Consider the following 144,179-nt stretch of genomic DNA (forward strand, 5'->3'; position numbering starts at 1 on the left):
GAAAATCAGAAAATGATTTCTAAACTGCCGCCACTCCCTCATTTTCAAGCCCACCTACACAAATCTTATATCAAAACGTTCAGCTATCCCTGCTGCCACTAAACATGTCCACGGCTAAGCCATAGTCCTGATAGTTTTCACAATATGACCATTTGTTTGCAACTCACGCCGTCCATTGACATTCATTGAAACTACACTCTAGCCCCTTCAAATTTGAAGGGCAATTTCTAAACTGCGACCGTGCCTTCATTTTTAATATTTCAGAGACATACTATGTATCAAAATCTAGGTCTGGGTCTTGTGATTCTCACAATATAAAGATCTTCACTGTAGGATGTATAGTTTTTAAAATACGGCCATTTGTTTAGAGGTCATTTCAGGAAATTTTAGCCATTAATCAGCGTGTACTGTGTTTGTTTTGTTGCCATGGTTACCAAAGCTTCTGTTATACACAGGGGGGAGGTGGCTGGAGCATCTCAGCTCTGATTACAGAGCCCCGGGGGAGGGGACAGACACACCATGTACTGATTTATAATAGAGGAATATGATGGGGCAGTTTTGATGGGGTAATTCTGATGGGGCAGTTTTGATGAAGTAGTATTTGGGAAGCATAAACAGGGCATGAGCGTTGCTAGGAAACAGTGGTTGTAAACACAAGATGCTGAGACACCCCAAATGCATGTGACTTCATCTGCTAGACTTGATAATGCTTGTAGACTCCTCCCACAGTTTTTACACTACAGAGACAAGTAATATACCGAAACGAGCGGATTGGGATTGTTCCCGATTGGTGTGTTATTACTTTGTGGAACGTTTCGCCGAATGGTCCACGAAATGACGTTTTTGCGGCGAAATTGGTCCCATAGGAATGAATGGCGAAATGTTCAAAACTAGAGTGGGAGGTGACAAAAGCTGACAACCCCATGATCAGCCAAAACATTATGACCACCCCATGATCAGCCAAAACATTATGACCGCCCCATGTAAAAAAAAAAAATATTTTTGAAAAAAAAAAATAATTTTTGAAAAAAATAAAAAAATCATTTTTGAAAAAAAAAAAAATCATTTTTGAAAAAAAAAAATATTTTTGAAAAAAAAATATATTTTTGAAAAAAAAAAATTATTTTTGAAAAAAAAATTACTTTTAAAAAAAAAATTATTTTTGAAAAAAAAAATATATTTGAAAAAAAAAAATATTTTTGAAAAAAAAAATTATTTTTGAAAAAAAAATTACTTTAAAAAAAAAATAATTTCGAAAAAAAAATTATTTTTGAAATAAAAAAATTCATTTTTGAAAAAAAAAATTACCTTTGAAAAAAAAAATTACTTTTGAAAAAAAAAAATTCATTTTTGAAGAAAAAAAATTCATTTTTGAAGAAAAAAAAATCATTTTTGAATAAAAAAAATTCATTTTTGAAAAAAAAAATTACTTTTGAAAAAAATGTTCAGCTCTTTCAGCGAATGATGGAACTTTTTTACTACTATTTATACTTTTTAAAATATTAAGCTTTTTAACACTTTTCACAGTTACTCAAGCCACTCCACCCCACCCAGTTACTCTGCCCACTCCAGTTGTAGAGGCAAGAACACTTTCACAATTTCCCCAGAAATTGTACCTTTTCTAGTTTGTAGTTGAATTTGTATAAAAGTTTTTTTTTTTAACCTGAAGATCCTGTCAGTAACAGCACTTCCTTTTTCAAACTGGCAGTGCTAAAGCAAATTGCCTCACAATTAGCTGCAGCCTGCCATGTACACTACTTCAGTTGCAGGTGGCATGCACAGAATGATAGGCAGCCCATGTGAGGACCATGTTTTGCCCACATGGGATACACAGGTGTTCCATGCATGGCAGTCCCATTCATGTCAATTGAGACACAGCAGCTGCACAGAAACACCTGCTGCTTCCAATCTGTGTGAATGCGGGTGCAGGTCCCTAATGCATACTGCATTAATTGAGGCGACAAGCACCTGCACCCACATACAGTGCCCTGAAAAAGTATTCACACCCCTTTGAAATTTTCCACATTTTGTCATGTTACAACCAAAAACATACATGTATTTTACTGGGATTTTATGTGATGGACCAACACAAAGTGGCACATAATTGTGAAGTAGATGGAAAATGGTAAACGGTTTTCAAAATTTTTTACAAAAAAATATGTGAAAAGTGTGGCATGCATTTGTATTCAGCCCTCCTCAGTAAATACTTTTAGAACCACCTTTCACTGCAATTACAGCTGCAAGTCTTTTTAGGTATGTCTCTACTAGGGATGAGCTTTGTGTTCGAGTCGAACGCATGTGTGTTCGGCCGTTCACTGAATTACGAAAGTTATGGGCCGTTCGTGCCAAATTCGAGTGGCGTGTCATGGCCCATAATTCACTGCGGCATCGCAGTGCATTGCTGGCTGATGATTGGCCAAGCATGCACTATGACCCGCATGCTTGGCCAATCACAGTGCCGTGTGTACAGAGAGCCGTAATTGGCCAAAGCCAGGGAGGCATTGGCCAATTATGGCTCAGGGGGTTTAGTACATGACCCACACTATATAAGGCTACCTGCGTGGCGGCTTTGTGTAGTGTGTTGCGGCGGAGAGAGATAGATAGACAGAGAGACAGTGTCATTTGATTTAAGTTAGATAGGGTAGGCAGGTCGAGTCAGTTTGCTGCACTTACAGTGTATTGTGTATATATATATATATATATATATACATCCCAGGTATATATATATATATATATATATATATATATATATATATATATATATATATATATATATATATATATATATATACACACTGTATTCAGTTTAGCTAGATCCGTTCCTGTTATTCTCTTCCTAATATACTGATAGGCAGGCAGGTGTTTTTACAGTATTTCCAGTTAGTGCACTGTGTACCCTGCACAGTTGCACCTACAGTATAGCTACCTGAAGCCAAGTGCGTGTGTGCTTCTTCTGATCCTATTAATAGCACAGGCAGGCTCTTGAAGTATTTACAGTTAGTGTACTGTGTACCCTGCACAGTTGCACGTACAGTATAGCTACCTGAAGTCAGGTGCTTGTGTGCTTCTTCTGATCCTATTAATAGCACAGGCAGGCTCTTGAAGTATTTACAGTTAGTGTACTGTGTACCCTGCACAGTTGCACCTACAGTATAGCTACCTGAAGCCAGGTGCTTGTGTGCTTCTTCTGATCCTATTAATAGCACAGGCAGGCTCTTGAAGTATTTACAGTTAGTGTACAGTGTAACCCTGCACAGTTGCACCTACAGTATAGCTACCTGAAGCCAAGTGCTTGTGTGCTTCTTCTGATCCTATTAATAGCACAGGCAGGCTCTTGAAGTATTTACAGTTAGTGTACTGTGTACCCTGCACAGTTGCACCTACAGTATAGCTACCTAAAGACAGGTGGTTGTGTGCTTCTTCTGATCCTATTAATAGCGCAGGCAGGCTCTTGAAGTATTTCCAGTTAGTGTACTGTGCAACCCTGCACAGTTGCACCTACAGTATAGCTACCTGAAGCCAAGTGCTTGTGTGCTTCTTCTGATCCTATTAATAGTACAAGCAGGCTCTTGAAGTATTTACAGTTAGTGTACTGTGTAACCCTGCACAGTTGCAACTACAGTATAGCTACCTGAAGACAGGTGCTTGTGTGCTTCTTCTGATCCTATTAATAGCACAGGCAGGCTCTTGAAGTATTTCCAGTTAGTGTACTGTGTACCCTGCACAGTTGCACCTACAGTATAGCTACCTAAAGCCAGGTGGTTGTGTGCTTCTTCTGATCCTATTAATAGCACAGGCAGGCTCTTGACGTATTTCCAGTTAGTGTACTGTGCACCCTGCACAGTTGCACTCACAGTATAGAGGGCAAGCAGGCTCTGTGTCTAGAGGCAACAGTGCTGGTCGTGGACATGGTGCATCCTCACCAGCACGTGGCCGTGGGACACGCTTGGCCTTTTTTTCGGCAGCTGGCAGTGTTGAGCTGCAACACTTGGTCGGGTGGAGGACCAAGTCGTCCTCATCCTCCTCATCCTCTCTCACCCAGGCTCAGGGTACTTTGTCTGGCAAAGCAGCTGCCAACGCGGTCTCTTCCCTTGGCTCAATGGCATCAGTCACTCCCTAGCCCCACCATGTCCTCCTGAGGAATCCCCCGAACTGTTTGACCACAGTGTTGGGTACATGCTTCAGGAGGATGCCCAGCGTTTTGAAGGCTCCAATCATGGTACTCAGCTAGAGGAAGGCAGTAACATGAGCCCAGACAGAGGGGGTGCCCAAGAAGGACAGCAATCTGGCAGTCACGTTCCCCCTGCTGCAGCATACTGCCAGGTTTGCTCCAGTGAAGAGGAGGGAGGGGATGATGAGGTTACTGACTCCACATAGGTGCCTGATAGGAGAGAGGAGAAGGAGGCACATCACCAATGAGGCAGGATGCCCTCCAGGGGCCAGCTTAAGGGCAGCACACTGACTGCATCACACCACAGAGCTCCGCATGTGCAGGGCGCTGCTGTCTCTGCGCGTTATTCCAAAAGTTCTTTGGTGTGGGCCTTTTTTGAGATGAGTGCATCAGATCGCACCGCTGCTATCTGCAACATAGACATGTAACACCAGACATATATTGACCTGCCATGCAGTTTGTTGGCAAGCGTACCTAAAAGACCCACACCAAAGAACAAAGAGGACCTCTCCTTGCTACTCATCGGCTGGGATCTCCAAACCCACTATATTTTAATTTCTATTCGGTTGATCTATCCTTGGGGTCGATTAATCTATATATGTAATGCTGTATGTTTGTTTATTATTTATTAGATAGGATAGTTTGTGGTATTTAATCGTTGCGGCGATCTGGACGTGTGTGGTGCGTGGTGGTGCTCTCTTTGCTAGACCGCTCCGTCCTGTATAGAATTATATTAATATAGAATACATGGTTATATATCACTATCATTGTAGATTATTCATTTCTATGCAATTATTTAAATTTATGCATAACATCTTATTGGATCATTTATTGTAAGATCCTGCTATTTATAGTACACATCCTGCTATTTAGCAGATTTGTAGTCTCAGGGAAAATGGCCGCTGGAGTTGCCTCTACTATCCATTAGGGTTTATATCTGTGATCCCAGGCAAAATGGCTGCCATGATTGACACGGCTGATGTCAGCCTGGTCCATGGCCTAAGGGAAAATGGCCGCTATAGACGCAGATGTGTCCGCGGTCTTAGGCAAAATGGCCGCCGGAGCTATATAAATTCACTCTGGAGCTCTCGTCCAATCAGATTCCCCCTGAAGAAGGCACGTGGTCCCGGTGCCGAACACGCGTAGGGGAGGGGCCTGGACGGAGCTGTCAGCAGAGAGAGAGAAGGAGATTTTCGTCACACACACCACACCGCACGCCACACCGAGAGATTGACCGTTCTATGCTCGTTAAGGATGGTGCACTCACGCACCCATAATATGTGAGTACCCCAGCAAGGGGAGTTAATTATTTGATTAAAATCCTTTATACCTACAATATTGCGCCATGGAGTCTTTTTCTTTTGCATAAACCATCTTCATTTGAGAACATTGGAAGTTTGCACAGCTGGTTCCTAATGAGCACAGGAGTGGCTCCAAGGCTTTGTTTGGCATAGTTTAATCGCTGTGTCACACACAGGAAGGTGAGCATATACACCTGTGGGGGCGGCTGGAAGACACCACAGCATGTTTCTTGGTGACACACTTTGGAAGATTTGATATGTGAAATTCACTAAATCTTTGGACTAATTTATTTGGGCACTTTTATATTATTGGATATACACGGTTTTGGACTTTATTTTATTCACCAGTTGTTCATATCCTTTTACATTTTATTTGATTTATTTTCCAAATGATATGTTGTTTCATTTGATCACTCACATTCTGTATTTTATATAGCACTGTGCACTTTATACTCCAGCACCTAGGGGTATTTTCACTCATGCACATTTTATATCAACACTCATGTTGTTTATGTTTATTAATACTGCACTTTGATTGAAGTGACTTTTTCTAGCGCAGACACATTGTTTTATCTTTAATACTTTGCACGAATATGGAACGTGACTGAGTGTTTGCAGCTGGTCTCCACTTTTTACTCATCATTTTGTAGGCATTTATCCGTAAGTGGCTCGCAGGGTTTTGCTTACTATTTTTGTTCCACTATACCTTCAGTCCTCTCTGAGACCTGCACTGAGAGGAATGAAGGTGTAGTATTAGGAGTGTCACAGCCAAGTACTTACGGGCAATCTGCTATCGGTACACCAATGTCAGATTGTACCAGGCAAATTTCCCTGCCCCAGCTGCTGCATCGCAGAAAGAAGTTGGCTCCCAGCCATCCACATGCCCAGCGGTTGAATGCTAGCTTGGCAAAATTGCTAGCACTTCAACTGCTACCTTTTCAGGTTGTAGACTCTGCCCCCTTCGGTGAGTTTGTGGAATGTGCGGTTCCTCAGTGGCAGGTTCCCAAACTTACCCCACTTTTTCTCACGGAAGGCGATTCTGGCTCTCTACCGTCATGTGGAAGGCAATGTCTTGGCCTCGCTGGACAGGGCGGTCAGCGGTAAGGTGCATATTACCGCTGACTCATGGTCCAGAAGGCATGGACAGGGATGTTACATGGCGCATTGGGTGACTCTGCTGGCAGCTGGGAAGGATGCAGGACAAGGTGCAGAAGTGTTGGAGGTTGTTCCGCCACCACGCCTCCAAAATACTACTACTGATGATTCTGACACACCTCTCTCCTCCACCCCCTCCTCTTCTTCTTCCTCCATTGCCTCTTCCTGTGCTTTGTCCTCGGAACCAGCGGTGCTCCGTAGGCATTCAAGAGGCTACGCAAGTATGCAGGCCGAAAGATGCCATGCGGTGCTTGAGCTGGTGTGCTTGGGGGATAGGAGCCACAGTGGGGCAGAGATTCTGTCAGCTCTGCAGGAGCAGGTTCAGAGGTGCTTGACGCCACGCCAGCTTAAGCCAGGAATGGTGGTTTGCGACAATGGCACCAACCTCCTCTCCGCCCTCCGACAGGGACAACTGACCCATGTGCCCTGTTTGGCTCACGTCCTTAACTTGGTGGTGCAGCGGTTCTTGGGCAAATACCCGGGTTTACAGGATGTCCTGAGGCAGGCCAGGAAAGTTTGTGTGCATTTCTGCTGGTCGTATAATGCCAGTGCTCGGCTGGCTGACCTCCAAAAGGAATTTAACCTGCCCAAGAACTGCCTAATCTGTGACATGTCCACCAGGTGGAACTCAACGTTGGCCATGCTGCAGCAGCTGCACACACAGCAGAGGGCCATTAATGAGTACCTGTGCGACTACGGCACCAGGACAGGGTCAGTGGAGCTTGTTTTTTTTTCCCCACACCAGTGGGCCATGATCAGGGATGCATGCACTGTCCTGTCACCATTTGAGGAGGCCAAAAGGATGGTGAGCAGTGACAGTGCATACATCAGTGACACTGTCCCCCTTTTCCACCTGTTGGAGCACATGCTGCGTGGAATAATGGACAGGGCAATTGAGGCAGAACAGAGGCAGGAAGAGGAGGACTTCCTTAGCTCTCAAGGCCCCCTTTATCCAGACAGTGTTTCTGCATGCCCACCGATCACACAGGAAGAAGAGGAGGAGGAGGAGGAGGATTGTGTCAGCATGGAGGTGGAGCCTGGCACTCAGCATCAGCAGCAGTCTTTAAGGGATCATTTACAGTCCCAAGAAACCCATGGACTTGTACCTGGCTGGGAGGAGGTGGCTGCGGATCATGTCGTCCTTAGTGACCAAGAGGACTCCGGACCGAATGCCTCAGCAAACCTACGCTGCATGGCCTCCCTGATCCTGCAAAGCCTGCGGAAGGATCCTCGTATTCGTGGTATCAAGGAGAGGGAACGTTACTGGCTGGCAACCCTCCTTGATCCACGTTACAAGGGTAAGGTTGCGGACCTTATCTTGCCATTGCAGAGGGAGCAGAGGATGAAACATCTTCAGGAGGCCTTGCAGAAAGGTCTGTGCAACGCGTTCCCAGAGACTGGGAGGTTACAAATTCCTGATCCTGGACAACGTGTTGCTGAGGCTTCTGTCAGTCAAAGAAGGAGCAGTGGAGAAGGTGGCCGTCTGACCGATGCGTTCAGACAATTTTTTAGTCTGCAGCCCCAAGGTATGATTGGTTCCAGCAACCATCGCCAGCATCTGTTTTACATGGTGCAGGAATACCTAGGGGCAAGATCTGACTTGGACACCTTTCCCACCGAAAATCCTCTGGGTTACTGGATCTTGAGGATGGATCACTGGCCAGAGCTTGCACAGTATGCAATTGAGCTACTGGCCTGTCCTGCATCCAGCGTTCTTTCGGAACGCACATTCAGTGCTGCTGGAGGCTTTGTAACCGATCACAGGGTGCGCCTGTCCACCGACTTGGTTGATCGACTGACCTTCATAAAAATGAATCAGTCTTGGATCACCACCAGATACCAAGCACCTGATGCTGATGTAACCGAATAATTTTTTTGAAATGTCAGATTCCTTCAAGACTCCCTATGCTGATGCTGAGTGACTATCCTGTTATGCTGAGTGACTATCCTCTTCCTCCTTAATGATCATGCTGATAGCTTGTAAGAATATTTTTGTTTCTGGGTGCCGCCACCAGTGGCTAAGGCCCAATTTTTCTTGATCTAATATTTCACAGCAGGGCCCGCTCCAGCGCCCACCAAGAGTAACTGTGAGGACTTACAGTGTTGTGGCACCAGCACGACCACCACCATCACCAAAGCCCCAATTTTTCTGACCCTGTTCACCAGGGGCATGTAATTACAATTCTTGATCTAATATTTCACAGCAGGGCCCTGTGGGGGCTTACAGTGTTGTGGCAACACCAACACCTAAGGCCCCAATTTCTGCAGAGTATATAGGGCAGGCCCCTACTTTCAAACATCCAACTTACAAACCCCTCCTATGTGCAAACAGAAGGAGACAACAGGAAGTGAGATGAAATCTACCCCTAGGAAGGGAAATTCTCTCCTGTAAAAGTTAATATGGGAAAAACTTTTCTCCTTTCCACTGATGCTTTATCACCAATCCTTAGTTCATTAAAAACCCCAAATTTTCAAAAAACATTTGTCATTGGGACAGAAAGTGACGTGAAATCTTCTGAAGAGGAGCACAGACAGCAAAACAAATGTCACAGAGGTGATAACCCTTCACTGTGTTTTCCAAAAAGCTTAAAATAGATTTTTTGGCTGGAGCTAAACACTTTAAAAATTTACCAGTTCAAAATTACAAACAGATTCTACTTAACATCAAACCTACAGTCCCTGTCTTGTTACCGCCTGTATACTGCTGTTCAGAGGGCCTGGGGCCCCACGCCTTTGCTATTTTAAATTTAGGTGCAGAGTTCCCCTTAATATCCATACAAGACCCAAAGGGCCTGGTAATGGACTGGGGGGGTTACCCATGCAGTTTGTCTCACTGATTTTCATCCATATTACCGGGAACCGACATTACATTAAAGCCGTAAGCAGTTTTAAATGACTTTTATTCCTTTAAAAATGTAATTTTGTGCAGAGACTGTTCTAAGCACAGGAAACACGCGTCACTTTACAGGCATACTATAGACACCCCCCCCCAGGTACAATTTTTAAAGGAATATTTCACCTTTTTTTTCACTTTAAGCATCATTGAAGTCACTGCTCCCGAAAAAACAGCAGTTTTTAAAACTTTTTTTTGGAAAAAAAGGGAGCCTAGCTGCGCTAAATAATTGGCAAATAAATGTTATAAGTGTAAAGCAGCCAGCACCAAAAGTTCAATACCAAAAACTTTCAAATAGAATACACAACACAGTAAGTGCAGTGCTAAAAAATGTGAAATATGATAACAATTAAGATAAATAAAATTATGAAATGCTCAAACAATGGTGTAAACAATAATAAGTGAAATTAAAAAATATAGAAATTTAAACTACATAAAAAAGAAAAAAAAACAAAAAAAGAAAAGAAAACTAAAGCAATGTCCCATAGTGATCAACGAGAAAATCCATGAAATGAATATGCCTCCACAGGAGAAGAAATTAATTGCAGGAAACAAAAGCTGTGACACCAATCTTCCAAATGCAAAACCAGCGTGTACTCAGTATTTTTTCTTTTTTATGTGGTTTAAATTTCTATATTTTTTAATTTCACTTATTATTGTATACACCATTGTTTGAGCATTTCATAATTTTATTTATCTTAATTGATATCATATTTCAAATTTTTTAGCGCTGCACTTACTGTGTTGTTTATTCTATTTCAAACTTTTTTTGCATTGATACATGTCCCCTGGGGCAGGAATCGGGTCCCCAAACCCTTTTTAGGACAATACCATGCAAATTAGCCTTTAAAATGAGCATTTTTGATTTCGAACATTCGAGTCCCATAGACTTCAATGGGGTTCTAACTTTCATGCAAAGTTTCAGTCCGTTAGCAGGTTCTGGTGTAAACCGAACCGGGGGGCGGGGGGGATTTGTTCGGCTCATCCCTAGTCTCTACCAGCTTTGCACATCTAGAGAGTGAAATTTTTGCCAATTCTTTTTGGCAAAATAGCTCGAGCTCTGTCAGTATGGATGGAGAGCATCTGTAAACAGTAATTTTCAAGTCTTGCCACAGATTCTCAATTGGATTTAGGTCTGGACTTTGACTGGGCCATTCTAACATATGATTATGCTTTGATCTAAACCATTCTATTGTAGCTCTGGCTGTATGTTTAGGATCGTTTCAAGTCTCGAATAGGTTTTTTTCTAAGATTGCCCTGTATTTGACTCCATCCATCTTCCCATCCACTCTGACCAGCTTCCCTGTCACTGCTGAAGAAAAGCATCCCCACAACATGATGCTGCCACCACCATGTTCCATGGCGGAGATGGTGTGTTCAGGGTGCTGTGCAGTGTTCATTTTCTATAACACATAGCATTTTGCCAAAAAGTTCAATCTAACTAGAGCACCTTCTTCCACATGTTTGCTGTGTCCAGCAAATGGCTTCCCACAAACTGCAAACGGGACTTCTTATCGTTTTCTTTCAACAATGGCTTTCTTCTTGTCACTCTTCCATAAAGGCCAGATTTGTGGAGTGCACGACTAATAGTTGTCTTGTGGACAGATTCTCCCACCTGAGCTGTGGATCTCTGCAGCTCCTCTAGAGTTACCATGGGCCTCTTGGGTGCTTCTCTTATTAATGCTCTCTTTGCGTGGCCTGTCAGTTTAGGTGGATGGCAATGTCTGAATTAGAATTGTGCTTGGAAAAACTTAGCATTAATAAGTCACTGGGACCAGATGGCTTGCACCCAAGGGTCCCTAAGGAACTCTGTCAAGTATTTGCCAGACCATTATTCCTAATTTTTACGAACAGTCTACTTACTGGAATGATACCAGCTGATTGGAAAAAAGCCAATGTAGCACCAATATTTAAAAAAAGGCCAAGATATATGCCTGGGAATCACAGACCAGTTAGCCTAACATCAATTGTATGCAAGCTCTTGGAGGGGATAAGGGATACAAGATTTTAGTAATGACAACGATATCATTAGCAGTAATCAGCATGTGTTCATGAAGAATCGTTCTTGCCAAACCAATCTATTAACCTTCTATGAGGGTGTGAGCTGCCATCTAGATAAAGGAAGGCCTGTAGACGTGGTGTATCTGGATTTTGCAAAAGCATTTGATACAGTTCTCCATAAACGTTTAGTGTACAAAGTAAGGTCCGTTGGCATGGACCATAGGGTAAGTACATGGATTTAAAACTGGCTACAGGGGCAAGTTCAGAGGGTAGTGATAAAAGGGGAGTACTTGGAATGGTCCGGGGTGGAAAGTGGGGTCCCCCAGGGTTCTGTCCTGGGACCAATCCTATTTAATTTATTCATAAACAACCTGGGGGATGGGATAAACAGCTCAATCTCTGTATTTGTGGACCATACTAAGCTAAGCAGGGCAATAACTTTTCCGCAGAATGTGGAAACTAGGGATGAGCCGAACAACCCCCTGTTTGGTTCGCACCAGAACATGCGAACAGGCAAAAAATTTGTTCGAACACGCGAACATCGTTAAAGTCTATGGGACACGAACATGAATAATCAAAAGTGCTAATTTTAAAGGCTTATATGCAAGTTATTGTCATAAAAAGTGTTCGGGGACCTGGGTCCTGCCCCAGGAGACATGGATCAATGCAAAAAAAAGTTTTAAAAACGGTCGTTTTTTTCGGGAGCAGTGATTATGCTTAAAGTGAAACAATAAAAGTGTAATATTCCTTTAAATTTCGTACCTGGGGGTGTCTATAGTATGCCTGTAAAGGGGCGCATGTTTCCCGTGTTTAGAACAGTCTGACAGCAAAATGACATTTCAAAGGAAAAAAAGTAATTTAAAACCACTCGCGGCTATTAATGAATTGCTGGTCCGACAATACACATAAAAGTTCATTGATAAAAACGGCATGGGAATTCCCCACAGGGGAACCCCGAACCAAAATTTAAAAAAAAAATGACGTGGGGGGGGTCCCCCTAAATTCCATACCAGGCCATTCAGGTCTGGTATGGATATTAAGGGGAACACCGGCCAAAATTTTAAAAAAAAATGGCGTGGGGTCCCCCTCAAAATCTATACCAGACCCTTCAGGTCTGGTATGGATTTTAAGGGGAACCCCGCGCCTAAATTTAAAAAAAAAAATGGCGTGGGGTCTCCCCAAAAATCCATACCAGACCCTTATCCGAGCACGCAACCTGGCAGGCCGCAGGAAAAGAGGGGGGGATGAGAGAGCTCCCCCCCTGAACCGTACCAGGCCACATGCCCTCAACATTGGGAGGGTGCTTTAGGGTAGCCCCCCAAAACACCTTGTCCCCATGTTGATGGGGACAAGGGCCTCATCCCCACAACCCTTGCCTGGTGGTTGTGGGAGTCTGTGGGCAGGGGGCTTATCAGAATCTGGAAGCCCCCTTTAACAAGGGGACCCCCAGATCCCGGCCCTCCCCCTGTGTGTAATGGTAAGGGGGTACAAAAGTACCCCTACCTTTTTACAAAAAACTGTCAAAAATGTTAAAAATGACAAGAGACAGTTTTTGACAATTCCTTTATTTAAATGCTTCTTCTTTCTTCTTTCTTCTATCTTCTATCTTCTTTATTCTATCTTCTATCTTCCTTCGGTTTCTTCCTCCATCTTCTTCTTCTTCTGGTTCTTCTGGTTCTTCCTCCGGTGTTCTCGTCTGGCATCTTCCTCCGCGGCGCCGGCATCTTCTTCCCTTCGTCTTCTTGGGCTAATCCACATCCAGCATGGTGGGAGGCTCCCACTGTGTGATGTGTCTCCTCTTCTGACGGTTCTTAAATAATGGAGGGCGGGGCCACCCAGTGACCCCACCCCCTCTGACGCACGATGACTTCCCTGTCCGCCCCCTCTGACATCTCGGGGAATGCCACAGGAAAGTCCCCGTCAAGTCCCCGTGCGTCCATTATTTGAGAACCATCAGAAGAGGAGAAGTGTCACACAGCGGGATCCTCCCACCATGCTGGATGCAGAGCGGGGCGAGAAGACGAAGGGAAGAAGACACCGGCGCCGCGGAGGAAGATGCCGGACGAGAACACCGGAGGAAGAACCAGAAGAACCAGAAGAAGAAGAAAATGGAGGAAGAAACCGAGGAAGATAGAAGAAAGAACATAGAAGATAGAAGAAAGAAGATGCATTTAAATAAAGGAATTGTCAAAAACTGTCTCTTGTCATTTTTAACATTTTTGACACTTTTTTTGTGAAATGGTAGAGGTACTTTTGTACCCCCTTACCATTTCACACAGGGGGGTGGGATCTGGGGGTCCCCTTGTTAAAGGGGCCTTCCAGATTCTGATAAGCCCCCGCCCGCAGACCCCCACAACCGCCGGGCAAGGGTTGTGGGGATGAGGCCCTTGTCCCCATCAACATGGAGACAAGGTGTTTTGGGGGGCTACCCCAAAGCACCCTCCCAATGTTGAGGGTATGTGGCCTGGTACGGTTCAGGAGGGGGGGGTGCTCTCTCATCCCCACTCTTTTCCTACGGCCTGCCAGGTTGCGTGCTCGGATAAGGGTCTGGTATGGATTTTTGGGGAGACCCCACGCCATTTTTAAAAAAAATTTGGCCGGGGTTCCCCTTAATATCCATACTAGACCTGAAGGGCCTGGTATGGAATTTAGGGGGACCCCCCACGTCTTTTTTTTTTTAAATTTTGGGTTAGGGTTCCCCTGTGGGGAATTCCCATGCCGTTTTTATCAATTAACTTTTATGTGTATTGTCGGACCGGCAATTCATTAATAGCCTCGAGTAGTTTTAAATGACTTTTTTTCTGGCATACTATAGACACACCCCAGGTATAAAATTTAAAGGGATATTACACTTTTATTGTTTCACTTTAAGCATTATTAAAATCACTGCTCCTGAAAAAACATTTGTTTTTAAAACTTTTTTTTGCATTGATCCATGTCCCCTGGGGCAGGACCCAGGTCCCCAAACACTTTTTATGACAAAAACTTGCATATAAGCCTTTAAAATTAGCACTTTTGATTTCTTCCATAGACTTTGAAAGGGTGTTCCGCGACTCAAACTCGAAGCTCATCCCTAGTGGAAACCTTGCAAGAAGATCTGAACAAATTAATGGGGTGGGCAACTGCATGGCAAATGAGGTTTAATGTAGAAAAATGTAAAATAATACATTTGGGTGGCAAAAATATGAATGCAATCTACTCACTAGGGGGTGAACCTCTGGGGGAATCTAGGATGGAAAAGGACCTAGGGTTACCAGTAGATGACAGGCTCAACAATGGCATGCAATGCCAAGATGCTGCAAGTAAAGCAAACAGAATATTGGCATGCATTAAAAAGGGGATTAACTCCAGAGATAAAACAATAATTCTCCCACTCTACAAGACTCTGGTCGGGCCACACCTGTAGTATGCTGTCCAGTTCTGGGTACGAGTCCTCAGGAAGGATGTGTTGGAAACGGAGAGAGTCCAGAGAAGGGCAACAAAACTAATAAAGGGACTGGAGGACCTTAGTTATGAAGAAAGGTTATGAGCACCGAACTTGTTCTCTCTGTAGAGGAGACGCTTGAGAGGGGATATGATTTCAATGTACAAATACCGTACTGTGGACCCCATAATAGGGATAAAACTTTTCAGCAAAAGGGAATTTAATAAGGCACGAGGCCATTCACTAAAAGTAGAAGAAAAGTGGTTTAAACTGGGTAGAGGGTTCTTTACTGTAATGCCCTGTACACACGATAGGATTTTCCGAAGGAAAATGTGTGATAGGACCTTGTTGTTGGAAATTTGGACCGTGTGTAGGCTCCATCACACGTTTTCCATAGGAATTTCCGAAACACAAAGTTTGAAAGCTTGCTATAAAATTTTCCGACAACAAAATCCGTTGTCGGAAATTCCAATCGTGTGTACACAAATCCGACACACAAAGTGCCACTCATGCTCAGAATAAATTAAGAGATGAAAGCTATTGGCTACTGCCCCATTTATAGTCCTGATGTACGTGTTTTACGTCACCGCGTTGAGAAGGATCGGATTTTCCAACAACTTTGTGTGACCGTGTGTATGCAAGACAAGTTTGAGCCAACATCCGTCAGAAAAAATCCATGGATTTTGTTGTTGGAATGTCCGATCGATGTCCGACCGTGTGTACGGGGCATTAGAGTGGTTAGGATGTGCATTTCTTTTCCACAGGCAGTGGTTTCAGCGGGGAGCATCGATAATTTCAAAAAACTATTAGATAAGTAACTGAACGACCACAACATACAGGGATATACAATGTAATACTGACATAAAATCACACACATAGGTTGGACTTAATGGACTTGTGTCTTTTTTCATCCTCGCCTACTATGTAACTATGTAACTATGTCTTGGTAGGTTCGCAGTCGTGCCATACTCTTTCCATTTTCGGATGGTGGATGGAACAGTTCTCCATGAGATGTTTAAAGCTTGGGATATTTTTTTATAACCTAACCCTGCTTTAAACTTCTCCACAACTTTATCCCTGACCTGTCTGGTGTGTTCCTTGGCCTTCATGATGCTGTTTGTTCACTAAGGTAATCTAACAAACCGCTGAGGGATTCACAGAACAGCTGTATTTATACTGAAATTAAATTACACACAAGTGGACTCGATTTACTAATTAGGTGACTTCTGAAGGCAATTTGTTCCACTAGATTTTAGTTAGGAGTATCAGAGTAAAGAGGGCTTAATAAAAATGCACGCCACACTTTTCAGATATTTATTTGTAAAACATTTTGAAAATCATTTATCATTTTCCTTCCACTTCACAATTGGCACTTTGTGTTGATCTATCACATAAAATCCCAATAAAAAACATTACAAATGATGTATTTGTATTACCTTACAAATACAAATGATAAATATACAGCAAAGTTGCAGAGCCATGCAGGGTCCCTTCGTCAGGCAAGTTCCATACTATCTTGCCACTGCTCTCCATGTAGTTGACTGTTTTTTCCCTTGTAAATTCTGGAATGATATGTATAGCGCGTGGCCCTTTTACACAGTTTGACCCTATATCTAGCACACTTGCTGGGGAGATATTACTTTATTTCAAACCTGCCAGTAAAATGTACAAGGGACTCATCTACGCAGATGTTTCCTTGGGGCATATACACATCTGCAAAATTTTGGAAAAGGTCATTTACGAGGGGCTGAATTTTGTGGAGCCAATCATAGTCAGGGTCACATCGAGGATGACAGAAGGTATTGTCATTAAAATGCATTAAACACATATATTCTCATATCTATGCCCGGCCATTGCAGCAGATAACATGGGCATATTGGTCTGTCGCAATTCATTCTTTTTTGTAATGCCCATGTTAAAGGTTTGGCCAAAAAAGTTTTCAATTCAGAAACCGTGATAGGTCTTTACTCAAATTGTCTGGCAAGGTATGAATTTGGGTTGGCGGCAGTGTATTGTTGGGTAGTCTTTGGTGAAAAACATTTAAAGAAATTTAAAGGGGAGTTGTTTTGCTTGCGTCTATCTAGCAAAGTTACTCTGTGGTATAAGCAAGGAAGCTGAGATTTCTGCAGTGTGTAAATGTGCTTTTTACTATACAAAGATGCTGTACATACAAAAACTATTACAATATTAGGAATACAATACAAGACTGACAGATATCTATAACAAGCAAAAATGCCTAGCAAACTGAACAGCCTATGGTCTATAATAGTACAAATACACTTAGAGGTTACTTATCTTCTGTTACAGTATGTTCATGATCTCCATTGGCAATGATTTTTCGGGAGCATCAGGCACTGTTCTTCTATCATGAGTGGCATCAGATGTTACAGCATGATGGTGTGTGTGTGTGTGTCTGTGTTCCTAGCATATGCCTGAATTCCCCTTTTATGTGCCAGGCTGTTTACCATAGTTACCAAACAACAGAAAACATACCTGTTTACTGTAGCTGTAGAAACAATGGACTGTTGAAAACTGCATCTACGTACCCATTGTCTAATCAGGCCAACACCTGACAGTAATCTAACAGTCATTCTTTCAGTTTGAGAGCTGAATGGACCTCAAACAACTAAATCTCTTTCTTGTGTACTGTATAAATAGAGACAATAGCCTGTTGAAAACTGTAACAATACAATACAACAATGATATTTACCCCCATTGTATAAAACAGCATTTGTTTGAGAAATCTACTCAAGACAAAAACTGACAATATCTCTATGACCAACCACTATTGTGTAATGTTATGTACCATGTATCGTAAGTCTGATTAATAAAAAAAAATCATATTGTAACAAACGCAACACAGGCGTTAAGTTTGCTGTTTCCACCTGAAACCTGGGCTGGGCTGTGAATGGGGGCATAACTGGTGCTGCTGAATCTGGGGGCAGACAATTAGCCTTTGCAAGCACCTATGGAAGGCCACTATGGTCTCTACAGGCTGCTTAAATTCTTGGTGGCTGCAGTTGCATAAAGCAGCGTACACATGAGCGAAATGTCCAATAGAAAAAGTCAGATGGAAGCTTTTCAACGTCTATTCTGATCGTGTGTAGGCCTTATCGGACTTATTCTTTCAAAAATTATGATAGACCTAGAAATGGAACATGTTCTAAATATCTCAGACGGAACCTATTCCTATCGGGAAAACTGATCGTCTGTATGCTATTCCGACGGACCAAAAAACGCTGCATGCTCTGAAGCAAGTACGAGACAGAAGCTATTGGCTACTGGCTATTGAACTTTCTTTTTATAGTCCCGTCGTAAGTGTTGTACATCACCGTATTCTCGACGGTCGGACTTTGGTTGGACTTTAGGTTGACCATGTGTAGGCAAGACCACTGGAATGGAATGCCATCGGAGTTCCGTCTGAGAAACCTTTGGAGTTTATTCCGACGGCAAAACCGGTTGTGTGTACGTGGCATAAGGCTTTGAGTGCTAGCAACCTCACCAGCTTGTATTGCACTTCTGGTGTTCGTCACTTCACCATGAGATACTGCAGTACTGATGTCTAAAAGGCCAGGATGCACTAGGCCGCTGGTGCTAGCCAGATCACCAAAAGGTAGTGCAGCACTAGTACTTGCTTCCTGCTGCTTATGAGCATAATTATGCATTTCTAGCTCTTCAGCGACATGGGGTCGGGTACGTATGGTTTTTCGCAGGGTCATAAAGGAAAGAGAAAGGCGCCTCTAAGTGCAGTGGTTAAAAGATTTATTACAGGCACATGGGATTAAAAACAGTTACAAGAGAGTAAGATGTCATAGGCATATAATGATTAGTCCTCATGCGTAATCCTCGTCTGACTGGGGGAGAAAGAGAGCCGTCCTGCAGCTGTCAGAGTCCCTGGTGATGTGGATTGGCCAGGAGGTGAAGATGCGATGAGGTGGCTAGGTTCTGGAACCAAGCTGGAATGCACGTGGCCGATGTAACATCAGGGGAAGGCGGTGGGTGGTAACGCCTTTTAGAGCATGCAAGGCTCCTTTGTCAGACCTCGTGCATGCTCTGAAATGCGTTACAGCCCACCACCTTCACCTGATGTTACATAGGCCGCGTGCATTCCAGCTTGGTCCCAGAACCCGGGCCTCATTGCATCTTCACATCCTTGCCAATCCACATCACCAGGGACTCTGACAGCTGCAGGATGGCTCTCTTTCTCCCCCAGACAGATGAGGATTACAGCAATCTGCATGAGGACTAATCATTATATGCCTAAAACATCTTACACTTTTGTAAGTGTTTTTAATCCCATTGTGCCTGAAATAAATATTTTAACCATTGCACTTAGAGGCGCCTTTCACTTTCCTTTATGACCCTCCAGAGCTGCTTCTTCTCTACAAAGCACTGCCTTCAATGCCATCTCTCCACTGCTACAAAGGATCGGATACCCAGCCTCACCAGAGCGCCGTCATCTCTGTCGCTTTCTATAGGTTTGTATTCTGAGCTAGATTCTGACAGTGAGGATTCCCTTTTGCCGTCACCTGACATGCACAAAATACTTTAGGCCTCCTCACTTGTGTACATTGTTTGGGACATTTTGGGTGCTAAATTTACAGGTACCTAGTGGCGACTATGGGAAAAAAGAGCTCCTGCCTAGCAATTAGGGACTGCTTTCATGCTAAAATAAAATGAATCACTAGTGCTGGCAGAGATCAGGCCTGATCTTGCTAACACTGTGGTTGTGTGTACAATGTATCAGATCAGAAAAATTATACAGACACTGCAGTTTTTTTTGGGGGGGGGGTCAGGGGGACTAAATGCAAGTGCTGGCAGTGATCAGAGCGGATCCTGCTAATGCTGCATTTTTGGGGACACTATATTATTGGGGACATTAGTATAGTTCTAATATTCATTAAAATACTGATCCGTTCAGACACTATACTTGTAATGGCAGTGATCAGCAACTGATAGTGTGACTGCAATCTGGTACTAGCTGACCCTGTCACCAATGACACTAATACAGTGATCAGTGAATAAATATTGTACACTATAGCAATGACACTGGTGATAGGGCAATCAAAGGGTTTACTGGAGGGTGATAAAATGTGCCTAATGCCCCGTACACACGAGCGGAAATTCCGCTAGCAAAAGTCCGATGAGAGCATTTGGTTGGAAAATGCGACCATGTGTATGCTTCATCGGACTTTTGCTGGCGGAATTCCAGCCAGCAAAAGATTGAGAGCAGGTTCTCTATATTTCTGTCGGAAAAAGTTTCTATCCGAAAATGCGTTTGTCTGTATGCAATTCGGATGCGCAAAAATCACGCATGCTCAGAATCAAGTACGAGACAGAAGCGCTCGGTCTGCTAAAACTAGCGTTCATAATGGAGATTCGTCACGCTGTAAATTTTTGGATCTTTTAATGCAGTGCATTCTTTTGTTCTTTATAATGCTAGAAGAATGAATGGTTTTGCTGCTGATATTCACACAGAGTTCTGACAAACGTATTTCTTTATTATTTCTCGTGATCTCCTGAATAATCTTTTTTGTTTTTAAAGCCAGATCTCTATAATAATGTTTAGAATTATTTTTATAGTCATTTTTTTTAATTTTTTCTTTAATCAAGATCTGTTTTTTTGAATTATTTTTATATTTTTTTCTGGTGATCTCTATAATTTTTTTTTTGTGTGTATCAAGTTTCCACAACAACATTTTTATCTTGCATTTTTAAAGCTCAAGGAGGTTGGTTATTGTTCCTTGTTAATTTGACATATTTTTGAAATGTACCTGCCTACTCACAAACAAACTGTCCTTTTTGAATAAAAACACATAGGCAAGTATTTTCATATAAAAAAATCTCCATTTATTCTGGCTCCTAATGAAATAAAGAGGAAGGCAACTGGAGAAACTGCTTGAATTTGCGAAGCCTTTGTACCCCAGGGCACACATCAACTCTTTGTAAATAAAAATTGGTAGCCTGAAAAATCCATATAATAGGGAGCACAGTCTGGTCCAGGACACCCAGAGATCAGGAACAGCAGCAGATGACATATATGTCCCCAGGCTGCGGTACTACAAAAGCCTGCGTCTTCTGTCAGACCAGACTGAACCCAGGCCATCACTTTCATGTCTTCCTTGCAGCCTTCCCTCCATGTTTCCCTGCAGCCTTCCCTACAGCATTCCCTGCAGCCTTCCTTGGAGGCTGTGGCTCTAAAGGTGGACTTGTGGCAGGAGGAGGCATGTTAGTGCATGTTATCACTAATTTGGCCCCTCAACCCCTTCTGAAGGGCCTGAAAAATAATATTCTCACACATGAGGCGTTGGCCCTCCTCCATTTGCTGCAATTTTGCAGCTACATAGCAGCCATAGGCCTCTTCAGCATCGGGGGGTGTTTTCAGGGCCGCATTAGCATCCTTAATGAGGCCCAGTGCTGCCTCCTCCATGTTACTCCCCTTCCTGGCTCTTTTTGTTGTAAGGTGGAAGGGAGGCATCTGGGATTGGGTGAGGCTACTGGGCCTGGCTACCTCCTGGCTGACACTTACCCCCGCCTCCTCCTGGCTGCCACATTCCAGAGCCTCGTCCTGGCTGAGGTCTTCCTGTGTATGAAAAAGGGACATAGTTTTAGTTTTTGGTTCATCAATCACACACAATTTTCAGCTCATGACTGTTGCAAATTGAATGTTAATCAATAGAAAAGACTATCATTCTGAGCCCAGCATTTTTCATTATTGTCCCAATCATTTTTGGCCCTGACTGTCTCTTGATATGTCAAACACTTTTTTGTTCAATCATTCATTTGTTATCAATAATAACATCTAGTTAACAATAATAATTTTCAGACAATAAGTATGTTCAAAAATACTATACCTGGCTCCAGCTGGGCTCCTCAACTTCTTCCAGGATGGAAGGCCCAGGTTGGTCCTTGGAAGCCTCAGCTGGGGTTGAGGGAAGGGTTGAGGGAAGTGTGGATGGAAGTGTAGAAAGTGATTCTCTGGCTTCAATCTGGTCTTCCAGAAACTGCATCCTGTTGTAGTACCACAGACTGGGTACATACACATCCTTTGCTGCTGCTCCTGATTTCATGGAAGCCTGGACCTTATTAAGCTCCTTCCTATACGTGCTTCTCAAGCTACCAATTTTCTTCTCCCCAAACTCAATGTCTGCGTCGGGGACCTGCGCCTTCACAAATTGCAGCAGTTTCTCCAACGATGCCTTCCTAGCTGGTTTATTTCGATATAATGGGTTTTTAATCTCCCACAAATTTCTCATATCCCTATATCTGTCTATGGACTGGCCCATGAATTCCAGGTCTTTGAATTGTTTCATATTTGCTGCAAGACAAAACACAAGATAAAAACACTAATATCAGGCTAAACTCTCCTAATATTATCCCAATATAGGCCTCAATCTTGTATAGGCCACTGATGTCCCAAGTTAAAATGTTACCTTTGTTCTCACGATCGGCACTTCCTCCACTCACAGATCGTACGTACGACACACGCGTGTTAGCTTTATATACACTGCGCATGTGTGAAACTCCGCCCGCGTCGCCCGCCCCTGACGTTCTTTCTAGAATATTCCCCACCCCTTCTCTTTCATCGCAGTGGGAGAGGAACATGGCGGAGACACAGCAGATGCGTAATAGTAGTAATGAGTAGGAAAGCCCGGAGCCAGAAACGTCACGATCCCGCAGGAGATTTAAGGCATCAAATATGGCCTTTGTAGAGATGGTGGACATCTTGAAGAGAGCCAGCTATGACGGGAAGTATGGACCTTACCTAAACCCAAATGTGAGAAAGGCCAAGATCATGACTAAAGTTGTGAAGAATCTGCACAGGAATTTTGGGGTACAACGATCCAAGGAGCAATTGAGGAAATGCTGGTCAGACCTGAAATTGAGGGAGCAGGATCAGTACAGAAGGATCAGGAAAGTGCTTCTAAAAAGTAAGTTGTTGTCGTGTGTTCCTATTATTATTATTACTTGCATGCTGCTCCATGTGATTTTCTTTACTGTTGTACAGTTTAAAATGGCTACTTTCATGTTCGTGGGCACAGTAATCAGTCGCAATAAACATTGTTCGTTTGGCAACCAAATACAATGTTTACTGCGACTGATTACTGTGGCAGATTTTGGCAGATACAGGGTTAACTACATTTGGTCATGCTAATTTGTATTAAAAGAAGTTTAGGACATTGTTGTCTAGATGTGTTTGAAACTAGAAAGAATTGCAAACTTGATTCAGTGTAATGTAAGGAGAGGACACTCAGCTGCTGTTTACACATCTGGACTCAGGAGCACTAGTGTGGGACACAAGAACAAACTTTTTAGGGTATCCCACACAGGTAGTCCAGTTGATACTTGGGGTGTCTCCATGTGTGAAACTTGTCTAAAAAAGGTAAGTATTCCAGCTTTGGTAAGGGAAAAAATCACGTCTTCAGCTTGGAACTCTGCCAAAACAGACAATTGTACCCCACTTCCAAGCAATGTTTCATATTCCTATTTCTTGTCAAAAGAAGTTTATTGAGTATACAATATTATAAAGATACATAAAGTAAGTTTACAAGGATCTATAAAGTAAGCTCATTGTTTTACAGTAGGGTTTATATAGGTAAATATAATGAAATTTCAAATATTAAACATTGGGTTCACGTAAACCTAAATTAAAGATATATATCATTTCCTTAGTTACTTTTGTAGGTATTTAAATGATTTATACCTACTATACATATTGTTTACAAGTAGAGTGTATATAGGTCAAATAAATTCTGATAATGACCTTTAATCGTAAGGTGGAGAAAAGGAAAGAGAAAGAAGAAAAAGGGTTGAAAGGTAGAGGTATGGTCCATAAGGTTGTCCCGCTCGTCAGATTATTATTCTTTTTAGTTCTCTTTGAAGCCTTAGAATGGGTGTCTCTGTAAGTCATTTAATCTGTTACCATGGCAACAGGACAGAGTCATTGAAGTTTGACAGGAACTGTTGTTTTATCCAAGGATGCCAAAGTTTTTCAAATTTTGGAATTTGATTTTGATCGATGGCTACCATCTTAGCATGGGACATTGTATTATTCATTCTGTGAATTGTTTCTGCTAGTACCAATGTAGGAGATTTCCATGCCTTGGCCACTGTTTGTTTTGCAGCCGTTATTAGTTGGATCATAAGTTTGAATTGAGAGAGTGTTAACCATTCCGGTTTTAGATTAAGTAAGGTTAAATATGGATCTGGTTGTATTATTTTTTTAAATATTTTAGATGCAATCACGAAGACTTCCTTACAGAAGGTTTGGATTACTGGGCACGTCCACCATATGTGTAAATATGTGCCTATTTCTGGGCATCGTCGAAAACAAAGAGGGTACAAGGTACCAGCGAGTTAGGACTTTATAATTTGTCTCCAGTGCTAAGATGTTGGGTGAAGATGACTTAGATGTGAGCCATATGTTAGACCAGTCCGTGTCTTCTAAAGTTCGTCCCAGGTCCTCCTCCCACCTCTGAACGTAAGAGGGTCTATTAAGATTTGCTACTCCATATAATTGATTATGAAGTGATGAAATTGTACCTTTAGCAAATGGATCTTTTGTACAGATTGATTCAAAAATGGATAATTGGGATAATGGTGTATCCCCCTTTAGGAATGGTGTATAGAAATTTTTGATTTGGAGATATCTAAATATCTCAGAGTTTGGTAGATCATATTTTTCTCTAAGCGATGGGAATGAAAGGAATGATTTAGATGCTATGAAGTCATTTAGTGTCTGAATGCCTGATGTTGCCCAAGCTTTAAAAGAATTTGGGTAGATCCATGCCGGATAAAAGGCCGGATTTCTGATAAAAGAAAGGAGAGGATTGTGTGGAGATTGTAACTGATATTTGGTTTTTAGTTTATCCCAGAGAGATAAGAAGTGTTTAGTTATGGGATTATGAATTTTAAAGTGGTCTTTAGGATCAAGCCATAATAAATTTGATATTAATAGAGGGTCATTTTCTGAAGCCTCTATAAATACCCATAATGGGATTTCCTGTTTTGCATGGTATTTGGACAGACTGGCCAAATGTGCTGCTCTGTAGTAGTTAGTAAAATTAGGGTATCCCAGGCCTCCTTTATTTTTGGGAAGATGTAGTGTGTGTATAGGTATACGTGGTTTAGAAGAGCCCCATAAAAACGAAGTTGCTCTTTTTTGTACTATTCTCAAAAAATAGGAAGGAATTGGAATAGGGAGGACTCTGAATAGATAAAGCAATTTGGGTAGAATAGTCATTTTGATTGCATTAATCTTCCCTATCCAGGATAAAGGAAGTTGCGACCATTGTTTTATTAGATTTGTGATCTGTCTTATTACAGGAGGATAATTGGTTGAGAATAAGTCAGAATGAGATGCTGTTAAATGAATTCCAAGATATGGGATTGATTTTTCTGCCCATGTGAATGGGAGTGCAGCCCTAGCCGGGATCAATTCCATGTTTATGAGTGAAATATTAAGCACTAGGCATTTCTTAGGATTAATCATAAGGCCGGATAGGGCTGCAAATCCATCAAGAGCTGGTATTAAGTTAGGACCAGAGACCTGTGGTGATGATAGAAAAAGTAATATATCGTCTGCAAATATACATAATTTGTGTGTAATACCTCCTACTTCAATGCCAGTTATAGTTTGGTTTGTTCTGATATATTGGGCCATGGGTTCGAGTATAAGGGCAAATAATAAGGGAGATAATGGGCAACCCTGTCGGGTACCTCTTTCGATATTAAAGGCATCAGATTTGTATCCAGCATATTTTATATAGGCTTTGTAATGAATATTGCATATATTGCCAGGATACTGTGTCAAATGCCCTCTTAATATCGAGATATAGAAAACATAAAGGAATTTTCCGTTTTTTAGCAATATGTGCCAATAACACTGCCCTGCGTATATTATCGCCTGCCTGTCTATTTGGCATGAAGCCTACTTGATCTCTATGTATTAATTTCCTATAATGCTATTGAGGCGTTTTGCTATTATTTTTGCTAATAATTTAATATCGAGGTTTAACAGAGAGATAGGCCGATAATTCACACAGGAAGTATCATCAGAAAGGGGTTTTGGGATCATACAAACAATTGCCATTAGTGTTTCTTGCCGAAAAGAATGTCCATCTAGAAGTTTGTTAAAAGTTTCAGTGAGAATGGGAGAGAGTATTTCTGAGAATGTTTTATAGTATAAAGCCGAGTAGCCGTCTGGGCCTGGTCTTTTGTTAAGTTTTAGGTCTTTTATGGCGTTAGCAACTTCATCTATAATTATAGGCTCATCCAAACTGCTTTTTTGATTCTGAGATAACTCAGGTAAGGTTATTTTTGAGAAGAAGGATTCAGCCTCTGTAGGATTAAATTCATTGTTTGTCTTGTATAAAGTTGCGAGATGTGAGTGAAATTTATGGACTATTTTAACTGGATTACAAGTGTAAACATTTTTTGATAATTTCAAATGTATTGGTTTGAAAGATTTGTTAGTTGAATTTAATGCCCGAGCCAAATATGTACCTGGTTTGTTTGTATTCATGTAGAAATTGTGTTTGGAGCGTTTGAGGGATTTATCAACTGACTCAGTGAGAAATAGATCGTATTCCAATCTAGATTTTTCCAGATGAGATTTTGTACTCTGAGATGGATTATCTTGAAATGATATGTAGGCTGCATTAAAATTGAGTTCTAGTTTTTTTGCTAGATTTTTGCGTTCCCGTTTAAATAGTGCCATTTGTCTTTGTATTGTACCACGCAAGACAGGCTCATGAGCTTCCCACAGTGTTATTGGGGAGATGTCTGTTGTATTATTAATTGATATGTATTCCTTTAAAGCTTGTTCAATGGCCATCTGATGTAGTGGGTGTTTGAGCATTATGTCCGGTAAGTACCACGTTGGGTCATGCGCTTTTGGTATGGCTGAGGCTATAGTAGTGTATACTGCATTATGGTCAGACCACGGAATCGGAATTATATCTGATGCAATAATTTCTGGTATCATTCCTATTGTTAGAAAAATATGATCTATTCTGGTGAAGGTTTGATGAGGGTGCGAGAAATAAGTGAATTTCTTTTTCATTGGGTTACTTTCTCTCCACGAATCTACCAGATTGTATTTGGAAAGAAGTTGAGAAAAAGGTAATCTAGAGGTTATTTTGGATGGTGTAAAAGGCGATTTATCTAGAAATGGGAGGAGGACCTGGTTCGAATCCCCGCACATTATCACTGTTCCTATTTTGTGTGTATTAATCACTTGTAATATATGTGAGAGGAATGGTGTAGGTTGTTTGTTAGGAGCGTAGTAGGAAATCACCGTGATTGCTGTATCCATTATATAACCCATGAGTATCAGGTATCTACCTTCTGGGTCTTTAATTTCTGATGATAAGGTGAATGGTGTGGATCGGTGAAATGCAATTAGAGTTCCCCTTTGCTTGGTACAGGCAGAAGCCGTGTAAATTTGTTGATAAAAAGGAGAAATATATTTTGGAGTAGAATCTTTGGTGAAGTGTGTTTCTTGGAGGCATACTATGTGAGCCTTCTTGTTATGAAAAGTACGGAAGGCTTTGGTCCTTTTTTGAGGGACATTTATTCCCTGAACATTCAGGGAAAGTATATTCAGTGGTGCCATGGCAACAGATCAAATAGTTTTGACTTACTTTTTGTTATGCAGAGCTGACTGCGCAGATCAACCTGTGTGGACTGAAGAGATGAATAGATAGAAAAGAAACCAGTGAATTCTGGAGTAAAGAGTAAACAAAAAACATATGAGATTAGATGATACATTGTATAAATTATTTTTTGCAAGTAATCACAATTTACCCGTGAAAGAGAGTAAATATCTCTCTCAGGGGAATAAGTGCCTTCGTCACACTCCCACATAATATGGTTGGGAGAATGAGGAGGGCTAATGGGGGTACACGGATTTTCCGCTTACAGGAGAGAAGTGCTATGTCAAAAGACATCAAAATGATGTTTCATTAATTGGAGTGCAGAATATAGTTTTTGTTGAAATTATTTATTCCAGGGTGGTTGTATATGGTTAGTCTTGCCCTAGGCTAAATAATTCAGTTAGAAAGGTACTGTTAATAACTTTGGTATTGATGAAGATAGTTTGAATTATTTTTGGATTTTATCCCTTTTAGAGTAAACAATTACATATTTAATTCATATGTAACTGTTTAGATATGTTAACTCATAAAATTGAGGTTGTAATGCTTCAGATTAGAATAAACAAAAACATAATTCTAGGAACTAGTTAGGTAATAATATATTTGTTTTAACCACTTCAGCCCCGGAAGGATTTACCCCCTTCCTGACCAGAGCACTTTTTACAATTTGGCACTGCGTCGCTTTAACTGCTAATTGCGCGGTCATGCAATGCTGTAACCAAACGAAATTTGCGTCCTTTTCTTCCCACAAATAGAGCTTTCTTTTGATGGTATTTGATCACCTCTGCTGTTTTTATTTTTTGCGCTATAAACGGAAAAAGACCGAAAATTTTGAAAAAAAATGATATTTTCTACTTTTTGTTATAAAAAAAATCCAATAAACTCAATTTTAGTCATACATTTAGGCCAAAATGTATTCGGCCACATGTCTTTGGTAAAGAAAAATGTCAATAAGCGTATATTTATTGTTTTGCGCAAAAGTTATAGCGTCTACAAACTAGGGTACATTTTCTGGAATTTACACAGCTTTTAGTTTATGACTGCCTATGTCATTTCATGAGGTGCTAAAATGGCAGGGCAGTACAAACCCCCCCCAAATGACCCCATTTTGGAAAGTAGACACCCCAAGGAAATTGCTGAGAGGCATGTTGAACTCATTGAATATTTATTTTTTTGTCCCAAGTGATTGAATAATGACAAAAAAATAAAAAATAAATAAAAAAAAAAAAATTACAAAAAGTTGTTACTAAATGATATATTGCTCACACAAGCCATGGGCATATGTGGAATTGCACCCCAAAATACATTCAGCTGCTTCTCCTGAGTATGGGGATACCACATGTGTGGGACTTTTTGGGAGCCTAGCCGCGTACGGGGCCCCGAAAACCAAGCACCGACTTCAGGATTTCAAAGGGCATAAATTTTTGATTTCACTCCTCACTACCTATCACAGTTTTGAAGGCCATAAAATGCCAAGATGGCACAAACCCCCCCAAATGACCCCATTTTGGAAAGTAGACACCCCAAGCTATTTGCTGAGAGGCATGTTGAGTCCATGGAATAGTTTATTTTTTGACACAAGTTGCAGGAATGTGACAAATTTTTTTTTTTTTTGCACAAAGTTGTCACTAAATGATATATTGCTCACACAGGCCATGGGCATATATGGAATTGCACCCCAAAATACATTTAGCTGCTTCTCCTGAGTATGGGGATACCACATGTGTGGGACTTTTTGGGAGCCTAGCCGCGTACGGGGCCCCGAAAACCAAGCACCGCCTTCAGGATTTCTAAGGGCATAAATTTTTGATTTCACTCCTCACTACCTATCACAGTTTTGAAGGCCATAAAATGCCAAGATGGCACAAAACCCCCCCAAATGACCCCATTTTGGAAAGTAGACACCCCAAGCTATTTGCTGAGAGGCATGTTGAGTCCATGGAATATTTTATTTTTTGACACAAGTTGCGGGAAAGTGACAATTTTTTTTTTTTTGCACAAAGTTGTCACTAAATGATATATTGCTCAAACATGCCATGGGCATATGTGGAATTACACCCCAAAATACATTCTGCTGCTTCTCCTGAGTACGGGGATACCACATGTGTGGGACTTTTTGGGAGCCTAGCTTCGTACGGGGCCCCGAAAACCAAGCACCGCCTTCAGGATTTCTAAGGGCATAAATTTTTGATTTCACTCCTCACTACCTATCACAGTTTTGAAGGCCATAAAATGCCAAGATGGCACAAAACCCCCCCAAATGACCCCATTTTGGAAAGTAGACACCCCAAGCTATTTGCTGAGAGGCATGTTGAGTCCATGGAATATTTTATTTTTTGACACAAGTTGCGGGAAAGTGACAATTTTTTTTTTTTTTTTTTGCACAAAGTTGTCACTAAATGATATATTGCTCAAACATGCCATGGGCATATGTGGAATTACACCCCAAAATACATTCTGCTGCTTCTCCTGAGTACGGAGATACCACACGTGTGGGACTTTTTGGGAGCCTAGCCGCGTACGGGGCCCCGAAAACCAAGCACCGCCTTCAGGATTTCTAAGGGCATAAATTTTTGATTTCACTCCTCACTACCTATCACAGTTTTGAAGGCCATAAAATGCCAAGATGGCACAAAACCCCCCCAAATGACCCCATTTTGGAAAGTAGACACCCCAAGCTATTTGCTGAGAGGCATGTTGAGTCCATGGAATATTTTATATTTTGACACAAGTTGCGGGAAAGTGACAATTTTTTTTTTTTTTTTTTGCACAAAGTTGTCACTAAATGATATATTGCTCACAAAGGCCATGGGCATATGTGGAATTACACCCCAAAATACATTCTGCTGCTTCTCCTGAGTATGGGGATACCACATGAGTGGCACTTTTTGGGAGCCTAGCTTCATACGGGGCCCCGAAATCCAATCACCGCCTTCAGGATTTCTAAGGGCGTTAATTTTTGATTTCACTTCTCACTACCCATCACAGTTTCGAAGGCCATAAAATGCCAAGATAGCACAAAACCCCCCAAAATGATCCCATTTTGGAAAGTAGACACCCCAAGCTATTTGCTAAGAGGCATGGCGAGTATTTTGCAGCTCTCATTTGTTTTTGAAAATGAAGAAAGACAAGAAAAACGTATTTTTTTTTTCTTTTTTCAATTTTCAAAAGTTTGTGACAAAAAGTGAGGTCTGCAAAATACTCACTATACCTCTCAGCAAATAGCTTTGGGTGTCTATTTTCCAAAATGGGGTCATTTGGGGGGGGTTTGTGCCATCTGGGCATTCCATGGCCTCCGAAACTGTGATAGGCAGTGAAGAGTGAAATCAAAAATTTACGCCCTTAGAAAGCCTGAAGGCGGTGCTTGGTTTTCGGGGTCCCGTACGCGGCTAGGCTCCCAAAAAGTCTCACACATGGGGTATCCCCGTATTCAGGAGAAGCAATAGAATGTATTTTGGGGTGTAATTTCACATATTCCCATGGCATGTTTGAGTAATATATCATTTAGTGACAACTTTGTGAAAAAAAAAAAAAAAAAATTTGTCTTTTTCCCGCAACTTGTGTCACAATATAAAATATTCCATGGACTCGACATGCCTCTCAGCAAATAGCTTGGGATGTCTACTTTCCAAAATGGGGTCATTTTGGGGGGTTTTGAACTGTCCTGGCATTTTATGCACAACATTTAGAAGCTTATGTCACACATCACCCACTCTTCTAACCACTTGAAGACAAAGCCCTTTCTGACACTTTTTGTTTGCATGAAAAAATTATTTTTTTTTGCAAGAAAATTACTTTGAACCCCCAAACATTATATATTTTTTTAAAGCAAATGCCCTACAGATTAAAATGGTGGGTGTTTCATTTTTTTTTTTTCACACAGTATTTGCGCAGCGATTTTTCAAACGCATTTTTGGGGGAAAAAGCACACTTTTTAACATTTTAATGCACTAAAACACACTATATTGCCCAAATGTTTGATGAAATAAAAAAGATGATCTTAGGCCGAGTACATGGATACCAAACATGACATGCTTTAAAATTGCGCACAAACGTGCAGTGGCGACAAACTAAATACATTTTTAAAAGCCTTTAAAAGCCTTTACAGGTTACCACTTTAGATTTACAGAGGAGGTCTACTGCTAAAATTACTGCCCTCGATCTGACCTTCGCGGTGATACCTCACATGCATGGTGCAATTGCTGTTTACATTTGACGCCAGACCAACGCTTGCGTTCGCCTTTGTGCGAGAGCAGGGGGGGGCAGGGGTGCTTTTTTTTTTTTTTTTTTTTTTTTTTTTCCTTATTATTTTTTTGCTTTTTTATCTTATTTTTAAACTGTTCCTTTCATTTTTTTTTTATGATAGCAATAGGTAGTGACAGGTACTCTTTTTTGAAAAAATTGGGGTCTATTAGACCCTAGATCTCTCCTCTGCCCTCAAAGCATCTGACCACACCAAGATCGGTGTGATAAAATGCTTTCCCAATTTCCCAATGGCGCTGTTTACATCCGGCGAAATCTAAGTCATAAAATGCTCATAGCTTCCGGTTTCTTAGGCCATAGAGATGTTTGGAGCCATTCTGGTCTCTGATCAGCTCTATGGTCAGCTGGCTGAATCACCGGCTGCATTCTCAGGTTCCCTGTTGGGACAGGAGAGCCAGAGAAAAACATGAAAGACGGTTGGGGGGGGGCATTCCCTCCCACTGCTTGTAAAAGCAGTCTAGAGGCTAATTAGCCGCTAGGATTGCTTTTACATGAAAGCCGACCGCTGGCTGAAAAGAATGATACCAAGATGATACCTAAACCTGCAGGCATCATTCTGGTATAACCACTCAAAGTCCAGCAACATACCAGTACATTGCTGGTCCTTGTTGGGCATACATTGTAAACTTTTTTTTCATGCAGCCTGTGGGCTGAACGAAAAAAAGATCTTGATCGGTGGGTATGCCCACCATTAGAATACCTCCCTTCATCCACCCACTTCTAATGATGGGCATACATGCACCGTTTTATATATGCCGAAGCATGGAGGCATCCTCCCACAAAAGGCAGGAGCAAATCGCTCCTGCTAAGCAAATGATGGTAAACAAAGTAACATTACAGTATAACAGTAATACTTACCATACCTGCAAAGCAAATACAAAAAAAAAAACATAGTAAAAAATAAAACATTTAACGCAACCTGTGCCTACCTAAAATATATATATGCCGAAGCATGGGGGCATCCTCCCACAAAAGGCAGGAGCAAATCGCTCCTCCACCCACTGCTGCCCCCACGCTTCGGCATATATGCTGAAGTATGTAACTGTGGTGGTGAAATCACCTCCGACAGCGCTGGAGTCACGGCTTTATGTATCGTGGGAGCAAACGCTGTTGCTGTCAAGATAAATAAATCCGCGCTGCAACTGAATGGCGTACCTGCTAAGCAAATGATGGTTAACAAAAAACAAAGTAACATTACAGTATAACAGTAATACTTACCATACCTGCAAAGCAAATACAAAAAAAAAACCATAGTAAAAAATAAAACATTTAACGCAACCTGTGCCTACCTAAAATATATATATGCCGAAACATGGGGGCATCCTCCCACAAAAGGCAGGAGCAAATCGCTCCTCCACCCACTGCTGCCCCCACGCTTCGGCATATATGCTGAAGTATGTAACTGTGGTGGTGAAATCACCTCCGACAGCGCTGGAGTCACGGCTTTATGTATCGTGGGAGCAAACGCTGTTGCTGTCAAGATAAATAAATCCGCGCTGCAGCTGAATGGCATACCTGAAAACAAAAAAATGGTTAAAACACATTAAACTATAAAAAAATTACATACCTGAAAAGCAAACATGATAAAACATAACAATAAAACATAGCAGAATAGAATACAGTAAAAAAGAGCAGAACAATAGAGAGAAAATAGAGAGAGAGAGAACAATAAAACGACAACTATTTTTGGTTTTTTTATTTTATATTTTTTTTGTGTATTTTTTTTTTTTTTTTTACTTTTTTTTTTTATAACTGTAACTTTTAAAACTGTAACGGTTCCAGGTTTGGGTCTCTCAAAATGCGATGGCATCTTGGAAGACCCTGTGAAAGTGTGTCCTAGTCTGTGCAGTGCTGTACCCTACGCTAAAACTCAACTAGTGTATGGTAGCGTTCAAAACATTCACCAATGCAAAGACCAGGATTGCCAGGACAGGAGGGACAATAATACCGGGTGTCACGCCTAAATCCGCGTTTGCTGCAGACACAATATTTTCTTTGGAGGGCTCGTTGGGTAGGGGTACTCGGGATGGCATAAGGAAAAATGCCTCTCATGCAGCCGGCCTACTGCATTTGGTTGGGGAAGGTGAGGTGGAGCACCGTCTGGAAACAGAAGGGCTCTGACGATCTCTTCCTGGAATTTAAGGAAGGATCCAGTCCGTCCTGAAGCTCTGTATAGCACATGAGCGTTCAGCAAAGCCAATTGAAATAAGTATACAGACACTTTTTTGTACCAGCGTCTGGCCTTACGGGCAATTAGGTACGGCGCCAACAACTGGTCGTTGAGGTCCACCCCTCCCATATTTTGGTTATATTCGTGGACACAGAGGGGTTTCTCCACAACACCAGTCGCCGTAGTAATTTGGGTCGTCGTGTCTGCATGAAGGGAGGTAAGAACGAAAACATTCTTATTGTCCCTCCACTTCATAGCGAGCAAGTTATTACACTGCAAGCAGGCTCTCTCCCCCAGCCTAAGACGGGAATCTACAAGCCGCTGAGGAAAGCCCCGGCGATTAGGTCGCACGGTGCCACATGCTCCAATTTGATGATCAAAAAGGTGACTAAAAAGTGGCACGCTCGTGTAATAATTGTCCACGTACAAGTGGTACCCCTTTCTGAATAAGGGTGACACCAAGTCCCACACTATCTTGCCAGCGCTTCCTATGTAGTCAGGGCAGTTTGTCGGCTCTACGTGACTATCTTTGCCCTCGTAAACCATAAATCTACATGTATAGCCTGTGGCCCTGTCACAGAGCTTATACATCTTGACCCTGTATCTGGCACGCTTGCTGGGAAGGTACTGTTTGAATGACAAGCGGCCAGAAAATTTAATCAGGGACTCATCAACGCAGACAACTTGATGGGGAGTAAACAAGTCTGCAAAACGTTGGTTGAAGTGGTTTACGAGGGGCTGAATTTTGTAGAGCCGATCGTATTCAGGGTCTCCACGAGGACGACAGAGTTCATTGTCGTTGAAGTGCATGAACCACAAAATCTGCTCGTATCGTGCCCTGGTCATGGAGGCAGAGAACACGGGCATATGGTGAATTGGGTCAGTGGACCAATATGACCGCAACTCACTCTTTTTGGTTATGCCCATGTTGAGGGAAAGGCCCAGAAAGATCTTAAATTCGGAGACCGTAATTGGTCTCCAATCTCTGGCAAGGGAGGACTGGGGAATAGTGGCGATGTGTTGACCAGCGTATAAATTGCTTTGGTCCACAATAGATCTATAGAGATCTTCGGTGAAAAACAGTGAATAAAAATCCAGTGGCGTAAAATCAACTGTTTCCACCTGAATTCCGGGTTGGCCAGTGAATGGGGGCAATACGGGTGCTGCAGAAGTGGTGGGTACCCAATTCGGGTTGGCGAATGCAGCAGGAAGGGCACTATGGGCACGACGGGACTGTGTTCGTCTTCTTGGTGGCAGTGGGACCCTACTAGTGCTTGCCACCTCACCAGCTTGAACTGCACTTATGGGACTCGCCACGTCACCACGTGATACTGCAGTGCTGGATGTACGACCAGGGTGTACTAGGCCGCTGGTGCTTGCCAGTTCACCAGAAGGAATAGCGGCACTAGTACTGCTCTGCTCCATACGAGGGACCTGCAGTTCTTGCACTTCAAGGACAGAAGAAGAAGTTCGGGGTCTGGTACACCTGACCCTAGCAGGGACCACAACTCCGTCGTCAGAGCTATCTGTCATGGAGCCGCTGTCCTCTACAGGATCGTATTCTGAGCCTGAACTTGACAGATGAGTGACTTCCTCTTCACTATCTGTCATGCTCAGAAACGTGTAGGCCTCTTCACTAGTGTACCTTCGATTTGCCATTTTGGGCTCTAAATTTAGGGGTACACTAGTGAGACTCACAGGCAAAAAAGCTCCTGACTGTCAGCGACTGATTCAAAACGCTACCAAAAAACTGTTAGCGATCGCAGGGATCAGGCCTGACTCTGCGAACACTGCAGTTATGTGTGCTTAGTGTTTTGTGACAGTTATCGATCGATACTGCACTTGGGTGGGCTGGGCAGGGCTGGGCCGAGGAGCAAAACGCAGGTGCTAGCAGGTATCTGGGCTGATCCCGCTAACACTGCGTTTTTTTTGGGGGACCCTAAACTGCTGGGGAGTATAGATCTGATCGGATCAGATATCGATCCGTTCAGATACTATAGCACTAAGGGAGGTGTATGCTGCGTGCGTGGGTGTTAGCGGTACTGGCGCTAACCTGACGCTGCCTGGGGCGACGCAGACCTTATCTGACCCTAAAAACTTAACTTATATCACCGCTGGGCAATTAGGGGGTTAAACCTTTATAAGGTAATAAACGGCGGGTGCCCTAAAACTATAATAGACTATAATAAACTATAAAAAACTACAAAAAACAAACCAACTAACCAGCGTCTCCCGTAACAATTATATGGTGATCACTGGTGAAAGGGTTAACTAGGGGGCAATCAAGGGGTTAAAACCTTTAGAAGGTAGTATATGGGGGTCACTGTCGCTATAAAAAACACTGACGGCGAACCTATATACTTACCTCCCTAACTAGCGTCACCTGTGTCACTAATACAGCGATCAGAAAAACTATTGCTTAGTGACACTGGCGACGGGGGGTGATCACGGGGTTAAAACTTTATTAGGGGGGGTTAGGGGGGTACCCTGGACCTAAGGGGGGGTACCCTAGACCTAAAGGGGGCTAACCTAACTGCCCTAACACTTGTAACTGACACAAACTGACACCAATGCAATAATCAGAAAAAAAAAAACCTGCTATTGGTGTCAGTATGTGTGGGGGTACAGGGGGGTGAACAGGGGGTGACTGGGGGGTGACAGGGGGGTGACAAGTGTGCCTGCGTGTTCTACTGTTAGTGTAGTGTTGGTGCACTTACTTGGATGTCTTCTCTCCTCGGCGCCGGATCAAAAAGACCGGCTCGAGGAGAGATGACATCACTTCCTCCGCTTCTGTTTACATTCACAGAAGCCGAGGAAGCTCGTCATTGGCCAGGAGCGATCGCGAGGGGGGAGCCACGAATGAGTGGCCTCCCCCTCACCTTCGATCGACCCTGACCTCGATCCGATCGGACCCCCCACCCGCGGGCAGGCAAGGACGTACCTGTAAGTCCTTTTGCCTGCCCGTGCCATTCTGCCGACGTATATAGTCGTGCGGCGGTCGGCAAGTGGTTAAGAAAAGAAAGAAAAAGCTTCCATTACTTCTGGATTATTGAACATATTTGTCCTAAAAAGTAATACATCTATTGTTATTACCTGATAATATATAACTGAACAAGAATTTCCTTATTTCATTTATATATTCTAAGGCTATATGAATCAGAAGTAATAAGAAATATAACTGGAATGTAACATGATCCCACACAGTGTGTGACTATCAGAATGCAGTTACATTCAGTTATAAATACAGGTTTTTTATAGAGAACCATCTCTTAGTATAATAAATGAAGAGATATCAGGAATTAGGATGTCAGTCCATTGAATCTTCTTGGTCCATGGATAATGTGGCATAACGGCCTCTTTTATGAGAATGATGATTCCCATTATGTTCTGAAATTTTCTGAGTGCTGCCTGAAGGTGAAGATGATGTCATTCTTCTGCGTGTGGGAGAGTTGCTGCTTGTGGGTTCTGTCAGATTTAATTTTTAAAGGGTTTGTTGTAGTTCATCTGCTGATCTGCTTCTGTAAATTGTACCTTGGTAGTTAAATCTGACTGAAAAGGGGAAGCCCCATTAATACATAATGTTGTGGCGTTGCAGTTCCATTAGTTGGGGTTTCATGGATCGTCTCTTAGTAATAGTAAGTTGGGATAGGTCAGCAAAAATTTGATAATTGTGTCCTTGAAAATTAAGTTCCTTTTTTCTCTTGCAGCAATTAGTATTTGTTCTTTCGTTCTGTAATAATGAAATTTTGTGATTATATCACGTGGGGGTCCATCTTTCTTTTTGGCTGTGAGGGCTCTGTGTACTCTGTCCAGTTCTAAACGTTCAATAGGGATATCTGGCTTTAGTTCTTGTAATAGAGCAGTAATAGTAGATTGCAGGTCTGTCACAGTTTCAGGTATTCCCCTTATGCGCAAGTTTGAACGTCTGGCTCTATTTTCGTAATCTTCGAGCTTAGTTTGAAGTATTAAATTCTCTTCTTTTAATTGTTCCAATTCTGTTATATTTTCTTGGGTTGTAATTTCAATTTCATCCATTTTTATTTCTAAGGTTGCGGTGCGGTTTCCCAGCTCTCTTATTTCTTTGGTTAGGCTTTTTGTTATTTGGTCTGAGGTTTGTTTTAAAGCCTTATGAAGCATCTTTTCAAATTGTAATAATATTACTGGGGATGCTGAGGAGGCTTGTGGAGAAGTTTGTGAGAGGATTTGTTCTGTATCTGACTCAAATGGAGAGTCTTGCTGTGACATTTTCTGTCCGTGAGAGCGCCCTGATGCTGTATCTTGTGAGGTGACTGGAGCTGCTTTAGTTACAGTGAGTGCCTGTGAGCTCTTTGTGAGGTGATTTTTATTTCTGCCACAGTTTCCTCCCAGTACCATATTTCCTGCCCAAACTTTCACAGTTTGTTCCCTGGGGCAAAAAGGTTCAAATGGATACCTTTTGAGCCTGCAGGCTCCGCTTTGTCCTTCTCTTCTCTCCTCAGTGGTGCAGAGCTCTAACAATGCATGTCTGCTCTGCTAGGCTCCGCCCATCTCCCCCCTTCATATTCCTATTTCTGGCTTCAAATATCGGTGTGCTAAATATACCTTTTGTTTCATTCTCATAGGGGAGAAAATACTCCGGACGTCTGAGGACACCAGGAACCCCCCATCTCCTGAAGAAGGGGAACAGAGGACACTACAACCAGTGGATGTGGAGGAAGGAGAGGTGGTTGAAATTGTCACCACAACAGGTAAGTGTCTGAGACCATAGATTCAGGTAATAGATGTATGCCTGCATATTTATAATACATGGTGTGTATTTTTTCTTTTAGGTGATGTTGTAGAAGAACAATCTCCTCTTTTCACCAGTGACAGCGCACAAAGGCTAATCCAGGACCTAATGTTTTGTAGTCGGGATTTAGACATCATCAAGCAAAAAACAAATGAGGTTGAACAAAAACTGAAGAACATGATTGATGTACTAGGAAGCATCTAAATAACAACAAAATGACACCATTTTATATTTTTTGTGACCAATTTTTTAAAATTTTTGACGCTTTTCAAAAAGCCAAATTTTGAAGATGCACACAGTGTGTCAACATGTGCTATCTGCCATCAGGGGATATCAATGTATGTGTTTTGTGGGTGCAACCCCTTCCTCGTAACTCAAGTAGGTGAGAGGAAGTGGTTACACCCCCAAAACACGTCCATTGATCTCCCATGATGGGAGATAGCACATGTTGACATTAGGCATGGGATCAGGAGGGAAATCCCCAGTTTGACTCCCAATTTGTGTGCATCTTCAAAACTTGGCTTTTACAGGGGTGACATCATCCCATCTGATGAAGGCAATATCAACACATTTTTGACACTATAATGTCTGATGTTGCCTTCAGTTTTTCAGTGTTGAACTTTGTAAGTTCCTGGGTTGTGTATGTTATGTTTTGAAACATGCCTGTTTATGTACTAAAAAAATATTTTCAAGGTAAAACTTTATAAAAACAAGATGTTTAAAAAAAAAAAAAAAATTTTACAATGCTCATGTGAATGTGCACGGAGTAAAAGGTTTTATACTCAACAATGTGTGGCTTCTTTTTTCAATGCTCAATACCATTTTTTGTATTAAGTTGGTGCTTACAGTGACAATGGGTGTTATTTAATAAAGGAGACAGCTAAAAGAAACACAAGCAGTAAATCAAAATCAAGATTTTATCAGATAATATCTAAAATAAATTACAAATTCGCTGGCATAGCAATGGCCCCCCTACCCGTAAAATAATCTACATATTTTTTTTCACTTCACGGGTGCTTTGGGGGGGTAAGCCAGGACGGCCAGCTTCCAGGGTCGTCATTGTATTTTCAGGCCCAACTGAGGCAACATAATTTGGAGCATTTCTCTTTAAAAAGTTGTGAAGTATGCAGCATGCTAGAACTATGTGGTTCAGTTTGTACTCCGCCATATTTATTGCCATAAGAAATAGGCAGAACCGGCTGGCCGTTATCCCAAAGGCATTCTCCACGACTCTTCTGGCTCTGGCCCGCCGGTAAAAAACCCTCTTCTCTGGGGTGAGGGTCCTCTGGGGGAATTGCCTCATCAGGTGATCACCCAAACCAAATGCTTCATCAGCGATAAAAATAAATGGCAGTCCTTCAACATTCTCTTCCGCAGGTGGCAATCCCAAGCCACCAATCTGGAGACATCGGTAGGACTCGGTCTGGGCAAAGACTCCACCATCCGAAATGTGGCCATTCTTTCCACGTCCACATAGAGAAACTCGTATGTCGCCGACACCACCGCCATCAACACAATACTATTGAACCCCTTATAATTAAAATAGTATGACCCCGGGTGGTGGGACGATGTGAACATGTTTCCCATCGATTGCCCCTCCGCAGTTAGGAAAGTCCCAATGCAGAGCAAATTGGGAAGCCACAGTCTGCCATTCCTGTGGCGTGCAAGGAAACTGTGGAGTCAAAAAATAAAAAAAAATATTAGTACTTTTGCACATAACATTGCAAGCAGATTAGACACAACATTCTTGGCCAACATCAGTATAACATTTATTTTAAGGAGTATTTAAAGACAAAAATATAAGGTCCACTTATCAGATTCCTCACCCCCTCTGATGGCCCATTGGAAACATTTTAGGGTGGGAGGGTTATAAATGAGTTTTGAACCCCAAAGAAAAGCCTCTGGCACTCTGCCTGAATTTAAGGACAACAATAACATTTGGACACATTTTAGCAGGTGTTTAGGGTAAAGCACTACAATGGAGCTGACAAAATACATTGTTAAGTGACTAGGCTAGGTGTGTATGGGCCCAGGATAGCATGCTGGGGAAGTTAGTGAAGGCAAATATGCATGAGGGACAAAAAAGGAGCATTAAAGCTTACAGCATGCATGAGGACAAAGAGGACATTCACAGCATATTACAATCATGGTAATTAGGGAATGATGAAGGAAATACAAAACATTAGCATACATTAAATACATGGAATGTGGTGTTAAAGGAGAAAACTTACCCTTATATAGTCCTTCAGCAGGATCTGTATTATGTATGGCACAACAGGTCTTTGGAATAATGATCCCCAGAGCCTAGGGGGAGATGCCTGTAGAGAACTTGAGGTTCTGGAGACTTCTCCCCATCATCAAGTACCGCAATGCGGCGAGGAGCCCCTGCTCTGGAGTGATGACTTACCACATGCAGGTGTCCTGCTTCGTAATATAAGGGGACAGCAAAGCCAACAGACGGTGAAAAACGGGGTCCGTCATCCAGAGAAAATTCCTGAAATCATCAGGATTATTCTCCTGGACCTCACGCAGCAAAGGCATGTGAGAGAACTGGTCACGCTGGAGTGACCAATTCTTGGTCCATGAACTCCTCCCTACCCTGTTCATGGACTGGGCTTGGGTCAAAGCAAGAACCCCAACACAAAGCCCACGCATATCATGAACTCTACGATGAGTACGTACCTGCAACATGGCTTCAAAACGGTCGGCCGGTCAGAACGAACTAACAGAACGCACTGAAGAACAGAAAGGCCTGTGAAGAGCGAGCTGAAAATCAGAAACGAGTGGACAAGAATGCACTGAAAAACAGATACGAACTGACTACACGCACTGAAAACCAGATACAAACCCACAAGCACAAACTGAAGAGCAGTAACAGAATGAAAAGCAAGAGGCTGAAAAGCGCGAATCCTCTCTCAAACTTCTACTAACACAAGATAAACACGAGATTAGCAGAAGGAGCCCAAAGGGTGGCGCACTGGGTATTGAACTTCCGTTTTATAGTCCCATCATACGTGTTGTACATCACCGCATTCTTGACGGTCGCAAGACCGCAAGACAAGCTTGAGTGGAATTCCGTCGAAAAAACCATCCAAGGCTTTTCTGACGAAAATTCCGCTCTTGTGTACGCGGCATAACAGCTGAGTGCAAGTATAAGTGTGCTGTTTTTACTCACACAGGATCTGCTTTCTTCTCTCCCTGACAAACTTGTGCTTTAGCCAATGACAGCACAGATTAGCAGGTGACTTGCGCCTGCGTGCTCCCAACCCGGAAGATAGGCGGCGACGTACCAGTATGTTGTACGGCCTGCCTGTGCTGCTTGCCCATGGTAAAACTACTGTGAGAGGGTGGAAAGTAGTTTAAACAGAATGAAGTAGAGGGAAAATGTTTTAGAAACAATTTAAATTTATTTTTTTTTCTTTCTAAATGTCATTTTTACTTATTTAATTGTACAGGCATGGCACTTCACAGACAGGTTTAAGGCATACCACCAAGTGTCATTTTCCTGACACAAAGAGGTAAAAAAGTGACAGTGGAGAGAGCTGCACCACAAAGCCTGTGAATGACAGACTCAGCTGTTTTCCTGTGTGTTCCTGTGCGGTGAAAGGCATTGTAAAACACCTGTCACTGCAAGGACACATAGAAAACAATGTTTTCTGTGTTTCCCATTCACGCTGCAATGCAGCAAGGAACTGTGCTGCAGCGTGCTGCAATAAAATGCAGACAATGCAGCGTGCTGCAATAAAATGCAGACAATGCAGAGTGCTGCAGTATAATGCAGACAACAAAAAAAAGGAGTTGTGTGATGTGCTGAATCATGCACTACACTGCTCTCTACCGCAGTCACAAACAAACAGCTGCAGGAGAGGTAGAACGCTCTGGCAGCTCAGCTGTCCATTCTTGTGTGAATTGGCCCTTAGAGTATTTTGAGATATTGAGGCCGAATTACCAAAGAAGTTAAGAATGCTCACGCAACAAATTGTGTGAAGGTTAATTTCAATTATCCAATTACCTGAATAGAAAATTCATGTTTACTTACTTCATCTGTACTTCATTAGATAATTGAAGTCAACATTTACACAATTTATTACGTGAACATTGTCAAATTCTTTAGTAAATCAGCCGCTCTAATCTATCAATTTTAATATTCTATCTAGAATTCAAGGCTTGAATACTAGATAGAATAATAATAGATAATATGACAGAATTTTGGGATAATATGGTAGATTGCTAGGATATTATATAGGACTTTTTCTATGTGGTTTGATTGTGGTTTCTGACATTCTGACAAAATATTTACGAGAGCAATGATATATTATCTCAGAGAGTGCCAACATATTATCTCAGAATTGTCATGTCGAAATTATCATAGTTTTGTTTATTACCCGCTCCCAGGGTTTTTTCATAATTTACACCAAAGGTCTAGTATAACACACATTTTATTTACAGTAAAAGAAGTGAATATATGTTTTTTGATTAAGAGGCAAAATCATATGCAAATTTCCTAAGTCTCGAGACTTGTTTTTTAAAATAAAAACACATCATACAACAGAGATCACAAGTTTTAATAGTTAAAAGCTTTAATTTTATTACAAGGTAGTTACAGTCGTCATAACTTGGACAACCAACATAGGTTAATTTTCTCTTCTGACAGTTAATCAGTTTTGTGTAGATTTGCTTAGACAAACACTGAGTGTACTATTTACTATAACATCTTGTCCAAGTTATTTTATGCAAAAACATCCTTGCATCTTACAAAGGTCTTTATTATTATGTAAAGATGCATTTTTAAATGAACCATTAAAAAGCACAAAGAAGCAGACTATTCTTGGTTATGGTTTTGGTTGATGATTGAGTGTTACTCACCAAGCTGCATTTTGACCTTTTTTTTTTAAAGCTCCGGCAAAATAATCTTTTACCAAGCCATTACCATTGTTAATAAAAGTACTTTTATGATGTGCCATTAGGATCTGTAACTGTAAAAAGCCAGAGGAAACTCTTTTTTTATTTATTGGGACTTGATATTTCATGGAGGTAGGAAAGAAAGAACATTAGGATGACATTTATTTTAAGTTTTCAGAAAAAAAGGCAACACTGTTGCACATGTTACTGGGATCCATTCCCTGGAATACAAGCACACTGTTGGGTCTGTTGATCCTTTATTCAATAGGCTTATTTTTATGGAAATTCCCATGCAACCAGTTTGGCCTTTCATCTACAAATCTTAGAGCGTTTTATGTTGTTGAGGCCAAGTATACATTAACTTATTGAGATTCAGTCCGATCAATCCGTGTTAGTTGTGTTTTTCTCAAAAGCCACTTAAAAATAAATCCTTCAAGGCAATGTTCTTTAGGCTCACTTTTTCATTATTTCCAGAGGCAAAAGCTGGCAAGGCAATTTATAATTCAATTTTTGCTAAATCCACAACACCTAATATATATGTCAGGCATTTCAACGGCAGAGTACTTTGGGGATAGGTGATAAATTGTGGCGATTATAAATGCAAGCTGTTCTTTCAAAGATTCAGTAAAAAAAAAAAGAAGTAATAGATTATTAGAAACATATAATGTAGTTCCAGATTACATTGAAGTACAAAAGACAATAGCAAATATGTTTTCTGTTGTGGTTTATAGTTTTTTTCAGAAGACAGGGAAAAAACTGGTTAAAGAGATTGTAATGTAGACCACAATGGCAACTTTCACACAGATCTTAATGATTGCCCAGTAGTCTTTTAGCAGTGTTATATCTCTAAAGCCACAATAACTCAATTAATTCCAAGCAAAGAATGCTTTCAAGGGAACCTGAAGTATGGCCCTTACAACCTACCTGGACACCAGAATGTGAAAAGAACAAATATAGTGTCATAATATAATTCATTTTCATCTTTGAAATATCTCCTTTAAATTTAAGAGATATTTTTCTTTGAGACAGTTACAAATAAACTGTTTATTATTACAGCTGAACAAAGCCCAAACCTTTTCTAGTATCTAGCTTAAGAAAATAAACTTTGTGAGTATTAAAAAGAATAAATAAAAACAATAACAGTAATAATGCAAGCATCACAATACATTCCACTGACAGTATTCAGACTAATGACTAGTTTCTGTGTGTTTTTTTTAATATGTAGAAGGCACTGATATTTTACAATGCTTATATCAGTACCTATTTTGTCAAATATATTTTTCTGATAGTGCTTTTATTTTAGCATACCAGTTATATTTATAGCGTTAAGGCAAATTTCCACTGGGCTATAAACTGGTTTGCATATACAGTGCCTTGAAAAAGTATTCATACCCCTTGAAATTTTCCACATTTTGTCATGTTACAACCAAAAACGTAAATGTATTTTATTGGGATTTTATGTCATAGACCAACACAAAGTGGTACATAATTGTGAAGTGGAAGGAAAATGAGAAAATGGTTTTCAACATTTTTTACAAATAAATATCTGAAAAGTGTGGCGTGCATTTGTATTCAGCCCCCTTTACTCTGATCCCCCTAACTAAAATCTAGTGGAACCAATTGCCTTCAGAAGTCACTTAATTAGTAAATAGAGTCCAACTATGTGTAATTTAATCTCAGTATCAATACAGCTGTTCTGTGGAGCTCTTAGAGGTTTATTAGAGAACCTTAGTGAAAAAACAGCATTATGAAGTCCAAGGAGCATACCAGACAGGTCAGGGTTAAAGTTGTGGAGAAGTTTAAAGTATAGGGTTAGTTTATAAAAAAATCCCAAGCTTTGAACATCTTACAGAGCACTGTTCAATTCATCATCTGAAAATGAAAAGAGTATGGCACAACTGTAACCCAACCAAGACATGGCTGTCCACCTAAACTGACCGGCTGGGCAAGGAGAGTATTAATCAGAGAAGCAGCCAAGAGGGCCATGGTAACTCTGGGGCAGCTGCAGAAACCCACAGCTCGTTTGGGAGAATGTGTACACAGGACAACTATAATGCCGCGTACACACGATCGGACTTCTCATCTGAAAAAGATATGACGGCTTTTCCGAACGTATTCCGCTCAAGTTTGCCTTGTATACACATGGTCAAGCAAAATTTCGGTGAAATTACGATTGTCAAGAACGCGGTGACGTACAACATTACGATGAGCCGAGAAAATGAAGTTCAATGCTTCTGAGCATGCGTCAAATTGTTTCCGAGCATGAGTAGGAATTTTGCACGTCGGAATTGACAGACGATCGCATTTTCGGATAGGAACTTTTCCTGACCGAAAAATTGAGAGCATGCACTCAATCTTTTGCTGGCTGGAATTCCGCCAGCAAAAGAGCGATGGAGCATATACATGGTCGCATTTTCCGACAAAAAACTCTCATCGGCCTTTTGCAGGCCGAAATTCCAATTGTGTGTACGCGGCATTAGTCATGTACTACTCAAAGTGTTGCAGTGAATTGTTTTGGCATTAATTAGCACTATTGCACTCTATGAAGTGAAGTGTTCACACAGATAAGAAAAGACCACTTGATTTATGTATTAATTTATTGATTGAGAATATGCATTATAATTAATGATTTATATTGCAGCTAGGTATGATTAATAGTGCTGCACTCATTAGGGTAAATCAATTTGTGGATGGTATGTGAATCATATAGGAGTGCTGACTTGCTAGCATAGAAGATAGTAATTATAACAGCAGCACGGGAGGATTATCAGAAACTATTTTTGAGTCTTATCTTCCAGTAAGGCTTCATGTACACTGCTGCTGGTAAACAGATTTTTAGGAGCAGTTGGGCGTTTTTTTATGTTATCTTATCAGTACATGTATACAGGATCGTTTATAGTCATCTCTAGGCAGTTGAGTTTAGAAGCATTTTTTGGAAAGCAAAAAAATGCGCTCCGGACGGATGTTCAGATGCATTTGAAACAGGTTGTAAACACGAGAGTTTTCACTGCACAGGTATGGATTCAAACCAGGTGTGAAGAGAATGGTTGTCTCCGAGAGTAAAGAGCCCCAGGTGAATCATGCTGAAGGTAGATGAAAAAATCCGGACAGCCGCACACTGGGAAGATATTATCTCAAAGTATTTATTGTAAAATCAGGATCATACAGGATACCGTGGCAAAAAAGTACAGGCAATCAGCTAATGCGTTTCGCACTTATGCTAAGTGCTTACTCATAGCTGAGCCGTGTTTCATTTATAGGCATTTTTCTTTTTTGACTATTTGAGAAAAAAACGCTTTTAAATGCAAATGCGGCTAAACGCGGCATGTAAACATGGCAAAACGGACGTTTTTAAACGTTGTTTACTATCTGTCAAGTTAAATAGTTCAGGAGAGGTTTTAAAACGTCCCGTGTACATTAAGCCTAAAAGTTACCTCTGTAAACAGTTGTGAACACTTCCACCCCTTTGTTATGGAGTGATACAAAAAGAGATGTTTTGTAGTCCTACCATACTTGCTGCCCTATGGTAACAATGATTCTCCTCCACAGATACACTACAATGGGTGAGTGTCACCCTAGGGCTAGATGTGTGTTACTGGCAGAATCACCCAGTAAAAAAAGGGAAAAATCCAGAAAAAAAGAAAACTGATGAAGATACTATATCTGAGGACTGGTAAACTGCAATATACTACATGTTGTTTATTGGGTTTAAATAAACTTTAAGCACTTGCTGACTGCCCTATAGCACATTTACTGCTACAGGGCAGCTGCACTGTGCAGGATCATGTATATATGTGTGATCCTGCTTGTCCAGGTATCAGGTGCGAGTGTGCGCTGTCACCACCTCTGGACACTGCTGATCACAAGCGTGAGGCCTGAGACAAGGAGAAGAGAGCATATGCCATTAAGATAGCACCACACATTGGAATGGTGATCATATATAGGAACAGCAATATTATTTTGGAATCTGAAGTCCCTGGAATCACATTAAAATTAAAACAGTTGTTGCTGAAGTTCAGTGGTATAGTACCAAAATACAGTGGCTTGCGAAAGTATTCGGCCCCCTTGAACTTTTCAACCTTTTGCCACATTTCAGGCTTCAAACATAAAGATATAAAATTTTTATTTTTTGTGAAGAATCACCAACAAGTGGGACACAATTGTGAAGTGGAACGAAATCTTTTGGATTTTTGAAACTTTTTTAACTAATAAAAAAATGAAAAGTGGGGCGTGCAAAATTATTCGGCCCCCTTGCGTTAATACTTTGTCTTGTTGGAAGATAAATCTCCGTCCCAGTTTCAGGTCTTTTGCAGACTCCAACAGGTTTTCATCCAGAATGGTCCTGTATTTGGCTGCATCCATCTTCCCCTCAATTTTAACCATCTTCCCTGTCCCTGCTGAAGAAAAGCAGGCCCAAACCATGATGCTGCCACCACCATGTTTGACAGTGGGGATGGTGTGTTGAGTGTGATGAGCTGTGTTGCTTTTACGCCAAACATATCGTTTTGCATTGTGGCCAAAAAGTTCGATTTTGGTTTCATCGGACCAGAGCACCTTCTTCCACATGTTTGGTGTGTCTCCCAGGTGGCTTGTGGCAAACTTTAGACGAGACTTTTTATGGATATCTTTGAGAAATGGCTTTCTTCTTGCCACTCTTCCATAAAGGCCAGATTTGTGCAGTGTACGACTGATTGTTGTCCTATGGACAGACTCTCCCACCTCAGCTGTAGTTCTCTGCAGTTCATCCAGAGTGATCATGGGCCTCTTGGCTGCATCTCTGATCAGTCTTCTCCTTGTCTGAGCTGAAAGTTTAGAGGGGCAGCCAGGTCTTGGTAGATTTGCAGTGGTCTGATACTCCTTCCATTTCAAAATGATCGCTTGCACAGTGCTCCTTGGGATGTTTAAAGCTTGGGAAATCTTTTTGTATCCAAATCCGGCTTTAAACTTCTCCACAACAGTATTACAGACCTGCCTGGTGTGTTCCTTGGTCTTCATGATGCTCTCTGCGCTTTCAACAGAACCCTGAGACTGTCACAGAGCAGGTGCATTTATACAGAGACTTGATTACACACAGGTGGATTCTATTTATCACCATCAGTCATTTAGGACAACATTGGATCATTCAGAGATCCTCGCTGAACTTCTGGAGTGAGTTTGCTGCACTGAAATTAAAGGGGCCGAATAATTTTGCACGCACCACTTTTCAGTTTTTTAATTGCTAAAAAAGTTTAAAATATCCAATAGATTTCGTTCCACTTCACAATTGTGTCCCACTTGTTGGTGATTCTTCACAAAAAATTTAAATTTTATATCTTTATGTTTGAAGCCTGAAATGTGGCAAAAGGTTGAAAAGTTCAAGGGGGCCGAATACTTTCGCAAGCCACTGTATGTAAAAAAAATCAGTTTGTTTGACAAGTGTCATCTTGCTCTTTTTGTGGCTTTTGCGATACATTGAGCTGCATTGTCTTACGCTGGCCATATACTGGTAGATTTTCTTGTGAATGCTCGCATGAAATTGTTGTCAGCACATTTGATAATGTCATCAAAGACTTGACAAATGTTGTTCCCAAGTACAAACTTTTGTTTGGAATTTTGCATCCTGCTTCTTTGATTTTTTTCATCACTATGGTTGAAAGGGATTATCAGTTTGACCCAATTAACCATTGATTAATTGAATGAATGTTCTGAAAATTAAAATAAAAAAAAAACATTTTTACTGGTGTATGGCTAGCTTTAGAATGCTCATTTTCTTCCTGGTAAATATATCCCTTATTAGCATGTGCTCCATGTGGCTTTACAGATTGCCCAGTTTTATATAAATAAACTAGGATGTGGTCACGGGGCTTATATCAGACAAACTTGGAATGGAAGAAAGGAGCAAAAGGCAACCAGTAAACACACATTCCATAACTGATTTTAATCGGAATCGTACAAATATCAGTGAACAGTAATTGCTTTTCGACATAACTTGTCACATTTTCTTCAAATGGATTTGGAACACAGAAAATATAAATATTCACCTAGTTCATACCATTATATTTCATAATGTCTGATTTTTATGACTATTTAAGTTGCTAATGCTGTTTATCTCATGTTCCAGCTTATTCATCAGTGATAAGAGAATAAACATCTAAAAAATATGAGTGGGATATATCCTTTCATCAGTTCCCCTAGCCTCCCTTATGGATACCATGTCCTTTCTGAAGTTCTCAGTGAGGTCACACATGAATGAAATATATGTCTTAAGTTTTAAAACTTGGGAGTTCTAATTATGCCTTTATACATCTTCATGGAATGTCTGCAACGTTCCTCTTATCAAACATGTAAATTACAATTTTTTTTTTAATAACAGTTTGGTTTGTTTTTAGAAATCTACATTGCTAAACTAAGGGATGTGTATGCTTTAACATTTGGTTGGTTATTAGATGTGCTTGTAACTTGTGTTTGAAAGATTCTCACAGAGCTGGAAGAACCCCCAAAAATTACAAATCAAGCATCTTGATGCTCCAAATTTGAATTTGGAAATGAACTTGCATTGTAAGTGCACTGCAACTCAATGAATCTATTAACATGAAACAATTTGAGTTATATTAAATACATATTACATATTACATTTTAAATGGTTTATACAAAGAAAGTTTTCATATAGAGGTTCATGTGGTTGATGGCTTATTTGTATAAGTTGGAAGTCCCACTGCTGTGAGATTTACTTTAGTTATAATAATTTTTGGTGATGCCAGCATTCGCAAATTATATGTAAGAGAAAGGTTGTACCTCGTACATACATTCTGATTGAAAATGGGTATAATTGAAAATAGGTGGATTATAGAGGTACAAGTACTTAAGTTTGTGGGGTAGGGGCCTGAGTTTTTAGGGCATCGTGGGCATGAGGTGCATTTGCACCAAGGGTTTTTTGATGGCTTGGTTCCATTGGTTTTAGATAGTATAAGATGGAGGTGCATCATGGGCCTTTTGAGCTTTAGGTATACCAGGGACCTAAGATAGTGGTGGCCCATAGGTCTGAGCTGGTGGGCTATTATAGGTCCAAGCTGGTGGGCTACTATTAGTCCCAGCTGGTGGGCCACTGTAAGTCTGACCTTGTGAGCTACTATAGGTTTTGAACTGTTGGCTTACTATAAATCTGATTAGGTGGGCCACTATAGACCTAAGCTGCTATGGCACCATAGGTGTGAGATGCTGGGCCACCATAGCATGCAGCATAGGTCTGAGTTGGAGGGACAGGAGATTGTGGTGGTGGTTACCTACACTGAAAGGTCAAAATAATCTGCATTTTCTAAAATTTCACTTCACAAACTAGAACTGGATGAACCTTTTCCATCGACAGGATTACATTTTTCACAAATAGATAGTACTCAGCCTGCTTTTCCTCATGTGCTGCCATAATCTTTTTGACAACATTTGAAGTCTCACATGATTCCTGGTAAAAGCTCTTTTATATAATTTCTAGCTATTTATCTTTGTTGTGTTTTGGAGATGATTATAAACACTTGCTCATCTTTTACCTTTTCTGACTTATGAATCCCCTATACTATGCTCTTCTTCATCTCTTGTTTTACTCTGTACTTTGCAAATGTATCAGATGTTATGAATAATATCCATAATGTTTGTAATATGTGTGTAATGCCGGTTTCTATTTGTTACCTTTCACTAATGTAGTATTCACTAACATTTGATCCTAAGACTGGGTTCACACTGGTGCGAACACAGACATAACAATTGACTTGTGCTGCATTGCTGTGCAGATCACATGCAATGTCTGTGCTATGTTAATTTAGGCATACAGTTTGTATGGCTGAATTTGCATCGCATTTGGACCAAAATGGTACAGGAACCAGGGCTTTTTTTCAGGGGGAACTTGGTGGAACTCAGTTCCACCACGTCTGGCTCAGACCCTTTGGTGCCTGCTCACCACAATCACTTGTAAACACAGAAGTCTGGTTTCTGTGTTTACAAGTGACAGCTCTGCACTTTGTATGTAATGCAGTCTTGGTATTTAATGCCCCTTTAAGACCCTCCTACTGTTTTCGTGAAATTTGACTGAACACACCCACTATTTGATGTGATTTGGAGGGTGTGTGTAGGGGGAGGGGTTTTGTGGGGCCGTGGTTAAGTTCCAGCACCTATTGTTTGAGAAAAAAAGCCCTGACAGGAACCATTTTTTGGTCCGCACTGGAATCGGATCACATGGGTGTTCACACTCATGCAATTCCATTCCTGTACCATTTCACAAGTTCACACTGTGATCTGCGAACCGATCCAGGGGTGTCATTAACTTTACTTTGACACCCACAGCAGTTCGCAGAGGGCAGTGTGAATTGCCTGCGAGTGACATGTGATCCAAGAACCCTGGCGATGGCAGTGAGGAACACTTGAACGCGGATAATATGGCGCCCCTGGATGGATCTGCTATCCCCCTGCTGGAATGGGACTCTGAGTACACAGGCAGACATGCAGTATCTCACAAAAGTGAGTACACCCCTTGCATTTTTGTAAATATTTTACATGTAAAGTAGCGAGTGTACAGCTTGTATAACTGTGTAAATTTGCTGTCCCCTCAAAATAACTCAACACACAGCCATTAATATCTAAACTGCTGGCAACAAATGTGAGTACACCCCTAAGTGAAAATGTCCAAATTGGGAACAATTAGCCATTTTCCCTCCCCAGTGTCATGTGACTCATTAGTGTTACAAGGTCTCAGGTGTGAATGGGGAGCAGGTGTGTTAAATTTGGTGTTATCACTCTCACTCTCTCATACTGGTCACTGGAAGTTCAACATGGTACCTCATGGCAAAGAACTTTCTAAGGATCTGAAAAAAAGAATTGTTGCTCTACATAAAATGGCCTAGGCTATAAGAAGATTGCCAAGACCCTGAAACTGAGCTCCAGCACGGTGGCCAAGACCATACAAGGGTTTACAGGTTCCACTCAGAACAGGCTTCACCATGGTCTACCAAAGAAGTTGAGTGCACGTGTCAGCGTCATATCCAGAGGTTGTCTCTGGGAAATAGACGTATGAGTGCTGCCAGCATTGCTACAGAGGTTGAAGGGGTGGGGTCAGCCTGTCGGTGTTCAGACCATACACCGCACACTGCATCAAATTGGTCTGCATGGCTGTCGTCCCAGAAGGAAGCCTCCTCTAAAGAGGAGGTAAAGGAAAGCCCACAAACAGTTTGCTGAAGACAAGCAAACTAGGGGCATGGATTACTGGAACCATGTCCTGTGGTCTGATGAAACCAAGAGAAACCTATTTGGTTCAGTTGGTGTCATGTGTGTGTGTGGTAGCAACCAGGTGAGGAGTTAGGGATGAGCTTCGTGTTCGAGTCGAACCCATGTTCGACTCGAACATCGGCTGTTCGATCGTTCGTCGAATTGCGAACGATATGGGCCGTTCGCGCCAAATTCGTGTGGCGCGTCACGGCCCATAATTCACTGCAGCATCGCAGTGCATTGCTTGCTGATGATTGGCCAAGCATGCACTATGACCCGCATGCTTGGCCAATCACAGCGCCGCCTTAACAGAGAGCCATAATTGGCCAAAGCCAAGGAGGCTTTGGCCAATTATGGCTCAGGGGATTTAGTACACGCCCCACACTATATAAGGCCGCCTGCACGGCGGCCCTGTGCAGTGTGTTCCGGTGTGCTTAGAGAGAGAGAGAGACAGTGTCATTTCATTTGAGTTAGCTAGATTAGGCAGGACAGTCAGTCAGTTAGCTGCACTTAAAGTGTATTGTGTATATATATGCATCCCAGGTGTTGCATATATATATATATATATATATATACACTGTATTCAGTTTAGCTAGATCCGTTCCTGTTATCTTCTAGACTATTTACATTTAGTGCAGTGCGTCCTGCTCACAGTGTTCAGCTAGATCCGTTCCTGTTATATTCCTACTGACAGGCAGGCTTGTCTTGTTACAGTATTTTGAAGAAAATTACTGGTGTTCTTTTGATCCTATTAGTGCCACAGTCAGGCAGCTAGACTATTTACATTTAGTGCAGTGCGTCCTGCTCACAGTGTTCAGCTAGATCCGTTCCTGTTATCTTCTTACTGACAGGCAGGCTTGTCTTGTTACAGTATTTTAAAGAAAATTGCTGGTGTTCTTTTGATCCTATTAGTACCACAGTCAGGCAGCTAGACTATTTACAGTTAGTGCAGTGCGTCCTGCTCACAGTGTTCTGCTAAACCTACAAGTTAGTGGGGTGCGTCCTGCTCACAGTGTTCAGCTAAACCTACAAGTTAGTGGGGTGCTTCCACCTCACAGTGTTCAGCTAAACCTACAAGCTAGTGGGGTGCGTCCTGCTCACAGTGTTCAGCTAGATCCGTTCCTGTTATCTTCTTACTGACAGGCAGGCTTGTCTTGTTACAGTATTTTAAAGAAAATTGCTGGTGTTCTTTTGATCCTATTAGTACCACAGTCAGGCAGCTAGACTATTTACAGTTAGTGCAGTGCGTCTTGCTCACAGTGTTCTGCTAAACCTACAAGTTAGTGGGGTGCGTCCACCTCACAGTGTTCAGCTAAAGCTACCTGTAGAAGGTTGGTGGTGTTCTCATACTACAGGCAGGCAGTTGATTTTGCTAGCTGCAGTATCAGTACATATATATATATATATATATATATATATATATATATATATATATATATATATATATATATATATCCCAGCTTAGTGCAGCTACAGGCCATTAGTATGTCTGGAAGGCCAAGAAGGAGAGGCAGACAGTCACAAGCCAATAAGAGAGGGCAAGCAGGCTCTGTGTCTAATGCTGGTCGTGGAGACGGTGCATCTTCATCAGCACGTGGCCATGGGACACGCTTGGGCTTTTTTTCGGCAGCTGGCCATGTTGAGCCGCAACATGCGGAAGACTTGGTCGAGTGGATGACCAAGCCGTCCTCATCCTCCTCATCCTCTCTCACCCATGCCCAGGGTACTTTGTCTGGCAAAGCAGCGGCCTCTTCCCTCGGCTCAATGTCATCAGTGACTCCTTCCCTAGCCCCACCATGTCCTCCTGAGGAGTCCCTCGAACTGTTTGACCACAGTGTTGGGTACATGCTCCAGGAGGATGCCCAGCGTTTGGAAGGCTCTGATGATGATACTGAGCTCGATGAAGGCAGTAACACGAGCACGGACATAGGGGGTGCCCAAGAAGGACAGCAATCTGGCAGTCATGCTCCCCCTGCTGCAGCATACTGCCAGGTTTGCTCCAGTGATGAGGAGGGAGGGGATGATGAGGTCACTGACTCAACGTGGGTGCCTGATAGGAGAGAGGAGGAGGAGGAGGCGGCACATCACCAACGAGGCAGGATGCCCTCCAGGGGCCAGCCTAAGGGCAGCACATTGACTGCATCACACCCCAAAGCTCCACATGTGCAGGGCGCTGCAGTCTCTGCGCATTATTCAAAAAGTTCTTTGGTGTGGGCCTTTTTTGAGACGAGTGCATCAGATCGCACCGCTGCTATTTGCAACATATGTCTCAAGCGTATCTCGCGTGGCCAAAACATCTCCCGCTTGGGTACCACATGCTTGACCAGACATATGTTGACCTGCCATGCAGTTCGTTGGCAAGCGTATCTAAAAGACCCACACCAAAGAACAAAGAGGACCTCTGCTTGCTCCTCATCAGCTGAGATTTCCAACCCCACTAGACCTTCAGTCCTCTCTGAGACCTGCAGTGAGAGGAATGAAGGTGTAGAATTAGGTGTGTCACAGCCAAGTACTTGTGGGCAATCTGCTTTTGGTACACCGACGTCAGATTGTACCAGGCATTTCCCTGCCCCAGCTGCTGCACCGCCGAAAGAAGTTTGCTCCCAGCCATCCACATGCCCAGCGGTTGAATGCTAGCTTGGCAAAATTGCTAGCACTTCAACTGCTGCCTTTTCAGTTGGTAGACTCTGCCCCCTTCCGTGAGTTTGTGGAATGTGCAGTTCCTCAGTGGCAGGTACCCAAACGCCACTTTTTCTCACGGAAGGCGATTCCGGCTCTCTACCAGCATGTGGAAGGCAATGTCCATGCCTCGCTGGACAGGGCGGTCAGCGGTAAGGTGCATATTACCGCTGACTCATGGTCCAGCAGGCATGGACAGGGACGTTACCTAAGTTTCACGGCGCATTGGGTGACTCTGCTGGCAGCTGGGAAGGATGCAGGACAAGGTGTAGTAGTGTTGGAGGTTGTTCCGCCACCACGCCTCCAAAATGCTAATGATTGTGACACACCTCTCTCCTCCACCCCCTCCTCTTCTTCTTCCTCCATGGCCTCTTCCTCGGAACCAGCGGTGCTCCGTAGTCGTTCAAGGGGCTACGCAAGTACGCAGGCCAAAAGATGCCATGCGGTGCTTGAGCTGGTGTGCTTGGGGGACAGGAGCCACACTGGGGCAGAGGTTCTGTCAGCTCTGCAGGGGCAGGTTCAGAGGTGGTTGACGCCACGCCAACTTAAGGCAGGAATGGTGGTTTGCGACAATGGCACCAACCTCCTCTCTGCCCTCCGACAGGGACAAATGACCCATGTGCCCTGTTTGGCTCACGTCCTTAACTTGGTGGTGCAGCGGTTCTTGGGCAGGTACCCGGGCTTACAGGATGTCCTGAGGCAGGCCAGGAAAGTCTGTGTGCATTTCCGCCGGTCATATAATGCCAGTGCTCGGCTGACGGACCTCCAAAAGGAGTTTAACCTGCCCAAGAACCGCCTAATCTGTGACATGCCCACCAGGTGGAACTCAACGTTGGCCATGCTGCAGCGGCTGCACATGCAGCAGAGGGCCATCAATGAGTACCTGTGCGACAATGGCACCAGGACAGGGTCAGGGGAGCTTGGTTTTTTTTCCCCACGCCAGTGGGCCATGATCAGGGATGCATGCACTGTCCTGTCACCATTTGAGGAGGCCACGAGGATGGTGAGCAGTGACAGTGCATGCATCAGTGACACTGTCCCCCTTGTCCACCTGTTGGAGCACACGCTGCATGGAATAATGGACAGGGCACTTGAGGCAGAACACAGGCAGGAAGAGGAGGACTTCCTTAGCTCTCAAGGCCCCCTTTATCCAGACAGTTTTCCTGCGTGCCCGCCGATCACACAGGAAGAGGACGAGGAGGAAGAGGAGGAGGAGGAGGAGGAAGATTGTGTCAGTATGGAGGTGGAGCCTGGCACTCAGCATCAGCAGCAGTCTTTAGGGGATCAGTCCCAAGAAACACATGGACTTGTACGTGGCTGGGAGGAGGTGGCTGCGGACCATGTCGTCCTTAGTGACCCAGAGGACTCCGGACCGAATGCCTCAGCAAACCTACGCTGCATGGCCTCCCTGATCCTGCAAAGCCTGCGTAAGGATCCTCGTATTCGTGGTATCAAGGAGAAGGACCAATACTGGCTGGCAACCCTCCTTGATCCACGTTACAAGGGTAAGGTTGCGGACCTTATCTTGCCATCGCAGAGGGAGCAGAGGATGAAACATCTTCGGGAGGCCTTGCAGAAAGGTCTGTGCAACGCGTTCCCAGAGACTGGGAGGTTACAAACTCCTGTTTCTGGACAACGTGTTGCTGAGGCTTCGGTCAGTCAAAGAAGGAGCGGTGGAGAAGGTGGCCGTCTGACCGATGCGTTCAGACAATTTTTTGGTCCGCAGCCCCAAGGTATGATCGGTTCCAGCAACCATCGCCAGCGTCTGTTTTACATGCTGCAGGAATACCTAGGGGCAAGATCAGACTTAGACACCTTTCCCACCGAAAATCCTCTGGGTTACTGGGTCTTGAGGATGGATCACTGGCCAGAGCTTGCACAGTATGCAATTGAGCTACTGGCCTGTCCTGCATCCAGCGTTCTTTCGGAACGCACATTCAGTGCTGCTGGAGGCGTGGTAACCGATCACAGGGTGCGTCTGTCCACTGACTCGGTCGATCGACTGACCTTCATAAAAATGAATGAGTCTTGGATCACCACCAGCTACCAAGCACCTGATGCTGATGTAACTGAATAATTTTTTTTGAAATCTCAGATCCCTTCAAAGACTGCCTATGCTGATGCTGAGTGACTATTCCTGAGTAATTATCCTCTTCCTCCTCAATCATCACGCTGATAGCTTGTAAGAGCATTTTTGGTTCTGGGCGCCACCACCAGTGCCTAAGGCACAATTTTTCAGCCCCTGTTTAACAGGGGCGTGTAATTACGATTTTTGATGTAATACTTTGCAGCAGGGCTCGTTCCTGCATTCCAACTAGAGTGTCTGTGAGGAGTTGCAGTGTTGTGGCACCAGCACCAGTGCCTAAGGCCCAATTTTTCAGCCCTTGTTTAACAGGGGCGTGTAATTACAATTTTTGATGCAATACTTTGCAGCAGGGCTCGTTCCTGCATTCCAACTAGAGTGTCTGTGAGGGGTTGCAGTGTTGTGGCACCAGCACCAGTGCCTAAGGCCTAATTTTTCAGCTCCTGTTCAACAGGGGCATGTAATTACAATTCTTGATCTAATATTTCACAGCAGAGCCCTGTGAGGGCTTACAGTGTTGTGGCCACAGCAACACCTAAGGCCCAAATTTCTGCTGAGTATATAGGGCAGGACCCAATTTTCAAACAACTAACTTACAAACGACTCCTACTTGCAAACGGAAGGAGACAACAGGAAGTGAGAATAAATCTACCCCTAGGAAGGGAAATTCTCTCCTGTAAGAGTTAATATGGGAAAAACATTTCTCCTTTCCACTGATGCTTTCCAATCCATTGGGACAAAAAGTGAGGTGAAATCTTCTGAAGAGGAGGAAAGACAGCAAAACAAATGTCACAGGGGTGATAACCCTTCCCTATGTTTTCCAAAAAGCTTAAAAAAGATTTTTTGGCTGGAGCTAAACACGTTAAAAATGTACCCGTTCAAAATTACAAAGAGATTCTACTTAACAACAAACCTACAGCCTGTATACTGCTGTTCAGAGTATATAGGGCCTGGTGGCCCCACACCTTTCCTTATTTTAATTTGGGTGCGGGGTTCCCCTTAATATCCATACAAGACCCAAAGGGCCTGGTAATGGACTGGGGGGTACCCATGCCGTTTGTCTCACTGATTTTCATCCATATTGCCAGGACCCGACATTACATTAAACCCGCAAGCAGTTTTAAATGAGATTTTTTCCTTTAAAAATGACATTTGGTGCAGGGACTGTTCTAAACACGGGAAACACGCGTCACTTTACAGGCATACTATAGACACCCCTCAGGTACTATATTTAAAGGAATATTTCACTTTTTTTTTTTTTTTTACTTTAAGCATCATTAAAATCACTGCTCCCGAAAAAACGGCCGTTTTTAAAAGTTTTTTTTTGCATTGATACATGTCCCCTGGGGTAGGACCCGGGTCCCCAAACCCTTTTTAGGACAATACCATGCAAATTAGCCTTTAAAATGAGCACTTTTGATTTCGAACGTTCGAGTCCCATAGACGTCAATGGGGTTCTAACGTTCGTGCGAACTTTCGGTCCATTCGCAGGTTCTGGTGCGAACCGAACCGGGGGGTGTTCGGCTCATCCCTAGTGAGGAGTACAAAGACAAGTGTGTCTTGCCTACAGTCAAACATGGTGGTGGGAGCGTCATGGTCTGGGGCTGCATGAGTGCTGCTGGCACTGGGGAGCTACAGTTCATTGAGGGAACCATGAATGCCAACATGTACTGTGACATACTGAAGCAGAGCATGATCTCCTCCCTTCGGAAACTGGACCGCAGGGCAGTATTCCAACATGATAACGACCCCAAACACACCTCCAAGGCGACCACTGCCACGCTAAAGAAGCTGAGGGTAAAGGTGATGGACTGGCCAAGCATGTCTCCAGACCTAAACCCTAATGAGCATCTGTGGGGCATCCTCAAAAAGGTGGAGGAGCGCAAGGTCTCTAACATCCACCAGCTACATGATGTAATCATGGAGGAGTGGAAGAGGACTCCAGTGGCAACCTGTGAAGCTCTGGTGAGCTCCATGCCCAAGAGGGTTAAGGCAGTGCTGAAAGATAATGGTGGCCACACAAAATATTGACACTTTGGGCCCAATTTGGACATTTTCACAGGGGTGTACTTACTGCAAATTTACACTGTTATACAAGCTGTACACTCACTATTTTACATTGTACAAAGTGTAATTTCTTCAGTGTTGTCACATGAAAAGATATAACAAAAAATACAAAAATGTGAGGGGTGTATGAGATACTGTATTTATCCTGAATGTCACACAAGCCCCAGGCTCTTTGGAGCCAGAACCTATGCTTAGAGATATAATCTCAGCGGTTACAGCCTGTAACACTTCTATTGCATCCCATGTCAATGACATAAAGGGAGTTAAGGCTGAGGTTACATTTACTAGACAGGACATGCAGAAACTTAGGGACCATACTGCGAACTCTTGAAGATGAATGGGCCGCAGGGCAGTATTCCAACATGATAATGACCCCAAACACACCCTCTGCAGCGTGATGTCTCTTTCACCCATACTACAGCCGCTCAGCATGCAGCAAAGCTAGAAGATCTTGAAAATAGGCTGAGGATAAACAATGTGCGAGCAATTGCAATTCCTGAGAAACTGAGTAACTTTCATCGAGCAATGGTTATTCAATACTTTTGGATGTTGCTATGTGCCTTTTTGGACAATTTGGTCCCGGTTGGTCCACTTTGTTTTTCTGACACTGGTCCACTTTACCTGCAAACTGCCCCACCTTTTACAATTGCTCTACTCACCATGGACTTGGATTACTTCTATACTTGCTCTGGTAATCTCCATTCCAGCAGTACCTCCTATGGTATCTATGCACAGACGTGTTTTGCAATTCGGGGCTACTTGGCTTGTGGACTTGGGACACACATATGGTTTATCCTAACATTTGCTTTTACATGGGAACCCAATGGCTAAATGTTATGTTATTTTTTCCTGGAATGTGAGAGGTCTGGGTACTCGAGTGAAGGGCTTGGCTGTTTAACGTGTTGCAAAAAATCTGGGGTCCTCAGTGATTTGTTTACAGGAGATGTTTCTCTCCCTTGGGAGGGAGTCCCCATTCTCTCAGATGTTGTACAGCCATCAGTTCCACTCCAGTTACTCTTCATATGCTAAGGTAGTCAGTATCTTAATTCCCCATGGTATCCAATGCTCATGTATACAACAAACTGTAGATTCTTTGTGTCAATATATATTTCTACATTGTGTGCTAGAAGGCCTACACTGTGTTTTGATACATTTGCACATCCCTCCTCCTGCAGAGGTATTAAAACTGATGGCTTCCTTTTTGGCGAGTCACCCAGGTGTTTCCCATCCTTGACGACTTAACAATATTCTAGATTTGTCTTTGGATACATTTTCGCCCACTGCTTTGCCGGGTCCACCTGGGAAATTATCGCCCTTTTCAGGACTGCTGGTGGAGATGGGACTGAAAGATGTATGGAGGGCTCTAAATGCTATGGTTAAGAAATTCTCCTGTTATTCTGCAACTCATGGAGGTCTTTCTAGGACTGACTTAGGCCTGGCTAATGAAGAGATGCTCCGAGTGGTTTCATTACCGACTATGAGCCAAGAACCATCTCTGACCACTCTCCTTTGTGGATTAAATTGTCCATGCAGGGGCAACCGAAACAAGTATATTGGAGAATCAATCCTTTCTGGTTTGAACTATTTTCTAACCCTGATCCGGTTCTAGACGCAATGACCCATTTTCCCACTGTAAATGAGAACACTGTTTCTCTAGATGTACTTTGGGATACTCTTAAGGCCTTTTTAAGAGGATAGTTTATTTACCTCATATCTACTATTAAAACTGGAACTAGGGAATGGTAATCCACTGTTTTACGAGAGGCTACTAGAGCAGAATGCAATTATGTCACGCAACCTACTGATAGTACTAAACGTGCATAGTTAGCAGGGCAGAAACAAAAGCCGAAAACAAATGCTTTTTCCAGCAGCAGACTTTCTTTGTGGAGGGAGAGAGTACAGGCCATATGCTTGCTATGATGGCGAAAGCTAATAGGTGCTCTTTTTTTATTCCTGCCCTTAATAAACCCACAGGGGAACTTACCACTTCACATAATGATATTCTGCACACCTTTCGAGAATTCCATATGGATACTTACTCTTCCAAAGCCTCCCTTACCTTGGAGGATGCTAATCTATTCCTCTCCAAAAGTCCACTTCCTTCTTTACACGCTTCTGACAGGGCTATACTAAATGCCCCTCTCACAATAGATGAGCTCAGTGAAGCTTTTGCTCTTTCGACTCCTCCCAAATCTCCAGGTGCTGATGGGCTGCCAGTGGAGGTCTATAAAATATATGCTGGGGCACTTCTACTTAGATTGTGTAGGGTCTTTTTAGAGGCTTTGGAAATGGGACATCTCCCTCCCTCTGTGAGGCAGTTATTGTACTTATACTGAAGCCTGGTAAGGATAGCTAGTCTCCTGATTCATATAGACCCATTTCCTTATTAACAACTGATGTAAAATTACTGGCACGAGTACTTGCAACCCGTTTAGCTAAGGTAATCTCTAAACGTATCCATGGAGACCAGTCTGGGTTTATATCAACTAAAGCCACAGCCTTAAACATACACCGACTGTTCCTCAATCTCCAAATTCCTGTCGACAACCCTGGAAAGCATACAATTTTGTTGCTAGAAGCAGCCAAGGCCTTCAACAATGTTGAGTAGCCTTACCTGTGGGAAATGTAGGAACAATTCAGTTTCGGGGATGGATTAATTAAGTGGGTCAAATTGCTGTACTCTACTCCAATTTCTATGCTTCCTATCAATGGGGACCTTACAGCTCATTTTTCACTTCACAGAGGTACACGACAGGGGTGCCAGTTGTCACCCCTGCTGTTTGCCCTGGCCATAGAGCCTTTAGCTGCTGCTATTAAGGCTTCCTCTAACATAGTGGAGTTTAAACGTGGCTTGAGTGAAGATAAGGTATTTATGTACACTGATGATACATTACTATATTTGGGAGATATGGAAGCTTCTTTGCACAATGCCATGGCATTGATAGCTAAGTTTGGTGCCCTCTCAGGTTTCTTCATCAATTGGAGTAATTCTGTTTTGCTAACTTTAGATGGCCCTCTATTATCTTCCCTGAGTATCATTCATGATCTAAAAATAGTCACATCCTTTAGATACTTTGGGGTGCAAATTACGGCTGATCCAACGGAATATCTACAGTTGAATTTACTTCCCCTTCTTAAGCAATTTCAGCTTAAATGTACCACATGGTGTAAGCTTTCCCTCACGGTGATAGGTAGAGTAAAACGAATAAAAATAGTGTGGGCTCCTCAATTGTTATATATCCTACATAACACTCCACAATGGATACCTCGTCATTGGTTTATGCTCATTGATGCTCTGGTCCATGATTTCATTTGGTGAAAATAGCCTGCCAGAATTAAACTGACTACTTTGCAACATGGTAAAGATCAGGGGGGATTGGCAATGCTTATTCCTAAACTGTATTTTTTGCCTCTCAGCTCCAACATATGGGTGGGTGGGGACTCCCTGACTTTGTAGATCCCATAAGTAAACTCCTTTTAGGAAACACTTTGGAGTCATTGCCTCTGTCTCTTCTGGAATAGGAATTTTCCAATATACCGCAGGGAGATCCGACCTTCACATTGATGAAGAAAGCATGGTCCTTGACCAAGAAATATTTAGGTATCCTAGGCTTTCCTACAGAAACTCCTCTATGGCAAAACCCTTACTATAGAGCTTCTTACTCTTAAAGGGTTTCAGCTTTGGGAGGATGCGGGTATTAAGTAGATCTCTAAAATGTATTATCAGAATGTGCTAAAGTCCTTTATGGAATCGCAGGAGGAGTTTGCCTAACCCAGAACAAAATTTTATCAATATCTTCAGCTGCGACATGCTTTACAGGCTCACGCCCGCTTCTCCTCTCTGGTTTTAGTGGAACATGCCTTTGTTAAAGAGGTGATGTTGGCCAGGAAGAGAAAGGGTATGATCTCCAGAGTATACTCAACCCTGACCTCTAGTGCTCATGACCCCGCCAAGCTACAGTGTAGAAGTAAATGGAAGCAAGGCTTGGGCAATATTGGTGGAGACGCTTGGGATCAATGCTTACAATCCATACCCTTGAGTTCAGTCTCTCCCTCTTATAAATGATCACAACTGTTTATATTATACAGGTCTTTCCATATGCCACTGCAGCTATTCCGATGGGGTTGAAGAGAGTCTCCCTTATGGCCCAATGTGAGAGACAGGAGGGTGATCTGATTCATTTGCTGTGGAGATGCCCGAAACTTTACAGATACTGGGAGGGGGTCACAGATACTATTTCCAACGTATTAACACTAAAAATGCAGATTGATCCATTTGTTTTTATCCTGGGGGCGATTGATAAGGAGATGTACCCTGCTACACTTTATAACACAAATATTAGGCTGTTATATATAGCCCAAAAACAGATTGCTAGGTTGTGGTTGTCCCCTCATGCTCCTACAGTCAAGCAATGGACTGGTCAGGTAAACTCCTTTCTAGTGCGTGAAAAATGAACATACCAACACAGACGAGCACATCGTAAATTTTACTCCATATGGCAATGCTGGCTTGAAACTCCAGGACTTGCTCCATCCCTATTTATTTTGGACTGACTGTTACAGATGTAGGAAACAGATATGTCATCCTATAGCTTGATATACAGTATGCTGCTTAGAAGATCTCTGAAGTGTCTCTGTTCAACATATCCCTTTAGAGAAGTTTGTTTATCAATTATTAAGTAGGGGAGCACAGGTAAATGGACATGATGTCAGATTAGGACCAGTACTTTTCTTTTTGGTTTTATTTCTGTTTTATATATATATATATATATATATATATATATATATATATATATATATATATATATTGTTTATTGTTTGTTCTCTTTGAGATCCTTCCTAATATGAGGATAATGCCACTGAATTGACTGTTACAGCACTTTATGACTCTATGCACTATGTTGAATAGGGATAATCCCGATGTTCGAATCAAATGTAAGTTTGACTCAAACTGGTGTTTATTTGTTCGCAAACAAATCAAACATATGGGGAGTTTGCAGCAAATTTGAGCGCCGCGGAGTGCCCCAAAATGCACCACAAGATTGCAGTGCATTGCCGGCTGATGATTGGCCAAAGCATGTACCTGACCTGCATGTTTTGGCCAATCACAGCGTGATCTGCTGTGAGAGCCATGATTGGCTCAGGGGACTAAGTCCATGCCCCACACTATATGAGGCTGCTTACATAGCGGCCATATGTAATACGATACTTGGAGATTGAGAGAGCTTGAGCTAGATTAGGCAGGTTAGTTAGTGGCATGCAGACAGTTTAGTATGTCAACATGGGAGACCTCCTGGGGACTGCTTTCTCTGGGCTGAGACAGTTGTTATATAGGCAAGGGCGGGGCCACCCAGTGATGTAATTGAGTGACCCCGCCCCTTCTGACATCATGTGATGTTATAGGGGGCGGGGTCATCCAGTTACGTCAATGGGTGGTCCCGCCCTTGTCTATATAGCAGCTGTCAAAGCCAAAAGACAGCAGTCGATAGGAGACCTCCCATGGAGGCAGAGTTTTTTTTTTTTATTATTTTTCAGGTCCATCGGGCGGAGTGATTGACGATGGATGTACATCACGGGACACTTTTTTTTCTTTTTTAATAAAGGAATTGTGAAAAACTGTCTATTTTACTTTTTGAACTTTTTGGGCGAATGGATAGGGGTACAATGTAGGGGGCAGGGATCTGGGGGCCCCTTTGTCAAAGAGGGCTTCCAGATTCCGATAAGCCCCCCACCCTCAGACCCCGACAACCAATGGCCAGGGTTGTTGGGAAAAGGCTCTTGTCCCCATCAACATGGAGACAAGGTGCTTTGGAGCACCCTCCCCATGTTGAGGGCATGTGGTCTGGTATGGTTCAGGAGGGGGGGAACTAACTCTTCCCCCCCTATCCTGTCCTCCAGGCTGCATGCATGGATAATCGTCTGGTATGGATTTTGGGGGAAACCCACACCAATTTCTTTTTTAATTTTGGTGTGGAGTTTCCCTTAAAATCCATACCAGACACGAAAGGCCTGGAATGAACTTGGGGTGGAACCCATGCTGTTTTTTCCTTGATTTTTTATCCATATTGCCAGGAGGCGGCAACACATTACAGCTGTAAGCAAGTTTAACTGCTTCAGCCCCAGAAGAATTTACCCCTTCCTGACCAGAGCACTTTTTGCGATTCGGCACTGCCTCGTTTTAACTGACAATTGTGCGGTCGTGCGACGTGGCTCCCAAACAAAATTGACGTCCTTTTTTCCCACAAATAGAGCTTTCTTTTGGTGGTATTTGATCACCTCTGCGGTTTTTATTTTTTGTGCTATAAACAAAAAAAAGCGACAATTTTGAAAAAAACGCATTATTTTTTACTTTTTGCTATGATAAATATCCCTAAAAAATAATAAAAAAAACATTTTTTTCCTCAGTTTAGGCCGATATGTATTCTTCTACATATTTTTGGTAAAAAAAAATCGCAATAAGCGATTCTTGATTGGTTTGCGCAAAAGTTATAGCATTTACAAAATAGGGGATAGTTTTATGGCATTTTTATTAACTATTTTTTTTTACTAGTAATGGCAGCGATCAGCGATTTTTTTTGTGACTACGACATTATGGTGGACACATCGGACATTTTTGACACATTTTTGGGACCATTGTCATTTATACAGCAATCAGTGCTATAAAGTGCACTGATTCCTGTGTAAATGACACTGACAGTGAAGGGGTTAACCACTAGGGGTGAGAAGGGGTTAAGTCAGTACTAGGGAGTGATTTCTAATTGTAGGGGGGATGGGCTAGCTGTGACACATCACTATCTCTGCTCCCGATGACAGGGAACAGAGATCAGTGACACTGTCACTAGGCAGAACGGAGAGATGCTTGTTTACATCAGCATCTCCCCATTCGTCCTCTCCGTGAGGCGATCGCGGGTATCCCTGCGGCGATCGAGTCCGCGGGACACGTGACCCGACTCACGGAGCTCCCGGCCGGCGTGCGAGCACGCCGCCAGCGGCGCACATGCAATGGCATGGGGGGGAATTCAAATGGGACTTATAGGTAAACCCATTTGCCCAGCCGTGCCATTCTGCCGATGTACATCGGCGTGCGCCGGTCGGGAAGTGGTTAAATTACATTTTTTCTTTAGAAATGTTATTTTGCTGCGGCACTGTTCTACACATCACACAGATGTGCCACTCTAGAGGCAGACTAAGGTGACCCCGTGCACAATATTTAAAGGAATATTTCATTTTTATTTTTTCACTTTAAGCATTTTTAAAATCACTGCTCCTGAAAAAATGGTCATTTTAAAAACTTTTTTTGCATTGATACATGTCCCCTAGGGCACTACCCGGGTCCCCATACACTTTGTATGACAATAACTTGCATATAAGCCTTTAAAAATGAGCACTTTTGATTTTTCATGTTCGTGTCCCATAGACTTTAATAGGGTTTGCATGTTCTGGTGTGAACCGAACCGGGGGGTGTTCGGCCCATCCCGAACGCTGAATGTTTGGAAGCTCATTTATTTTGTGACTTTTACTACACATTCTCTTTTGTATTCTCATTTTGTACAAATGTATCTCTGATGTAAGATGATATTATTTGGTATGTTTTTTCTCCTGTTTCCTTGTGGACATAATAAATTCCTCTGTGATAAAAAAATATCTTTACCCATTGGTTAAAATACATCCCAATAATTTGCATTCCCTGCTGAGTGTCTACTTTCCTGTTTCTGACCCAATAGGCTCTGTCTCAGGTTATCCTTTCCCTTCTTTTAAGATCTTTTAAGATCGTACATTTTGTAGCCCCTCCTAGTAAAATATATCACCAGTAATACACTCAGCTTGGAACACTGATTCTGTGGAGAAATTTTATTTTGCCCACATGAATTGCCCTGTAGGGATGCTCCTCTTCAAAGATCTCGGGTGGGGGCTATCCCAGTGGAGCAGGGAATTGGTGGAAGTCGGCTTACCATATACTGTAGTATGAATTATTCCACTACCATCTCTTGTAATTGTCAGATCCAAAAAATGTATGCATTTGTGTTGGATCTGGCTAGTAAAATACATACCATGTTGTGCACATTCAGGCAGATTATGAATTCCTCAAAATTTTCTTTGGGACCCTTCCATGGGATAAAAACATCATCTATGATGCAGGCTCATAATAGCAGTACCCTTGAGTAGGGATGAGCCGAACACCCCCCAGTTCGGTTCGCACCAGAACCTGCGAACGGACCGAAAATTCGCACGAATGTTAGAACCCCATTGACGTCTATGGGACTCGAATGTTCAAAATCAAAAGTGCTAATTTTAAAGGCTAATTTGCATGGTATTGTCCTAAAAAGGGTTTGGGGACCCGGGTCCTGCCCCAGGGGACATGTATCAATGCAAAAAAAACTTTTAAAAACGGCCGTTTTTTCGGGAGCAGTGATTTTAATGATGATTAAAGTAAAAAAAAACTGAAATATTCCTTTAAATATCGTACCTGGGGATGTCTATAGTATGCCTGTAAAGTGGCGCGTGTTTCCCGTGCTTAGAACAGTCCCTGCACAAAATGACATTTTTAAAGGAAAAAAAGTAATTTAAAACTACTTGTGGCTTTAATGTAATGTCGGGTCCTGGTAATATGGATGAAAATCAGTGAGACAAACGGCATGGGTACCCTCCAGTCCATTACCAAGCCCTTTGGGTCCTGTATGGATATTAAGGGGAACCCCGCACCCAAATTAAAAAAAGGAAAGGCATGAGGCCCCCAGGCCTATATACTCTGAACAGCAGTATACAGGCGGTGCAAACAAGACAGGGACTGTAGGTTTGTTGTTAAGTATAATCTGTTTGTAATTTTGAACTAGTACATTTTTAAAGTGTAGCTCCAGACAAAAAATCTGTTTTTAAGCTTTTTGGAAAACATAGGGAAGGGTTATCACCCCTGTGACATTTGTTTTGCTGTCTGTGCTCCTCTTCAGAAGATTTCACCTCACTTTTTGTCCCAATGACAAAATTAGGCCTTTGGTGATGGTGGTGGTGGTGCTGGTGCCACAACACTGTAAGTCCTCACAGTTACTCTTGGTGGGCGATAGGAATGGGCCCTGCTGTGAAATATTAGATCAAGAATTGTAATTACATGCCCCTGTTGAGCAGGGGCTGAAAAATTGGGCCTTTGGTGGTGGTGTTAGTGCTGGTGCCACAACATTGTAAGTCCTCACAGTTAATCTTGGTTAGCGCAGAAACGTGCCCTGCTGTCAAATATTCAATCAAGAATTGTAATTACATGCCCCTGTTGAACAGGGCCAGAAAAATTGGGCCTTTGGTGGTGGTGGTGGTGGTGCTGGTGGCACAACACTGTAAGTCCTCACAGTTAATCTTGGTGGGCACAGAAATGGGCCCTGCTGTGAAATATTCGATCAAGAATTGTAAATACATGCCCCTGTTGAACAGGGGCTGAAAAATTGGGCCTTTGGTGGTGGTGTTGGTGTTGGTGCCACAACACTGTAAGTCCTCACAGTTAATCTTGGTGGGCGCAGAAATGGGCCCTGCTGTGAAATATTAGATCAAGAATTCTAATTACATGTCCCTGTTGAACAGGGGCTGAAAATTTGGGCCTTAGGCACTGGTGCTGGTGCCACAACACTGCAACCCCTCATAGATACTCTAGTTGGAGCGCAGGAATTAGCCCTGCTGCAAAGAATTCCATAAAAAATTGTAATTACATGCCCTTGTTAAACAGGGGCTTAAAAATTGGGCCTTAGGCACTGGTGGCAGCGCCCAGAACCAAAAATGTTCTTACAAGCTATCAGCATGATCATTGAGGAGGAAGAGGATAATTACTCAGCATAACAGGATAGTCACTTAGCATCAGCATAGGCAGTCTTTGAAGGGATCTGAGATTTAAAAAAAAATTACTCGGTTACATCAGCATCAGGTGCTTGGTAGCTGGTGGTGATCCAAGACTGATTCATTTTTAGGAAGGTCAGTCGATCGACCGAGTCGGTGGACAGACGCACCCTGTGATCGGTTACAAAGCCTCCAGCAGCACTGAATGTGCGTTCTGAAAGAACGCTGGATGCAGGACAGGCCAGTAGCTCAATTGCATACTGTGCAAGCTCATACTGTGCAAGCTCTGGCCAGTAATCCATCCTCAAGACCCAGTAACCCAGAGGATTTTCGGTGGGAAAGGTGTCCAAGTCAGATCTTGCCCCTAGGTATTCCTGCACCATGTAAAACAGACGCTGGCGTTGGTTGCTGGAACCGATCATAACCTGGGGCTACGGACTAAAAAATTGTCTGAACGCATCGGTCAGACAGCCACCTTCTCCACCGCTCCTTCTTTGACTGGCCGAAGCCTCAGCAACACGTTGTCCAGAAACAGGAGTTTGTAACCTCCCAGTCTCTGGGAATGCATTGCACAGACCTTTCTGCAAGGCCTCCCGAAGATGTTTTATCCTCTGCTCCCTCTGCGACGGCAAGATAAGATCCGCAACCTTACCCTTGTAATGTGGATCAAGGAGGATTGCCAGCCAGTATTGGTCCTTCTCCTTGATACCACGAATACGAGGATCCTTACGCAGGCTTTGCAGGATCAGGGAGGCCATGCAGCGTAGGTTTGCTGAGGCATTCGGTCCGGAGTCCTCTGGGTCACTAAGGACGACATGGTCCGCAGCCACCTCCTCCCAGCCACGTACAAGTCCATGTGTTTCTTGGGACTGATCCATTAAAGACTGCTGCTGATGCTGAGTGCCAGGCTCCACCTCCATACTGACACAATCCTCCTCCTCTTCCTCCTCCTCCTCCTCCTCGTTCTCTTCCTGTGTGATCGGTGGGCATGCAGGAACACTGTCTGGATAAAGGGGGCCTTGAGAGCTAAGGAAGTCCTCCTCTTCCTGCCTCTGTTCTGCCTCAAGTGCCCTGTCCATTATTCCACGCAGTGTGTGCTCCAACAGGTGGACAAGGGGGACAGTGTCATTGATGCATGCAATGTCACTGCTCACCATCCTCGTGGCCTCTTCAAATGGTGACAGTGCATGCATCCCTGATCATGGCCCACTTGCGTGGGGAAAAAAAAACAAGCTCCCCTGACCCTGTCCTGGTGCCATAGTCGCAAAGGTACTCATTGATGGCCCTCTGCTGCGTGTGCAGCCGCTGCAGCATGGCCAACATTGAGTTCCACCTGGTGGGCATGTCACAGATTAGGCAGTTCTTGGGCAGGTTAAACTCCTTTTGGAGGTCTGCCAGCCGAGCACTGGCATTATATGACTGGCGGAAATGCACACAGACTTCCCTGGCCTGCCTCAGGACATCCTGTAAGCCTGGGTACCTGCCCAAGAACCGCTGCACCACCAAGTTAAGGACGTGAGCCAAACAGGGCACATGGGTCAGTTGTCCCTGTCGGAGGGCAGAGGGGAGGAGAGGCAATGGAGGAAGGGAAGAGGAGGGGGTGGAGGAGAGAGGTGTGTCACAATAATTAGTAGTGGCATTTTGGAGGCGTGGTGGTGGAACAACCTCAAACACTACTGCACCTTGTCCTGCATCCTTCCCAGCTGCCAGCAGAGTGACCCAATGGGTCCTGAAACTTAGGTAACGTCCCTGTCCATGCCTGCTGGACCATGAGTCAGCGGTAATATGCACCTTACCACTGACCGCCCTGTCCAGCGAGGCCAAGACATTGCCTTCCACATGCCGGTAGAGAGCCAAAATCACCTTCCGTGAGAAAAAGTGGCATTTGGGTACCTGCCACTGAGGAACCGCACATTCCACAAACTCACGGAAGGGGGCAGAGTCTACCAATTGAAAATTTAGCAGTTGAAGTGCTAGCAATTTTGCCAAGCTAGCATTCAACCGCTGGGCATGTGGATGGCTGGGAGCGAACTTCTTTCGGCGGTGCAGCAGCTGGGGCAGGGAAATTTTCCTGGTACAATCTGACGTTGGTGTACCGAAAGCAGATTGCCCACAAGTACTTGGCTGTGACACACCTAATTCTACACCTTCATTCCTCTCAGTGCAGGTCTCAGAGAGGACTGAAGGTGTAGTGGGGTTGGAGATCTCAGCTTATGAGGAGCAAGGAGAGGTCCTCTTTGTTCTTTGGTGTGGGTCTTTTAGATATGCTTGCCAATGAACTGCATGGCAGGTCAACATATGTCTGGTCAAGCATGTGGTTCCAAGCGGGAGTTATTTTGGCCACACAAGATACGCTTGAGACATATGTTGCAAATAGCAGCGGTGCGATCTGATGCACTCATCTCAAAAAAGGCCCACACCAAAGAACTTTTGGAATAACGCGCAGAGACAGCAGCGCCCTGCACATGCTGAGCTTTGCGGTGTTATGCAGTCAGTGTGCTGCCCTTAGGCTGGCCCCTGGAGGGCATCCTGCCTCATTGGTGATGTGCCTCCTCCTCCCCTCTCCTATCAGGCACCCACGTTGAGTCAGTGACCTCATCTTCCCCTCCCTCCTCATCACTGGAGCAAACCTGGCAGTATGCTGCAGCAGGGGGAGCATGACTGCCAGATTGCTGTCCTTCTTGGGCACCCCCTCTGTCCGTGCTCACGTTACTGCCTTCATCTAGCTCAGTATCATCATTAGAGCCTTCTAAACGCTGGGCATCCTCCTGGAGCATGTACCCAACACTGTGGTCAAACAGTTCAAGGGACTCCTCAGGAGGACATGGTGGGGCTTGTGAAGGAGTCACTGATTCCATTGAGCCGAGGGAAGAGGCCGCGTTGGTAGCTGCTTGTGACAAACCTAGCCGGGACAGAGGACTGTTGGAGAGGACTGAATGCAAGCCTGTTGCCTTTTGATTATGGGCCCTGGATTTTCAATGGAACAATACTCTTTGTGAAGTGAATTAGAAATCCAGTCTGAACTGTACTAATCGGACTCCGTCGTGTATATATGTATATATTGTATGTTGTTTGATTCTGTTGGGGACTCCTTACTGTAGATTTGTGTCCCTGAAGAGAGAGGGGGGATTCCTCCAGCAGCCCCCTGATGATAAGAATGATTCATACTGTTGGGACACATCCTGTGAGGAGATGCTGGTGTCATCAATTCCAACTACCCGTGTTTATGTTAATTAAAGGAGCTGATCACATTGTCCTCTATACAATGTAGGAGACGGGACGACTCCTATTGGAGCTGCAGCTATTGTGTTTATACTCCTGTATGAAGCTCGGTGCCCACAAGTCTGTCATCTGGTCTGGGTAAATTTTTTAGTTAATTAGCTCATGTTAATTATGTTAATTAGGTTACAGTTGTATTGTTAGAGGAGGTTCCAACGGCATATAAAGTCTTGTAACTTTGATTCATAATAAAACAGTTCTGATGTACTCCAAGACTGGTGTTGTCTAGTTCTTGGGTGTTCCTATAGCCAGATCCATTGGGCTCGTGTTCCAGAACTTAGGAAGCGGTATACTGACGGAAGCACTCAAGCGGAGTGTGGGACGTTCCGTGACATTGGTGGCAAGCAGCGGGAAAGCTTCCTGCAGTCTGGGACATCCAAACCTCCAACTGGATCTAAGATCAGCATAGCAGACTTCAGTCACCCCAGCGGAGATATGGACCTGGCATCAGAATTCCCGGGGCTGCTGTGGATCATCCTTTCAACATACACCAGGACTGTGTCTAAGGATGAATACCTGGAGCTCAGGCAGCAGATTCGGGTGGGGCTCTGGATCGGAGCCCTCCAGCTCGCTGGTAAAAAAAACAGGGCAAGTGCTTTCCAACCCAAGAGCAACGGGCCAGTGACCAACGGGCATTGCGGATGGCATTCCTGGGAGAGCGGCCCCAGGAGCAATGAGTGACTGAGTTGGACAGGCTGGTCCAGCAGGAGATAGAGCTGGACAATCGTTATCGGGCTCTGCAATGGCACGCAGAGGAGGGATATTTAGGGGAGACAACAGAATGCTCTCCAGAGGGATATGACTTTGGAGGCCCTGGATTGCTGTGGGAGAGCCTTACAGATCTTTTTATGTTTAGCGATGAAGGGGAACCTGACCTTGAGAACCTGAGAGAATATAGACAGTCTATGCTCGGTCTTGCAGGGGTCTCAGAGCTCAAACCTGATCTGGACCATTTGCTAAGGAAGGAACAGCATCTGGAAAGGGCATACAGGAAACTGCTAGAACAAGTTCAGCAGCATGCCAGAGAATCGGCAGTGGAAAATCCGGAGATTGCCATCCCCAAACCTGAAGTGCTGACAACAGGGCAGAGCTCTGCTAACCTCTGTCCAGAAATAATAGCATCTTCTGGGTTCCATGGACAGGAGATGGTGAACCTCTATCCCCAGACATCAGTTGCAGAGACATGGGATTTGATAGACTTTTCTGCTGAGGAAGAACAACCTGATGAGCCACCAGCAGAAGAACTGCTATCAGGGCCAAAGTTCACTGTGCTCTGCCCAGCACCAACAGTGGCTTCGGCCTTCTTGAGAGAAGAGGTAGTCGGCCTTTCTCCCACAACACTGACAGGGACATGTGATTTTCTGCCAGCAGCATCTATGGAGTTAAAACAAACTTCTCCAGCTGAAGATCTGGTAACTGAACAGAGGGTCCAAGACCTCTGTCCCACACTTTTACCAATTCCAGAGACTGGGGATTTAATAGACGTTTCTGTAGAGGAGGAGCCACTTGGCAAACCCCCAGCAGAAGTGCTGGCAACCGGACAGAGGGTCTGTAAGGATATTTTAGCTTGCTGTCCACCATTTTAGCTATAAGAATATGTATCCATCTTAGAATAATATGTATATGTGACGTCTATCAAAAGTTAGTTTCAAATTCTTGTAAATCATATGATTTCCCCGAAATGACGCATGAAGTTCTTTCTTGTTGACAGTTTCTGTATGAAGAAATTATGTTCTATTATTAGTTAGTTGTATGTCTGTAAATTTAGCATATATTAATGAAGGGGTTGGACTTTTGTTGTGATGTCATGTTGGTTATATAAGTGAAAATAGGGAAGTAAAGGATGGGATCATTTCTGAATTGCATGCCTTGTGTGTGTCATAATTTCTTGTCGGAATGATCTCCAGATCTGAATGGGTTTTTGGGGGACACTCTAATCAGGATATCATACGAGGGTTCACTTGCTTTTAGAACATACATGCACCCCAACAGGGTCCAAGACCTCTGCCCCACACCTGCAGCAATTGTGGAGGCCCAAGGTGAGGAGGTGGCAGTCTATCGCGAGCTGCAGATCAGGATCCAAGGAGAGAATGCAGTCATCACCTCACAACTGCAGCTTGATCTGGTGTCGGTTGATGGGGCTTCAGTCCCCACCTGTATACCCCAGGGATGCTGGGCAGTCGGCCCAGATCCCCAACAGCAGGATGGAGTGAGCCCAGTCCCCCTGTCTTCTCTCCAGCGGCAGAAAGGACTCCAGGGAGAAGGGCCAGTCCGGGCCTCCCCCCCCCCGCGGCAGATATGTTCTCTGAGAGAGGCAGAGGATGGCTGGGTGAGTAATACTCTGTTTGGAATAATTTATTTGGGGTACTGTGTGGGTACAGGCAGTAGAGGACTGGAACTATGGACTAACTTCGGAGTCAACCCGTCTGGGGTCTCCTCCTGTGTTAGTCTCCTGCCGAAAGGGGAGAAATGTGACAAACCTAGCCGGGACAGAGGCTGTTGGAGAGGACTGAATGCAAGCCTGTTGCCTTTTGATTATGGGCCCTGGATTTTCAATGGAACAATACTCTTTGTGAAGTGAATTAGAAATCCAGTCTGAACTGTACTAATCGGACTCCGTCGTGTATATATGTATATATTGTATGTTGTTTGATTCTGTTGGGGACTCCTTACTGTAGATTTGTGTCCCTGAAGAGAGAGGGGGGATTCCTCCAGCAGCCCCCTGCTGATAAGAATGATTCATACTGTTGGGACACATCCTGTGAGGAGATGCTGGTGTCATCAATTCCAACTACCGTGTTTATGTTATTTAAAGGAGCTGATCACATTGTCCTCTATACAATGTAGGAGACGGGACGACTCCTATTGGAGCTGCAGCTATTGTGTTTATACTCCTGTGTGAAGCTCGGTGCCCACAAGTCTGTCATCTGGTCTGGGTAAATTTTTTAGTTAATTAGCTCATGTTAATTATGTTAATTAGGTTACAGTTGTATTGTTAGAGGAGGTTCCAACGGCATATAAAGTCTTGTAACTTTGATTCATAATAAAACAGTTCTGATGTACTCCAAGACTGGTGTTGTCTAGTTCTTGGGTGTTCCTATAGCCAGATCCATTGGGCTCGTGTTCCAGAACTTAGGAAGCGGTATACTGACGGAAGCACTCAAGCGGAGTGTGGGACGTTCCGTGACACTGCTTTGCCAGACAAAGTACCCTGAGCATGGGGGAGGGAGGATGAGGAGGATGAGGACGGCTTGGTCATCCACTCGACCAAGTCTTCCGCATGTTGTGGCTCAACACGGCCAGCTGCCGAAAAAAAGGCCAAGTGTGTCCCACGGCCACATGCTGTTGAGGATGCACCGTCTTCACGACCATCACCGTTGCCTCTAGACACAGAGCCTGCTTGCCCTCTTTTATTGGCTTGTGACTGTCTGCCTCTCCTTGTTGGCCTTCCAGACATACTAATGGCCTGTAGCTGCACTAAGCTGGGATATATATATATATATATATATATATATATATATATATATATATACTGATACTGCAGCTAGCACTAAGCTGGGATATATATATATATATATATATATATATATATATACTGATACTGCAACTGCCTGCCTACAGTATGAGAACACCACCAACCTTCTACAGGTAGCTTTAGCTGAACACTGTGCAGAGGTTGCACTACACTAACGTGTAAATAATTTAGCTGCCTGCGGTAGTGATAGGATCAGGAAAACACCACCAACCTTCTACAGGTAGCTTAAGCTGAACAGTGCAGAGGTCGCACTACACTAACGAGTAAATTATTAAGCTGCCTACGGTAGTGATAGGATCAGGAAAACACCCCCAACCTTCTACAGGTAGCATTAGCTGAACAGTGCAGAGGTCTCACTACGCTAACGTGTAAATAATTTAGGTGCCTGCGGTAGTGATAGGATCAGGAAAACACCACCAACCTTCTACAGGTAGCTTTAGCTGAACAGTGCAGAGGTCGCACTACACTAACATGTAAATTATTAAGCTGCCTGCGGTAGTGATAGGATCAGGAAAACACCACCAACTTTCTACAGGTAGCTTTAGCTGAACAGTGCAGAGGTTGCGCTACACTAACGTGTAAATAATTTAGGTGCCTGCGTTAGTGATAGGATCAGGAAAACATCACCAACCTTCTATAGGTAGCTTTAGCTGAACAGTGCAGAGGTCACACTACACTAACGTGTAAATACTTTAGCTGTCTGTGGTAGTGATAGGATCAAGAAAACACCACCAACCTTCTACAGGTAGCTTTAGCTGAACACTGTGCAGAGGTCGCTCTACACTAACATGTAAAGACTTTAGCTGCCTGCGGTAGTGATAGGATCAGGAAAACACTACCAACCTTCTACAGGTAGCTTTAGCTGAACACTGTGCAGAGGTCGCACTACACTAACATGTAAATACTTTAGCTGCCTGCGGTAGTGATAGGATCAGGAAAACACCACCAACCTTCTACAGGTAGCTTTAGCTGAACACTGTGCAGAGGTTGCACTACACTAACGTGTAAATCCTTTAGCTGCCTGCACTAGTGATAGGATCAGGAAAACACCACCAACCTTCTACAGGTAGCTTTAGCTGAACACTGTGCAAAGGTCGCACTACACTAACTTGTAGCTTTAGCTGAACACTGTTCAGAGGACGCACTACACTAACTTGTAGCTTTAGCTGAACACTGTGAGGAGGAAGCATTACACTAACTTGTAGCTTTAGCTGAACACTGTTCAGAGCACGCACTACATTAACTTGTAGCGTTAGCTGAACACTGTGCAGAGGTCGCACTACACTAACTTGTAGCTTTAGCTGAACACTGTTCAGAGGATGCACTACACTAACTTGTAGCTTTAGCTGAACACTGTGCAGAGGTCGCACTACACTAACTTGTAGTTTTAGCTGAACACTGTGAGGAGGATGCACTACACTAACTTGTAGCTTTAGCTGAACACTGTGCAGAGGTCGCACTACACTAACTTGTAGCTTTAGCTGAACACTGTGAGGAGGACGCACTACACTAACTTGTAGCTTTAGCTGAACACTGTGAGGAGGAAGCACTACACTAACTTGTAACTTTAGCTGAACATTGTTCAGAGCACGCACTACACTAACTTGTAGCTTTAGCTGAACACTGTGCAGAGGTCGCACTACACTAACTTGTAGCTTTAGCTGAACACTGTTCAGAGGATGCACTACACTAACTTGTAGCTTTAGCTGAACACTGTGCAGAGGTCACACTACACTAACTTGTAGCTTTAGCTGAACACTGTGAGGAGGACTCACTACACTAACTTGTAGCTTTATATGAACACTGTTCAGAGGACGCACTACACTAACGTGTAAATACTTTAGCTGTCTGTGGTAGTGATAGGATCAGGAAAACACCACCAACCTTCTACAGGTAGCTTTAGCTGAACACTGTGTAGAGGTCGCACTACACTAACATGTAAATACTTTAGCTGCCTGCGGTAGTGATAGGATCAGGAAAACACCACCAACCTTCTACAGGTAGCTTTAGCTGAACACTGTGCAGAGGTCGCACTACACTAACATGTAAATACTTTAGCTGCCTGCGGTAGTGATAGGATAAGGAAAACACCACCAACCTTCTACAGGTATCTTTAGCTGAACACTGTGCAGAGGTCGCACTACACTAACGTGTAAATACTTTAGCTGCCTGCGGTAGTGATAGGATCAGGAAAACACCACCAACCTTCTACAGGTAGCTTTAGCTGAACAGTGCAGAGGTCTCACTACACTAACGTGTAAATAATTTAGGTGCCTGCGGTAGTGATAGGATCAGGAAAACACCACCAACCTTCTACAGGTAGCTTTAGCTGAACAGTGCAGAGGTCGCACTACACTAACATGTAAATTATTAAGCTGCCTGCGGTAGTGATAGGATCAGGAAAACACCACCAACTTTATACAGGTAGCTTTAGCTGAACAGTGCAGAGGTCGCACTATACTAACGTGTAAATAATTTAGGTGCCTGCGGTAGTGATAGGATCAGGAAAACACCACCAACCTTCTACAGGTAGCTTTAGCTGAACAGTGCAGAGGTTACACTACACTAACGTGTAAATACTTTAGCTGTCTGTGGTAGTGATAGGATCAGGAAAACACCACCAACCTTCTACAGGTAGCTTTAGCTGAACACTGTGTAGAGGTCGCACTACACTAACATGTAAATACTTTAGCTGCCTGTGGTAGTGATAGGATCAGGAAAACACCACCAACCTTCTACAGGTAGCTTTAGCTGAACACTGTGCAGAGGTCGCACTACACTAACATGTAAATACTTTAGCTGCCTGCGGTAGTGATAGGATCAGGAAAACACCACCAACCTTCTACAGGTAGCTTTAGCTGAACACTGTGCAGAGGTCGCACTACACTAACGTGTAAATACTTTAGCTGCCTGCGGTAGTGATAGGATCAGGAAAACACCACCAACCTTCTACAGGTAGCTTTAGCTGAACAGTGCAGAGGTCTCACTACACTAACGTGTAAATAATTTAGGTGCCTGCGGTAGTGATAGGATCAGGAAAACACCACCAACCTTCTACAAGTAGCTTTAGCTGAACAGTGCAGAGGTCGCACTACACTAACATGTAAATTATTAAGCTGCCTGCGGTAGTGATAGGATCAGGAAAACACCACCAACTTTCTACAGGTAGCTTTAGCTGAACAGTGCAGAGGTCGCACTATACTAACGTGTAAATAATTTAGGTGCCTGCGGTAGTGATAGGATCAGGAAAACACCACCAACCTTCTACAGGTAGCTTTAGCTGAACAGTGCAGAGGTTACACTACACTAACGTGTAAATACTTTAGCTGTCTGTGGTAGTGATAGGATCAGGAAAACACCACCAACCTTCTACAGGTAGCTTTAGCTGAACACTGTGCAGAGATCGCACTACACTAACGTGTAAATACTTTAGCTGCTTGCGGTAGTGATAGGATCAGGAAAACACCACCAACCTTCTACAGGTAGCTTTAGCTGAACACTGTGCAAAGGTCGCACTACACTAACTTGTAGCTTTAGCTGAACACTGTTCAGAGGACGCACTACACTAACTTGTAGCTTTAGCTGAACACTGTGAGGAGGACGCACTACACTAACTTGTAGCTTTAGATGAACACTGTTCAGAGGATGCACTACACTAACTTGTAGCTTTAGCTGAACACTGTGCAGAGGTCGCACTACACTAACTTGTAGCTTTAGCTGAACACTGTGAGGAGGACTCACTACACTAACTTGTAGCTTTAGATGAACACTGTTCAGAGGACGCACTACACTAACGTGTAAATACTTTAGCTGTCTGTGGTAGTGATAGGATCAGGAAAATACCACCAACCTTCTACAGGTAGCTTTAGCTGAACACTGTGTAGAGGTCGCACTACACTAACATGTAAATACTTTAGCTGCCTGCGGTAGTGATAGGATCAGGAAAACACCACCAACCTTCTACAGGTAGCTTTAGCTGAACACTGTGCAGAGGTCGCACTACACTAACATGTAAATACTTTAGCTGCCTGCGGTAGTGATAGGATCAGGAAAACACCACCAACCTTCTACAGGTAGCTTTAGCTGAACACTGTGCAGAGGTCGCACTACACTAAAGTGTAAATACTTTAGCTGCCTGCGGTAGTGATAGGATCAGGAAAACACCACCAACCTTCTACAGGTAGCTTTAGCTGAACACTGTGCAAAGGTCGCACTACACTAACTTGTAGCTTTAGCTGAACACTGTTCAGAGGACGCACTACACTAACTTGTAGCTTTAGCTGAACACTGTGCAAAGGTCGCACTACACTAACTTGTAGCTTTAGCTGAACACTGTTCAGAGGACGCACTACACTAACTTGTAGCTTTAGCTGAACACTGTGAGGAGGAAGCATTACACTAACTTGTAGCTTTAGCTGAACACTGTTTAGAGCATGCACTACATTAACTTGTAGCGTTAGCTGAACACTGTGCAGAGGTCGCACTACACTAACTTGTAGCTTTAGCTGAACACTGTTCAGAGGATGCACTACACTAACTTGTAGCTTTAGCTGAACACTGTGCAGAGGTCGCACTACACTAACTTGTAGTTTTAGCTGAACACTGTGAGGAGGACGCACTACACTAACTTGTAACTTTAGCTGAACACTGTGCAGAGGTCACACTAAACTAACCTGTAGCTTTAGCTGAACACTGTGAGGAGGACGCACTACACTAACTTGTAGCTTTAGCTGAACACTGTGAGGAGGAAGCACTACACTAATTGTAACTTTAGGTGAACATTGTTCAGAGCACGCACTACACTAACTTGTAGCTTTAGCTGAACACTGTGCAGAGGTCGCACTACACTAACTTGTAGTTTTAGCTGAACACTGTTCAGAGGACGCACTACACTAACTTGTAGCTTTAGCTGAACACTGTGCAGAGGTCACACTACACTAACTTGTAGCTTTAGCTGAACACTGTGAGGAGGACTCACTACACTAACTTGTAGCTTTATATGAACACTGTTCAGAGGACGCACTACACTAACGTGTAAATACTTTAGCTGTCTGTGGTAGTGATAGGATCAGGAAAACACCACCAACCTTCTACAGATAGCTTTAGCTGAACACTGTGTAGAGGTCGCACTACACTAACATGTAAATACTTTAGCTGTCTGCGGTAGTGATAGGATCAGGAAAACACTACCAACCTTCTACAGGTAGCTTTAGCTGAACACTGTGCAGAGGTCGCACTACACTAACATGTAAATACTTTAGCTGCCTGCGGTAGTGATAGGATCAGGAAAACACCACCAACCTTCTACAGGTAGCTTTAGCTGAACACTGTGCAGAGGTCGCACTACACTAACGTGTAAATACTTTAGCTGCCTGCGGTAGTGATAGGATCAGGAAAACACCACCAACCTTCTACAGGTAGCTTTAGCTGAACAGTGCAGAGGTCTCACTACACTAACGTGTAAATAATTTAGGTGCCTGCGGTAGTGATAGGATCAGGAAAACACCACCAACCTTCTACAGGTAGCTTTAGCTGAACAGTGCAGAGGTCGCACTACACTAACATGTAAATTATTAAGCTGCCTGCGGTAGTGATAGGATCAGGAAAACACCACCAACTTTCTACAGGTAGCTTTAGCTGAACAGTGCAGAGGTCGCACTCTACTAACGTGTAAATAATTTAGGTGCCTGCGGTAGTGATAGGATCAGGAAAACACCACCAACCTTCTACAGGTAGCTTTAGCTGAACAGTGCAGAGGTTACACTACACTAACGTGTAAATACTTTAGCTGTCTGTGGTAGTGATAGGATCAGGAAAACACCACCAACCTTCTATAGGTAGCTTTAGCTGAACACTGTGCAGAGGTCGCACTACACTAACATGTAAATACTTTAGCTGCCTGCGGTAGTGATAGGATCAGGAAAACACCACCAACCTTCTACAGGTAGCTTTAGCTGAACACTGTGCAGAGATCGCACTACACTAACGTGTAAATACTTTAGCTGCTTGCGGTAGTGATAGGATCAGGAAAACACCACCAACCTTCTACAGGTAGCTTTAGCTGAACACTGTGCAAAGGTCGCACTACACTAACTTGTAGCTTTAGCTGAACACTGTTCAGAGGACGCACTACACTAACTTGTAGCTTTAGCTGAACACTGTGAGGAGGACACACTACACTAACTTGTAGCTTTAGCTGAACACAGTTCAGAGGATGCACTACACTAACTTGTAGCTTTAGCTGAACACTGTGCAGAGGTCGCACTACACTAACTTGTAGCTTTAGCTGAACACTGTGAGGAGGACTCACTACACTAACTTGTAGCTTTAGATGAACACTGTTCAGAGGACGCACTACACTAACGTGTAAATACTTTAGCTGTCTGTGGTAGTGATAGGATCAGGAAAATACCACCAACCTTCTACAGGTAGCTTTAGCTGAACACTGTGTAGAGGTCGCACTACACTAACATGTAAATACTTTAGCTGCCTGCGGTAGTGATAGGATCAGGAAAACACCACCAACCTTCTACAGGTAGCTTTAGCTGAACACTGTGCAGAGGTCGCACTACACTAACATGTAAATACTTTAGCTGCCTGCGGTAGTGATAGGATCAGGAAAACACCACCAACCTTCTACAGGTAGCTTTAGCTGAACACTGTGCAGAGGTCGCACTACACTAAAGTGTAAATACTTTAGCTGCCTGCGGTAGTGATAGGATCAGGAAAACACCACCAACCTTCTACAGGTAGCTTTAGCTGAACACTGTGCAAAGGTCGCACTACACTAACTTGTAGCTTTAGCTGAACACTGTTCAGAGGACGCACTACACTAACTTGTAGCTTTAGCTGAACACTGTGCAAAGGTCGCACTACACTAACTTGTAGCTTTAGCTGAACACTGTTCAGAGGACGCACTACACTAACTTGTAGCTTTAGCTGAACACTGTGAGGAGGAAGCATTACACTAACTTGTAGCTTTAGCTGAACACTGTTTAGAGCATGCACTACATTAACTTGTAGCGTTAGCTGAACACTGTGCAGAGGTCGCACTACACTAACTTGTAGCTTTAGCTGAACACTGTTCAGAGGATGCACTACACTAACTTGTAGCTTTAGCTGAACACTGTGCAGAGGTCGCACTACACTAACTTGTAGTTTTAGCTGAACACTGTGAGGAGGACGCACTACACTAACTTGTAACTTTAGCTGAACACTGTGCAGAGGTCACACTAAACTAACCTGTAGCTTTAGCTGAACACTGTGAGGAGGACGCACTACACTAACTTGTAGCTTTAGCTGAACACTGTGAGGAGGAAGCACTACACTAATTGTAACTTTAGGTGAACATTGTTCAGAGCACGCACTACACTAACTTGTAGCTTTAGCTGAACACTGTGCAGAGGTCGCACTACACTAACTTGTAGTTTTAGCTGAACACTGTTCAGAGGACGCACTACACTAACTTGTAGCTTTAGCTGAACACTGTGCAGAGGTCACACTACACTAACTTGTAGCTTTAGCTGAACACTGTGAGGAGGACTCACTACACTAACTTGTAGCTTTATATGAACACTGTTCAGAGGACGCACTACACTAACGTGTAAATACTTTAGCTGTCTGTGGTAGTGATAGGATCAGGAAAACACCACCAACCTTCTACAGATAGCTTTAGCTGAACACTGTGTAGAGGTCGCACTACACTAACATGTAAATACTTTAGCTGTCTGCGGTAGTGATAGGATCAGGAAAACACTACCAACCTTCTACAGGTAGCTTTAGCTGAACACTGTGCAGAGGTCGCACTACACTAACATGTAAATACTTTAGCTGCCTGCGGTAGTGATAGGATCAGGAAAACACCACCAACCTTCTACAGGTAGCTTTAGCTGAACACTGTGCAGAGGTCGCACTACACTAACGTGTAAATACTTTAGCTGCCTGCGGTAGTGATAGGATCAGGAAAACACCACCAACCTTCTACAGGTAGCTTTAGCTGAACAGTGCAGAGGTCTCACTACACTAACGTGTAAATAATTTAGGTGCCTGCGGTAGTGATAGGATCAGGAAAACACCACCAACCTTCTACAGGTAGCTTTAGCTGAACAGTGCAGAGGTCGCACTACACTAACATGTAAATTATTAAGCTGCCTGCGGTAGTGATAGGATCAGGAAAACACCACCAACTTTCTACAGGTAGCTTTAGCTGAACAGTGCAGAGGTCGCACTCTACTAACGTGTAAATAATTTAGGTGCCTGCGGTAGTGATAGGATCAGGAAAACACCACCAACCTTCTACAGGTAGCTTTAGCTGAACAGTGCAGAGGTTACACTACACTAACGTGTAAATACTTTAGCTGTCTGTGGTAGTGATAGGATCAGGAAAACACCACCAACCTTCTATAGGTAGCTTTAGCTGAACACTGTGCAGAGGTCGCACTACACTAACATGTAAATACTTTAGCTGCCTGCGGTAGTGATAGGATCAGGAAAACACCACCAACCTTCTACAGGTAGCTTTAGCTGAACACTGTGCAGAGATCGCACTACACTAACGTGTAAATACTTTAGCTGCTTGCGGTAGTGATAGGATCAGGAAAACACCACCAACCTTCTACAGGTAGCTTTAGCTGAACACTGTGCAAAGGTCGCACTACACTAACTTGTAGCTTTAGCTGAACACTGTTCAGAGGACGCACTACACTAACTTGTAGCTTTAGCTGAACACTGTGAGGAGGACACACTACACTAACTTGTAGCTTTAGCTGAACACAGTTCAGAGCACGCACTACATTAACTTGTAGCGTTAGCTGAACACTGTGCAGAGGTTGCACTACACTAACTTGTAGCTTTAGCTGAACACTGTTCAGAGGATGCACTACACTAACTTGTAGCTTTAGCTGAACACTGTGCAGAGGTCGCACTACACTAACTTGTAGTTTTAGCTGAACACTGTGAGGAGGACGCACTACACTAACTTGTAACTTTAGCTGAACACTGTGCAGAGGTCACACTAAACTAACCTGTAGCTTTAGCTGAACACTGTGAGGAGGACGCACTACACTAACTTGTAGCTTTAGCTGAACACTGTGAGGAGGAAGCACTACACTAACTTGTAACTTTAGCTGAACACTGTTCAGAGGACGCACTACACTAACTTGTAGCTTTAGCTGAACACTGTGAGGAGGAAGCATTACACTAACTTGTAGCTTTAGCTGAACACAGTTCAGAGCACGCACTACATTAACTTGTAGCGTTAGCTGAACACTGTGCAGAGGTCGCACTACACTAACTTGTAGCTTTAGCTGAACACTGTTCAGAGGATGTACTACACTAACTTGTAGCTTTAGCTGAACACTGTGCAGAGGTCGCACTACACTAACTTGTAGTTTTAGCTGAACACTGTGAGGAGGACGCACTACACTAACTTGTAACTTTAGCTGAACACTGTGCAGAGGTCACACTAAACTAACCTGTAGCTTTAGCTGAACACTGTGAGGAGGACGCACTACACTAACTTGTAGCTTTAGCTGAACACTGTGAGGAGGAAGCACTACACTAACTTGTAACTTTAGCTGAACATTGTTCAGAGCACGCACTACACTAACTTGTAGCTTTAGCTGAACACTGTGCAGAGGTCGCACTACACTAACTTGTAGCTTTAGCTGAAAACTGTTCAGAGGACGCACTACACTAACTTGTAGCTTTAGCTGAACACTGTGCAGAGGTCACACTACACTAACTTGTAGCTTTAGCTGAACACTGTGAGGAGGACTCACTACACTAACTTGTAGCTTTAGATGAACATTGTTCAGAGGACACACTACACTAACGTGTAAATACTTTAGCTGTCTGTGGTAGTGATAGGATCAGGAAAACACCACCAACCTTCTACAGGTAGCTTTAGCTGAACAGTGCAGAGGTCGCACTATACTAACGTGTAAATAATTTAGGTGCCTGCGGTAGTGATAGGATCAGGAAAACACCACCAACCTTCTACAGGTAGCTTTAGCTGAACAGTGCAGAGGTTACACTACACTAACGTGTAAATACTTTAGCTGTCTGTGGTAGTGATAGGATCAGGAAAACACCACCAACCTTCTATAGGTAGCTTTAGCTGAACACTGTGCAGAGGTCGCACTACACTAACATGTAAATACTTTAGCTGCCTGCGGTAGTGATAGGATCAGGAAAACACCACCAACCTTCTACAGGTAGCTTTAGCTGAACACTGTGCAGAGGTCGCACTACACTAACGTGTAAATACTTTAGCTGCTTGCGATAGTAATAGGATCAGGAAAACACCACCAACCTTCTACAGGTAGCTTTAGCTGAACACTGTGCAAAGGTCGCACTACACTAACTTGTAGCTTTAGCTGAACACTGTTCAGAGGACGCACTACACTAACTTGTAGCTTTAGCTGAACACTGTGAGGAGGACGCACTACACTAACTTGTAGCTTTAGCTGAACACAGTTCAGAGCACGCACTACATTAACTTGTAGCGTTAGCTGAACACTGTGCAGAGGTCGCACTACACTAACTTGTAGCTTTAGCTGAACACTGTTCAGAGGATGCACTACACTAACTTGTAGCTTTAGCTGAACACTGTGCAGAGGTCGCACTACACTAACTTGTAGTTTTAGCTGAACACTGTGAGGAGGACGCACTACACTAACTTGTAACTTTAGCTGAACACTGTGCAGAGGTCACACTAAACTAACCTGTAGCTTTAGCTGAACACTGTGAGGAGGACGCACTACACTAACTTGTAGCTTTAGCTGAACACTGTGAGGAGGAAGCACTACACTAACTTGTAACTTTAGCTGAACACTGTTCAGAGGACGCACTACACTAACTTGTAGCTTTAGCTGAACACTGTGAGGAGGAAGCATTACACTAACTTGTAGCTTTAGCTGAACACAGTTCAGAGCACGCACTACATTAACTTGAAGCGTTAGCTGAACACTGTGCAGAGGTCACACTACACTAACTTGTAGCTTTAGCTGAACACTGTTCAGAGGATGCACTACACTAACTTGTAGCTTTAGCTGAACACTGTGCAGAGGTCGCACTACACTAACTTGTAGTTTTAGCTGAACACTGTGAGGAGGACGCACTACACTAACTTGTAACTTTAGCTGAACACTGTGCAGAGGTCACACTAAACTAACCTGTAGCTTTAGCTGAACACTGTTCAGAGGACGCACTACACTAACTTGTAGCTTTAGCTGAACACTGTGAGGAGGAAGCACTACACTAACTTGTAACTTTAGCTGAACATTGTTCAGAGCACGCACTACACTAACTTGTAGCTTTAGCTGAACACTGTGCAGAGGTCGCACTACACTAACTTGTAGCTTTAGCTGAAAACTGTTCAGAGGACGCACTACACTAACTTGTAGCTTTAGCTGAACACTGTGCAGAGGTCACACTACACTAACTTGTAGCTTTAGCTGAACACTGTGAGGAGGACTCACTACACTAACTTGTAGCTTTAGATGAACATTGTTCAGAGGACACACTACACTAACGTGTAAATACTTTAGCTGTCTGTGGTAGTGATAGGATCAGGAAAACACCACCAAACTTCTACAGGTAGCTTTAGCTGAACACTGTGTAGAGGTCGCACTACACTAACATGTAAATACTTTAGCTGCCTGCGGTAGTGATAGGATCAGGAAAACACCACCAACCTTCTACAGGTAGCTTTAGCTGAACACTGTGCAGAGGTCGCACTATACTAACATGTAAATACTTTAGCTGCCTGCGGTAGTGATAGGATCAGGAAAACACCACCAACCTTCTACAGGTAGCTTTAGCTGAACACTGTGCAGAGGTCGCACTACACTAACATGTAAATACTTTAGCTGCCTGCGGTAGTGATAGGATCAGGAAAACACCACCAACCTTCTACAGGTAGCTTTAGCTGAACAGTGCAGAGGTCTCACTACACTAACGTGTAAATAATTTAGCTGCCTGCGGTAGTGATAGGATCAGGAAAACACCACCAACCTTCTACAGGTAGCTTTAGCTGAACAGTGCAGAGGTCGCACTACACTAACATGTAAATTATTAAGCTGCCTGCGGTAGTGATAGGATCAGGAAAACACCACCAACTTTCTACAGGTAGCTTTAGCTGAACAGTGCAGAGGTCGCACTATACTAACGTGTAAATAATTTAGGTGCCTGCGGTAGTGATAGGATCAGGAAAACACCACCAACCTTCTACAGGTAGCTTTAGCTGAACAGTGCAGAGGTTACACTACACTAACGTGTAAATACTTTAGCTGTCTGTGGTAGTGATAGGATCAGGAAAACACCACCAACCTTCTACAGGTAGCTTTAGCTGAACACTGTGCAGAGGTCGCACTACACTAACGTGTAAATACTTTAGCTGCTTGCGGTAGTGATAGTATCAGGAAAACACCACCAACCTTCTACAGGTAGCTTTAGCTGAACACTGTGCAAAGGTCGCACTACACTAACTTGTAGCTTTAGCTGAACACTGTTCAGAGGACGCACTACACTAACTTGTAGCTTTAGCTGAACACTGTGAGGAGGACGCACTACACTAACTTGTAGCTTTAGATGAACACTGTTCAGAGGACGCACTACACTAACTTGTAGCTTTAGCTGAACACTGTGCAGAGGTCGCACTACACTAACTTGTAGCTTTAGCTGAACACTGTGAGGAGGACTCACTACACTAACTTGTAGCTTTAGATGAACACTGTTCAGAGGACGCACTACACTAACGTGTAAATACTTTAGCTGTCTGTGGTAGTGATAGGATCAGGAAAACACCACCAACCTTCTACAGGTAGCTTTAGCTGAACACTGTGTAGAGGTCGCACTACACTAACATGTAAATACTTTAGCTGCCTGCGGTAGTGATAGGATCAGGAAAACACCACCAACCTTCTACAGGTAGCTTTAGCTGAACACTGTGCAGAGGTCGCACTACACTAACATGTAGCTTTAGCTGAACACTGTGAGGAGGACTCACTACACTAACTTGTAGCTTTAGATGAACACTGTTCAGAGGACGCACTACACTAACGTGTAAATACTTTAGCTGTCTGTGGTAGTGATAGGATCAGGAAAACACCACCAACCTTCTACAGGTAGCTTTAGCTGAACACTGTGCAGAGGTCACACTACACTAACATGTAAATACTTTAGCTGCCTGCGGTAGTGATAGGATCAGGAAAACACCACCAACCTTCTACAGGTAGCTTTAGCTGAACAGTGCAGAGGTCGCACTACACTAACATGTAAATTATTAAGCTGCCTGCGGTAGTGATAGGATCAGGAAAACACCACCAACTTTCTACAGGTAGCTTTAGCTGAACAGTGCAGAGGTCGCACTATACTAACGTGTAAATAATTTAGGTGCCTGCGGTAGTGATAGGATCAGGAAAACACCACCAACCTTCTACAGGTAGCTTTAGCTGAACAGTGCAGAGGTTACACTACACTAACGTGTAAATACTTTAGCTGTCTGTGGTAGTGATAGGATCAGGAAAACACCACCAACCTTCTACAGGTAGCTTTAGCTGAACACTGTGCAGAGATCGCACTACACTAACGTGTAAATACTTTAGCTGCTTGCGGTAGTGATAGGATCAGGAAAACACCACCAACCTTCTACAGGTAGCTTTAGCTGAACACTGTGCAAAGGTCGCACTACACTAACTTGTAGCTTTAGCTGAACACTGTTCAGAGGACGCACTACACTAACTTGTAGCTTTAGCTGAACACTGTGAGGAGGACGCACTACACTAACTTGTAGCTTTAGATGAACACTGTTCAGAGGATGCACTACACTAACTTGTAGCTTTAGCTGAACACTGTGCAGAGGTCGCACTACACTAACTTGTACCTTTAGCTGAACACTGTGAGGAGGACTCACTACACTAACTTGTAGCTTTAGATGAACACTGTTCAGAGGACGCACTACACTAACGTGTAAATACTTTAGCTGTCTGTGGTAGTGATAGGATCAGGAAAATACCACCAACCTTCTACAGGTAGCTTTAGCTGAACACTGTGTAGAGGTCGCACTACACTAACATGTAAATACTTTAGCTGCCTGCGGTAGTGATAGGATCAGGAAAACACCACCAACCTTCTACAGGTAGCTTTAGCTGAACACTGTGCAGAGGTCGCACTACACTAACATGTAAATACTTTAGCTGCCTGCGGTAGTGATAGGATCAGGAAAACACCACCAACCTTCTACAGGTAGCTTTAGCTGAACACTGTGCAGAGGTCGCACTACACTAAAGTGTAAATACTTTAGCTGCCTGCGGTAGTGATAGGATCAGGAAAACACCACCAACCTTCTACAGGTAGCTTTAGCTGAACACTGTGCAAAGGTCGCACTACACTAACTTGTAGCTTTAGCTGAACACTGTTCAGAGGACGCACTACACTAACTTGTAGCTTTAGCTGAACACTGTGCAAAGGTCGCACTACACTAACTTGTAGCTTTAGCTGAACACTGTTCAGAGGACGCACTACACTAACTTGTAGCTTTAGCTGAACACTGTGAGGAGGAAGCATTACACTAACTTGTAGCTTTAGCTGAACACTGTTTAGAGCATGCACTACATTAACTTGTAGCGTTAGCTGAACACTGTGCAGAGGTCGCACTACACTAACTTGTAGCTTTAGCTGAACACTGTTCAGAGGATGCACTACACTAACTTGTAGCTTTAGCTGAACACTGTGCAGAGGTCGCACTACACTAACTTGTAGTTTTAGCTGAACACTGTGAGGAGGACGCACTACACTAACTTGTAACTTTAGCTGAACACTGTGCAGAGGTCACACTAAACTAACCTGTAGCTTTAGCTGAACACTGTGAGGAGGACGCACTACACTAACTTGTAGCTTTAGCTGAACACTGTGAGGAGGAAGCACTACACTAATTGTAACTTTAGGTGAACATTGTTCAGAGCACGCACTACACTAACTTGTAGCTTTAGCTGAACACTGTGCAGAGGTCGCACTACACTAACTTGTAGTTTTAGCTGAACACTGTTCAGAGGACGCACTACACTAACTTGTAGCTTTAGCTGAACACTGTGCAGAGGTCACACTACACTAACTTGTAGCTTTAGCTGAACACTGTGAGGAGGACTCACTACACTAACTTGTAGCTTTATATGAACACTGTTCAGAGGACGCACTACACTAACGTGTAAATACTTTAGCTGTCTGTGGTAGTGATAGGATCAGGAAAACACCACCAACCTTCTACAGATAGCTTTAGCTGAACACTGTGTAGAGGTCGCACTACACTAACATGTAAATACTTTAGCTGTCTGCGGTAGTGATAGGATCAGGAAAACACTACCAACCTTCTACAGGTAGCTTTAGCTGAACACTGTGCAGAGGTCGCACTACACTAACATGTAAATACTTTAGCTGCCTGCGGTAGTGATAGGATCAGGAAAACACCACCAACCTTCTACAGGTAGCTTTAGCTGAACACTGTGCAGAGGTCGCACTACACTAACGTGTAAATACTTTAGCTGCCTGCGGTAGTGATAGGATCAGGAAAACACCACCAACCTTCTACAGGTAGCTTTAGCTGAACAGTGCAGAGGTCTCACTACACTAACGTGTAAATAATTTAGGTGCCTGCGGTAGTGATAGGATCAGGAAAACACCACCAACCTTCTACAGGTAGCTTTAGCTGAACAGTGCAGAGGTCGCACTACACTAACATGTAAATTATTAAGCTGCCTGCGGTAGTGATAGGATCAGGAAAACACCACCAACTTTCTACAGGTAGCTTTAGCTGAACAGTGCAGAGGTCGCACTCTACTAACGTGTAAATAATTTAGGTGCCTGCGGTAGTGATAGGATCAGGAAAACACCACCAACCTTCTACAGGTAGCTTTAGCTGAACAGTGCAGAGGTTACACTACACTAACGTGTAAATACTTTAGCTGTCTGTGGTAGTGATAGGATCAGGAAAACACCACCAACCTTCTATAGGTAGCTTTAGCTGAACACTGTGCAGAGGTCGCACTACACTAACATGTAAATACTTTAGCTGCCTGCGGTAGTGATAGGATCAGGAAAACACCACCAACCTTCTACAGGTAGCTTTAGCTGAACACTGTGCAGAGATCGCACTACACTAACGTGTAAATACTTTAGCTGCTTGCGGTAGTGATAGGATCAGGAAAACACCACCAACCTTCTACAGGTAGCTTTAGCTGAACACTGTGCAAAGGTCGCACTACACTAACTTGTAGCTTTAGCTGAACACTGTTCAGAGGACGCACTACACTAACTTGTAGCTTTAGCTGAACACTGTGAGGAGGACACACTACACTAACTTGTAGCTTTAGCTGAACACAGTTCAGAGCACGCACTACATTAACTTGTAGCGTTAGCTGAACACTGTGCAGAGGTTGCACTACACTAACTTGTAGCTTTAGCTGAACACTGTTCAGAGGATGCACTACACTAACTTGTAGCTTTAGCTGAACACTGTGCAGAGGTCGCACTACACTAACTTGTAGTTTTAGCTGAACACTGTGAGGAGGACGCACTACACTAACTTGTAACTTTAGCTGAACACTGTGCAGAGGTCACACTAAACTAACCTGTAGCTTTAGCTGAACACTGTGAGGAGGACGCACTACACTAACTTGTAGCTTTAGCTGAACACTGTGAGGAGGAAGCACTACACTAACTTGTAACTTTAGCTGAACACTGTTCAGAGGACGCACTACACTAACTTGTAGCTTTAGCTGAACACTGTGAGGAGGAAGCATTACACTAACTTGTAGCTTTAGCTGAACACAGTTCAGAGCACGCACTACATTAACTTGTAGCGTTAGCTGAACACTGTGCAGAGGTCGCACTACACTAACTTGTAGCTTTAGCTGAACACTGTTCAGAGGATGTACTACACTAACTTGTAGCTTTAGCTGAACACTGTGCAGAGGTCGCACTACACTAACTTGTAGTTTTAGCTGAACACTGTGAGGAGGACGCACTACACTAACTTGTAACTTTAGCTGAACACTGTGCAGAGGTCACACTAAACTAACCTGTAGCTTTAGCTGAACACTGTGAGGAGGACGCACTACACTAACTTGTAGCTTTAGCTGAACACTGTGAGGAGGAAGCACTACACTAACTTGTAACTTTAGCTGAACATTGTTCAGAGCACGCACTACACTAACTTGTAGCTTTAGCTGAACACTGTGCAGAGGTCGCACTACACTAACTTGTAGCTTTAGCTGAAAACTGTTCAGAGGACGCACTACACTAACTTGTAGCTTTAGCTGAACACTGTGCAGAGGTCACACTACACTAACTTGTAGCTTTAGCTGAACACTGTGAGGAGGACTCACTACACTAACTTGTAGCTTTAGATGAACATTGTTCAGAGGACACACTACACTAACGTGTAAATACTTTAGCTGTCTGTGGTAGTGATAGGATCAGGAAAACACCACCAACCTTCTACAGGTAGCTTTAGCTGAACAGTGCAGAGGTCGCACTATACTAACGTGTAAATAATTTAGGTGCCTGCGGTAGTGATAGGATCAGGAAAACACCACCAACCTTCTACAGGTAGCTTTAGCTGAACAGTGCAGAGGTTACACTACACTAACGTGTAAATACTTTAGCTGTCTGTGGTAGTGATAGGATCAGGAAAACACCACCAACCTTCTATAGGTAGCTTTAGCTGAACACTGTGCAGAGGTCGCACTACACTAACATGTAAATACTTTAGCTGCCTGCGGTAGTGATAGGATCAGGAAAACACCACCAACCTTCTACAGGTAGCTTTAGCTGAACACTGTGCAGAGGTCGCACTACACTAACGTGTAAATACTTTAGCTGCTTGCGATAGTAATAGGATCAGGAAAACACCACCAACCTTCTACAGGTAGCTTTAGCTGAACACTGTGCAAAGGTCGCACTACACTAACTTGTAGCTTTAGCTGAACACTGTTCAGAGGACGCACTACACTAACTTGTAGCTTTAGCTGAACACTGTGAGGAGGACGCACTACACTAACTTGTAGCTTTAGCTGAACACAGTTCAGAGCACGCACTACATTAACTTGTAGCGTTAGCTGAACACTGTGCAGAGGTCGCACTACACTAACTTGTAGCTTTAGCTGAACACTGTTCAGAGGATGCACTACACTAACTTGTAGCTTTAGCTGAACACTGTGCAGAGGTCGCACTACACTAACTTGTAGTTTTAGCTGAACACTGTGAGGAGGACGCACTACACTAACTTGTAACTTTAGCTGAACACTGTGCAGAGGTCACACTAAACTAACCTGTAGCTTTAGCTGAACACTGTGAGGAGGACGCACTACACTAACTTGTAGCTTTAGCTGAACACTGTGAGGAGGAAGCACTACACTAACTTGTAACTTTAGCTGAACACTGTTCAGAGGACGCACTACACTAACTTGTAGCTTTAGCTGAACACTGTGAGGAGGAAGCATTACACTAACTTGTAGCTTTAGCTGAACACAGTTCAGAGCACGCACTACATTAACTTGAAGCGTTAGCTGAACACTGTGCAGAGGTCACACTACACTAACTTGTAGCTTTAGCTGAACACTGTTCAGAGGATGCACTACACTAACTTGTAGCTTTAGCTGAACACTGTGCAGAGGTCGCACTACACTAACTTGTAGTTTTAGCTGAACACTGTGAGGAGGACGCACTACACTAACTTGTAACTTTAGCTGAACACTGTGCAGAGGTCACACTAAACTAACCTGTAGCTTTAGCTGAACACTGTTCAGAGGACGCACTACACTAACTTGTAGCTTTAGCTGAACACTGTGAGGAGGAAGCACTACACTAACTTGTAACTTTAGCTGAACATTGTTCAGAGCACGCACTACACTAACTTGTAGCTTTAGCTGAACACTGTGCAGAGGTCGCACTACACTAACTTGTAGCTTTAGCTGAAAACTGTTCAGAGGACGCACTACACTAACTTGTAGCTTTAGCTGAACACTGTGCAGAGGTCACACTACACTAACTTGTAGCTTTAGCTGAACACTGTGAGGAGGACTCACTACACTAACTTGTAGCTTTAGATGAACATTGTTCAGAGGACACACTACACTAACGTGTAAATACTTTAGCTGTCTGTGGTAGTGATAGGATCAGGAAAACACCACCAAACTTCTACAGGTAGCTTTAGCTGAACACTGTGTAGAGGTCGCACTACACTAACATGTAAATACTTTAGCTGCCTGCGGTAGTGATAGGATCAGGAAAACACCACCAACCTTCTACAGGTAGCTTTAGCTGAACACTGTGCAGAGGTCGCACTATACTAACATGTAAATACTTTAGCTGCCTGCGGTAGTGATAGGATCAGGAAAACACCACCAACCTTCTACAGGTAGCTTTAGCTGAACACTGTGCAGAGGTCGCACTACACTAACATGTAAATACTTTAGCTGCCTGCGGTAGTGATAGGATCAGGAAAACACCACCAACCTTCTACAGGTAGCTTTAGCTGAACAGTGCAGAGGTCTCACTACACTAACGTGTAAATAATTTAGCTGCCTGCGGTAGTGATAGGATCAGGAAAACACCACCAACCTTCTACAGGTAGCTTTAGCTGAACAGTGCAGAGGTCGCACTACACTAACATGTAAATTATTAAGCTGCCTGCGGTAGTGATAGGATCAGGAAAACACCACCAACTTTCTACAGGTAGCTTTAGCTGAACAGTGCAGAGGTCGCACTATACTAACGTGTAAATAATTTAGGTGCCTGCGGTAGTGATAGGATCAGGAAAACACCACCAACCTTCTACAGGTAGCTTTAGCTGAACAGTGCAGAGGTTACACTACACTAACGTGTAAATACTTTAGCTGTCTGTGGTAGTGATAGGATCAGGAAAACACCACCAACCTTCTACAGGTAGCTTTAGCTGAACACTGTGCAGAGGTCGCACTACACTAACGTGTAAATACTTTAGCTGCTTGCGGTAGTGATAGTATCAGGAAAACACCACCAACCTTCTACAGGTAGCTTTAGCTGAACACTGTGCAAAGGTCGCACTACACTAACTTGTAGCTTTAGCTGAACACTGTTCAGAGGACGCACTACACTAACTTGTAGCTTTAGCTGAACACTGTGAGGAGGACGCACTACACTAACTTGTAGCTTTAGATGAACACTGTTCAGAGGACGCACTACACTAACTTGTAGCTTTAGCTGAACACTGTGCAGAGGTCGCACTACACTAACTTGTAGCTTTAGCTGAACACTGTGAGGAGGACTCACTACACTAACTTGTAGCTTTAGATGAACACTGTTCAGAGGACGCACTACACTAACGTGTAAATACTTTAGCTGTCTGTGGTAGTGATAGGATCAGGAAAACACCACCAACCTTCTACAGGTAGCTTTAGCTGAACACTGTGTAGAGGTCGCACTACACTAACATGTAAATACTTTAGCTGCCTGCGGTAGTGATAGGATCAGGAAAACACCACCAACCTTCTACAGGTAGCTTTAGCTGAACACTGTGCAGAGGTCGCACTACACTAACATGTAGCTTTAGCTGAACACTGTGAGGAGGACTCACTACACTAACTTGTAGCTTTAGATGAACACTGTTCAGAGGACGCACTACACTAACGTGTAAATACTTTAGCTGTCTGTGGTAGTGATAGGATCAGGAAAACACCACCAACCTTCTACAGGTAGCTTTAGCTGAACACTGTGCAGAGGTCACACTACACTAACATGTAAATACTTTAGCTGCCTGCGGTAGTGATAGGATCAGGAAAACACCACCAACCTTCTACAGGTAGCTTTAGCTGAACACTGTGTAGAGGTCGCACTAAACTAACGTGTAAATACTTTAGCTGCTTGCGGTAGTGATAGGATCAGGAAAACACCACCAACCTTCTACAGGTAGCTTTAGCTGAACACTGTGCAAAGGTCGCACTACACTAACTTGTAGCTTTAGCTGAACACTGTTCAGAGGACGCACTACACTAACTTGTAGCTTTAGCTGAACACTGTGAGGAGGACGCACTACACTAACTTGTAGCTTTAGATGAACACTGTTCAGAGGACGCACTACACTAACTTGTAGCTTTAGCTGAACACTGTGAGGAGGACGCACTACACTAACTTGTAGCTTTAGATGAACACTGTTCAGAGGACACACTACACTAACTTGTAGCTTTAGCTGAACACTGTGCAGAGGTCGCACTACACTAACTTGTAGTTTTAGCTGAACACTGAGGAGGACGCACTACACTAACTTGTAGCTTTAGCTGAACACTGTGAGGAGGAAGCATTACACTAACTTGTAGCTTTAGCTGAACACTGTTCAGAGCACGCACTACATTAACTTGTAGCGTTAGCTGAACACTGTGCAGAGGTCGCACTACACTAACTTGTAGCTTTAGCTGAACACTGTTCAGAGGATGCACTATACTAACTTATAGCTTTAGCTGAACACTGTGCAGAGGTCGTACTACACTAACTTGTAGTTTTAGCTGAACACTGTGAGGAGGACGCACTACACTAACTTGTAACTTTAGCTGAACACTGTGCAGAGGTCACACTAAACTAACTTGTAGCTTTAGCTGAACACTGTGAGGAGGAAGCACTACACTAACTTGTAACTTTAGCTGAACATTGTTTAGAGCACGCACTACACTAACTTGTAGCTTTAGCTGAACACTGTGCAGAGGTCGCACTACACCAACATGTAAATACTTTAGCTGCCTGCGGTAGTGATAGGATCAGGAAAACACCACCAACCTTCTACAGGTAGCTTTAGCTGAACACTGTGCAGAGGTCGCACTACACTAACGTGTAAATACTTTAGCTGCTTGCGGTAGTGATAGGATCAGAAAACCACCACCAACCTTCTACAGGTAGCTTTAGCTGAACACTGTGCAAAGGTCGAACTACACTAACTTGTAGCTTTAGCTGAACACTGTGCAGAGGTCGCACTACACTAACTTGTAGTTTTAGCTGAACACTGTGAGGAGGACGCACTACACTAACTTGTAGCTTTAGCTGAACACTGTGCAGAGGTCGCACTACACTAACTTGTAGTTTTAGCTGAACACTGTGAGGAGGACGCACTACACTAACTTGTAGCTTTAGCTGAACACTGTGCAGAGGTCACACTAAACTAACCTGTAGCTTTAGCTTAACACTGTGAGGAGGACGCACTACACTAACTTGTAGCTTTAGCTGAACACTGTGAGGAGGATGCACTACACCAACTTGTAGCTTTAGATGAACACTGTGTGGAGGACGCACTACACTAACTTGTAGCTTTAGCTGAACACTGTGCAGAGGTCACACTAAACTAACCTGCAGCTTTACCTGAACACTGTGAGGAGGACACACTACACTAACTTGTAGCTTTAGATGAACACTGTGAGGAGGACGCACTACACTAACTTGTAGCTTTAGCTGAACACTGTGCAGAGGTCACACTACACTAACTTGTAGTTTTAGCTGAACACTGTTCAGAGCACGCACTACACTAACTTGTAGCTTTAGCTGAACACTGTGCAGAGGACACACTAAAATAACTTGTAGCTTTAGCTGAACACTGTGCAGAGGTCGCACTATACTAACTTGTAGTTTTAGCTGAACTCTGTGAGGAGGACGCACTACACTAACTTGTAGCTTTAGCTGAACACTGTGAGGAGGACGCACTACACTAACTTGTAGCTTTAGCTGAACACTGTGTAGAGGTCACACTAAACTAACCTGTAGCTTTAGCTGAACACTGTGAGGAGGACGCACTACACTAACTTGGAGCTTTAGCTGAACACTGTGTAGAGGTCACACTAAACTAACCTGTAGCTTTAGCTGAACACTGTGAGGAGGACGCACTACACTAATTGTAGCTTTAGCTGAACACTGTGCAGAGGTCACACTAAACTAACTTGTAGCTTTAGCTGAACACTGTGAGGAGGACGCACTACAGTAACTGTAAATAGTCTAGCTGCCTGACTGTGGTACTAATAGAATCAAAAGAACACCAGCAATTTTCTTCAGGTAGCTGTAAATACTGTAACAAGACAAGCCTGCCTGTCAGTAGGAAGATAACAGGAACGGATCCAGCTAAACTGAATACAGTGTGTATATATATATATATATATATATATATATATATATATATATATATATATACACAACACCTGGGATGCATATATATACACAATACACTGTAAGTGCAGCTAACTGACTGACTGTCCTGCCTAATCTAACTCAAATGAAATGACACTGTCTCTCTCTCTCTCTCTCTCAGCATGCCGGAACACACTACACAGGGCCGCCCTGCAGGCGGCTTTATATAGTGTGGGGTGTGTTCTAAACCCCCTGATCCATAATTGGCCAAAGCCACCCTGGCTTTGGCCAATTACAGCTCTCTCTACTGACAGCGCTGTGATTGGCCAAGCATGCGGGTCATAGTGCATGCTTGGCTAATCATCAGCCAGCAATGCACTGGGATGCTGCATTGAATTATGGGCCGTGACGCGCCACACGAATTTGGCACGAACGGCCCATATCGTTCGCAATTCGGGGAATGGTGGAACAGACGATGTTCGAGTCGAACATAGGTTCGACTCGAACACGAAGCTCATCCCTACCCTTGAGGTATGATTGTTCATATTCTCAATGAACACCTGGGTGCGCTCCCACTAACACAAGAAAAGATTTGCGTATGTTGGTACATATGTCATGCCCATGGCAGTCCCTTTCTTTTGCTTGTATATTTTCCATTGAATAGAAAGAAGCTATGCTCCAGTACAAACCTAAGGAGCTCAAGAATGAACTCCCTATGTGCCTGAACACAACTCTTCTGGCTTCCAGAAATAATTTGCAGGCTTGTAAACTGAGGTTATGTCCAATATTGCTAAACTAGCTAGCCAAGTATTTTTGTCCAGGGCTATAGCTGTAAGTCTGTTAACAACGTCCCATGTGTCCTCAATGTATGATACCTCTTGGACAAATGGTTGCATGATAAAATCTATGTATTGGCTAGTGTCCTCTATTAGATTGCAATTACCTGACACAATTGGATGACCAGGTTTTTTTTATGTTTGCGCACTTTTGGAAGAGCAAAAATTGTCTCAATTGTGGGGTTATTATTGATGATAAATGCATATTCATCCTTGGAGAGTACCTTCTGATGGGGAGGACAATACTTACACACTGGGTGAGAATAGTGGCTAGGGATGAGCCGAACACCCCCCTGTTCGGTTCGCACCAGAACATGCGAACAGGAAAAAAGTTTGTTCGAACACGCTAACACCATTAAAGTCTATGGGACACGAACATGAATAATCAAAAGTGCTAATTTTAAAGGCTTATATGCAAGTTATTGTCATAAAAAGTGTTTGGGGACCTGGGTCCTGCCCCAGGGAACATGGATCAATGCAAAAAAAGTTTTAAAAACGGCCGTTTTTTCAGAAGCAGTGATTTTAATAATGCTTAAAGTCAAACAATAAAAGTGTAATATCCCTTTAAATTTCATAGCTGGGGGTTGTCTATAGTATGCCTGTAAAGGGGCCCATGTTTCCTGTGTTTAGAACAGTCCGACAGCAAAATGACATTTCGAAGGAAAAAAGCCATTTAAAACTACTCGCGGCTATTGCATTGCCGGTCCAACAATACACATAGAAGTTCATTGATAAAAATGGCATGGGAATTCCCCACAGGGGAACCTCGAGCCAAAATTTTAAAAAAAAATGATGCGGGGGTCCCCCTAAATTCCATACCAGGCCCTTCAGGTCTGGTATGGATATTAAGGGGAACCCCGGCCAAAATTTAAAAAAAAATGACGTGGGGGTCCCCCTAAATTCCATACCAGGCCCTTCAGGTCTGGTACGAATTTTAAGGGGAACCCCGCACCAAAAAAAAAAAACGGCGTGGGGTCCCCCCAAAAATCCATACCAGACCCTTATCCGAGCACGCAACCTGGCAGGCCGCAGGAAAAGAGGGGGGATGAGAGAACACCCCCCCTCCTGAACCATACCAGGCCACATGCCCTCAACATTGGGAGGGTGCTTTGGGGTAGCCCCCCAAAACACCTTGTCCCCATGTTGATGAGGACAAGGGCCTCATCCCCACAACCCTGGCCAGTGGTTGTGGGGGTCTGCAGGCGGGGGGCTTATCGGAATCTGGAAGCCCCCTTTAACAAGGGGACCCCCAGATCCCGCCCCCCCCTGTGTGAAATGGTAAGGGGGTACAAGAGTACCCCTACCATTTCACTAAAAAACTGTAATAATGTTAAAATGACAAGAGACAGTTTTTGATAATTCCTTTATTTAAATGCTTCTTCTTTCTTCTTTCTTCTATCTTCCTTCATCTTCTTCTTCTTCTTCTGGTTCTTTTGGCTCTTCTGGTTCTTCCTCCGGCGTTCTTGTCCAGCATCTCCTCCGCGGCATCTTCTATCTTCTTCTCCTCGGGCCGCTCTGCACCCATGGCATGGGGGGAGGCTCCCGCTCTTCTCTTCATCTTCTTCTCTTCTTCATCTTCTTCTTCATCTTCTTCTTTTCTTCTCTTCTTCTCTTCTTCATTTTCTTCTCTGGGCCGCTCCGCATCCATGCTGGCATGGAGGGAGGCTCCCGCTGTGTGACGGCATCTCCTCGTCTGACGGTTCTTAAATAACGGAGGCGGGGCCACCCGGTGACCCCACCCCCCTCTGACGCATGGTGACTTGACGGGCTTTCCTGTGACGTCACGGAGAATGCCACAGGGAAGTCATGTCATGTCCCATGCGTCCGAGGGGGTGGGGTCACTGGGTGGCCCCACCCCCCCGTTATTTAAGAACCACCAGACAAGGAGACGCCGTCACACAGCGGGAGCCTCCCTCCATGCCTGCATGGATGCGGAGCAGCCCGGAGAAGAAGATGAAGAAGAGAAGAAGAGAAGAAGAGAAGAAGAGAAGAAAGGAAGAAGATGAAGAAGAGAAGAAGATGAAGAGAAGAGCGGGAGCCTCCACCCATGCCATGGGTGTGGAGCGGCCCGAGGAGAAGAAGATAGAAGACGCCGCGGAGGAGATGCTGGACGAGAACGCCGGAGGAAGAACCAGAAGAGCCAGAAGAACCAGAAGAAGAAGAAGAAGATGAAGAAAGATAGAAGAAAGAAGAAGCATTTAAATAAAGGATTTGTCAAAAACTGTCTCTTGTCATTTTTAACATTTTTGACAGTTTTTTAGTGGAAAGGTAGGTACCCCCTTACCATTTCACACAGGGAGGGAGGCCGGGATCTGGGGGTCCCCTTGTTAAAGGGGGCTGCCAGATTCCGATAAGCCCCCCGCCCGCAGACCCCCACAACCACCGGCCAGGGTTGTGGGGATGAGGCCCTTGACCTCATCAACATGGGGACAAGGTGTTTTGGGGGGCTACCCCAAAGCACCCTCCCAATGTTGAGGGCATGTGGCTTGGTACGGGCTTGGTAAGCGCTCTCTCGTCCCCCCCTCTTTTCCTGCGGCCTGCCAGGTTGAGTGCTCAGATAAGGGTCTGGTATGGATTTTTGGGGGGACCCCACGCCGTTTTTTTTTTTTTTGGCACGGAGTTCCCCTTAAAATCCATACCAGACCTGAAGGGCCTGGTATGGAATTTAGGGGGACCCCTACATCATTTTTTTAAAATTTTGGTTCGGGGTTACCCTGTGGGGAATTCCCATGCCGTTTTTATCAATTAACTTCTATGTGTATTGTCGGACCGGCAATGCAATAGCCGCGAGTAGTTTTAAATGGCTTTTTTCCTTTGAAATGTCATTTTGCTGTCAGACTGTTCTAAACACAGGAAACATGCGCCCCTTTACAGGCATACTATAGACACCCCCCAGCTACAAAATTTAAAGGGATATTACACTTTTATGGTTTGACTTTAAGCATTATTAAAATCGCTGCTCCTGAAAAAACGGCCGTTTTTAAAACTTTTTTTTGCATTGATCCATGTCCCCTGGGGCAGGACCCAGGTCCCCAAACACTTTTTATGACAATACCATGCATATAAGCCTTTAAAATTAGCACTTTTGATTTCTCCCATAGACTTTTAAAGGGTGTTCCGCGGCATTCGAATTTGCCGCGAACACCCCAAATTGTTCGCTGTTCTGCAAACTTGCGAACAGCCAATGTTCGAGTTGAACATGAGTTCGACTCAACTCGAAGCTCATCCCTAATGGTGGCACATCCATAAATGCGGGATGATTTTTTTAGGCACACCGCTTCCCAAGGACAAGACGAACACCACAACAACAACAAAAAACCCTACACAGAGCAATCTGGACCAATACGTGGTCCGACCAAAATAAATGCATCACATGCATTTGACGTCATAATCCTTATTTATGAAAAATATATTCATTCACTACCACTGAATGGGAATGATTGGGATTAGGCTTACAATTCTGTCCTTCCCACAACATTTATCAGTTTGAATGCATCAAGGATATAAATCAAATAAATTACATTTCAAAACATATTGGCATAATTGTGAATCACAATCGAAGCAGGATTCAGACATGAAATGGTCCCTGGCAGATTAGGGAAGGTGGAATCTGGGACAACCCATACGAAATGTCACAGATCCTAACTGATTCCAGAGACCCTAACAACTCTGAAAATGCTACCTATGAGTATAAGAACTAATCATCCAAATTTACTTCCATCTCAAATTTTAACTTAACCACTCAAGGACCGGGAGGATTTACACCCTTAATGACCAGGCCATTTTTTGCGATACGGCACTGCGTCGCTTTGACTGAAAATTGCGCGGTCGTGTGATACTGTACCCAAACAACATTTTTCCCCACAAACAGAGCTTTCTTTTGGTTGTATTTGATCACCTCTGTGGTTTTAATTTTTTCCACTATAAACAAAAAAAGGGCTACCATTTTGAAATACAGCGGTCAGTGCTATAAAAATGCACTGATTACTGTATAAATGTCACTGGCAGGGAAGGGGTTAACACCAGTGGTGATCAAAGGGTTAAATGTGTTTCCTGGGAGGTGTTTCTAACTGTATGGGGGCTGAGTTGACTGGAGGAAGACAGAGAGATCGCTGTTCCTAATCACTAGGAACAGACAATTACTCTCAGCTCCCCTGCCGGAACGCGGATCCGCCATGTTTACACTGGACATCATGCCTGTTGGCCATGCGCATGGGCTCCGGAGCTTCTATATCTATTACACAAAGTGGCGTACAATGACGGTGATTCGCGTAATAGAGACAACCTGCCGCAGTACAACTGCGGCGGCTGGTCTTTAAGTGGTTAAAAGTATTTGTAGATTGTGTTACCCCAGATATTCAAAGATTACATTCATCATCTTGTCAAACTAATCTGACACCTACACAAAAAACAGCTTTGCGACAACTACCTCCGCAACATTACATAATAATTAAACCCTCGGACAAGAGGGAATTTAGTCATACAAACTATAGAGGGTTATACTGCGATGTGTTTACAAATTCTGCAAAACTACCAGTGACATTGTAAGATCCCATTTTCTACCATTCTGTATTATCAAATACCATTCTTTAGAATAATCGATCAAGCATTTTCAGTTGGACTTATTTCCAAACAGACTAAAGACCTTTTGAAGGTAGACTATCCTGTAATTCCAATTTTTATGCTTTGCCTAAAACGCATACATTGCTCCAGAACCCACCTGAAAGACCTATTGTCTCCGGAAATTGAATGTTTGATGCACAAAGCCAGCCGCCTTACTGATGACTAGCTATGTCCACACGTAGAAAGTCTCCCATCATATTTGAAAGATGCTATTCCATCTACTTACCATCTTAGATAGTGTATTTGTTCCTCCAAATACAATCTTGGCTTCCATAGATATGGAAGTACTATACTCGAGTATTCCACATGGCAAAGAAATATCAGTACTGTCTACTTTCCTGAGTGAAAGAAGCATTGAAGCTACCCCTTCAATGACTTCATGCTGGAGATGCTGCTTTTCATTCTCACCCATAATGCTTTTAACTTAGATGGCTCCCACTACTTCCAGGTGCAGAGAGTGGTGATGGGGACTACCTGAGGGGGGATGGGAGTGAGAGAAATTCTCATCAGAACATATGTCGTCATTAGGGATAAGCCGAACACACCCTGGTTCGGTTTGCACCAGAACCTGCGAACGGCCTGAAACTTCGCACGAACGTTAGAACCCCATTGAAGTCTATGGGACTCAAACGTTCAAAATAAAAAGTGCTAATTTTAAAGACTAATTTGCATGGTATTGTACTAAAAAGGGTTTGGGGACCCGGGTCCTGCCCCAGGGGACATGTATCAATGCAAAAAAGCCTTTTTTTCGGGAGCAGTGATTTTAATGATGCTTAAAGTGAAAAAAAAGTGAAATATTCCTTTAAATATTGTACCTGGGGGTGTCTATAGCATGCCTGTAAAGTGGGGCATGTTTCCCGTGCTTAGAACAGTCCCTGCACAAAATGACATTTTTAAAGCAACACAAGTCATTTAAAACTGCTTGCCACTTTAATGTAATGTCAGGTCCCGGCAATATGGATGAAAATCAGTGAGACGAACGGCATGGGTACCCCCCCAGTCCATTACCAGGCCCTTTGGGTCTTGTATGGATATTAAGGGGAACCCTGCACCCAAATTAAAAAAGGAAAGGCATGGGGCCCCAGGCCCTCTGAACAGCAGTATACAGGCAGTGCAAACAAGACAGGGACTGTAGGTTTGTTGTTAAGTAGAATCTGTTTGTAATTTTGAACTGGTACATTTTTAAAGTGTTTAACTCCAGCCAAAAAAATCAATTTTAAGCTTTTTGGAAAACATAGGGAAGGGTTATCACCCCTGTGACATGTTTTGCTGTCTGTGCTCCTCTTCAGAAGATTTCACCTCACTTTCTGTCCCAATGACAAATGTTTTTTGAAAATATGGGGTTTTTAGAGAAACAAGGATTGGTGATAAAGCATCAGTGGAAAGGAGAAACATTTTTCCCATATTAACTCTTACAGGAGAGAATTTCCCTTCCTAGGTGTAGATTTCATCTCACTTCCTGTTGTCTCCTTCCGTATGCAAGTAGGAGTCGTTTGTAAGTTGAATGTTTGAAAGTAGGGGCCTGCCCTATATACTCTGCAGAAATTGGGGCATTAGGTGTTGGTGTTTCCACAACACTGTAAGCCCTCACAGGGCCCTGCTGTGAAATATTAGATCAAGAATTGTAATTACATGCCCCTGTTGAACAGGGTCAGAAAAATTGAGCCTTTGGTGATGGTGGTGGTGGTGCTGGTGCCACAACACTGTAAGTCCTCACAGTTACTCTTGGTGGGTGCTGGAATGGGCCCTGCTGTGAAATATTAGATCAAGAATTGTAATTACATGCACCTGTTGAAGAGGGTCAGAAAAATTGGTCCTTTGGTGGTGGCGGTGGTGGTGGTGGTGCTGGTGCCACAAAACTGTAAAGTCCTCACAGTTACTCTTGGTGGGCGCAGAAATGGGCTCTGTTGTGAAATATTAGATCAAGAATTGTAATTACATGTCCCTGTTGAACAGGGGCAGAAAAATTGGGCCTTAGGCACTGGTGCCACAACACTGCAATCCCTCACAAATACTCTAGTTGGAGCGCAGGAACGAGCCCTGCTGCAAAGTATTGCATCAAAAATTGTAATTACACGCCCCTGTTAAACAGGGGCTGAAAAATTGGGCCTTAGGCACTGGTGCTGGTGCCACAACACTGCAACCCCTCACAGATACTCTAGTTGGAGTGCAGGAACGAGCCCTGCTGCAAAGTATTGCATCAAAAATTGTAATTACACGCTCCTGTTAAACAGGGGCAGAAAAATTGGGCCTTAGCCACTGGTGGCGGCGCCCAGAACCAAAAATATTCTTACAAGCTATCAGCATGATCATTGAGGAGGAAGAGGATAGTCACTCAGCATAACAGGATAGTCATTCAGCATAGGCAGTCTTGAAGGGATCTCACATTTAAAAAAAAATTATTCGGTTACATCAGCATCAGGTGCTTGGTATCTGGTGGTGATCCAAGACTGATTCATTTTTATGAAGGTCAGTCGATCAACCGAGTCAGTGGACAGGCGCACCCTGTGATCGGTTACAAAGCCTCCAGCAGCACTGAATGTGCATTCCAAAAGAACGCTGGATGCAGGACAGGCCAGTAGCTCAATTGCATACTGTGCAAGCTCTGGCCAGTGATCCATCCTCAAGACCCAGTAACCCAGAAGATTTTCGGTGGGAAAGGTGTCCAAGTCACGTCTTGCCCCTAGGTATTCCTGCAACATGTAAAACAGACGCTGATGATGGTTGCTGGAACCGATCATACCTTGGGGCTGCGTACTAAAAAAATTGTCTGAACTCCTCGATCAGATGGCCACCCTCTCCACCGCTCCTTCTTTGACTGACCGAAGCCTCAGCAACACGTTGTCCAGGAACAGGAGTTTGTAACCTCCCAGTCTCTGGGAACGCGTTGCACAGACCTTTCTGCAAGGCGAAGATGTATCAGCCTCTGCTCCCTCTGCGACGGCAAGATAAGGTCCGCAACCTTACCCTTGTAATGTGGTTCAAGGAGGGTTGCCAGCCAGTAACGATCCCTCTCCTTGATACCACAAATACGAGGATCCTTCCGCAGGCTTTGCAGGATCAGGGAGGCCATGCAGCATAGGTTTGCTGAGGCATTTGGTCCAGGGTCCTCTGGGTCACTAAGGATGACATGATCCCCAGCCACCTCAACCCAGACACGTACAAGTCCATGGGTTTCTTGGGACTGTAACTGATCCCTTAAAGACTGCTGCTGATGCTGAGTGCCAGGCTCCACCTCCATGCTGACACAATCCTCCTCCTCCTCCTCATCCTCATCCTGTGTGATTGGCGGGCACGCAGGAACGCTGTCTGGATAAAGGCGGCCTTGAGAACTAAGGAAGTCCTCCTCTTCCTGCCTCTGTTCTGCCTCAAGTGCCCTGTCCACACAGCGTGTGCTCCAACAGGTGGACAAGGGGGACAGTGTCACTGATGCATGCACTGTCACTGCTCACCATCCTTGTGGCCTCCTCAAATGGTGACAGGACAGTGCATGCATCCCTGATCATGTCCCACTGTCGTGTGGAAAAAAAACAAGCTCCCCTGACCCTGTCCTGGTGCCATAGTCGCACAGGTACTCATTGATGGCCCTCTGCTGCATGTGCAGCTGCTGCAGCATGGCCAACGTTGAGTTCCACCTGGTGGGCATGTCACAGATTAGGCGGTTCTTGGGCAAGTTAAATTCCTTTTGGAGGTCAGCCAGCTGAGCACTGGCATTATACGACCGGTGGAAATGCATACAGACTTTCCTGACCTGCCTCAGGACATCCTGTTACCCCGGGTACCTGCCCAAGAACCACTGCACCACCAAGTTAAGGACGTGAGCCAAACAGGTCAGTCGCCCCTGTCGGAGGGCGGAGAGGAGGTTAGTGCCATTGTTGCAAACCACCATTCCTGGCTTAAACTGGCGTGGCGTCAACCACCTCTGAACCTGCCCCTGCAGAGCTGACAGAATCTCTGCCCCAGTGTAGCTCCTGTCCCCCAAGCACACCAGCTCAAGCACCGCATGGCATCTTTTGACCTGCATACTTGCGTAGCCCCTTGAATGCTTACGGAGCACCGCTGGTTCCGAGGACAAATCAGCACAGGAAGAGGCCATGGAGGAAGAAGAAGAGGCGGGGGTGGAGGAGAGAGGTGTGTCAGAATCACCAGTAGTAGCATTTTGGAGGCGTTGTGGCGGAACAACTTCCAACACTACTGCACCTTGTCCTGCATCCTTCCCAGCTGCTAGCAGAGTCACCCAATGCACCGTGAAACTTAGGTAACGTCCCTGTCCATGCCTGCTGGACCATGAGTCAGCAGTAATATGCACCTTACCGCTGATCGCCCTGTCCAGCGAGGCCAAGACATTGCCTTCCACATGCCGGTAGAGAGCCGGAATCACCTTCCCTGAGAAAAAGTGGCGTTTGGGAACCTGCCACTGAGGAACCGCACATTCAACAAACTCATGGAAGGGGGCAGAGTCTACTAACTGAAAAGGTAGCAGTTGAAGTGCTAGCAATTTTGCCAAGCTAGCATTCAGCCGCTGGGCATGTGGATGGCTGGGAGCGAACTTCTTTCTGCGGTGCAGCAGCTGGGGCAGGGAAATTTGCCTGGTACAATCTGACATCGGTGTACCGATAGCAGATTGCCTGCAAGTACTTGGCTGTGACACACCTAATTCTACACCTTCATTCCTCTCAGTGCAGGTCTCAGAGAGGACTGAAGGTATAGTGGGGTTGGAGATCCCAGCTGATGAGGAGCAAGGAGAAGTCCTCTTTGTTCTTTGGTGTGGGTCTTTTAGGTACGCTTGCCAACGAACTGCATGGCAGGTCAACATATGTCTGGTCAAGCATGTGGTGCCCAAGCGGGAGATGTTTTGGCCACGCGAGATACGCTTGAGACATATGTTGCAAATAGCGATCTGATGCACTCATCTCAAAAAAGGCCCACACCAAAGAACTTTTAGAGTAACGCGCAGAAACAGCAGCGCCCTGCACATGCGGAGCTCTGCGGTGTGATGCAGTCAGTGTGCTGCCCTTAAGCTGGCCCCTGGAGAGCATCCTGCCTTGTTGGTGATGTGCCTCCTCCTCCTCTCTCCTACCAGGCACCCATGTGGAGTCAGTGACCTCATCATCCCCTCTCAGCTCATCACTGGAGGAAACCTGGCAGTATGCTGCAGCAGGGGGAACATGACTGCCAGATTGCTGTCCTTCTTGGGCACCCCCTCTGTCTGGGCTCAGGCTCATGTTACTGCCTTCCTCTAGCTGAGTACCATCATCGGAGCCTTCAGAACGCTGGGCATCCTCCTGGAGCATGTACCCAACACTTTGGTCAAACAATTCGGGGGACTCCTCAGGAGTACATGGTGGGGCTAGGGAAGGAGTGACTGATGCCATTGAGCTGAGGAAAGAGGCTGCGTTGGCAGCTGCTTTGCCAGACAAAGTACCCTGAGCCTGGGTGAGAGAGGATGAGGAGGATGAGGACGGCTTGGTCATCCACTACTCAACCAAGTCTTCCGCATGTTGTGGCTCAACACTGCCAGCTGCCGAAAAAAAGGCCAAGCGTGTCCCACGGCCACATGCTGATGAGGATGCACCGTGTCCATGACCAGCACTGTTGCCTCTAGACACAGAGCCTGCTTGCCCTCTTTTATTGGCTTGTAACTGTCTCCCTCTCCTTGTTGGCCTTCCAGACATACTAATGGCCTGCAGTGAGATGTAGCTGCACAAAACTGGGATGTATATATATACCGATTATACTGCAGCTAGCAGAATCAACTGCCTGCCTGTAGTATTATTAGTATGAGAACACCTGCACTTATCTTCAGGTAGCTATACTGTAGGTGCAACTGTTCAGGGTACACAGTACAGTAACTGGAAATACTTCAAGAGCCTGCCTGTGCTATTAATAGGATCAGAAGAAGCGCACAAGCACTTGGCTTCAGGTAGCTATACTGTAGGTGCAACTGTGCAGGGTTACACAGTACAGTAACTTTAAATACATCAAGAGCCTGCCTGTGCTATTAATAGGATCAGAACAAGCACATAAGCACCTGTCTTCAGGTAGCTATACTGTAGGTGCAACTGTGCAGGGTACACAGTACACTAACTGGAAATACTTCAAGAGCCTGTCTGTGCTATTAATAGGATCAGAAGAAGCACACAACCACCTGTCTTCAGGTAGCTATACTGTAGGTGCAACTGTGCAGGGTACACAGTACACTAACTGGAAATACTTCAAGAGCCTGCCTGTGCTATTAATAGGATCAGAAGAAGCACACAAGCACTTGGCTTCAGGTAGATATAATGTAGGTGCAACTGTGCAGGGTACACAGTACACTAACTGGAAATACTTCAAGAGCCTGTCTGTGCTATTAATAGGAACAGAAGAAGCACATAAGCACTTGGCCTCAGGTAGCTATACTGTAGGTGCAACTGTGCAGGGTTACACAGTACATAACTGTAAATACTTCAAGAGCCTGCCTGTGCTATTAATAGGATCAGAAGAAGCACACAAGCACCTGTCTTCAGGTAGCTATACTGTAGGTGCAACTGTGCAGGGTACACAGTACACTAACTGGAAATACTTCAAGAGCCTGCCTGTGCTATTAATAGGATCAGAAGAAGTACACAAGCACTTGGCTTCAGGTAGCTATACTGTAGGTGCAACTGTGCAGGGTTACACAGTACACTAACTGTAAATACTTCAAGAGCCTGCCTGTGCTATTAATAGGATCAGAAGAAGCACACAAGCACTTGGCTTCAGGTAGCTATACTGTAGGTGCAACTGTGCAGGGTTACACAGTACATTAACTGTAACTACTTTAAGAGCCTGCCTGTGCTATTAATGGGATCAGAAGAAGCACACAAGCACCTGTCTTCAGGTAGCTATACTGTAGGTGCAACTGTGCAGGGTACACAGTACACTAACTGGAAATACTTCAAGAGCCTGCCTGTGCCATTAATAGGATCAGAAGAAGCACACAAGCACTTGGCTTCAGGTAGCTATACTGTAGGTTCAACTGTGCAGGGTTACACAGTACACTAACTGTAAATACTTCAAGAGCCTGCCTGTGCTATTAATAGGATCAGAAGAAGCACACAAGCACCTGTCTTCAGGTAGCTATACTGTAGGTGCAACTGTGCAGGGTACACAGTACACTAACTGAAAATACTTCAAGAGCCTGTCTGTGCTATTAATAGGATTAGAAGAAGAACACAAGCACTTGGCGTCAGGTAGCTATACTGTAGGTTCAACTGTGCAGGGTACACAGCGCACTAACTGGAAATACTGTAAAAACACCTGCCTGCCTGTCAGTATATTAGGAAGAGAATAACAGGAACGGATCTAGCTAAACTGACTACAGTGTGTGTATATATATATATATATATATATATATATATATATATATATATATATACACACAACACCTGGGATGCATATATATATATATATATATATATATATATATATATATATACAATACACTGTAAGTGCAGCTATCTGACTCGACCTGCCTACTCTATCTAACCTAAAACAAATGACACTGTCTCTCTGTCTATCTATCTCTCTCCGCCGCAACACACTACACAAGGCCGCCATGCAGGCAGCCTTATATATAGTGGGGTGTGTACTAAACCCCCTGAGCCATAATTGGCCAATGCCTCCCTGGCTTTGGCCATTTACGGCTCTCTGTACACAAGGCGCTGTGATTGGCCAAGCATGCGGGTCATAGTGCATGCTTGGCCATTCATCAGCCAGCAGTGAATTATGGGCCGCGACGCGCCACTTGAATTTGGCGCGAACGGCCCTTAATGTTTGTAATTTGCCGAACAGCCAAACACACAATGTTCGAGTCGAACATGCGCTCAACTCGAACACGAAGCTCATTCCTAGTCATCATATCTGTGCCGTTCTCCTGTGGCACAGATAAATTGATAATATACTTATTTTCTGGACAGGACCCAGTGAGCTTTTGATGTCTTTAGTAGAGAACTTAATCACAAATTATTTCAATCTATCATTCACTGGCATGATGACTGTTTGCCTTTTTAGATCTCTAAATCCGGAAGAGGTGGGATGGTATGATTACCATGGATCTCTTCCGGAAAAATACAGCGGGAAACTCATTACTTCATTTAACCACTTCAGCTCCCGGAAGATTTGGCTGCTGAATGACTGGGCCATTTTTTGCGATTCGGCACTGCGTTGCTTTAACTGACAATTGCGCGGACATGCGACGCTGCACCCAAACAAAATTGACGTCTTTTTTTCCCACAAATAGAGCTTTCTTTTGGTGGTATTTGATCACCTCTGTGGTTTTTATTTTTTGCGCTCCAAACAAAAAAAAGAGCGTCAATTTTGAAAAAAACACAATATTTTGTACTTTTTGCTATAATAAATATCCCCATTTTTTCAAATTTGTTCTCAGTTTAGGCTGATATGTATTCTTCTACATATTTCTGGTATTCTTCTAATATTTTTGGGTAGCCCCCCAAAACACCTTGTCCCCATGTTGATGAGGACAAGGGCCTCATTCCCACAACCCTGGCCGGTGGTTGTGGGGGTCTGCGGGTGGGGGGCTTATCGGAATCTGGAAGCCCCCTTTAACAAGGGGACCCCCAGATCCCGGCCCCCCCCTGTGTGAAATGGTAAGGGGGTACTTACCCTTACCATTTCACTAAAAAACTGTCAAAAATGTTAAAAATGACAAGAGACAGTTTTTGACAATTCCTTTATTTAAATGCTTCTTCTTTCTTCTATCTTCCTTCATCTTCTTCTTCTGGTTCTTCTGGCTCTTCTGGTTCTTCCTCCGGCGTTCTCGTCCAGCATCTCCTCCACGGCGTCTTCTATCTTCTTCTCCTCGGGCCGCTCCGCACCCATGGCATGGGGGGAGGCTCCCGCTCTTCTCTTCATCTTCTTCTCTTCTCTTCTTCTCTTCTTCTCTTCTTCATTTTCTTCTCCGGCCGCTCCGCACCCATGCTGGCATGGAGGGAGGCTCCCGCTGTATGATGGCGTCTCCTCGTCTGACAGGTCTTAAATAACAGGGGCGGGGCCACCCGGTGACCCCACCCCCTCTGACGCACGGTGACTTGACGGGACTTCCCTGTGATGTCACGGGGAATGCCACAGGGAAGTTCCGTCATGTCCCGTGCGTCAGAGGGGGCGGGGTCACCGGGTGGCCCCACCCCCCGTTATTTAAGAACCGTCAGACGAGGAGACACCGTCACACAGCAGGAGCCTCCCTCCATGCCAGCATGGATGCGGAGCGGCCCGGAGAAAAAATGAAGAAGAGAAGAAGAGAAGAAGGAAGAAGAGAAGAAGATGAAGAAGAAGATGAAGAGAAGAGCGGGAGCCTCCCCCCATGCCATGGGTGCGGAGCGGCCCGAGGAGAAGAAGATAGAAGACACCGTGGAGGAGATGCTGGATGAGAACGCCGGAGGAAGAACCAGAAGAAGAAGAAGATGAAGGAAGATAGAAGAAAGAAGAAGCATTTAAATAAAGGAATTGTCAAAAACTGTCTCTTGTCATTTTTAACATTTTTGACAATTTTTTAGTGAAATGGTAGGGGTAATTACCCCCTTACCATTTCACACAGGGGGGGGCCGGGATCTGGGGGTCCCCTTTTTAAAGGGGGCTTCCAGATTCCGATAAGCCCCCCGCCCGCAGACCCCCACAACCACCGGCCAGGGTTGTGGGGATGAGGCCCTTGTCCTCATCAACATGGGGACAAGGTGTTTTGGGGGCTACCCCAAAGCACCCTCCCAATGTTGAGGGCATGTGGCCTGGTATGGTTCAGGAGGGGGGGCGCACTCTCGTCCCCCCCTCTTTTCCTGCGGCCTGCCAGGTTGCGTGCTCGGATAAGGGTCTGGTATGGATTTTTGGGGGTACCCCACGCCATTTTTTTTTTTTTTTTTGGCGCGGGGTTCCCCTTAAAATCCGTACCAGACCTAAAGGGTCTGGTATGGAATTTAGGGGGAACCCCACATCATTTTTTAAAAAATTTTGGCCGGGGTTCCCCTTAATATCCATACCAGACCTGAAGGGCCTGGTATGGAATTTAGGGGGACTCCCACATCATTTTTTTTTTAAATTTTGGTTCAGTGTTCCCCTGTGGGGAATTCCCATGCCGTTTTGTATCAATGAACTTCTATGTGTATTGTCGGCAATGCAATAGCCGCGAGTAGGGATGAGCTTCGTGTTCGAGTTGACCCCATGTTCGACTCGAACATCATCTGTTCGATCGTTCGCCGAATTGCAAACGATATGGGCCGTTCGCGCCAAATTCGTGTGGCGCGTCACGGCCCATAATTCACTGCGGCATCGCAGTGCATTGCTGGCTGATGATTGGCCAAGCATGCACTATGACCCGCATGCTTGGCCAATCACAGCGCCGTCTGAACAGAGAGCCGTAATTGGCCAAAGCCAAGGAGGCTTTGGCCAATTATGGCTCAGGGGATTTAGTACACGCCCCACACTATATAAGGCCACCTGCACGGCGGCCCTGTGTAGTGTGTGTTCCGGCGTTGAAAGAGATAGACAGAGAGACAGTGTCATTTGATATGAGTTAGATAGATTAGGCAAAACAGTCAGTCAGTTTAGCTGCACTTACAGTGTATTGTGTATATATATATGCATCCCAGGTGTTGCATATATATATATATATATATACACTGTATTCAGTTTAGCTAGATCCATTCCTGTTATCTTCCTACTGACAGGCAGGCTTGTCTTGTTACAGTATTTACAGCTACCTGAAGAAAATTGCTGGTGTTCTTTTGATCCCATTAGTACCACAGTCAGGCAGCTAGACTATTTACAGTTAGTGCAGTGCGTTCTGCTCACAGTGTTCAGCTAGATCCGTTCCTGTTATCTTCCTACTGACAGGCAGGCTTGTCTTGTTACAGTATATACAGCTACCTGAAGAAAATTACTGGTGTTCTTTTGATCCTATTAGTACCACAGTCAGGCAGCTAGACTATTTACAGTTAGTGCAGTGCATCCTGCTCACAGTGTTCAGCTAAACCTACAAGTTAGTGTGGTGCGTCCACCTCACAGTGTTCAGCTAAACCTACAAGTTAGTGCGGCGCGTCCTGCTCACAGTGTACAGCTAAACCTACAAGTTAGTGCTGTGCGTCCTGCTCACAGTGTTCCGCTAAAACTACAAGTTAGTGTGGTGCGTCCACCTCACAGTGTTCAGCTAAAACTACAAGTTAGTGCGGTGCGTCCACCTCACAGTGTTCAGCTAAACCTACAAGTTAGCGCAGTGCGTCCTGCTCACAGTGTTCAGCTAGATCCGTTCCTGTTATCTTCTTACTGACAGGCAGGCCTGTCTTGTTACAGTATATACAGCTACCTGAAGAAAATTACTGGTGATCTTTTGATCCTATTAGTACCACAGTCAGGCAGCTAGACTATTTACAGTTAGTGCAGTGCGTCCTGCTGACAGTGTTCAGCTAAACCTACAAGTTAGTGGGGTGCGTCCTGCTCACAGTGTTCAGCTAAACCTACAAGTTAGTGTGCTGCGTCCACCTCACAGTGTTCAGCTAAACCTACAAGCTAGTGCGGTGTGTCCTTCTCACAGTGTTCAGCTAAAACTACAAGTTAGTGGGGTGCATCCTGCTCACAGTGTTCAGCTAAACCTACAAGTTAGTGGGGTGCGTCCTGCTCACAGTGTTCAGCTAAACCTACAAGTTGGTGTAGTGAGACCTCTGCACAGTGTTCATCTAAAGCTACAAGTTAGTGCAGTGGGTCCTGCTCACAGTGTTCAGCTAGATCCGTTCCTGTTATCTTCTTACTGACAGGCAGGCTTGTCTTGTTACAGTATTTACAGCTACCTGAATAGAAATTGCTGGTGTTCTTTTGATCCTATTAGTAGCACAGTCAGGCAACTAGACTATTTACAGTTAGTGCAGTGCGTCCTGCTCACAGTGTTCAGCTAAACCTACAAGTTGGTGTAGTGAGACCTCTGCACAGTGTTCATCTAAAGCTACAAGTTAGTGCAGTGCGCCCTGCTCACAGTGTTCAGCTAAAACTACAAGTTAGTGCTGTGCGTCCTGCTCACAGTGTTCAGCTAAACCTACAAGTTGGTGTAGTGAGACCTCTGCACAGAGTTCATCTAAAGCTACAAGTTAGTGCAGTGCGTCCTGCTCACAGTGTTCAGCTAAAACTACAAGTTAGTGCTGTGCGTCCTGCTCACAGTGTTCAGCTAAACCTACAAGTTGGTGTAGTGAGACCTCTGCACAGTGTTCATCTAAAGCTACAAGTTAGTGCAGTGCGTCCTGCTCACAGTGTTCAGCTAGATCCGTTCCTGTTATCTTCTTACTGACAGGCAGGCTTGTCTTGTTACAGTATTTACAGCTACCTGAATAAAATTGCTGGTGTTCTTTTGATCCTATTAGTACCACAGTCAGGCAGCTAGACTATTTACAGTTAGTGCAGTGCGTCCTGCTCACAGTGTTCAGCTAAACCTACAAGTTAGTGGGATGCGTCCTGCTCACAGTGTTCAGCTAAAACTACAAGTTAGTGTGGTGTGTCCACCTCACAGTGTTCAGCTAAACCTACAAGTTAGTGCGGTGCGTCCTGCTCACAGTGTTCAGCTAAACCTACAAGTTGGTGTAGTGAGACCTCTGCACAGTGTTCATCTAAAGCTACAAATTAGTGCAGTGCGTCCTGCTCACAGTGTTCAGCTAAAACTACAAGTTAGTGCTTTGCGTCCTGCTCACAGTGTTCAGCTAAAAATACAAGTTAGTGCTGTGCGTCCTGCTCACAGTGTTCAGCTAAACCTACAAGTTGGTGTAGTGAGACCTCTGCACAGTGTTCATCTAAAGCTACAAGTTAGTGCAGTGCGTCCTGCTCACAGTGTTCAGCTAAACCTACAAGTTGGTGTAGTGAGACCTCTGAACAGTGTTCATCTAAAGCTACAAGTTAGTGCAGTGCGTCCTGCTCACAGTGTTCAGCTAAAACTACAAGTTAGTGCTGTGCATCCTGCTCACAGTGTTCAGCAAAAAATACAAGTTAGTGCTGTGCGTCCTGCTCACAGTGTTCAGCTAAACCTTCAATTTGGTGTAGTGAGACCTCTGCACAGTGTTCATCTAAAGCTACAAGTTAGTGCAGTGCGTCCTGCTCACAGTGTTCAGCTAAAACTACAAGTTAGTGCTGTGCGTCCTGCTCACAGTGTTCAGCTAAAACTACAAGTTAGTGTGGTGCGTCCACCTCACAGTGTTCAGCTAAACCTACAAATTATTTTTTTGCGAGCTCTGCACAGTGTTCACCTAAAGCTACCTGTAGAAGGTTGGTGGTGTTCTCATACTACAGGCAGGCAGTTGATTTTGCTAGCTGCAGTATCAGTATATATATATATATATATATATATATATATATATATATATCCCAGCTTAGTGCAGCTACAGGCCATTAGTATGTCTGGAAGGCCAAGAAGGAGAGGCAGACAGTCACAAGCCAATAAGAGAGGGCAAGCAGGCTCTGTGTCTAGTGCTGGTCGTGGAGAGGGTGCATCCTCATCAGCACGTGGCCGTGGGACACGCTTGGCCTTTTTTTCGACAGCTGGCCGTGTTGAGCCGCAATATGCGGAAGACTTGGTCGAGTGGATGACCAAGCTGTCCTCATCCTCCTCATCCTCTTCCACCCAGGCCCAGGGTACTTTGTCTGGCAAAGCAGCGGCCTCTTCCCTCGGCTCAATGTCATCAGTGACTCCTTCCCTAGCCCCACCATGTCCTCCTGAGAACTGTTTGACCACAGTGTTGGGTACATGCTCCAGGAGGATGCCCAGCGTTTGGAAGGCTCTGATGATGATACTGAGCTCGATGAAGGCAGTAACATGAGCACGGACAGAGGGGGTGCCCAAGAAGGACAGCAATCTGGCAGTCATGCTCCCCCTGCTGCAGCATACTGCCAGGTTTGCTCCAGTGATGAGGAGGGAGGGGATGATGAGGTCACTGACTCAACGTGGGTGCCTGATAGGAGAGAGGAAGAGGAGGAGGAGGAGGAGGTGGCACATCACCAACGAGGCAGGATGCCCTCCAGGGGCCAGCCTAAGGGCAGCACATTGACTGCATCACACCCCAAAGCTCCACATGTGCAGGGCGCTGCAGTCTCTGCGCATTATTCAAAAAGTTCTTTGGTGTGGGCCTTTTTTGAGACGAGTGCATCAGATCGCACCGCTGCTATTTGCAACATATGTCTCAAGCGTATCTCGCGTGGCCAAAACATCTCCCGCTTGGGTACCACATGCTTGACCAGACATATGTTGACCTGCCATGCAGTTCGTTGGCAAGCGTATCTAAAAGACCCACACCAAATAACAAAGAGGACCTCTCCTTGCTCCTCATCAGCTGAGATCTCCAACCCCACTATATCTTCAGTCCTCTCTGAGACCTGCAGTGAGAGGAATGAAGGTGTAGAATTAGGTGTGTCACAGCCAAGTACTTGTGGGCAATCTGCTTTTGGCACACCGACGTCAGATTGTACCAGGCTAATTTCCCTGCCCCAGCTGCTGCACCGCAGAAAGAAGTTTGCTCCCAGCCATCCACATGTGCAGTGGTTGAATGCTAGCTTGGCAAAATTGCTAGCACTTCAACTGCTGCCTTTTCAGTTGGTAGACTCTGCCCCCTTCCGTGAGTTTGTGGAATGTGCGGTTCCTCAGTGGCAGGTAACCAAACGCCACTTTTTCTCACGGAAGGCGATTCCGGCTCTCTACCGCCATGTGGAAGGCAATGTCCATGCCTCGCTGGACAGGGCAGTCAGCGGTAAGGTGCATATTACCGCTGACTCATGGTCCAGCAGGCATGGACAGGGACGTTACCTAAGTTTCACGGCGCATTGGGTGACTCTGCTGGCAGCTGGGAAGGATGCAGGACAAGGTGCAGTAGTGTTGGAGGTTGTTCCGCCACCACGCCTCCAAAATGCTAATGATTGTGACACACCTATCTCCTCCACCCCCTCCTCTTCTTCTTCCTCCATGGCCTCTTCCTGTGCTTTGTCCTCGGAACCAGTGATGCTCCGTAGCTGTTCAAGGGGCTACGCAAGTACGCAGGCCAAAAGATGCCATGCGGTGCTTGAGCTGGTGTGCTTGGGGGACAGGAGTCACACTGGGGCAGAGGTTCTGTCAGCTCTGCAGGGGCAGGTTCAGAGGTGGTTGACGCCACGCCAACTTAAGGCAGGAATGGTGGTTTGCGACAATGGCACCAACCTCCTCTCTGCCCTCCGACAGGGACAAATGACCCATGTGCCCTGTTTGGCTCACGTCCTTAACTTGGTGGTGCAGCGGTTCTTGGACAGGTACCCGGGCTTACAGGATGTCCTGAGGCAGGCCAGGAAAGTCTGTGTGCATTTCCGCCGGTCATATAATGCCAGTGCTCGGCTGACGGACCTCCAAAAGGAGTTTAACCTGCCCAAGAACTGCCTAATCTGTGACATGCCCACCAGGTGGAACTCAATGTTGGCCATGCTGCAGTGGCTGCACACGCAGCAGAGGGCCATCAATGAGTACCTGTGCGACTATGGCACCAGGACAGGGTCAGGGGAGCTTGTTTTTTTTCCCCACGCCAGTGGGCCATGATCAGGGATGCATGCACTGTCCTGTCACCATTTGAGGAGGCCACGAGGATGGTGAGCAGTGACAGTGCATGCATCAGTGACACTGTCCCCCTTGTCCACCTGTTGGAGCACACACTGCGTGGAATAATGGACAGGGCACTTGAGGCAGAACAGAGACAGGAAGAGGAGGACTTCCTTAGCTCTCAAGGCCCCCTTTATCCAGACAGTGTTCCTGCGTGCCCGCCAATCACACAGGAAGAGGACGAGGAGGAGGAAGATTGTGTCAGTATGGAGGTGGAGCCTGGCACTCAGCATCAGCAGCAGTCTTTAAGGGATCAGTCCCAAGAAACACATGGACTTGTACGTGGCTGGGAGGAGGTGGCTGCGGACCATGTGGTCCTTAGTGACCCAGAGGACTTCGGACCGAATGCCTCAGCAAACCTACGCTGCATGGCCTCCCTGATCCTGCAAAGCCTGCGTAAGGATCCCCATATTCGTGGTATCAAGGAGAAGGACCAATACTGGCTGGCAACCCTCCTTGTTCCACGTTACAAGGGTAAGGTTGCAGACCTTATCTTGCCATCGCAGAGGATGAAACATCTTCGGGAGGCCTTGCAGAAAGGTCTGTGCAACGCGTTCCCAGAGACTGGGAGGTTACAAAATCCTGTTTCTGGACAACGTGTTGCTGAGGCTTCGGGCAGTCAAAGAAGGAGCGGTGGAGAAGGTGGCCGTCTGACCTATACGTTCAGACAATTTTTTGGTCCGCAGCCCCAAGGTATGATCGGTTCCAGCAACCATCGCCAGCGTCTGTTTTACATGGTGCAGGAATACCTAGGGGCAAGATCTAACTTGGACACCTTTCCCACCGAAAATCCTCTGGGTTACTGGGTCTTGAGGATGGATCACTGGCCAGAGCTTGCACAGTATGCAATTGAGCTACTGGCCTGTCCTGCATCCAGCGTTCTTTCGGAACGCACATTCAGTGCTGGAGGCTTTGTAACCGATCACAGGGTGCGTCTGTCCACCGACTCGGTCGATCGACTGACCTTCATAAAAATGAATCAGTCTTGGATCACCACCAGCTACCAAGCACCTGATGTAACCGAATAATTTTTTTTGAAATCTCAGATCCCTTCAAAGACTGCCTATACTGATGCTGAGTGACTATCCCTGCGAAATTATCCTCTTCCTCCTCAATCATCACGCTGATAGCTTGTAAGAACATTTTTGGTTCTGGGCGCCACCACCAGTGCCTAAGGCACAATTTTTCAGCCCCTGTTTAACAGGGGCGTGTAATTACAATTTTTGATGCAATACTTTGCAGCAGGGCTCATTTCTGCGTTACAACTAGAGTATCTGTGAGGGGTTGCAGTGTTGTGGCACCAGCACCAGTGCCTAAGGCCCAATTTTTCAGCCCTTGTTTAACAGGGGCATGTAATTACAATTTTTGATGCAATACTTTGCAGCAGGGCTCATTTCAGCATTCCAACTAGAGTATCTGTGAGGGGTTGCAGTGTTGTGGCACCAGCACCAGTGCCTAATGCCCAATTTTTCAGCCCTTGTTTAGCAGGGGCGTGTAATTACAATTTTTGATGCAATACTTTGCAGCAGGGCTCATTTCAGCATTCCAACTAGAGTATCTGTGAGGGGTTGCAGTGTTGTGGCACCAGCACCAGTGCCTAAGGCCCAATTTTTCTGCCCCTGTTTAACAGGGGCGTGTAATTACAATTTTTGATGCAATACTTTGCAGCAGGGCTTGTTCCTGCATTCCAACTAGAGTATCTGTGAGGGGTTGCAGTGTTGTGGCACCAGCACCAGTGCCTAAGTCCCAATTTTTCAGCCCCTGTTTAACAGGGGCGTGTAATTACAATTTTTGATGCAATACTTTGCAGCAGGGCTCGTTCCTGCGTTCCAACTAGAGTGTCTGTGAGTGGTTGCAGTGTTGTGGCACCAGCACCAGTGCCTAAGGCCTAATTTTTCAGCCCCTGTTTAACAGGGGCATGTAATTACAATTTTTGATCTAATATTTCACAGCAGGGCCCATTTCTGCACCCACCAAGAGTGAGTGAGGACTTACAGTGTTGTGGCACCAGCACCACCACCACCAAAGGCCCAATTTTTCTGCCCCTGTTTAACAGGGGCATGTAATTACAATTCTTGATCTAATATTTCACAGCAGGGCCCTGTGAGGGCTTACAGTGTTGTGGCCACAACAACACCTAAGGCCCAAATTTCTGCTGATTATATAGGGCAGGCCCCTACTTTCAAACATCTAACTTACAAACGACTCCTACTTGCAAACGGAAGGAGACAACAGGAAGTGAGATGAAATCTACCCCTAGGAAGGGAAATTCTCTCCTGTAAGAGTTAATATGGGAAAAACATTTCTCCTTTCCACTGATGCTTTCCAATCCTTGTTCCACAAAAAAACCCAAATTTTCAAAAAACATTTGTCATTGGGACAAAAAGTGAGGTGAAATCTTCTGAAGAGGAGGAAAGACAGCAAAACAAATGTCACAGGGGTGATAACCCTTCCCTATGTTTTCCAAAAAGCTTAAAAAAGATTTTTTGGCTGGAGCTAAACACGTTAAAAATGTACCCGTTCAAAATTACAAACAGATTCTACTTAACAACAAACCTACAGTCCCTGTCTTGTTTGCACCGCCTGTATACTGCTGCTCAGAGTATATAGGGCATGGTGGCCCCACACCTTTCCTTATTTTAATTTGGGTGTGGGGTTTAAGACCCAAAGGGCCTGGTAATGGACTGGGGGGTACCCATGCCGTTTGTCTCACTGATTTTCTTTTTGTTTCCAATTTTTTATTGAGTTTTAACAGAGTACATATATAAACAGTATTCATTGTCATACAGTTATATAAATTCTTCTTAGGTTCATTATACAGGAAGGTACGACATATAGGAACTTATAAAAACGTAGGTATTTGAGATTAAGTTCAACAGTGAGATATCTATGCAGGTTTATAGGAAAAAAAAGCTCTGGGTACCTTCTCTCAGTTCCGAACACCCCAAATGGGTTCAAACTGTGTTCGGAGAAGAGAGCTGGCCCCTTTCATTTCTGACCTTTATCTGGCCTCGACTTTCTGTAGTATGTAAGGATGTTAAATACAGAAAATGCGGCTGTTCTGAGCTCATTAGAATGTTGCTTAATGAAAGAAGGGACCGAATGTTTACTTATGAGGAAAAGGTGTTTAATTGAATTGGATATCTCTAGAGTGATATAGGCAGAGATAAGAGGTAAGAGGGAGGGGGGATAAAATAAAGAGGGGGGAAAGGGAGAAGTGAAGGGGCCTGGATAAATTATGAGGGGGGAGGAGGGGAGGGCGTATTGTTTGGGATCCTCTCCGGCTTCACTCCTCCTATTTAATAAGACTTTTTTTTTTGAGGATCTGTTTGGGCGGGGCAAATTATGATTAGGGTAATGTGATGGGTGAAAAAGGAATTATTTTGGAGAGGGGCTAAGAGAATTAAGGTTAATGTACTTTGTTTTAGGTATATGAACTGTGTTTATTATTTCGCTGTGTTATTGAGTTTACTATATTCGGGTGATGATTGAAAGTGGAGCCAACAGCTCCATTTTTGGGTGAATTTTGAGGGGTTTTCTTGAGCAATATGAATTAGTTCTTCCATTTCTGATATTTTCCGGATTCTAGCAAACCATTCTCTTAATGTGGATGTCTGTGGGGAGTTCCAGTGTTGGGGAATGCACTGCTTCGCTGCGTTTATCAAATGCATTGCGAGTGATTTGTGGTATGTTTTGTGTGGAAGGGGGGAGATATGAAGCAAAAATTGGGCTGGGGAAAATTCCAGATCATAAGTTGTGATTTGTGTGGTGATTTTATGTATCTCCCTCCAGAATGTTTGTATGAGGGGGCAAGACCACCAAATGTGTAGTAGAGTTCCCTTATCTGTCTGACATCTCCAGCAGTTCGCTGATGTTTCAGGATAGATTTTGTGTAGTAGGGAGGGTGTACGGTACCACCGTGAGAAGATTTTGAAGCCATTTTCTGGTGTAGTAACGTTTCTTGAACCTTTATGTATGTTAAGGAGTGATTGTTCCCATTGAGTCGCTGAGGGTGATATAGAGAGTTATTTTTCCCATTTTTGACAAGCTATGTTCTGGTTAGTTTGTACGTTTGTGAAGAGGAGATTGTGAGTTATAGAGATTAGGTGAGCTTGGGTAATTGTTTGATTACATAAAGTTTCAAAAGGGGTAAGTGGTCTCGAACAAGCAGATTGTTTGTTTTTTGATTGCAGATAATGAGCAAGTAGAGTGTATGTCCAGGGAGGAATGGGTGGTTTTCCTGTTTGGGTTGAGATTTGGGTTGCAGTAAGGATTTTCCCTTGATGGAAGAATTGGTGTGCCTTTATGTTATCTTGTGGGAAGTTATCAGAGAGGAAGTGTTTGTGCATTCCTGGGGGATAGTCTGGAATAAGTTTCAGGGAAGTTAAAGGGCTTGGAATAGAGGATATATTCAGTTGCGAACATACTTTGTTAAAGCATTTAAGAGTGGGTCCTATTAAAGGATGGGAAAGTAGTGTTTCAGGAATGTGCTGTGAGTCCATCCATGGGAGGGAGGCTAAAGGTAGTATTGAAAGGGATGCTTCTAAGGCAACCCAGTCTTTGTGATGTGAATGAATATTCCAATCTACTGTTCTAGTAAGGTGAGTTGCTTTGTGATAGTTGAGTATGTTCGGCAGACCTATGCCACCTAGGTGTTTTGGTTTGGTGAGTTGTTTAAAGCTAATTCTGGGTTTACTTGGTCCCCAAAGGAATTTAGAGCATGCTGATTGATATGCTTTAAAGAACGTGTGAGGGATTATGATGGGGATAGTTTGGAGAATGTATAGCAATCTTGGTAAGGCGTTCATTTTTAGTATTGCTGCTCTGCCGAACCATGAGAAGGATGGGTTATTCCAAAGTTTAAAGTCTGACATCAGTTTGTTTAATATGGGTGTATAATTTCTTGTGTATAGGTCTGAAAGTTTAGAGGGGAGTTGTATTCCCAAATAGGTTATCGAGTCTTGTCTCCAATGAAAGGGAAAATTTTTTTTGCATAGGTATACTATTTGGTGGGATAGGGAGATGTTGAGTGCGAATGATCTTGCGAAATTTATTTTGAGGTTGGATAGTAATTGAAATTGTTTGAATTCTGATAGCAGGACCAGTAAGGAAATCAAAGGTTGTGATAGGAACATTAATATATCATCCGCAAATGCGGCATACTTGTATTCCTTAATGGATGTGTTTATACCAGGAATGTCTGGGTTAAGTTTTAACTTTCAGAGGAGGGGTTCAAGGGTAAGAACAAAAAGGATCGGGGACAGGGAACAGCCTTGTTTTGTCCCATTATGTATGTGGAAGGCATTCGACAGAGTGTTGTTGACCTTTACTTTAGCCGTAGGATTTGCATATAGGGACAGAATCAAACCAGAGAAGTAAGGTCCAATTCCTATGGCTTGTAAGACTGCTGCCATATAGTCCCATGCCACTCTGTCGAATGCATTCTCGGCGTCTAGTGATAGAAAAAATCCTTTTTGGTTGGTTTGAGTGATTATATGATGTAAATTGATTGCCTTGACTGTGTTGTCTCTAGCTTCTCTTCCTATGACAAATCCTGCTTGATCCGTGGACACAAGGGAGGGGAGAAGGGGAGTTAGTCTATTTGCCAATATTTTGGAAAATATTTTAACATCTACATTCAGTAGAGAAATGGGTCTGTAATTTCCTGTGTTTGTGGGGTCTTTACCTTCTTTAGGGATGACTGAGATATGGGCTTCTAGCATTTCTTTTGTAAGTGGATTAGTAGGGGATAGTGTGTTAAATGCATTAAGAAAGGGGCTTTTATGTGTGTCTGCAAACGTCTTGTAGTAGACTGCTGATATGCTGTCTGGACCTGGACTTTTGCCAGGTTTTAATTGTTTGATTGCTTGTTCCCATTCTTCTGGGGAGATTGGAGATTCTAGGGCTGTAGAAATTTTGTCCGTGATTTTATTTGGGGAGAATTTCTCTAGAAAGGCCTTAATTTCGTCGTGTCGTTTTGATGGGTGTGAAGGCTGAGGCTTTGTCGTATTTAGGGAGTATAAAGATGTGTAATAGCTCTCGAATTCTTTCGCTATGTCGTCATTTTTTGTGATTGCTGAACCTGTGTGTGAGTTTAGTCGATGTATTGTATTATTGTTTTTTTTTGTGCAGAGGGCTTGGGCGAGTAGGCGGCTACATTTGTTTCCGGACTCATAGAAAAGTTTCTGAGATAGTGCAAATTTCTTCTTAAGTTTGTGTCCTAGCTCTTCCTGTATTTGCGTGCGTGTTTCTATTAAGTCTAGATGTGTTTTCTGAGCTAGGTTTTTTTTATGTAAGGCTTCTAGTAGTTTAAGTTTAGAAAAAAGTTTTGACAGTACTCTTTTCTTTTCTTTTTTTATTGCCGCTGCCATGGAGATCAATTTTCCTCTTATTACACATTTATGTGCTTCCCACTGTGTCAATTTAGTGGTGTCTGGGGTGTAATTTTCTTTAAAGTAGTTGGTTAGACAGGTACGGATTTCTATTTCATTTAATTTGTCTGTTAGGATAGATGGGTCTAGTCTCCAAATGGGAGTGTAGGTAGTCTTTTCTGGGAAGACAAGAGTGAGCGAAATGGGGTGGTGGTCGGATAATGTCATTGATTCAATGGAAGCAGCCTTTAGTGTTAGTAGGTCTTGTTGTGTGAGAAAGAAGTAATCTAGATGGGAGTATTTATTGTGGGGGGTAGAAAAAAAGGTATAATCTTTTTCTTTAGGGTGTAGGGTGCGCCAGGTATCGTGTAGTAGTAGCTCTTGGAGGCACCGTCTGATTTGTTTGATCGCCTTGTAGGGTACATGGGATGTGCCTGAAGAGGTGTCTATTAAAGGGTCGAGTGGGACATTAAAGTCTCCCCCTAATATCAGGATACTTGGAAAGAAGAAAGAAGGTGGGTAATTTTGCGGAAGAATGGCACCTGTGCCGAATTGGGGCTGTAAATATTCGCAAGTGTGATTGGTGTGTTTCTAAAGGTGCCCTTGAGAAAGATGTATCTGCCCTGTTCGTCAATTAGAGAGTCTGTAATTTTAATTGGCACTTTTTTAGATAGAAGTATAGAGACCCCTTTGGATTTCGAGATCGGAGAAGTGGCATGAAAACTGTGAGGGAAGGAATGATTAGAGAGTTTTGGAATTACGTTTGTGTGGAAATGAGTCTCCTGAAGGTATATTACGTCAGCCTTCAATGTCCTCATGGCTGACAGTACTTGTGAACGTTTCTTTGGCGTGTTGAGGCCTTTTGTGTTAAGGGACAGTATTTTCAATGATATATCGGATATTTTGGGCTTCAAGGACATCATTGTGATGAAAAAGGAGTTGGGGAGTGTTAAGAAAACTTCTGGTGATAGGAAGCCGGAGAGGATCAGAAAAAAGAAAGAAAGAGAGAAGAAAAAAAAAAAAAAGGGGGGGGGTAAAAGGGAGAGAAAGAGAGGGTGTGTAGTGGGGTATGTAACCGGGTGTGGAGATGTAAATACACATCCACTAAAAATATTAAGGGGGGAAAACCAGTAGGTGTCAGCAGTCAAAACAGAGACCGCTTTCTGGAGTAGTGGTAGGAGTCGGTCAACTAGTGGAACAAGGTGGGCGTCTCCACAAGGTGAATGAGAGAGTAAGCTTAGTGCATCTTGCTTATGATCGGGGGACCAATAAAGACGAGAAGAAATTTTCTCCCCTTCTCCGGCCTCCCAATTTGGCAGTGGGTTATTTGTTTGAAGTGGATTGGACATGAAGAGAAGTCCGAGAAGCCTATAAAGGGGAAGGTCTGTCTGAAATTTGTTTATGTATGTTATGTATAAAAGAAAGGTATTGTATGTAAACTTAGATTCGAGTGATCATACTCCGAATATGAGCTAGATAGTCAGCTAATTGTGTAAATGATACTTTAATACCTTAAGAAAGCCATCTTGCAAAATATGTCACTCATTTACGCAATACTGAAAAGTATACCTTAGTGTGGCAACTGGTTGAAACTAAAAGAACTATAACCATTATAATCATTTTAAACAATTATAAACCTTCCAACTAAGGTGAAACTGAGTTGGAAAATGTTGCAAAAAGAGACCCTTGAGTCACTGTTTGTATTGTCCGAGAGGGACACGGAAATCTCTAGGTCCATTAGTTGGGGCAGTATCCCCGAATAGTAATGTCACCTGTGTGTAATACTCCAGTGCCTTCTTCTGGGGAAGGTGTTGTGTGAGAAATTGTTATTGACTACTGTTGGGAGGTAGTCTTTTATAGGTTGAAAATAAAGTGGAACCTTTACCTTTTCGTGGCCCTCTCAGATTTCACCTTATTCGAACATCAGTGTAATATTTAGGTATTACAGGTGAAATATTACTCACTAAAAAAGAGAATAGGAGTAAAAAACAAAGAATAGGAGTAAAAACAAGAACAGTTAATAATACTATAATCATCTTATATCTCTATTGTGCTTTCAGCCTATAATGGGGAATGAGGTGAGGGGTGGGTGAGAGGGGAGCGGGAGGGGGATGGGAGTGGGAGAGGGGGATGTGGATAAAGGGGAGGGGATGGGGGAGGAGAGGGGAAGGGGAGGAGAAAATTAGGGTTATAGTGAAGCACGTGTATGGTTGGTTAAGAATGACAAAAATAAGTTCAGCGGATATTTTTCAGTTGTCTTCTGGGATCAGGTCCTCCGAACCACTTGTCTGTATCGGATTAGTATGGAGCTTGATGGCCTGTCTCCTTGCTGAATTTTATGTTTGAGAACGACTAGTGTTTTTATAGCCTTGTACAGTAGATGTGGTTGAGGAGAGTTTAAAACACTGGAAATCCTTTTCTGGTTGTGACATAATTTTCCTTGTGTCTCGGGTATGATAGCGTCATGTTTAATCCAGAAAGGTAGGAGGGTTATCTGAGTGATGGCAATAATATAACAACCAATAGTTATTGGGTAATCTGTTTGGTGGCCTGGGTGCAATACCATCAAGGAAAAGGTTTTTAAGGTTATGGAAGTTCTGGTTAGTGGTATCTCGTTCATTGTTTCCTCTTGGGGATATATGGGCGCAGTGTTCCATCATTTGAATGTTAGGAATGGGTAGAATTTACCTGTTAATTGTATAAGAGTGGTAAGTCTTAGGCAGATGAGGGGAGTACTTGGTGTCATCTTCGTGTTAAACAGCATGTGTGAGCTCTACGTATCTTCCTAGTTAGGTTAAGCGTGCCCTGCGGTGGGCCGGTGAAGCAGTTGGGCTGCCATTACGGGGTGTTTCTGGGGGTCTCGTATTTGTGCGAGAGTGAAATTGGTGTGGGCGGCGGCGACCCAAGACTGTTCTAAACACGGGAAACATGCGCCCTTTTACAGGCATACTATAGACACCCCCCAGCTACGAAATTTAAAGGGATATTACACTTGACTTTAAGCATTATTAAAATCACTGCTCCTGAAAAAACGGCCGTTTTTAAAACTTTTTTTTGCATTGATCCATGTCCCCTGGGGCAGGACCCGGGTCCCCAAACACTTTTTATGACAATAACTTGCATATAAGCCTTTAAAATTAGCACTTTTGATTTCTCCCATAGACTTTTAAAGGGTGTTCCGCGGCATTCGAATTTGCCGCGAACACCCCAAATTGTTCGCTGTTCGGCAAACTTGCGAACAGCCAATGTTCGAATCGAACATGAGTTCGACTCGAACTCGAAGCTCATCCCTACTCAATGCCTAAGGGATTATATGTAACGATCAAATGCAATTGCAATGAGGACACAGATTTCCGGAAACAAGCAAATAGCCTAAGAGAACAAGTTACAAATAGAGGATATAGCAACAAATCACTTAACCACTTCAATACCAGGCACTTTTCCCCCTTCCTGCCCAGGACAATTATTAGCTTTCAGCGCTGTTGCACTTTGAATGACAATTGCGTGGTCTTGCTACACTGTACCCATACTAAATTTGTATCATTTTCTTCCCACAAATAGAGCTTTCTTTTGGTGCTATTTGATCACCTCTGTGATTTTTAATTTTTACGCTATAAACGAAAAAAGAGCGACAATTTTGAAAAAAAAAACTGATGGGCACTGATAGGAGGCACTGATAGGCCTGAACCCAGCACAAGTGGATGCATTTGATTGGCACAAGTGGCTGCATTTGATTGGCACAAGTGGCTGCATTTGATTGGCACAAGTGGCTGCATATACTGGGTACAAGTGGCTGCATTTGGTGGGCACAAGTGGTTGCATTTGATGGGCACAAGTGGCTGCTTATGATGGGCACAAGTGGCTGCATTTGATTGGCAGAAGTGGCTGCATATGATGGGCACAAGCGGCTGCATATGATGGGCACAAGTGGCTGCATATGATGGGCACAAGTGGCAGCATTTGATGGGCACAAGTGGCTGCATTTGCTGGGAAGAAGTGGCAGCATGATGGCCACAAGTGGCTGCATTTGATGGGCACAATAGCTGCATTTGATGGGCACAGTGAGGCTGCAATTGATGGGGGGTTCAGTATTTTTCAGTTTGTTTGCGCCCCCAAAACATTTTGAGCACTAGCCGCTACTGTTAAGGAGGTCATAAAAAACATCATGAAATAAAAAATAAAATAATGAGGGAGAAATCAAGAGACTATTAGAAATAGATAATACATATAAGGTGTTAAAATCCAATCCAAAAAAAAAAATGTATGAGAAAAGACTAAAGGCCTATGTCAAAGAGGGGAAAGATAGGGACATTTTAAATGACAAAGAAGCTAGGTACCTAGAGGTACCAGCCAGAACTCCAGTAATATACTATATACCCAAGGTGCACAAAAATCATCAGAAACCCCCAGGACAGCCCATTATAAGTGTGGTAGATTCACTGCTGTCCCATCTGGGAGAATATGTTGATAGTTACCTATAGCTTTTGGTCTTAGAAAGTAAATCTTACTTGAGGGATAGCAGAACAGGGTAATGCCCTGTTTACATAGGCATCTCCCCATTCTGCCTCTCCATGCCACGATCGCGGGCCACCAGCAGACATTGAGTCCGCAGGGCCCGCATGCATGCACCTCAGTGCGCGATTGCCGCCGGCAGTGTGTAAGCGCCCGTTAGCCACATATGATGGAGTGACTTACGGGTACGTCGTTTTGCGTACCCCTGCCATTCTGCCGACGTATATTAGGTGATCCTATTGAATGCCTAATGCTTTGGCGGAATAGGAGACGAGTGGACACAGGACCCACAGCCTCCGCTTCCCGCCGAGGAGGAGAGCCATCGAGGAAGAGACGAAAGCCGCAGTGGAAGAGATAAGAGCCGCAGAGGAAGAGAGCCACTGAGGAGTAAAGCCGCCGAGGGGGAGAGCCACCTAGGAGGAGAGCCGCCACTTCCCGCTGAAGAGGAGTGCCCGTCACTGCAGGAGAGGAGTAGTAAGTGCCGTCGGACCAGCCGCACAGGGGTGGTTTAGTTAAGTGACAGCCGAGCCTGGCTGCATTTGATGGGGACAAGTGGCTGCATTTGATGGGGACAAGTGGCTGCATTTGATGGGGCACAAGTGGCTGCATTTGATGGGACACAAGTGGCTGCATTTGATGGGGCACAAGTGGCTGCATTTGATGGGGCACAAGTGGCTGCATTTGATGGGCACAGGTGGCTGCATTAGATGGGCACAGGTGGCTGTATTTGATAGGGCACAAGTGGCTGCATTTGATGGGCACAATATTTTAACCCAAATTTTCCAAGCTACCGCTGCTGTGATTAGGATGGGTGTACTCATAGCAATCCACGAACATATTCCTTTTACATGTCATAAAACTATCGCAGACCCTCAGGGCTGTTATTTTCTAATGCAAGGTATCTTTCAAGATAGTAAAGTCACCTTCTTCACTTATTATGCAAAAGAAGAGCTGGCATGTGTAGGGCATGGGCGTGTCTCAGTCCCAAATAATACATGCACAAAAAGACAAATGCCCACGGAACTTTAACAAGGGACAGCCAAAAATATAAAATATACAATATGTTTTATTATACATAAAATAAAATTTGATTGTTTGTAATATTTGCTTCGTGTAATAAAATTTCTTATATTTTATATTTTTGGTTGTGCCTGCTTAATGTCCCATGGGCAATTGTCTTTTTGTGCTTCTTCACTTATTACACTACTAATACAAGATAATTACCATTCCTATCTCAATTAATATCTGTCCTTCAAGATCATCAGGAAGGGGGAAAAAGATCTGGGTATACATATTACAACTGCACAATGGCAACACGCATTTGGATCACTGCATAAAGCATCCAGATGCGTTAACCACTGGGAACTGTCCCAAAAAATAGCACTTAGATGGTACCTCACCCCATATAGAATCTCCAAGTTTGGAAATCGCGGTTCTCCATTATGTTGGCGGAATTGTGGTTCCATAGGCAACTTACTGCATATGTTCTGGACCTGTAAACATTTAACTAGCTTCTGGAACTCTATCTTTCGGACCATTTCAACTATTACAGGGATCCTAACCCGCCCAAAGCCAAGCTTGGCAATACTAAATATAGGTATAGAATTGTTCCCTCCTGAATTTAGAACAGTGATCACCCACATTTTCCTAGTAGCTAGAGCCTTGATAGCCAGACACTGGAGAACAGACAAAGCCCCAAATGTGTCCGAAGTCTTTACAACCACCCAGACTCACTATATGTATGAATCTCTACTAGCTAGCAGAGGTGGACAAAAGGAAAAGTTTGATAACCAATGGAAGATATGGACAAAATGGTTTAAAAGTAATTAAAGTTGAACAATATTTAAGATAAACTCACCTTACTGTAACGATATATGTCAAGCTTACGTTAAGACCAGACCGGGGTCGAAAAAACCCTGTCCCCCTTTCCTTCCTCCCACTCCCATCTTCCCCTTCCCCTTACCCCCCCCCCTCCCCTTCAAACCCCTTACTCCCTTATTTTCTGTTTCTTTCTACATCCCTATGGTTCTATTTATGTTGACGGAGTATGCATAAACCTTTAGAGATAACATTCTTATTGTAATTTCATAAAAACCTGGAAAATGCAGAAACCTTTTTATCAGCCCTTTCATGTATTTTTGAACATTTTGCTGATTTATGATGATATCTTATGTACACTCTGTGAAAAAAAAACCCAATAAAAACTATTTGAAAAAAAAAAAAAAAAAAGATCATCAGGAAGGCACCCTATTGTTATGTGGTGATTCAAACTTTTAGTTCTTAACACAAAACTGGAAAAATCCTCCTCAGACCCATCAGACCCATCTTCTTCCAACCCTGTGTCCTGAACTTTTACAGTGCTACTTAACACACATAATCTAATTGATGCACTTGCAGAGTTCAACTCATCTTTGCAAAGTGCACAGTCTATTTGCCTTTACTAAATCAACCCCATGGATTCACCAAAATCTTGGTTAACTATCATGGGGATCTGTACCTTTCTGCAACTTCAAGAATCCTAACAAGCCCCTAACAGTGAACTATTCTGCTACTTACAACTGTGGCACTTCATGGTGTCCCTGCTTAAGAATCAAGACTCGCCCCTGTTACTTACAGCTTTTGAATCAATCTACAGATCCAAGCTCATGGCTAAGGAAGTGATATCACTTTTATAATCCACTAGTCAAGCTACTTCTCCAGTCAAGCTCCCTCTCATCGACCCCACTGGGAAAATTAACTCAGAAAAACCATACGTCAGAAGACTGGAATGAGATCTAGTTGGCTCTATCAGAGAGCTCCTGAAATGTACAATCATTACAAAACTCTAATGCCCTGTACACACGGTCGGATTTTCCGATGGAAAATGTGCGATCGGAGCGCGCTGTCGGACAGTCCGGCTCCATCGGACATTTTCCATCGATTTTCCGACACACAAAGTTTGAGAGCAGGCTATAAAATTTTCCGACAACAAAATCCGATCGTGTCAATTCCGACCGCGTGTGGCCAGTTCCGATGCACAAAGTGCCATGCATGCTCAGAAGAAATTCCGAGACGGAACAGCTCGGTCTGGTAAAATTAGCGTTCGCAATGGATACAGCACTTTTGTCACGCTGCAATGTAAAAAATGGTTTAATACAGCGCACTCTCTTCTTCTTTATAATGTGAGAAGAAAGAAGTAGTTTTGCTGCTCATATTCACACAGACTTCTCACAAACTTCTTTATTATTTATCGTGATTCCCTCAATATATTTTGATTTGTCACATCTGACAAAATTTCTTTTTTGTTGTTTTATTTATTTATTTTTTTTAAGGCTGTTTTTTTTTTTTTTTTTTGGGGGGTTTGTAATTTTTTCAAGGCTGATCTTAAATGACATCTGCAGCTCCGGATCTCTGGGAATCCTGGACCTTCTTGTGCTCCCTTAGATAAGTGCTCCTCAGGCCACCAATTAGGATCTTCAAATAGGTGATGTCTGCCGTGGGGATCACCAACTTCACAAATTCCAGCAATTGATCCAACGCTGCCTTCCTCTTTGTTTGGTTCTTATATTCATGGTGGTTTATCTGCCACAGACAGGGCAGCTCCCTGAACATATCAATGAAGATTGCCATAAAGTCCTTATCTTTCAAGATATCCATTTTCACTGCAAGACACAACACAAGACAAACCCTAATGTCAGCCTAAAGTCTTTTAAACTTGTGCAAATACAGGCCTCAATCTAGAAGCAGTATAGGCCCAACGTTAAATCTTACCTTCGTTATCACGATCGGCGCCTCCGTTACTCCTTCCTCTGCTCACAGATCGTACTTACTACGCACACATGTTACGCTTTATAGACACTGCACTTGCATGAAACTCCGCCAGGCCCTGACATTCTTTCTAGTCTATTCCCCGCCCCTTCTCATTCGGCACAGTGGGGAAGAGCACATGGCAGAGTCAGAGCAGGTGTCTGATATTTACACCAACGAGGAGGAGGAGGAGGAAAGCCTGGAGGCAGAAACGTCCCGATCCAGAAGGAGATGATTTAAGGCATCAAATATGTCCTTTGGGGAGATGTTGGAGATGGTCGACATACTGAAGAGGGCCAACTATGACGGGAAGTATGGACCTTACCCCAACCCCAATGTCCGAAAGGCCAAGATCATGGCGAAAGTGGTCAAAAGTCTGCACCGGAATTTTGGGGTACGTCGATCGAAAGATCAGCTCAGGAAGCGGTGGAAGGACCTAAAATTAAGAGAGCACGAGCAGTACAGAAAGATCCGGAGAGTGCTGCAAAAAAGTAAGTAGTTGTGCTGTGTTCCTAGTCTTTTTGTGTTTATTACGTTTGTGCTGCTCCATGTGCTTTTCTTAACTGTTATCCAGTTTAAAATGTCAACTTTCATGTTCATGGGCACATTATTCGTTCGTATCAAATATTTTTCTTTCGGCCTATAAAACACCATTGTTTTGGCCATATGCATTTGCCCACATTTTTTAGGGCCTACTTGTCTGAAAATAATTTGGTTGTGTAGATGTGTTTTTTACTAGAACGAAATGCAAACTAGATTCTGTGTAAGGAGAGGACACTCAGCAGCTGTTTACACATCTGGACGCTGGTGCACTAGTGTGGGACACAAGAACACCCTTTTTATTAGGGGACCCCACACAGGTGCTCCAGTGTATACTATAGGGGTGTCTCCATCTGTGAAGCTTGTACAAAACAGGTAAAATATTGAAGCTTGACAAAGGACACTAAAAATTCTACATCTTGGTACTCTGCCAAAACAGACAATTGTACCCCACTTCCAAGCAATGTTTCATATTTATAGTTCTTCCCTCAAATATCTGTGTGCTAAGTATACCATTTTTTTTGACATAGGGGAGAAAAGACTCGGAGGACACCCCTCATCCGAGGTGACCAGAGACCCCCCACCTCTAGAAGAAGGGGAAATGCATCAAAGACAAACAGAGCAGGAGGAGGAAGACGTGGTGGAAATTGGCACCACAACAGGTGAGTGTCTGCGACCACAGGCTCAGGTAAGAGATGGATGCCTGCATATTTATAATACATGTTTTTTTTGGTTTCTATCTTTTTAGGTGATCGTGATGTTGTGGATCCAGATCCTTTCACCTCGGAAAATGCACAGATCCTGATTGGGGAGATCATGGGGTGTAATAGGGACTTGGAAAACATCAAGAAAAACATCAATGATGTTCTTCAAAAAAAATAAGAACATCATTGATGTTTTGTGGAGAGTTTAAAACCCCTCCAAATCCCTTTGTTTTATGGTGTGTGGTGTGCTACAGTTTTTTAACATCTTTTGTCAAATTCGAGAAAAGCCAAATTTTGAAGATGCACACAGTGTGTCAACATGTGCTATCTGCCATCACGGGAGATCAATGGACGTGTTTTGGGGGTGCAACTTCTTCCTCAATAATAAAGTATAAGCAAAAGATTGCAGCTCCAATCTCTCAAATCCGTATCAAGACACCCGCCCTAATGGAACTCACAGGTGCTGGCTCTGCACAAGCTTGAGGAAAGAGAAAAATATCCTGGACGGCCGCACACCATAGAAGACATCTTTATTGATACGAAGAAATAAAATCCAAATGCAGTCACCTCATGTACAGGGAGGAACAGGAAAGATAGCTAACATGTTTCACGCCCCATCATGGCACTTATTCATAGCTGAATGATTAAAGTTTGATCATGGGTATATATAGGGACTTCAGGTTTTGATAGCCAATCCAAAGATGGTCTCAAATAGAAATCTGCCCACATAACCAAACTTTAGACCGACACCCAAGAGATAGGAGACACCTGGGATGTGAAGTTGAATGTTAAATCAAAATTTGAAGACAAGATAACATGACAATGTAATAATGCCTATAAAGGTCCACCAAACTAAAAAAGTTTACTAAGTGAACCAATGCGCATATATATATATATATATATATATATGTATATATATGCGCTAGACACATGATTATTTTTACTATTCGCATTATTCAACTTCTCCCATTGTGTACATCCATAACCTTGGGATGAAGACCATGATAAATACTAAAACAATATTAAACAATAGCAAAGTACAAAGTAACAACACTAATTTTCAAATCATAAATGCTAAATAATCTCAAAGGAAAACTTGTGTATAAATGATGATAAACAAAATTTGTAAAAATGTAAAACATGCTGAAACCATGCAAAATCGCAAAATCGCAAAATAACATATACAAGAAATTGATGTGAAAAATACCAATAATCCTATTCCCAGCACTATCAATTATGTCTTGGTAACTGCATATATATACACATCATCCTGAAATATATAAACCTAATTACATTTGAAAATTGTGTAAATAAAACCTTGATTTTCGTTTAAAAATGATTATGTATAAATCATTATTCCCACATAAATCCATGCACTCAAGAAGAACGCAAGCCCCATTCAACGACGTCTGGAATCCATTCATATTGGATACATAAACAAAAAATATATCTCAAATTTGCAACAAACGGCCAAGAAAAAAAGAGAAGAAAAAGACAGAAAATCGTCATCCAATGGGGAAGCATTTAAATGGTGCATGGAAAAGGTGGGAAAATAGAGAGGGACCCTAAAGGAGTTACGTTAACATCTTTTTAATAGACTAGCTATATGTGCTAAATAACGTAAACTTCAGACGATGGTCCAAAATTTATAGAGATCTATAAATATTACCTGGATGGCTATGCAAGGAACAGTAAACAAAGAGCAATGATCTCGTTGTACCTGTAACTGCTATGGGAAAGGTGGTCACGCTACTGATTTTCTCAGTTGAATCTCAAAGAACCCTAGAAAATCAACAGATATTGTGTGGATAGATGTGTAGGAGACATAGTCTCTCTATACTTGGTGCAATAACATGATTAAGATGATAATTTTGTTACAAAAGCTATAATTTAAACTTCCAGGCTCTAAGTAGATCACAAACAGCAATGGATCATCAAATATATATAAAATCGCAAAAAATCACACAAAAAAGCACAAAAAAACGCACAAATCGCAAAAAGTCGCAGAATTAGAAAATATCACAAAAAATTGCAAAAAATCAAAAAACATCGAAAAAATAAAAAAAAACATGGTAAAATACACAAAATTGATAGCAAATCGGAAGAACAAAAAACAAAAAATCGAAGTGAAAGATGGCCACTGACAAATATAAACCAGGGAGCATTACGTCATATACTAAATAAATTTAGGCTAAGGTATCACGATAGACACACATGTATGTGAGATATTGTGGGAGTCAACGTGACCTAAATCAATCAATATGTTATTTGGATTCAATTGGGGATATACATGGGCATAACACGGTGCATATCTATTGATAAAAGTGGGACACGTCCCATTCAAAATTGAGGCCGGTGGGACGTCTAGTATTTAGATTAAAAATCCACTGAACCTCTTGTTTGCACAATATGCCACATTTGTCCCCACCTCTAGGAGGTTTAACAATTTTTTCAATGCCTTGAATGGTCAGGCTGGAAGTATCCTTGAAATGAATATCAACCCAATGGTGAGCAATGTTAGTGGCATGTTCCTTCTCTATGTCATAGAGGTGATTGTAAAGACGATCCCTCAGTCTGCGAGTGGTCCTGCCAACATATTGAATAGAGCAAATGGTACATGTGATGACATAAACTATGTAACGCGTGTTGCAATTGATGAAGGACTGTATTTTATATAATTTGCCTGTTGAAGTAGATGTGACAGTGTCACCCCCTTTTATGAAGGGACAATATGTGCAAGACCGACCACCGCATCTGTATGTTCCCTTAAACTGCAGCCAATGAGCAGTTTGTTTTTTGCTAATGTAAAGGCTAGGGGACAACAGTCCACTTAAAGAAGTATGCCTTTATTTAAAATTTGAGAATAGATATGATCGTTAGACAACACCAGCAGATATTTGGTAACTATTTTCTTTATTTTATGAAATTCAGCACTGTACGGAGTGGAAAATGTTGGAACAAAATGGGATTTTTCTGATCTATTCCGTCTACTGTGGTTACTGGGTTTGTCCATTAGCAAATTGGCCCGAGGTGTTTTATTTGCAATGGACAAAGCCCTATTGATAGCTGACCTGGGGTAACCCCTAGCTTCAAATCTAGCTGACATATGTATGGCCTCCTGTTCAAAATCTATTTGTCTGGTGCATAGTCTTTTCAGCCTTAGAAATTGGCCCACCGGAATACTTTTGATGGTATGGGTCGGATGGCTAGAGTCTGCACGTAGAAGAGTATTACCCGCAGTGGGCTTTCTATAGAGATTTGAAATGATTTCATTGTTGTCTCCTGTGAGCTTAACATCTAGAAACTCTATAGACTTTGGTTCATGTTGTCCTGTAAATTTTAAATTTAAATCATTATCATTCATATACTCCAACCATTGATCTAAATAGATGTGTGGCTCAGAGACAATGAACAGGAGATCGTCTTTATATCGACAATAAAATGCAGTGTCTTTTCGACGGGGACTTTCAGATCCAAAAATGCGGGACCTCTCCCACCATCCCATATACAAATTGGTCAGGGATGGTGAGAACTTAGCTCCCATAGAGGCCCCGCACTTTTGGAGGTAAAAGTCCCCGTCGAACATAAAAAAGTTATGTGTAAGGAGATATTCCAGGCACATGATAATGAACTCCTGTGAAGCCAGAGAGAAGTTTCCTGATCTCTTTAAGAAGAATGATACTGCCTGTAGACCCAGGGCATGTGGAATTGAAGAGTACATCACATGTTATCCAACTGTAATTTTCATTCCATGTTAAACCATTAAGTTTAGATAAAAGTTGTTTGGTGTTATGGAGGTGACCTGGCAGCTCCACTACCAATGGTTGCAGTTGCTGGTCCACCCAATGACCCAATCTCTCATTTAGTGAGTCTATGCCTGCCACGATCGGTCTGCCTGTGAGGGGAGTTAGCCCTTTGTGTAGTTTAGGGAGGTGGTGGAAAATTGGCATAACAGGAAACATAGGTATAAACATCTCCTTCTCTTTTTGTGTGAATAGACCCATTCGGACGGCTCTATCCAACAATGAGGAGAGCTCTGCCCTAAATGACTCAGTAGGGTCACCCCTTAATTTGCAATAGGTAGTGGTGTCCGATAGTTGTCGCATGGCCTCATCTCTGTATGTGGCCGCATTCATGACAACCACCGAACCCCCCTTGTCTGCACTTTTGATAACTATACTGTCATCTTTGCGTAAATTTTCAATAGATATTTTCTCATCAACAGATAAATTATCAACTGATGTTTTTGAGATATTCCATGCCAACAAGGTCAAATCCCTTTCAACCAGAGTCTGATATGTGTCCATGTCTTTGCCTCTAGAACTCACAGGATAAAAATCAGATTTCATCTTAAATGATACTGAACTGCAACAAACATCAATGTCATCCATATTAATATCTGATTCAATAACCAAGTCAGTGAGGTCCATTAAGGCGCACACATCTTTGAAAGACGGGAGAGGAGGAGAAGAAGAGGTAGACTCACCGATTGATGACTGGTCTGTTGGCAGGGGAATATCTGAATCTTCTGTTTCAGAAAAATAGTGTTTCTGTAGTGTTAATGTCCGAGCCAGTTTATTCACATCCAGAATTGTTCCAAATAAACTGAAATGGTTAGAGGGGCAGAAGTTTAAACCCCTTGAAAGCAATGTAATGTCTGTGGCCGATAGCGGTCATCCAGATAAATTTACCACATTGAAACTCTGGGTTATTTCCGTCCTCGCAGCTGATAGCGACTCTCGCTTATTTTTTCGGTATCTTTGACCTCCCCTCCTTGTTTTCCTTTTTTTCTTCTGGATCTCTTGTTTTGTCCCGTTCAGCCTGAGTTTAAAGACGATGTTTTATATGTGTGTGTATAACCAGTAACTGAATTGGTATCTGGGGATGAATCCGATCCTGTCAGTGCCATAGTATCATAGGCTGGTTCTCCCTCGGTGTCTGAAAAGCTCACCCGTTTTTTAGACGAGGATCTCCGCCGACGACCTGGATGGAATATTGGTTTCTTCCATATATAAACATTGTCCGTGTCGTAATCGATTTGGTCTCTGATGCGTTTTTCTTTTTTGGTAGCAATGACACTCCTTTCCAATTTGTCCAATCTTTTATTAAGCTGGCCATCGAGATCTGAAAAGCTGGTTCTGTTTTGTTGTTCTGTATGCTCTTTTTGAATTAGGACCATTTCACCTTGTATGCGATCCAGCTCTTTTTTCTTGGAGTCGATAATAATTTTCATTAATTTAAAAGAGCATGTGGAAAGGGTGTTGGTCCATTCTAGTTTGGATTCCTCATCGGAAAATTCAAATGTAGGGAATTTCTTAATACGAAGTCCTCGAGGAATTTGCTCCAACGTTAGATATTCAGTAAGAGGGTTAACATCCCAAAAGGCTTTGATTTCTTTGGCCATTAACCCTTCCAATCTTCTAAAAGTCCTTTTTAAAGTCAGGTCGCTAGTGTCTGTATTTTGCGATAGACTGATTCGCTGACTAGATCAACAGGCAAATATAAAATACAGTCCTCCATCAATTGCAACACGCGTTACATAGTTTATGTCATCACATGTACCATTTGCTCTATTCAATATGTTGGCAGGACCACTCGCAGACTGAGGGATCGTCTTTACGATCACCTCTATGACATAGAGAAGGAACATGCCACTAACATTGCTCGCCATTGGGTTGATATTCATTTCAAGGATACTTCCAGCCTGACCATTCAAGGCATTGATAAAAATGTTAAACCTCCTAGAGGTGGGGACAAATTTGGCATATTGTGCAAACAAGAGGTTCGGTGGATTTTTAATCTAAATACTAGAGGTCCCACCGGCCTCAATTTTGAATGGGACGTGTCCCACTTTTATCAATAGATATGCACCGTGTTATGCCCATGTGTATCCCCAATTGAATCCAAATAACATATTGATTGATTTAGGTCACATTGACTCCCACAATATCTCACATACATGTGTGTCTATCGTGATACCTTAGCCTAAATTTATTTAGTATATGACGTAATGCTCCCTGGTTTATATTTGTCAGTGGCCATCTTTCACTTCGATTTTTTGTTTTTTGTTCTTCCGATTTGCAGTATACCTACCTGCAGCCAAGTCCTTGTGTAGGCTCTTTGAAGTATTTCCAGTTACTGTACTGTGTACCCTGCACAGTTGCATCTACGGTATAGCTACCTGCAGCCAGGTGCTTGTGTAGGCTCGTTGAAGTATTTCCAGTTACTGTACCGTGTACCCCGGACAGTTGCACCTATAGTATAGCTACCTGCAGCCAGGTGCTTGTGTAGGGTCTTGAAGTATTTCCAGTTACTGTACTGTGTATCCTGCACAGTTGCACCTACAGTATAGCTACCTGCAGTAAGGTGCTTGTGTAGGCTCTTTGAAGTATTTCTAGTTACTGTACTGTGAACCCTGCGCAGTCACACCTACAGAATAGCTACCTGAAGCCAGGTGCTTGTGTAGGCTCTTTGAAGTATTTCCAGTTACTGTACTGTGTACCCAACACAGTTGCACCTACAGTAGAGCTACCTGCAGAAAGGTGCTTGTGTAGGCTCTTTGAAGTATTTCCAGTTACTGTACTGTGTACCCCACACAGTTGCATCTACAGTATAGCTACCTGCAGCCAGGTGTTTGTGTAGGCTCTTTGAAGTATTTCCAGTTACTGTACTGTGTACCCCACACAGTTGTGCCTACAGTATAGCTACCTGCAGCCAGATGCTTGTGAAGGCTCTTTGAAGTATTTCCAGTTACTGTACTGTGTACCCTGCACAGTTGCACCTGCAGTATAGCTACCTTCAGCCAGGTGCTTGTGTAGGCTCTTGAAGTATTTTCAGTTACTGTACTGTGTACCCCGCACAGTTGCACCTACAGTATAGCTACCTGCAGCCAAGTGCTTGTGTAGGCTCCTTGAAGTATTTCCAGTTACTGTACTGTGTACCCCGCACAGTTGCACCTACAGTATAGCTACCTTCAGCCAGGTGCTTGTGTAAGCTCTTGAAGTATTTTCAGATACTGTACTGTGTACCCCACAGAGTTGCACCTAAAGTATAGTTACTTGCAGCCAGGTGCTTGTGTAGGCTCTTTGAAGTATTTCCAGTTACTGTACTGTGTACCCCGCGCAGTTACACCTACAGTATAGCTGCCTGAAGCCAGGTACTGGTGTAGGCTCTTTGAAGTATTTACAGTTACTGTACTGTGTACCCAACACAGTTGCAACTACAGTAGAGCTACCTGCAGCAAGGTGCTTGTGTAGGCTCTTTGAAGTATTTCCAGTTACTGTACTGTGTACCCCGCACAGTTGTGCCTACAGTATAGCTACCTGCAGCCAGATGCTTGTGTAGGCTCTTTGAAGTATTTCCACTTACTGTACTGTGTACCCCGCACAGTTGCACCTGCAGTATAGCTACCTTCAGCCAGGTGCTTGTGTAGGCTCTTTGAAGTATTTCCAGTTACTGTACTGTGTACCCCGCGCAGTTACACCTACAGTATAGCTGCCTGAAGCCAGGTGCTGGTATAGGCTATTTGAAGTATTTACAGTTACTGTACTGTGTACCCAACACAGTTGCAACTACAGTAGAGCTACCTGCAGCCAGGTGCTTGTGTAGGCTCTTTGAAGTATTTCCAGTTACTGTACTGTGTACCCCGCACAGTT

The sequence above is a fragment of the Aquarana catesbeiana genome, linkage group LG01, assembly GCF_042186555.1.
Source record: "Aquarana catesbeiana isolate 2022-GZ linkage group LG01, ASM4218655v1, whole genome shotgun sequence".
NCBI classification, from domain to species: Eukaryota; Metazoa; Chordata; class Amphibia; order Anura; family Ranidae; genus Aquarana; species Aquarana catesbeiana.